Genomic DNA, 144,179 nt, shown 5'->3' with positions numbered 1-144,179 from the left:
CTGTAAAATTTTGTGTGAAGGTATTTCATGATTTACGGAACAAAATATGATGAAAAAAATTGGGGGTCACCGACTTAGTTTTGTCACTATTTCAACCTCAGTTTCGTGTTTTCCCGAATAATTAACATAACATATGCTTGTTATATAAACTCTCAAAAAATCCTTTATATCAAACTAACAAGCATAATTCTTGTTTCACGATAAAACAGTAAAATCGTGTGTATCAAATACAGGTTCAAGAGAGTAAGACTCATATTGTTTTGATCTTTAAAAATATGATTTATTTCATTCCCGCCATAAATAAAAGGTCAAAATGAAAAACGTTTCCAGTATTAAAAAATATCTACCACTGATTTCTTCATAAAAATTTCAAGAAGGAAAGTGCCATGCGTACTTTTCAAAATAAAGCCAAAAAATGTGTATGTCACCGACCTTTCAAAAAAGTTATGAGTGATTTTCATGTTTTTTCTCGTTCGTTTTGAAGAAAAGAGTTGTCTTTCTTCATAACATCTGACATTGCATCTGACGTCATAGTACAAACTTTCCTTGCTGGCGCACTATTTGAAAATAAAAATGCAAATTGGTCGTTGGGAACACACATTCATAGTGAAAGAAAAAATAATCACCGCCTTCATTTATTAGATTTAATTTTGGTCAACGTAATCTGTACGATAATTTACGTTTCAAGTTGGATTCATAACAAACTGGACATATATATACTATAGTTAATTGCTAATAATAAGTATTGCAATATGCATTGTGTTTAAATGCAATATCAGTATTTAGTTCTATTATAATCTTTAATCAATCCTAATTCTATCTTACTTTTGAGATATAGTTTTTCATATGTGACGTCATTTTTCTGCTGTTTCAGAAATTTCATAAATTCAAATGTGACGTAATTTTTGTGCCTTTTCGCCATCGTTTGTGACGTCATTTTTATGATTTACTGCGTTAAGGCCTGGACTTAGTCGGGTGTGTCTATTCTTTGTTGGTCTTTACATTAGGTATTCGTGTTTGTTTTCTGTAATGAGTTAATACTTCAGTTTCATTCTGTTATATTCATTTGATAAAAATTAACTGTTTGTAATAGCATTAATTGTTCTAAATAATAAGGATTTTCTTATCCCAAGCATAAAAACATAGCCGTATTTGACACAACCTTTTTCAACTTTTGATCTTCAGTGCTGTACAACTTTGTACTTTTTTTCACTTTCGATCTTTTATATCTGGGCGTCACTGGTAAGTCTTGTGTTTTTGGCGTAATGAATTTAAACCTGATGTTTTTTGTTATCCATTAATCATGCGTTTCTTTGTCTAATAAGTTCTCCTATTTATTTGTATTGTAGTTCAGTAATATTATGTTGTCATTTCAATGTTATATTTAACATAGTCATTAAAGTGCGAGGTTTGGCATGCCACAAAACCAGGTTCAACCCACCATTGTTTCCTTTAAAAATGTCCTGTACCAAGTCGGGAATATGGCCATTGTTATATTATTGTTCGTTTCTGTGTGTGTTACATTTTAACGTTGCGTCGTTTGTTTTCCACCAAATCTGATAATATTTTATTCTAAAAGAAGGTCAAAGAAAATGATTTCCAGAAAAATATATATTTTAAACCTGGAAAAAACAGCCATTTTAGAAAAGGTGGTGGCCATCTTGAAAAAATGATTTTTTTAATGGCCAGCAGTTTTTTCTTAAAAAGTATATAATAATGATGCTTCGTGCTAATTTTCATGCTTGTATCATCATTTGCACAATTCCCTCCATTTTGCTTGTTAATATCTTCCAAGATATATTAAAACAAATGTCTTATATCAGCACATAGTAGCACATAGTATTTATATCAGAGTAGCACATGCAAACTTAAACACTATAAGCACAAGCAAAAGACTTCATACAGCTATAGCAAAGGTAATGCATAAGCAAAAGAAATAAATGGCTGAATAAAAAATAAAATAACTGCAAAAAGATAAAACATAAATAAAAACCAGCAGGCTTCGAGATCAAATTATGGGGCAACAAGTAAGTACATTATTTACAAGAACTGCATGTACATTTTTCTGAAAAACACCGGGTGGAGATAAAAATTTTGAATTGGCCAAAAGTTGATAAGCTCCTTGCCTCATTTGGCAAGGAGTTCCAGAGTTTTGCTGCCTCATAACCAAAGCTTTTCTTACAATACCTTGTTGTTTTTGGCTGTGGTATATCTGCTATGCCTTTGTACCTAAAGTTATATGAATTTTCTTTATTATTCTCTAAATTATGTAGGAATTCTGAACTTGATTTATTAATTATTTTATATGTCTCTAATGCCATGGTTCTCAATCCTCTGATTTTCAGTGCTGGTAGCTTAGACTGTTCAAGAAGTGTATTGTAAGAATTTGTGTAGTCGTCAAAAATAAATCTGAGTGCTCTTTCTTGTATTTTTTCTATTTTCTTTGTGTTTTGTTCACTACAGAAGTGCCATGTAAGAGGACAGTAGCTGAGGTTTGACATGATAAATGAGTAGTATATTGTGAGTTTTGAAAGTCTGGTGAGTTGAGTGCCAATTCTTTTTAGAACGTGTAGTTGTCGTGCAGATTTTTTGCAAATACTTGAGATGTGAGTGTTGAAATCCATTTTAAAGTCTATTGTTACACCAAGAAGTTTCACTTCGTTGTCACATTTTATGTTGAATCCATTTAGGTTGAAAATAATATTTTGGGTGTGTGTTTTTTACCTATGGAAATTGCCTGGAATTTTTCTAGGTTTGCCTGCATTTTGTTAAAAGAGAACCATGAGATTAGGGAATTACTATCTCCCTCTAAGGGTTTAATTACTGATTTCAAAGTAGTACCTGTTTTTGAGAGGAAGTTGTCATCAGCATAGTTGTTTGACAAAAAGAAAAATATAATTTATGAAAACATTAAATAATACAGGGCCTAGTATAGATCCCTGAGGAACACCTTTATATATATCTTGTATTTGACTGATACTCTGGCCTATTTTAACACACTGTTTTCTTGCAGTCAGATTGCTTTTGAGTAATTCCAGAGCAGATGGACTTAGGCCATATTTTTCCAATTTCAAAAGAAGTAAAGCATGTGGGAGACAGTCAAAGGCTTTACTTAGGTCCATTAATATAGCCGCTAAATATTTATTGTTATCCAGTGCCTTTTTCCAATCTTCCAAAATTTTTAGTAATGTTAACTGGCAACCATAACCAGCTCGAAAATCCGCAAGAAAATGGTCAAAAATGTCATCAAAGTATTTAGTAAGATGATTTCTATGGCTGTTTAAATTTTTTTAGATATAGCAGGTAAAACACTAACTGGTCTAAAATTACCCTTTTCAAGAACACTGTTTTTTTTGTGAACAGGTGCCACTTGGGCAATTTTTAATGAGTCTGGAAAAATGGAAGTAGATAATGATAAATTTACAAGCTGTGTGATAGGTTGAATCACTACAGGTTTAGCAGCGTGTAAAATTTGTGGTGCTATATCATCTATACCAGTAGCCTTTTTAACATTTATTTTACCAATTCTTTTAGAAACAATTTCCTCATTAATAGGCTGAAAAATAAGTTTATTTGATGTTGACCCGTTTAAGTATTTATTACTTATAGATTTTATACTTGGGTGTTTGTCATTCACCTGTATGTTGTTGTCACCAATGTTTTTTTGCAACATTAACAAAAAAGTCATTAAAAAGTTCAGACATTTCTTGTTGGTTCGTGATGATTTTGTTGTTTTCCTGCAGTATGGTTTCTTTTTGGCTGGTACATCCTTTGTTTGTAAGGAATGGCTTTACTGTTGGCCAGAAATCTTTCGACTTAGGACCACCAGTGCAGCGTTCTATGAAGTATCTATTTATGGATTGTTTTTTAAGTTTAGTGACAAAATTTCTTTGTGTTTTGTATGTATCCCATGTCTTGCTGTTATTCATTTTTTGAAATTTGTTGTACAGCATTTTCTTTTTATAAATTGCAAATTTTAACTGTTTGTTCATGTATGGTATCTGTTTAGATAGTATTTTTCTTTCTTTAAAGGGTGCATTTTTATTAGCTGTTTCAATAAACTTCTTGTTGAAGTTTTCATACTCAGTATTTATGTTATTATGTGGGTCAACATCCCAATTTAACTCATTCAAATCAGATAAAAAATCATTTACATCAAAAAAATGTAAACTTCTACATTTTCTGTATTTCGGTTTGATATTAGGTCGTTCACATTTTATTTGAACCCCAATCAGGTTTTGAACATCACTTAAGCCACATCCAAAATTACATCTTTTACCACATTTATTTTCTTGATAAGTTAAAATTACACCAAGAAGAGTTGGTTTGGAATTTCTATTATAACATGTTGCTTTATTAATAGTGTTCTTCATCCAGAAAATATTACAAAAATCATTTAAAGTTGAGCTTTTATTGTCATCAAGCATATTGAAGTTTAAATCACCCATTATCAAAACATTATCATACTTTTTAATGACTTTGTCTGTTGTTAAGTTAAAATCAGTACTAAATTTACTGTCTGACATGCTAGGTTGTTTATAGGCACCAATAAATAACCACTTATTGTCTTCTGTTGTTACCTCAAGTGCAATGGATTCAATGTCCTGAAATTCAGCTTGTTTGTTTCTATCTCCTGCTAGGTCAGATTTCATGTAGGCTAGGACACCACCCCCATATTTGTTTCGGTCTGATCTATAAAACAAAAAGTTCTCAACCGTGAACATTGCATCAGGAAAGGAGTCGTCAAATTTTGTTTCCGACAGAAATAGAATATCAACAATGTTTCTATTTAGTAGGTCAATTATACTCTCAAATTTGTAACTATAGCTGTTAATGTTTAAATATGCACAAATGATGTTAGTTGGTGCATCTCTCCCCAACTTTACCAGATCTTTGAAGATGTCATACTCGCTTTCATCAGTTTCTATTCCAGGGTTGTTGTTTACATCGGAAATTGAGGGGAGATAATTTGTCGAGGGTGCGTTTGATTCCTCCTCTTTTATCATATCAAAAAATGAATTAGTGAATTCTGGTAGAGTGCATGTTCTACAGTACCAGTCATCTGCTGATTTTGAGAGCTCTGTATATTCATCAAGAGGTAATTCTATACATTTAACATGAAACCATTGTGTACAGCCGTCGCATATGATGCCTTTTTGATTTTTACGTAAAGCTTTGCCACATGATCCACACGGGAATATAGTAGGCCCTGAATTAATTGAAACATCATCACTTAAAAGCAATGAAATACAGCAGTAGTAAGATTGTGAGTTGCTGATCTTAGAGTTCATTCGGCCGCCATTTTTGTTGATGTCACATCGGGGTTGAAGTGAGAATAAAGCAATATCATTTAAATTAGTTTGTTGTGTAGTTTCTGATATATAATTTCCACAGCTTAAATGATGTTGGTAAAAGCTGTCTTGATTTAATATAATGTCTCCTGGTGTTAACCGTTGAAAAACACCAAATAATATGAGAGCAAAAATACCAATTAGCCCTAGCGCCATCTTGGTGTAAACCTTAGATAAATTTTGGTGTTTTGTTGTTGTTTTGTTCATTACTTTCAGAGAAAGTCGTTTTGCTTCATTTAAAAAATCTTTGTAAATGAATTTATTTTTTCCTGAATTAACAAACAACACAGTTACTTAGATGTTTACTTCATATAAAATGTTCTACATTTTTACAAAGTATACTGATAGGGTCTTTGCATCGGAACTAAACACATTTATTTCTAAAAAAACAGTTGTTGGCATGACACGGGTTATGTTCTTCTCATATATTTTATGATAGTATGATACTAAACCCCTAACGGGAGGGATTGTACCTGATATTCATATGATGAAGACATAATCTTTCAATCAGTTTAATTGAGGTCTGGAGCTGGCATGTCAGTTAACTGCTAGTAGTCTGTTGTTATTTATGTATTATTGTCATTTTATTTATTTTTTTTTGTTACATCTTTTGACATCAGACTCGGACTTCTCTTGAACTGAATTTTAATGTGCGTATTGTTATTCTTTTACTTTTCTACATTGGCTAGAGGTATAGGGGGAGGGTTGAGATCTCATAAACATGTTTAACCCCGCCGCAATTTTGCGCCTGTCCCAAGTCAGGAGCCTCTGGCCTTTGTTAGTCTTGTATGATTTTAAATTTTAGTTTCTTGTGTATAATTCGGAGTTTAGTATGACGTCCATTATCACTGTACTATTATGCATATTTTAGGGGCCAGCTGAAGGACACCTACGGGTGCGGGAATTCTCGCTACATTGAAGACCCATTGGTTGCCTTCGGCTGTTGTTTGCTCTATGGTCGGGTGGTTGTCGCTTTGACATGTTCACCATTTCCTTTCTCAATTTTATAAAGGTAACATATAATCAAAAACATAAACATGATGCAAACGTTTGGTAAAATATAATTTGATGTATATATAACAGTAACTACGTATGCTTAAGAAAAACCACCAGTCACACAAAGAATTTTAATGAAATAAACAATGACTAAAAATTCACATTTTGTGCAATTATTTACAAAAACGAATTTTCTATCCCAACAGACATGCTTGGCTAACTTGAATTCTGAGGTAAACTGAATAGCACAATTTATCTAAGGTCAAATGAGCAAGTGGAGCTTAATTATATTTACTATACAGAAATTAAACTCTCATCATTGCGAATCCTTGACAAAATTGACACATAAATGCTAATCTCATTTATTATGTTTATGCGATTGAGAAATCACTTTTAGCGTCTTCCGATTGTGAATTGTCTCTGGCTTCACTTATTTCTATTACAAATGCTGTTTCTCCATCTTCATGATCAGTGTCGACAGGTATATCGACGATTTCCCAAGTTTCATGGTAGGTTTCAAATAGTTGTTAAAGTTCATCGTTTACCAAAAGGTGGTTGGTTTCAAAATCAAAAACATCGTCTGATTTGAAAAAATATCGTCTTAAAACAAGAGGTATTAGTCCACCCCCTAATGTTGCTATGGCTTGATAAGTTCCAGAAATTCCTTGTGTTTTACCAAAAGCTAATACAATGATTACCACAGAGAAAAGAAAAAATACAATCACCAGAAAGTTTATTGCAGCTGATTTGTAATTTGTCCAAAGAGATCCTGGTGCGCGGATAACCTTCATATAACACATTGTAAAGAATGCCTTCTCATTTAAATATGGTTTACAATTTTCATCAAAAAACAAACAAGGCTGTTTCGATTTAAGTAACAGTTTTTTCCGTGAAACATCAAATAGAATTTTAATATGTGAATCATTTGAAGATTTATTCAATATTTTGAATTGAAATGCTGAATGTTGTAATTCATTTTTACCACTGAAGGTTTCTTTTACTTGCTTTTCCATATTCGATATGGAAAAGTCAATAACCGCTTGGCCGAATGATTCATACTTTTTTTTCACGTTTCTGAGAGTATCATAAACATAAAACAGAAGCATACCCGCAAAAGTAGCATATGTTAAAACACTTGCTGCATTTAAAATTATACCTATTGAGAAATACAAAACTATCTGAAGAAAAAAAATTGCAACCTCTAAACAAATAAACATTGACGATCCGACTGCCAAGAAAACCATAATCAAACTTCTTACACGAAAGAAAAAAATCACTTTGTTTATAAATTTGTTTGCTTCTCGTTCCTCTTTAGCGATCTTGAACAAAGTATTCATAATGCCATAAATCAAAGTACATGATACCTTGATAATTGGAATATACGGTAATATGAACCTTATCAGAACAAACGGTGATATTATCATAAGATAAAAAGGGCTAATGAAACAACCACCCAAGCCTAGTTTTCTGCATGGCAGGACAAGTAACCAAACGAATTTCCGTGTTTCTGAACCTAATTGTCGTATATAATTGTTTATACCTGAAGTATTCATTGCTGATTTTAAAAATGTCTTACTAAAAGGAACGAAGAAAATGAACACATAAATGCATACAAAAAATTGATGATTTGGTTTTAGGGAATATGTTAAACTCCATTGTAAAACATTTGGATATTTTAAATTGATTTTTCGTGCGAATGTTTCCCTGTTATTTCTATCTGCTGACTCGAATACATAATAGAATATTATTCTGACGACCCATGGTATAAGCAGACATACTAGGAATAAATGCTGCATAAACGGCTGCAAGCATTTATGCCATAGACAAACGTGCTTTGTGCATGTACACACATCTGTATGACAACAATCTTTCACATATTCATGGTCTTTCACTTTACATTTTATAAAAGTTCTATATAAATAGTAAAATATCCCTGCTGGAACATAGTCTGTGGAAACTGTGTTCATTTCTAGCATTTTCAGTTTAATTTCTTTTGCCTTAAAAGGAAACTTATCTTCGTTGCTTAAAGAGTGAATTATCTGTTGGTTTGTTTGTGCATTTTTAATCTTTGTTAACAAATTACCATTACTGAGCCTAATCTCAAACGTATCTTCAAATCGAAGTGTTATTTCATTTGCATTAGTATCATACCATGAAGTTGGTATCAATAACGGGGAACATAAGAACGCAATGCCATAGCAAATGTTCATAGAGAAAAGAAGAATCGTCATCCACTGATTTATCTCCAGTCTGTTGCAAACAAATTCGCCATGTCCTTCTACTCTACAACAATTGTAGTAGAACGCTGCAATTCCATTGACATTTTCTGCATGCATTTGACATAAACGAGTAAATTCATTATCGTTTCCCATTTGAACCATATTAAGTTCAGTAGATAAGATACTAAGTAGTGCAGTTTGCAGTTCCTTTTGTCTTGAACACCCTCGTTGTGTTATTTGCAGTGCGATATTTAAGTGCTCTACTCCAAACATCAACGTTCCTAACGATAATTGCTCAAATTGAGGATGCATTTCCAATAGCTGATTCCCAAATCCACCTGCTGTTCGTACAACAGTCAGAATATCATAAATTGTATCATTTGGACCGTGCAAAATAGGCGTTTGGTTTGATAAATGAAAATGTATGAATATAAGCTCCTTATTCTCAGCCACCAATGCTTTGATTTTTTATTATTGAATTCGACCGATTTTGTTTTGATTTCATGAATGTTGTTTCAGATGAGATGCCAGTGTTTAGAGTAACGATAGATGCAATTGTTGTAAGCTCAATTGTAGTTTCCTGGTTGGTTGTTGATTTAGTAAATACGTTTGAGTTGATAACCGTGAACGTAGTGTTGGCAAATGTCAACTTTGGCTTAATGTTAACAGCAAGTAATAAACACAGTACGTTTATGAGTTTTAAAGCACGATCCATGATCTGAAATAAATAAAATCTCAATCATATTTTACAGGTAAGAAACTACAATGTATTGTACAAGGATGACAAAAATTGGTTTTAAGCAATAAAATGTCCCAGTTCAAGATACATAAAAGGACAGGGGCTAGTGATTGTTAGCTCAAATGTTAATTGGTGTCTGCGGAACAATTGTCTCCTTGGTATTGAACATCGTTTTTTTATAGACATTATCATTTTCTAAATTAATTATGAGTGCGATCTCTTGATATTTTGTTTTGCGTAAAATATTTCTTTATTCTGCTTATATGTGAATTTGACAGTTTAAATTGGGTGGACTAAATTTTTCAACAAAGGCGCCAATAGTATTATACAATATAACAGCATGTGCCTTTTTATTCACTGTAGGGTATTTGTGTACCATTTACTGATTTTCTGATTGAGATGGCGACGACATGGTTGAGCACACAATGTACTTACAAAATGTAAGAAAGTGACGTGAGGTTGGCGAGTTGTTGTATCCATGTGTATTTGTTTGACATTTTGGTTTGATTTAACTATACAATTAATTGTGTACTACTCCAATGTTTGGTATGACAAATTAATATAATAGTGTATCTCCATTTTTAATCCCTATCCGTTTATATTTCTAAATAAGCGCTGCTTTTAGTATTGGTATAGTTTTTGTGTATCCGTCCGTCTATTATTAACCCAACAATATTCTTAGACCGTTTGACTTAAACTTTCATATTTGATAGGATTATTTTTTATACCAAATATTTGATTTGAAAAGATGACAGGAGAAATGGAACTTCTTTTTAATCACTCTGACAATTTTTGACCGTTGTAAAACAATGACAAAACAAAACATTTCATACTTATAATTTTAATTCCAATTTTGGCAGAAGTTATAGGATATTTACAACTTTGAACACTAGCGTAACATAAAACATCATATGTAGACAGCTTCTCTGCTCCAATCGATCGGACGCATATAGGCTTTGACATTTAACAACGTGTTGTGATGATTTTATATTGTTGAAGGTTTTATAATATATATTCATAAAATTGTTCTGAACATCATTAGTTCATTCCAAACAGCACCTTTAAACATATGCTTTAATCGTCAAAGGATACATAATTTTTTCACTGTTCAATATTCACACCATGATAACTCGGTGTATTCTAAATTGTATAGGACTGTATAGCTCTACTATTTCTAGCCATATAGTATTTTCTGTTGAATATAGAAGGGTTTATCTGTAATGACCTAGAAAACATAGGCGCATCCATTAACCTCTCACGTGACCGATCCGGCATCACAACCGTGAAAAATAACACACGTGTATTGATCAAAACATTATCGATTTTCTGTTTACATTTGTATTTCCTTTTTTCTATTTACTTCACTATGGATACTGCCGAAAGTTATAAAAAATGTTGAGGCATGTCTTGTGCAGTTAAGTTGTACGAATAATCGTAGAAAATTTCAGATGTGAAAAAAATCAATGAATAAGTTGTGCCGACTGCACAAAATCCTTTTTTTTTTTTTTTGAATAATAAAACTTGTTATAAAAGTAAAATTACACTGGCAGACGAATGTTGACACGTCGTCAAAGGACTGTAAAAAAAAAATTATCCATGAAAATTAATCCAACGACTACAGTGCATCTGCCTCTGTTTGTATAGAAGATTTACACATCAGAATGCGGATTCAGGATTTTGAAAAAGGGGGCCACGGGTCCCCAAATAAGACAAAATTTGTAGAGGAAGCGGTTAAAAAGTCTGTATTAACTATGAATGAAGCTTCATAATAGAGCCCAGGCACCCCCCCCCCCCTTAAACACCTTCCTGCAAATTTCTTAAGATAATAACAATGAAACCTACCCCGATGCCACATGCATGTAGTTATAATAGAATGCAAATCCACAAAGTATGAAGATCCGACCGTTTTTTAAATACATGATGACTATCTTTATGCTGCTGCAAAATGGGCAGACGTTCCGACAAAATTAACTCGTACAAACAAACATATTGTTAACAGAGGAGAAAAGAGTTCAAAATTGAATAAAAGGGGAAACCACGCCAGCGTATAGACATTATTATGAATAACATTTACGCCTTATTGTATACTTATGTAACTAAGTTTTCTTTTCTTTAGTGGAATCACTACTACTATTTAATTTTCAACTACGGTCATCCCATCATTGCAGATCAGCTGTTGATCGATTGTACTAGCTGATGAGGTTAACACTTAGTTTGATGTTTGATTATTTGGATGGCGCTTTCATATTTCGAAAAGAAAGGCTTGAAGTTGTAAACTATTTTATTCCTGGTTGCCAGTTCTTGCTGAAAAAATTAAAGGTTTTACAAACAGCTGTATCCATAGACAATTCCCAACAAAACTTACAATTAATGGCACTTCTCTAAAACCTCGTCTTATTGGTTCATTTATGAAGGCATGTGTGCTTAAAGTAAATATTCACTTTACTGTCTTTACACGACGTGTACAGTATTTCTGTTGAAATTTGATTTGCACTTTCCTCAGTCGATAATTCCGTGCATTAATTATAAAATCATATTAGAAAATTTTTTCAAAAGTCTTGGTAATCAAATAGTTTACTAGAAGCTATGGAAGCGTAGCCATAATCCGACAACCCGAAATTTCGACAGTTCAGTAGTTCAATAGTCCAATGTACATCCCTAATGTAATACTGTAATACTGTATTTCACTGTATTATATACATCGGGGACTTATAAAGGAGTTTAATACAGATTCAGGATGAAGATATACCGAGACCTCTGTTTTGGGGTGGTGGGAAGGGGGAGTTGGCAAAACACTAAATGACGCTTTTAAAACATAATTAATCATTGCTTTTAATTACACGTTTGCGTCTTTTGTGGTTTGATGAAGTTCATTTATTCAGTTAAGCATGGACCGGAGCATGATGTTATAATATGCATACTAGTTGTTTTGTGTCAAGTAATTTTTCTGCAAAAGAAATTCGAATCGAACACCTAATAACTATATGATAACATGGACCGTAAAAGTTCAAAACTTCTTCGCAAAGTTAAGTCTACATATGGCCCGACGCACTGATAGCATATAGCGCAATTCATGCGGATACAAAAGTGATACGAAAGCGTCACTCAATTTTGCACCTGGTTTTTCTGATATATCACATTCGACCCGGCAAGACAATTAATTTTTATTTATTTATGTGTTTAATGATCAATAATATGATTACCAAATGATTATAATCGATATGTAACCTGGGATTAGTATTCGTATATATTACTGATGCCCCGGGTGTAACGTATCAATAATACCGTGAGTTATATTTTAAGGACACATCGCCTGGCAGCAATGCACTTATAATTGTAATATTCATTCCTTATCTAATTATTTTATTATTTATTCTGTAGTTTTGGCGAGGTCAAGTACGCTTCACATTCGTGTGTTTACGTTAATTATATGCGGTCTGGGAAATAGATGTAGATCTTGTTTACATTTTTGTCACGGTTGTAATGGCGGTCGCTATTACAACAACGCCTAGGAGTCGCATCCTAAACCAAGGCAGATAATTGGAAAAATCTGTCTATACTGCATACTGGAAGCAAATGTATATGCATTATACTGAAACATTGTCCTATTTATAATCATTAAATTTCAAGCAAAGAATGCTCACTGAAAATGTATTTTGTGGTTATCTTATGTCGTAATTTGCTTGAATTCGTTCTATACATATATAGTATTTGCATAATAAACTATATTTTGCATATAGATTTTTGTTATTAATATTCAAAAGCAGACATTAAGGTGGTATGGGTGTCTTCCTCCATCTTGGATTGTAAAAAACAGAGAATCAAAGGTCCAGATTTTCCATCAAGTTAGCAAAATTTGATGCAGGAATGCAGATGTTTAATGTACATTTTCATTTAAAAGTACCAATTTATAAGAATATAACTTCTAAATATTGATATTTTTGCAAATGTTAATTATTTTGGGTTGTTTTTTTTTAAGGGGAGGTAACTCTAAAAAGTGTATTTTCTGAAGGATTCTGTATGGAATTTTCCTATTTTGTATTTTAGCCGGAAAAAACGTACGGTGATCCTATCTTTTCTTTTGATATTAACAAAGCAGTGTCTGAAAGCTATCTTTTCCTGAAGTATTTAACAATTCTATCATTTTGTTTAGTTTCTAATCACAAAATGGTGTTTTTTCCTGTATAATCCATGCAAAATGTGTCATTTTGTCCCGTCCTGTAGCTTGAGAAAATGCGCGGTGACCTATCATTTTTATTATATTTTTCAACATGTATCAATAGATACAACGTTTTGGCAAAGTATGAACAAATTCTATCATTTTTATTTTAGACTCCCATACCACCTTAATAAAATTCATATTGCTTAGACTAGGATGTTTTTAAACTCATTAAAGATACCAGGGTTTTACCCGCGTTTTGTCCATTTTTGACATTCATTAGTGGCGATCGAATCAAAAGTTGAAGAACAATAAAAACTGACGCATTCCGAAAAATTGTGCGATAAGTGACACCACCATATCTATCTGGGGTAGACAAACTTAACCTTTTCGAATATTCAACCTTTATCAGCATTTCATTTTCATATCAATGATATTTCATGAATATCATGTGATAATATAAGAGTTACGATATCATTACATTCGAAATAGGAGTATCGTCTATAATTAAGGCACATCCATCATAAATTTTGGTGGAGTGAATTTCTGAGAAAATCAAAACAGATTATTTGTGTTCTATAAGTCATCATTATCAAGCCAAAGCTTTGAACTCTTCTTGTGCATTTGAGATCACTACTGTTAATCTCATTTCCGCCTTGACGTTGTTATTTATAGTGTTTCTATATCATATGTGACTAGTGATTATATTTTTTAAGTAGGACTATTACTAATACTATCAATATTGTTTTAAACTTCCTTCTAGAAAAATCTTAATTGTATACCCGAATCAGTCTCAATAACCCCCTAGTATTAATTTAAAATGGGTTGAAAACAAAAAAAGGTAAACAGTTTTGACTTCAAACACTTCAAAACGATCTTATCAATTACAAGTTTTTACAGAATTGGCTGTTTTAAAAAATATGATTGCATATAAATTTTGGCTGCGACTTCCATAACGTCTACTTCTCTGATGAGAAAGGTCAATATGTTAGATTTACTATAAGATCTGTGATGAATGTATGTTTCGGTAACGAAGTCAGGTATGCTATAAGTATTCTTCGGGCATTAATTGCGCGCTTTTATTTGCAGACTTGTTTCTGTTATGTTTTGAATCATAGACTGAGGCCAAACTCAGTTTAAATTCCATTTAATTAGTATATCAAACAGCACGTACCCTTTATTGCTTACGTCTTTCGATAAATAGACAAAAAATCTCTAAATATACTGCCATATCTTTCCTGATATCTTTCCTGATAGACACTTACTTTAAATCAATCAAATATGAACAGCAATGCACGCCCTATATATATTTCTATTTTACACGGGAAACTCTACAAAAACATTACAACAAAAGGGACGCTCTCTTGTCCCTATTGATTGAATTTTTAAATGGGGGATGTTCCATAGCGCCATCTAAATTTGTTACACGCCAACGCGTTCGCTTATCAAATGACAAAATGGGAAATTCTCTTATGTCAAATGGCGTATTTCAGAAAAGAAAAGATATAAATTACTTATTGTTTGGATTTCAGTTGAAGGTGAACGAACCAAGGTTGCATGCAAAATTATAGCAAAATCTGAAACATAGCCCATTTACTGTTTCTTGACCTTAACAAAATATACAAGTAATATGCCTTCTTGCTTTTTGTGTTTCTGTGTTGCATATTTGTTAGTTTTGAATATGCTGTTGATATTCATGAAAGTTTTGGGGAAAAAACGTTGGATTCATCATGTTTATAAAATACCGTGCGTGTTTTTAAAGAGGCTCACAAATGATAATAGGTCAAGGTAACTTTGTTGACAAGTTCATTTATCTTTGCACTTTTTCAACTTTTACAACTTCGTGACCGTGGAAATGGTGCAAAATTGAAAATGTTATTTCAACTTCATAGAACATACAAACATAAGATATAATTGCAGTTCAATGCTGGATAATTTTCGAGGTCCTTGTATTGTCCTATTTCTATCAGTTTTTAAACCAAATTATGTTCATTGTGTATATCCTTATAAATGAATAAAAAATAATGTGTGACCGTATTCTTCTAAACAAAAAAATAAACGTAAACCAATGCCTGTGCATTTCCAATATCAAATCAATCACCCCCCAGTTATTTTCTTAACTAGCTTTTAAGCGATTTAAAATCAGATAACGCACATTGAACTTTGATTGTATGTGACACACGATGCATAATTCAATAAGGATAATAACATTTTCATTAGGGTAAACATGTTTGGATTCATGAAACGACATTCAAAAATTTATCAACCAGCTTATACATGTTTTCGAGGTCTGAGATCGTTAGATACCAGAAAAGTCTGTTGATTACTTTATTCTAGTAAACCGACTTGTATTCCTTTTTCGATTATGACATTTTGTATGAATTATTTAGCGTACAGCGGTGATTCATTTTCAACAGTTTAATACTGTATATATGGAACATTTATTTGTCATATTATTTGGGTGTTCTTTCATAGTTGGAGATCCATTTGTAATCCCTACTCGGTTTGGTTTATTTTTAGCTAAAACACAAGCGTGGTTACGTTGCTACTATAGTTATCAAAGGTACCAGGATTATAATTTAATTCGCCAGACGCGCGTTTTACACGGACTTTTTCAAATTGATTTTATATGTTTCTTGATGTAAATACGTGACTAAATTAAGAACGATAGAATATTTTAACATTTGGCCAAAATGTAGCATTTGTCATGCTTTTAAATTCTTTTATTAATACGATATTTGTAATGGCCTGACCATTAAGTATAACCGACGATTGGCTCAAGCAGAAAAGACTATCAGGTGCTGATACTTTAATCAAGAGTCTAACAAATGGTAAAAAGCTGAAAAACAAATAAAATACAATTTTACAATGTGTTCAATTAATGTTATTAAAACGAAATGTCAAATGTAATAGATAGCACAGTCCGTTGAATCCGAGAAAATATTGTACTTTCAAGAGCAGTTAAATTTCCAGTGTTTCACGGAGAGAATGTTCAAATATGTATAGAGTAATTTGGAGGCTTCAAAAACAATGTTGTAAAGTTAACTCACTCTGTGGTTAGCCACGAATTGTGTCCTAGATGACGTTTGTCTATTGAAAAGTTCTCCAGAACTGGTATGACCTTGCAATGTTCGGTTTGAGATCCGTGTGAGCAGGGGAAAGGTAGCGATGATACGATGTTTTAATGTTCTTATAAGGTTAAAGATGAATAATCCTCCTAGACTGGAACACATAAATAGATTAAGAATATAATCAAACGAACTATATGAATTACGGAACGGTGTAACAGAATACTCCCCGTCTGATGTCTATCTGACATCACTATTCCATAAATTTTTCGAACATGAATACAAGATTTACACAAATGAATTAATCCCAATATAAATTGAATATATACAGGTGAAATGTCCACTATTGGTCGTGTGAGAAATATCACGTCTCAACTTACGACATTTCACTATAAAGTTTCCAGAATAGATTAATTCCATGAAAAACTGGGTTCGGCACAGTTTCTTGTCCTATGAAGAAGGATCTCTCTAATGAGATCGCTGTGATTTGTAGAATGTTCCATAGCTGTTGTTGAGATAGTAGGAACTGTTTTCTCCAACGTTGTGAGACGGCGACGACGGTTAAAGGTGGTCCTCCGATGGGTATGACGAGAGTTAATATTTGATCCTCTTCCGGTTTGGCGAAAAGCTCCATCTTCTTTAGTATCAGGCAAAATTAAGCGTTTCGTCTTAATGTTCAATCCTGCTGATCTTGCAGTTTTATCTGTGAAGTGGGGTCCTCTATGTTTGATTTTGTTGTAGTAATGTCCAAGAAAAGGTGTTACTTTGTGGTGATGTCCAGATAAGACTACTGGTTCCTTTTCACTTATATTCAAGTCAGATTTGGCAATAGGTCCTTCTTTCGGAATAGGTTTGTGAATGCTATTGATTTCCTCTCCATGAACTTTAGGTTCTGTTGATTTCGGATTGAAACTTTCTTTATCTATAGATTTTTCTATAGAAGTCACAGATTTTTCTTTTAGTGACGCGAGTGATGTCCCTTTAGATGAATTTGTGCGTTTACCAGGCTTGGTACTAGGTCCTGTACATTCAAGGGATTGTATTGAATGCGATTTAGCGACCTTGGCATTCGAAGGAAAGTTTTTGTTGTTAGACTGAACAACAATTGGATTATTGTCCTTAACGGCTATTTCCGGTCTTGAGGCAAGACGTTGTTTTGATTCCGTGATTGAAACGTAAGTTATCTTTGTGTTGACTTCAATAGGAACAGTTTGCTTGTCAATGTATGTATTTCCAATTATGACCCAACCAAGTCTCAACTTTTGGGCAAATGGAGTTCGGGATGGTCCTAGGCGTTGTTCAAGGACGTGGTGTGCCTCTATAAGGTCCCTTCCAATTAGGAGTAGAATTTGACAACGTTCCTCTAGTGGTGTAATACTTCCTCTGAGTTCTGTCAGATGAGGATGATGCATTACAACTTCAGGAGTAGGAATTTCGTCTCGATTATTGGGAATATTATTACTTTCAATTAATGTAGGCAGATCAAATTGTACGTCACTATGTACAGATTTTATGACGAAATCTTTTCCTCTTTTCCCGGAAGTAGCTACTCTGCCGGAGCATGTCGTAAGAGAGTAGTTTTCAGGTTTCTCCCGAACGTTGAACAGACTGAAGAATTCAGGCGAGGCAAGAGACCGGTTGCTTTGGTCGTCAATAATGGCGTACATCCTGATAATTTTGTCTGTCTTGTCCTTGTGGTACACGTCCACAGGTAATATCTTGGCATAAGATTTCTCGCTCTTTTGATCTTTGTAGATCTCTGTGCAGATCGAACTTACAGAGGTTAACTTTGTTTCAGCTGACTCTGTCTGCTCCCCGCCGTAGACTTGTGTTAGCTCCCCGCCGTAGGCTTGTCTGGGTGAGCTAAACTGGGAACTTTCAGATTGGTGTGGTCTAATGATGTGAAGTGCTGTGGTGTGTCGTTCACTTCCACACTCGTTACAACTGATACTTGCGTTGCAGTCCCGACTTCTGTGTGTGGTTGACTCACAACAATTGTAGCACACATTATTTTGTCTTAACAGTTCCTTGCGTTCCTCGATTGGTTTGGAACTTGTAACTCATCAGTCACGTTCTTGAAGCCTGCTTTCCAAGTATGAAAGGATTCTGCCCGATCGTTAAAGCTTGTTAATCGGGAGAAAAGCAGGTCCTTGCGTAAGAGGAATCTAGTTATCTCTGATGTAAGGTTGATTTGTTGCTGGTGTGCAACAGGGATCTCTTCTATTACGTCTTGTTTTGTGCGTAAGACAGGGATCGCTTCTTTAACACCCTGCTTTTGGTGTTCAGTAGGGGTCATATCTGAAAGACCTAGTTTTTGTATGCCGGTTACTAATCCCAGATCTGGGATAAAGGTAACTTCCGGTGACTTATTATCGGAAGGCAAGACGGCAGATGTCTGTGTCAGCAAGTTCGATGCCACGGATGGCGCGAACGCTGGTGCTTCGTGACTCAGCTCGATCTTAACAGGAATTTGTGTTTTCTTTTGAGGTCCTGTTACTTCCTTAACAACAGTTGATACAGGAAGTTTATTGACGAAATCTTGCACACGCTGGAGCGGGTCTTCCTTTTCGTCAGGGAGATCGCTATACGCTTGGCTATCATCGTATTCCAGGATACGAGCCTCGGCTTCTGCGGCTGCAGCTTCTCTCTGTGCTTCAAGAAGGTTAAATTTGGCTTTAAGCTCGGCCTTTTCCCGGCTTACTCGTGCGGCTTCTTGTTGCATTTGAGCCTTCCTGCGCATAGCCTCTTGTTCTAATTGCGTTTTTCTGTGAGCGGCCTCCTGTTCTAGCTGAACTGTTCTCTGTGCGGCCTCATATTTACGTTGAGCGACTTCTTGCTCCATTTCAGCTTTTTTGCGTGCTGCTTCCTGTTCCATTTCATTTTGTCTGAACAGGGCTTGTTCTTCTAACATTGCTTCCTGTTGTAGGATAAGGGCATGTTTTTCGACAAATGCTATCTTAGACTTTGCAGCCTCTGCCTTGGCTCGCTTTCTCCGTGCCAGGCTTGACATGTCTGACACGTTAGAGCTACCGCTGTGCGAGGTTTTCTTACCCTTTGAGGTCTTTGTTTTAGTGGATTTGGCCTTTGTTAGAGCGAGGCGATGCTCGTGTAGTTTTTCCATAACTAGCTCCACTTTGGACAGACGTAAATCCAAAGAGAGTTTACATGCATCAATTTCTTTTTGACTCTCCAATGTTCGGGTCCTTTTCAGAAAGTCTAGGTATTCATCTGTGAGCCTACGATAATTATTACAGGCTTTCACAAGTTTGTCCTGGACTGTAAGGAGTTGCTGGAGATCGTTAGGAGGCGTTGTTACTTCCAATAACTGGGATTCAATGTCTGCCCAGAGAGCCTCTAGTTCCTGATAGAACTTGTCACGTTTTTCAGTGAAAGCTCCTTGTCCTTTTTCCGTGAGGTCACGTACTCGCCTAGCCTCGGGAGTTTCATCTGACTGTGATGTATTAGACGGATTTTCTAATAGTTCAGGGACATCTCCTTCTTGGGGCTGAATCTCTTCTTGTTGTTCCACATGACTGGGATCCATGTTGACTCAACGTTGTTAGGTTGCTGTCCAGTATACACAAGATATGTAGTCCACTGTCAGTGTGAAGGTATGTACGTTGCTACGTTGTCGTTCCTTGTCTGGATATGTAAAGACAGGTTGTCGTCAATTTACTGTACGTCAAGGGATGACGCGTACATGCAGGGCTCAACAGGTAGGTTGCTGTGTAGCTGTGGAGTGGCGTTATCTGTGAGACACAACAGGCAAGTTGAAGACTTTTTACTGTAATGGCCTGACCATTAAGTATAACCGACGATTGGCTCAAGCAGAAAAGACTATCAGGTGCTGATACTTTAATCAAGAGTCTAACATATGGTAAAAAGCTGAAAAACAAATAAAATACAATTTTACAATGTGTTCAATTAATGTTATTAAAACGAAATGTCAAATGTAATAGATAGCACAGTCCGTTGAATCCGAGAAAATATTGTACTTTCAAGAGCAGTTAAATTTCCAGTGTTTCACGGAGAGAATGTTCAAATATGTATAGAGTAATTTGAAGGCTTCAAAAACAATGTTGTAAAGTTAACTCACTCTGTGGTTAGCCACGAATTGTGTCCTAGATGACGTTTGTCCTTTGACAAGTTCTCCAGAACTGGTATGACCTTGCAATGTTCGGTTTGAGATCCGTGTGAGCAGGGGAAAGGTAGCGATGATACGATGTTTTAATGTTCTTATAAGGTTAAAGATGAATAATCCTCCTAGACTGGAACACATAAATAGATTAAGAATATAATCAAACGAACTATATAAATTACGGAACGGTGTAACAGAATGATATTGGTATACACGTTGAGATAATTGTTACATTCTGTTAACAGTATACATAAAAAAATGACATATGAAATAAAAGCTCATATATATATATACAAATTCTAATTTCCTCAGGCAAAATGTTTAAGTTGGTATGACTTTTTTAGACGACGACGACATATTAAATAAACTCATCAAAAATACCCGGATTGAAATTTTATATATTTGCAAAACAGACTCATCAGTGACGCTCGAATAAAAAAAATCAAATAGCCAAATAAAGTACGAAGTTGAAGAGCATTGAGGACCAAAAATTCCATAAAATTTCTGAATTCCTAAAGAGCACTCTAAAGTTAGATTTGATAGTTGCTTTTTTGTGCTTCTTTGTTAATTATTTGTATATTTTGGGATTGTGTCAATGTGATGACTGCTGAACCCATATTTTGACAATGTCAACTAGTATATCTGTTTTGTTCACGCATCCTTTTTATATATTGGAATTTGATGCAACTGTAATATACAAGAGAGAGGTTTGGCGCTATAAAACCAGGTTCAACCAACCATTTTCTACATTTGAAAATGCCTGTACCAAGTCAGGAATATGACAGTTGTTTTCCATTCGTTTGATGTGTTTTGTTATTTAATTTTGCCGTTTGACTAGGGACTTTCCATTTTGAATTTTCCTCGGAGTTCAGTCGTAGAGTTGTCACTTGTTAAAAAGTACTTAAACAATATACATATGCAAATTTACAGATCTAACATTGGATCACAAGACAAGGTAAGACACAGCTGAAAACACTTATTATACGTACTCCAAATATCAGCACATCAATGTTAAGTCTGCAAATTTTCGGAAGGAACCTTTTGTTCTTTCCTCGCCGGGGTTCGAACTAATGATATAAGAATATCGAAACAACAGCACCTGCACTGTGTCCATCATTCTAGACCACTCGGGTACCTATACTGAACTTATAATAAGCTTACGGTGGCCTAGTGTTACTTTTCTTAGTGAGGAAAAATTAGGGTTGAAACACAGTATATGCTATGTAAGCCAGCAGGATGGAATCGGTTGCCGATTAGCTAAATATATACAGTAAAGGATCGTATGATATAGTCACGCAATTATTTATTTCGATAAGTACTCCAAGTGACAGCTCTACGACAGATCCATACATTGGATCATCAGTGAAGGTGATGCACGGCTGAAAACACAATGTATATTCAAAACTTCTCTAATATATCAGCACAATAAGTATAGATGATCGGGTTTTGCACACATTGATAACGTAATAAATCAGCCGTGAGCCACAATGTGAACCATTTTGGCGAGTGAGCGCATTGTGAAGAAAACCCGATTATCTGTTTATCGTTCTAAAACTTGTCTTTATCCTCTCCCAATGACAGTTTTACGATTGAGGAAAACAGGCTTGATAACGTCTCCTTTCACATTGTGACGTCGCTGATAATGCCTGGTCTCGTTTTGAATCATTAGTGACGCTCGAATCCAAAAGTGTTAAAAGTCAAATAAAGTATGAAGTTGATGAGAATTGAGGACCAAAATTCCTAAAAGTTTGCCAAATAGAGTTAAGGTAATTTATTCCTGAGGTAGAAAAGCCTGAGTTTTTGAAAAATTCAAAAGTTTTGTTAACAGTTAATTTATGAATATAACCTTAATTCATGTCAGAACAGAAGTGCTGACTACTTGGTAGTGGAAACCATCGGGGAATTAAAACTCCACCACCAGTGGCATCGACCCAGTGGTGGAAAATAAACCCATCATAGATGTGCGGAGGCAAATATTTGTTCTTTCCTCGACGGGATTCAAACTCATTACATGGGGATATCGAGACATCACCGCCTGTACTATGTCAGATATGAAATCGCATAATTTTAATGAAAAGTGTTACAAATTATTTGTATTTCGCTTTTGAATTTGCATATTTGTCAAAGATCTTGGACCACCGGTTTCTGTTAGTTTACAATCACAGATGTTGTCAGACACCAAATACATGATTAAGAGTATGAATTGATTATACATGTACACGTCAACATTGCTTAAAATGTACCCACTGAAATTCATACTATGAAATATGCGATTTATGTTATTCATAGTCAGGTTGTTCCCCCATTTTTAGCCTGCTGAAGTGATACCAACGTACAAGTTCTATGTAAATTGGGAGCAATGGATTTTAGCTGAATGGTTTTACCTGGTTTCAAGAGTCCATTACAATGTTTGAGTAATTTATCTTTTGTAGCCTAAATTTTCGCTACTGGTTGTCAATGCAACAAAAAATGTCTGCATTTTCGATTTGAATAAAATTCAAAACAATTAGAATAACTATATGTAATTTCAACATTACCTTTTACTTCAACAGAACCAGTAAGAACTCCTAACTTGTATACCAATGATCAAGTATATATGTGTCTATAAATTATATGCCTTGTATATAAAGGAATATACTAGTCTGAAAACAACAACTACCTGGGTTTTTTTTTAAATATTTTTGAAAGAATTCATGATAAAATCCTTCAAAAATGAATCGATGTCTTTTAAATGCCGGAAAAATCGGTTAAAAAAATTAAAAGAATTTAAAAGAATATACTATTACCCTTTATCTAAATACAAATTTGAAATGAGGATCACATAAAAGAAGAGATGATTGAATATTGTCGCAAAAATAATTCTACATATAGCTGACATAGCATTAAATAAAATGTTCGTATTCTAAAGGTTAAAGAAGGAAAAAACTTTTGGAACATTTGTGTAAAACTTTGGTGAACATGCAGAGCAAAAGGTAAAATCACAACACTTTTGGAATTTATCTGTAATATGTTTGTATAAAAGGAATCTGGTTTTAAGGTAGCAAAATATAAAGATTTTTTTACTTCCAATCTACAACCTTTAAAATGCTGCTACTTTAAATTAAATGATATGAGCATATCGGCCCTAATACGGAAAAATCAGCATGTGCAATACTGAAAACGTGCCACAGTCGCTATGAATCAAGAGTTAATATTGCTTATTGAACAGGGCCAAAACGGAAAAAGCCGTATTGGCCCATTGGCTAATACAGGACGTTCACTACCGGTTTCAATTTTCGTATGCCATTACTTAACTTTGGTGGTATCGTTATGCATAAAAACATTTGTATTATATCTTTTAAATTAAAATCATGAAATAAATCAGGTTAAATGTTGTGCAATGTTTTTAAAAGTATTAAAGTCTCGAAACGGAAAAAAATCGGGCAAATATGGAAAAGGCCGTATTGGCCCATGGGTTTTTAATTTTCTAAAAATACTTGAATAAAAGTGTTACATTTCGCCTCCGAGGGTATCACAAGCCCAGTAGTCAACACTTCGGTGTTGACGTGAATATCAATAATGTGGACATTTACACAAATTTACTGTTTACAAAACTTTCTTCGTAAAACTAAGGATTATCCCAGGCATAGATTACCTTAGACATTTTGGAATTTTGGATCCTCAATGCTCTTAAACTTTTTACTTGTTTGGCTTAATAAATATTTTGATATGAGCGTCACTTATGAGTCTTATGTAGATGAAACGCGCGTCTGGCGTACTAAATTATAATCCTGGTACCTTTGATAACTATTGTGAACTGGCTGTGTCTGTATTGGCCCTATTATAGATTGTCGGTCAGCTGTATTGGCCCTCGACTCTTGGAGTCTCTGGTCCATGAAATCTCGGGTGGACTGACAATTACTATGTAATTAAGTAATTAGTGGTAGGGATGAGCCGCTGGAATAGGTCACTATGTAATGCTCCATTATTTATGAAAAGGGTGAGAAATTCAAATTAATATGTATATCAAAAGGTTGGTATAATCACTTGCTCGATTTATCATAAGTGTCTGAAACTAATCAGATGTCAGTATTTATTTTCAATGGGTTAAATCAAAGTTGTAAATACATCAGTTATTTGTCAAACCAATTAATTTCTATTTATTCCAATGTGGTATTTCCACTGATGCTAGTAATAGATGCTATACATTTGATCATTTTGACATTTGCACCTAGTTAACATTCATAGGTTTGTATACATGAAACAGGGTAACAATTATTATAAAAGAAAATCTGTAGTGTCAGAGCTCTTTAAGTGGGAACGACTATGTGACTTTTTATCAGTTTTTCATTTGAAATATAAAACGCAGTGAAAGTGTAAACTTGATGTCTCTGCTGCTCACCCCTACCAAAAATTTATTGAAGAATCTTTTTCATTTGAATGAATTAAGCTCTTTCCATCTTTATGACTATACAGAAAATTTTAACGAAATATTAATCAACACAACAGGAGCTACAAAAGGGTGTCTCAAATTATCGCCATCGTATTCCATTCTCTCAAAAATCTGTAATTAGTGTCTACATCCTTACCACATTAATGTAGATAATGTTTGATAAGGTGTAAAATGTGATCTATGCATTCTACCCAAAACCTATGACACAACCTTTTGAAGAAAATGACTCTAGGAACAACATGTAATAAAATCAGTGAAGATGCTAATTTCAATTGAAAGTGGTAATTTCTTGTAAAATTGTGTAGCCACAGTGAACATTATAATTGATTACTTAATGTTTTGTATAATACTAGCATTGGATTAATTTGACAGAGTAATCTGTTAGCTGTCCATTGATACAACTTTTATAAATTTTCAAGCATTATAAAGTTTATCTCAAGTTTAGTCTCAAGTAAGAAAGTTACAACATTTCAAAAATTCGTTATTTAAAGATGGCCACCACCTTTTCTAAAATGGTTGTTTTTTTTCAGGTTTAAGATACTTAATTTTCTGGAAAACGTTTTCTTTGGCCTTCTTTTAGAATAGAATATTATAAGATTTGGTGGCTACCTTCTTTTAATGTGACATATATAATAGAAATGAATATTTGACATGTTCAGGGTTTGCGCATGCGCAAAAAAGTTACCAAATTAGCACAAAAACATTTGAACTATTCATTATATACTTAGCGCTTTTGGATTTTTAATGACGTTATGAATTTGTTTAATACCATTTTTAACGTTATGATACACATGCGTTTAACAATTTTGCACATGCGCAGACTATTTATAGACATAAAGAGCGATTTGCACGCACTACAACAACACAATGATGCAAATCGTTGTTCATATTACAGATAAGGAATTGGATTTTGTAAACATATCTGTGTCATCATTTCATTCCTCTGAACATCTAGGGTCTTCTGTTCAAGCTCGTATAACTTCTATGATGCCACTGTTTGAAAACACGTCCTTTCATGTCCAATGATCAAGCATTCATTGGATAAGGTGAAAAAGGTGGTTATACCTTTCTAAATCCCGGGCAACCATAAATTATATCTTCAGATCAACCACTTTGGTATGGCTAAGCAATATCAGTGGGAATGGCCAGATTTGTACTGAGAAGATAAGTTTATCGTCATGTTTGGTGGATTGTGCATTGCAATGCCTTGTTTTAAAAGTCTGAGTCAAATATTGCGTGATAGTGGATGGACATGTGCCCTCACTGAAGCCGACATTACAACAACTAGAATGGCAGATTATTTGCATGTATGTTCAAATGTAATTAGGACTAACCACTCGCATTAGATGACAGCATGTGTTTTCTTGAATTGATAATGTCAGCTTATGAAAGCGTAAACGCGGAAAATATAACTCATGACTCTGTGACGTTAAAGTATTTGATCAACTGGTGTAAGGAAAAAGAGTCACCTCGACCACAGTGTAATTTCTGGCGTTCAATTATGAATTAAGAAATTCTTGTGCTTTTGGCAGTACGTCCATTTCACAAGTCATGCATATACTGTACTTTGCAAATAGTCCATACCAAGCATGATGCCGTATTTTGTTTGTCTTGATCATGTTTATTATGCTCGATGGTTACCGATCCATTTCCGAGATATGTAATCCCTTCACGAACATCACCCAAAGGTAGCAATGGAATTTGCAAGTGGTAATTTACTATGTGTAAGACCAGATAGTTGTTTTCTTAAATCACACATCGGCACAAAAACAAAGTAATGCAATTGTAAAGGGCGATGTTGGTGCCATACGTTTACCCGAAGATCCCTTTGCGACGATGTATGGTAGCTGGATCAGAATTCAGTAGATGAATTTTAAAGATCTAGTGGTTTGAGTAATTCTACAACAGATGAACAACATATTGAAGACTCTACGATACACAAAAGTATTTCTTCGAAAAACTTGAAAGGCTTTCCAAAGTGATGAACGAGTTTGGAAATTCATTTCTGGAAGAGTCGTCAGATTTGTACACAATTGACTCCTTTAAGGCAGTTGTTGATTCGAGAGGAGGTAAGATATGTATATAAACTCCAATATATTGGGTCCAAACAATACGAAGATCTTTTGAAGCAAATGCAAAACGAAAGAAAATCTTCCTTTTTTATAACCAGATAAAAAAGAACAATTGCCTATAAAAGGCGTTAAATGAAACTGGTAACTTCTTTGTCAACAACAAAGCTGGAGAACCTGGAAAGTGATTGTGATCTCTTTTCTTTACTTTAATTTCTTGTCAAAGTAGATGTTTGACTTGGAAGATTTCTCAAGTCATGAACACCCAAACGTCTTGTCTCAGAATGTCACTTTAACCACTGTTATTACATCACAGCAAGTGGGTATACTTGAAACATTTTGCGTTTTCCCATCAACTGATCCAAATTCTGACGCATTTGTCGTTTGTGGAGCAGCAATGGTTTATTCCAGGCAACCTCGTGGGGCAAAATATTCGATTTGATTATGATATGATTATACAAATGATTTCATACTGCCTTATTATCTAAAATCTTGCAACAATAAGTATCTAAGAGTAGACATTGTATTTGATGTTTATTAAATGAATGATTTAAAGACTGGGACGAGAAAAAAGTTACTACTGCTAGACATAAAGCTGTTGGTTCTGGTACCACGCCAAGGGTTTGGAGTAGTTTTCTCTGTGAAGATGACAACAAAACGGATCTGTTCATATTTCTTACCGACATAATTGCTTCTCTAGTGATTTAAAAATGGTAACTCAAGATGAAAATATTCTTTGCAATTCCAATACGGATACTTCCCAGTTATCCCCCTGTAACCAAATAGAAACAGATACACGCATGATTATCCATGATACGCATGCTGCTGAGAATGATTGTAAAAAGTAATTTTAAGTAGTACTGACACAGATGTAGTAGTATTAGAAATTGCAGCACTCGCTAGATAAGGTGTGGATAAATTGTGAATATGTTTTTGAAGAAATGAAGGCTTTCTATGCATGACTTCCTCTTCATGTCATATCAAATTCGTTTGGTCCTCGTGTAGCTGTTCTTCTTTTCTGCTATGCATTTAATTGATGTGGGACTGTGTCGGCATTTCATGGTTAAGTGAAGAGGTCAGTTTGGCTCACATGGAAAGTGTTCCCAGATGTAACGGACGTTTTTATCCCGCTTTTGTATTAAAACATAGAAACATACTTTGATAACGTAGAAGCATTTTTTTCCATCATGTATGGCAACATCAACATTTGCCGTTAACGAGGCACAATTTGAATCGTTTGAAAGGACGCATCGGTTTTATGATGCTTATCTGCCTACAAGTGGTTCTCTTCCGGTTCACATCGAATAAAGATAAGCATATCAAGGTAGACATGTTTGGACGCATCCCGATTTATGAATTCGACAGGTCCATGTACCAAGTCATGAACACTCAAGATAATGAAAGAAAATAAAACAATGACAGTTTGAAACCAAAATGGATTTCTTTGGCTGCCGTTGCATCCTCGTGTCCGAATTTTTGAAATCCGAATGCAAGAAATCAAGATGTGTGGGTAACTGTTAATGCTACCGTTCTGGTCTTCCTTGTACAGGTGTATGTATTGGTAACTGTCAGATAATTATAAGATAGGTAACCTGTATAGATGCATTTGAACTGAACAAAGACCGTGATATCTCTTGATTAGTTGATAGAAATGATAAAATTGACATTTTCCACGTTGTTGCCACTATTTTGAAACCGGAATTCAGTTTGTTCTTCATGTATGTTTTATTGTATCGTACCTTAGGAACTTTAATTGAAGTTTTATCAAAACTAACATTGGATTATACCTATAAAACAGATTTAGCCAATTGGATATGACGTCATTTCCAAATGAGCGGTGGCCATTTTGAAAAAATAAAATTTTGTATGGCCAGCAGCTCAATTTTTTAATTATCATTTAGTCAACCTATATTCAAAATTTCATGCTTGTATCACGATTTGCACAAGTATGTTCATAACATCTCTCACTAAAAAGAGGTAAAATGAGTCGCAATATTAAAATCGAACCTGAACACATTCAAGACATCTAGTGCATGTGTGCTTCACTTATGATAGTACATAATATAATGAATGATGGCATTGGTTGTTTTTCTCAGATCCTTAAAAATGAGTTATCACTTGGGGTGGGGTTGGTGATTCATCTGTCTGATTTATAACGTTCAAGAACAGTGTTTTCTACGACAAAGAGCCTGGGAAAAATAATAATGAGTGTTTTTCATACCTTACCATGCTTGTTTTAATGAGGTTCACACTTGAAAACGTTTCATAGTTATATTGTTGATTGTCGATATCTTCAAATAACGTTCTGCACATGCATCAATAAGGTATTATTAAACAAGTCTTGATTTTTTTCTTATTTTATTGAAAGTTTTTGATACATAAATCAGTATCGAGTCGATTCGAAAGGTTATACGCCTACTTGAAGAGTTTAACTACTTGAAGCTATCTAGAGTTCTGGTCTTGAAATTGAACAGTTTTAGTGTTTCACTGCTTGTGTCATCCTTGGAGTTTCAAAATTGTTGAATAATCTTTATTCATCAAACTTGATACAGTTTAAATGGGACTTTTTCTATGTAAACCATATGAGTCGTGTGTTTGTCCATCGTTAAAATTAGCGACATTTCCAAATTGATACAAATGTTTTAATTGTCGACAAACGACTTAGAAATAATAGTTCTCATGGTAAACGCAAAATACGTTTACATGTATCGTCATTGACCACCCTCAATCGAAACATAAGCAAGGTTCTTCAATATGTGTTTTCAGTTACGTTCATGATCAGTTATATTGTACATTAAGAGCATTGCTAACTATCTGGGTTTTTTTTACTTATATCGTTCTAACATCTACGTGTTGTTTATCGAATTGAGAGTCATAATTTATTCTTTTAAACTGTATTAAGTAATTATTTATACACAATCAATGAGGGTTCGATTAATGTTTTCAGATTATTATTTTTTAGGAAACGATATGATACATCAGATAACATCAAATGGAAACCACAGATTACAGATTATCATGACAGACTTTTCAAGCGTTACGAAACACGCAAACTATAACAGTTTCAGATTGTCAAATGAGACGAATGGCTATACACTTTCTGTTGGAGGTTACAGTGGCGATGCAGGTGCCTCATTAATTCCTATGTTTGATTTGATTTTGAGATATGATATGAGCTGCGTCAGATTGAAATCGACCACCTTAACAGGAGCCTGTAATTCAGTGGTTGTCGTTTGTTTATGTGTTACATATCTGTGTTTCGTTCATTTTTTATTTAGATTAGGCCGTTAAATTTCTCGTTTGAATTGATTTACATTCTCATTTCGGTGCCTTTTATAACTGACTATGCGGTATTGGCTTAAGGCCATACGCTGACCTATAATTGTTAATGTCTGTGTCATTTTGGTATCTTGTGGACAGTTGTCTCATTGTTAATCATACTACATCTTCTTGTGTATACTTATGCAAGTGCATGCCTACATATACATGTATAAGACTTTGGTTGATTTTAGAACATTCAAATACGAAATAAAAGATTTTCTGAAAGAACTATTTTATTTTTCTAAATAGATCTTAATATATAACAGACTTTTCGTTGATATTTTTTTCAACCAAATAAAGGGGAAAACAGATGAATTGATATTCATTTACATATTGTCGATCTCTATCCGATGTAGCTCATATGTTATTCGAGATTTCACAAGGGATAAGGGTTATATTCCGTGTCTGTGTTTGTATATCCCCTACGCCGCCAGACTTTCATACCAATATAGCATGAAAGTGATGAAGGGTCTTGATTAAGCGTCCAAATTGTAGATCGTATTGAACATGTTGAATATAACAAATCTGTTGATCACAAATATTCAACTTGTTTAAAATATTAAAAAGGTGAAATTGTCAATAGTAAACTTTTTAACTCTAATTGTTAGTTGAGAACAAATCACATCAAATTTAGGTATAGCTTTCAACAATTTATACATTCAACCAAGGTACATCTTTGTAATTAATGATGTCGGGGTCAACTAGAACGTGTCTTAGTTCTTCATCGACAATATTATTATCTTACTATGGTTTGATTGATAGTTTTAATTTCGCACAAGTAAAACCTTTTTTGCAATGATTTTAAGTTTTCCTGCTGAAGATCAGTGGTTCTTTCTGCTAGCACTCCTTAATTACTCCTACAATTAAAATAAAAATGACCGTCAAATAAAGCAAATAATGTCGAAAGTAGCAGTAAGCAGCAGTTGTGGTTCAATCAATGTTAATAATTATGGTTCATCGGGGCATTTTTCTAGATTTTACTTCAAACTCTAAAATCTAAAAGCCTATTGCGTATACGTGAGAAGTGTATGTGACTGAATGCACTTACCTTTTTTTCTCCATACTGAGGTCGATACTTGATTTGTATCTTAATTAATTAATTTATTAACCGATGATGTAGAAATTGTTTTTTTTTTAAGAAATAATGTCTGCACCAAAGACTTGAATCCTTCGATATTCATATGTACGTATAAATAGCAAACAACCACAGAAAGTATGTAACTGCTCTAAAAAAAAGAGGGGGGAAACACTTAATAATTTCTAATGCAGTCAATGCTTTATTATACCTTCTTTGGGTGATTGAATCAGGAAAATTTGAAAGCCGAGAATGTATGAATATTTGCAAACACGAAGTGCTCTGTAGCCAATAAGGACATCACATAATGCCTCTATTGTAATTTATCATCAGATCTTGATCGATAATATATAACTAAGCCTTTTAAACAATATTGTTCACATCTTGTCACATACTTTATTTGTGACTTATGTAATAAATGCTACTCTTGATTTGGTTTTAAATAACTTAACTTTTAGTCAAACATACTAAAACATTAACAGAAAGATTATTTAAATAGGTATTCGGTTTATTTTAATCGGCAATGGTTCAATTATTACACAATGATAAAGGGCACGTATGGGTTTAAAAAAAGAATTTAAATACTAACCAATTTAGCCACAAATTAACACAATTATGAGCTTACTTATTTGAAAGAATAGATTGATACTGATTTTATATTTTAGGTGACTCTCTAGCCAGACATAACGGACAAAGATTCAGGACAGATGACAGAGAATGACCCTTACTGAGGTTGGAATTGTGCCACACATTATCATTGAGCCTGGTTGTATGAGGCATGTCATGACTCGAACCTAAACGGTTAATATTCCCTGACAGCTGACTGTCCATATGGTACAGGCATTATTTGGTACACATTTCACAACAGCTATTACTACTGCCTCAAATCAATAACGATGATGATACAAAGGAATTAAGATATTAAAAATGAAAACAAACCATGAAATTTCGTTACTTTTATGTACCAAGTCAGGAATATGACAGTTGCTATCCACTTGTTTGATGTGTTTGAGCTTTTGATTTTGCCTTTTAATTATATACTTTGTGTTAAAACATTTTCTCGGAGTTCGGTATTTTTTTATTTTGCTTTTTCCCACCTATATATAATTATATTACAGGCATTTTCTAAATATAGGCATTTTGAAAAATGCCTGAAAATTTTAGGCCTTTTCTAAGATTCAGTCATTATACATAATTTTACTGATTTATTAAAAAAAAACTGTACAATTATTTATCATTTCTCAAAATGTTTGGATGACAGACCTGTTACACAATATTTGTTCTGATTTTTTGTAAATACATTGTTTGGCGTACATTTTGCTGTTTCATTACCTTTACTGACAAACACTTAATTTTCGACACCATTGGGGTATGCAATTAGCACACAAGTCACACATGTATATCTTCTTTTTCAAAGGTTCCAAAAATCAAAGTACACTATATCATGATTAGTTTGACTTATATCTTTTGTCTTATAACTTTTCACGGATTAAAGCAGATCTGCCCATGACGGGTTATGCATCTTTAGCAGGACAAGCTTATCTGTTAAATGCAGTTTTAAGGAAATTTTGCAGTTTAAGTTATTCTCATATAGTCTATAGAGATAAACTGTAAACAACAATAACGTTTAGAAAACTACAATCTACAAATAAGACCAAAATTGTCAATTGACCCCTTATGGAGTTATTGCCCTTTATATTCAATTTAACAAAATATTGCAATCTTTTACAACATTTTCTCAACTTCATATACTGGACCACATACATTTAAAACGTAGCCACAATTTGCAATATACTATCTTGATTGGAAAATCTATCCGATGACACTGCAAACCATATATTTGCAACGCAACAAAAACACAGCCTTGTATGTCGAAACACATTTTGAAGAGGGAAGTTTGTTAATCACTCTTAACGTTAAGAACTCTACCTTTTTTATATTTAATTTTGGGTTATCTGCAGGTGACCTTTTCTATCCCCATTAAAAATACTTACATTTCTAATTGAAAGCGGCAGTCTAAATTTCTGTACCTTATCCGGGTCAATCCCCTACAGAAAAAAACCCATACAAATCATAAATTGTTCATGTCTTAAAAATGCATGACATCTTTGCGACTGAAAGCGAACAAACAGCAATCAGTCAATCAGAAGAAAAAAATCTGTGTGTCTAAAAATGTTTTGTTTTACTGTTTTGAATACGGAATTTTTTTAAATTATATTGTAACTTTTGTTCTATTGACAGAACAATTTGAATTTGTCTTCCTGTCATTTTGACAAAATAATCATATATTCACTACTGGTATCTAAATTAAAAAGTGAGTACGTATTTGACGTAGTTTCACTAAAAAGAACATTACATATGACAAACAAACCTTCCCAGATGGTTTTTGAAAAATAAGTGAATTCTCTGGAACTTCAATTTATTTTCTCTGCAAGATATTGTGTTTTTGTCCTCTTTTGTTAACGATATCATTTTTTTACAAATTACCTGAATCTGTACAGGAATTTGTTGAATTTCGCTTCAAAATTTCAGTCATTTTACAAAATGACTAGGTATTTTTAGACATTTTGTATAATGCATGTCAAGTGTAGGCATTTTATAAATTGACTGAAAATTCAGTTATTTTACAAAATGCCTAAATTTAGAAAATGCCTGTAACATATATATATATATATATATATATATATACACAATATCACTATTGCTGCAATTTTAGATTTGTATGTACAATTGAGGACTAAAATACACGTTGTGTAAGAATGTGATGATAGTTTACTTCACAACTGAACAGGACATAACGATGTTAATAGGTAAATTGTAAACCTGCAAAACAACGTTAGCAACGAATCCTCAAACAGATGACTATTTTGCAATGTTGCTTTTGGACCAGATTTCCCAAAAAATTGTTATAGATTTGAGGATGTACTGCTGACGGACGGACGGGCGAGTTTTAGACATTTTCAATAGCCAAAAGAGATACACGAATTTTCTGCACGACGACTTAAAATTCACACATGAAATTGAGCACGTTAATGAACCTTTAATAATTGTTTTCATCAGAATAAAAGAAAATCATGATGATACATATAGTAATTTGTTGTTAATGAAAATATGGTATATTTCGGGTAAAATCTTAGTCTACCTGAAATGCTAAAATACCTAAAATACCTAAACGAAAATTACACAACAATTTTCCGCTTTTATAATGTGATATACTTAATATGTAAATTATATTCTAAGAATTATTCCAGCCACCAACAAAGAGGTTTTTTAATGTTTCGAAGTTAAGTGTTGCATCCACGTCGCTGAAATAGAAGACAATATTGTTTAGATATTTATTGTCGAAATACGCATTTAAACTAAGCAGTTTTGTGCTTTTAATATTATTTCTTAATCAATGTATAACAATGATATTTGCTAACTGGCTGTTATCTATTTTATTTATTAAGATACTGTACATGTACACCATACTGCTTAACTAGTTTAAATGTATAGCTATATTCCTTTTTAAACATAACGGTATTCACGAAACACAATCAATAACTGCCTAACATTATGATGCATGCATTTAAAAGACAAGACATTCACAAAATGTAAAATAATACTTTCATAGATCATTCATTTAAAATTCTTTGAACAGATACATTTTTAAAAACCCGGAGTATTCATTTTTAACGGTTTACTAAAATCTCTATATTCCTGAACATAAGAGGCATATATATTTCATATATAAAAGTACAGATAAATAAGAACATTGATATACAAGTGTGAGTGATATCCACGACTAAAGAAGTAAAAGGTAATATGGTAAAGTTTTTTTCTTTTAATTTGTTTGAGTTTTATTACAATTTGAAAATTCTTCTAGCTTGGACAAAGTGGGATTAACATGACGGATTTAGATTATGTTGCTTTGCAATGAACTAATAAACGATCGAATTATTGTTTGCGATGCTAACTTAAAAAATTAGTCACTGTTATCATAAATATACTAGTATTAAGTATTTGAAGGTTCGTGTGACTTGAATGTATTGATACTTTAGGCATTTATCTATCAGTATTTATGGTCGAAATCTTTATATATGAATTGAAAGATTTTAAAAGAACTTCAGGATATACAATAAAAAAAAACGAACTCCGAAGAAAATCCAGAATGCCGTTTCCTATTATTTAATTTGATGTTCATTCAAACAAATACAAGAAAACAGCCTAAAACCGCGATATGGTCTTCAGCAATGTAGAAATAATTGGATCATCTGTTTTCCGAAGAGTGTGTCTCATATGAATGTCATTGGACCAATTAAGTATAACTAATGCAATGAATACTGAGGTGTCCAAAGTGAAATTACTCTAATAACATGAATTACGTGTCGACAGACGATTTCGACTAGTATGTGGACTTCTTTGAAGAACTTTTCTTGCTGATCATTTTTTGCATTTTAAAGTTTCCATCTACTACTAGTATATTTTTATTGATAATATGACAAAATAAAACAAGAATGAGTCCATTTTACACGGATGTCCTATTCCAACTATCATTTTCCATGTTCAGTAAACCGTTAAATTGGGGAGAAAACTCTGATTTAGAATTTCATAGGAACGATCAAATCATAGGGAATGTGTATAAAGTTTCAAGTTGATTGGTTGATTTGAACCTGAAGCGGGACAGACGGACAAACGTACGAACGAACGAATGGACGCACATATCGAAAACATAATGCCTCTACAGTTGAGGCATATAGTGGACAAATTTGACATTTAAGGGCAATAACCCTACGAAAAAGTCATCTCACAGATTTGACGTATACAAATAATTGGTAGAGCTAAACATTTTGAACGTTTCTGCCTCTTTCATATTTTCTCTATTTATAACGGTTTTCAAAATGATAGAAAAAATTGCATTTTACCCCTTTGTCATATTTTAGCCATGTCACACATCCTGGTAGGCAAGAGGGGTCATCGGATATACGTTTCAAACTCTGCACCACAATGCTTATTATTGGCAAGTAGTTGTCAAATATTACGCTAATTTGTAATCAATTTTCAATCTCTATAATGCTTGATGTGTACAGTTATCATATTTGCTGATACTTTTTTAAACAAGGCAACCTCTTTTTGACAACTAATTGGTTATTAAGCATGTTAAGGTAGTCGTCAAACTAGATTGTTTAAATCGAACCTATTTTCCGAATTATAGGATTAAACGCATTTCTAAAGGAACTGATTGGTGTTTAATCTTGACCAATTTACTCAAAAACAAAACAAAATCCATAGGACTTTGATTATATGTTTTTGAGTGACTCGGTCCAGTTTATACACCAATTAATTCCTTAAAAAAGGCGTTTTATCCTTACAATTCTTTAAAATTGGTGATAAGGAATTTATTTTTCCTCACTCGTTACCTCTTTCCCGCGTAAATTGCATATATGTGTCGAAGAATTGGCATGGCGCATGGGTATATTTATTGGTTAACGCAAAAATATGTGCTCCATGAAATTTTCTATATGATAAAAAATAAAACTTTTTATCATTCAATTAATGTTTTGGGTTTATGATATCAAATTTAACGATAAGCATGAAGTGAAAATGAATATTTTCAACGTCAAACCGGATTGATTTATTATCGCCGACATCTTGTTAACGTTGGTTACAAAATGTAGTCCGGTCAACGTCGTCTATCGAAAAATAAACAACGTCAAGATTCACCACGGAAGTCTTCTGAACAAGTCATAGAAATGTATTCCCGAATACGCAAATCATATATGAAATATTTTTTCATGGAACTTAAGTAGAGGCTTTGAATGAGAAATAAAAATCCCAATTCATAGATATTCACTTTGTGTTCGGATGTGTACAATAGAGAGTCCTAATGGTCTTGACGTAATTGAAATAAAAGATTTACATGTCAATCATCTGAGTAAATTCCTTAATACAACCAATATAACAATTATTCATTTACATCTTTAACAAATAAATCAACATAATACAAATATATTTTCATATTAAGAGACTACATTCACAACATCATAGTACGGTTGTTTGTTTGTATGCGAAAAGCGTGTATTTTTACGCTTTCAACTGTTACTATCTTATTTAAGAATGTTTGACACAAAAGTTTAGATCAATGGGGTTATATAATTTCAAATCAGGATTCACGAATTTCCAGTTTCAAGCTAATAAACGCTTTACAAAAAATCAGGTATAAGCAAGGGTACTTTTTGCACTGTTGACTGATTTCTGCCTGCTTACCCACCAAACATAAATAAGTACATAAATCAGAGGACGTAGCTGTATACAAATACAGTGTGTGCATTTGCAATTATTCTAATGACATAATCAAACACTGTAAATCTTTAGAAATCAGACAAATATAAAATATTTGATGACATATTATGGTAATTTTAAATACGTTCAACATTGATTGAAAACACTGACAGATATATTGTGTTTATTTTGTTGTATAAGTTTGCAGACAAACACCTATACACCGAGAACTTTTAAATAAACCGGCGTATTCTTTTTGTGAACATCACACAGGTATAATTTACAGAAAACCTTGTATTCCTAGTCACTCACTGTTTACAATCAATAGGTGTTGTTTAGATCAGTACACTTTGTATAAATATGAAATTCAAAGAATCAGCAATTAAGTAGTATGGATACGTCGCATGGAAATGTCACATATCTTTGTGAACGGGAGGACACGATCATAATGTTCAAGTGTACTGCATTAGGCCGATCAAAGTCTATAGCAAAACATAATGTGTGTTATACATGTGTACATGGTTTAATTCTATAAACTGAAAATAGTCAAAGTCCTATAATAACTGCCAAAATTGTAATTTAAATTGTTATGGTATAGTATGTTCAACAAATTACAGTACTGTAACTAAATTCAAAATTGACAAATCAAAATGACGGTAAAGTATTGTTTGTCAAATATAATAACAATCTAACAATCTATCAGGCAATTAGGCAAACTTCCGGTCAATATAATAGGAATTATATATACCTGGTTTCTTTCTTTGGAAGCCCAACATAATCCCATTACTCAAAATCACAATATTGACAACTACATTGTACACATGATAACAAACAATTCTTATAAGTATGACCGGTTTTTTTTCGAACGGTCTAAGATGAGTTGCGTTTACAATGAGTCATAAACTCATCATAGATAGCAGAATTAACATATGTCAGACACGTATCTACTACAAAAGACTCATCAGTGACTCTCGAATAAAAAAACTTAAATTGCCCAATAGTGAATGAAAATGAAAAGCATAGAGGACCCAAAGTTCCGAAAGGTTTTGTCAAATAAGCTAAAGTACCTTATTCCTAGAGTAGAAAAGTCTTAGTATTTCTAAAACATAATGCAAAACAGTTAATTTATGATTCTGACTATTTCAAAAGATAAAAGATAACTCATGTCCACACTGAAATGCTGACTACTGGGCTGTTGTTTACGCACAGGGAGTAAACTAACGATAGTCCAAATGTCAACACTTTATAACTCCTCCAAAAACTCTCAAATCCGTAGCTATATAAAGAAACAGTATATGTCTACTTTAAATGATAACCAACTATCCTACCCAGTATAAAAGTTTTTAGGGTCTCCGAGGAGTTCTTTTCACAATGTGCCAGTATAATAGAATAGAAATAATTCATTTGAATATATCGTAAATTTATCACGGGTTGGTCCTTTATGACAAATATTTTACCCTGAGCGATATTATAGGGTTATTGCATGAATATTGGGAAATATTGTCCCGAGTAGAATTTTATATTGCACGAGCTTGCGAGTGCAATATATGTTCTACGAGGGACAATATTCCCCAATATTCATGCAATAACCCTTTTATTGTATAGCAATATAATATTTGAAAGTAAATATTGGTTAAAACTAAGATTTTGTCGTTAATGACGTCATAAATTTTGATGATTTATTGCACGCTTACTTTTGGTTACTTTCTGTGGGAAATATTATATTGCTATGCAATAAAACAATATATTCATACTTTACCACGGGTGTGTATTCAAAGCGTTTGAAGGACGTCATGTTAGAACAGAGATTATAGTACAATAGTTCCTGTAAAATTGTCAAATAGAACTAAATAGGAATGTATAGTCAATTACATATGATAACGAGTTTGAATTCTCATTTTGAAAGCATATTTGATTTGTTATGTGGTCTATGAGAAAAGACAGACTGAAACAATAATTACTTTTAACCTCTTACCGCGTACACGGCATTGGTCAAAGTCCCTTCTTTTTTTAACAAAGATTACCGGTTAGATTAACCGGAATTCCATGAACAATTGGAAAAAACCTCCACTATATACTATAAACCTTAAAATATACCCATTAGTATAACAAATGATTGTTTAGCATGAAATTAAAACCCGCAAAGTGGAATGGGATTGATATAAGTTGCACAAATTGTTTCCCAATCCACTATAAATAAATATGTTTAAACTTATACTTAAAACCATAATTTAAATAAGTGTTATATACACGTTTGTGGATAAAACTCATTACATTAACTGCTTGATAAACGAATTAAGTATTGACAATTCACTTGGAAACCCAACATATACCCTCACGACATTTTCCAAAGAGGAAATCCTGGATAATCATAGGTCTGTTCTATGTTCCTTTGGAATTCCAACCAAAGATGATGAACTGGATCTTCCATCACTGTATTGGATACATAAACTGCACAAGTGTCCTTAAAACAACGGTATATTGCTGGGTCTTCCAAGTGCTCCACGAAACCTCTTTCAAAATTATTAACATCAATTTTATCAGCAATCAAAGACGGGCTTCAAAGTTATTGTGAAACTGCCTATTCTAGAGGTGCCTGGCGTGAATCAGATGTGGATACTTAAAAATTCCAAAGAACTTTTAGAGTACATACAATCTAACTCGCTTTCATCTTGTAATAGTATTAAAACATCTGACTTTTCTACATATAACACAAGTATTCCACATTCCAAACTAAAAGACAAATTGAATGAGTTTGTATTGCTTTGTTTCATCAAAAAGAGTGGCCAACGAAGATACAAGTATCTTGTCTTCGGAAGGGATAGATCCTACTTTGTAAAGGATCACTCTGATTCAAACAAAAAATTCTCTGAAACTAATATTATCAAGATGCTTGAATTCTTGATTGACAACATATTTGTTACGTTCGGAGGATGTGTTTTTCAATAGACTATCGGCATTCCAATGGGAACGAATTGTACCCCTCTTCTTGCCGACTTATTTCTTTATTATTATGAGGCTGACTTCACACAGGAACTTCTTAGGAAGAACGATAAGAAGTTAGCAATATCCTTTAACTCTACTTTTCGCTATATAGATGATGTTCTTTCACTAAATAATTCAAAATTTGGTGAATATGTCGAATGCATCTATTCGATTGAACTAGAGATAAAGGATACAACCGATACAGTTAAGTCGGCCTCATATCTTGACTTACATCTAGAAATTGACAATGAGGGTCGATTGAAAACAAAACTTTACGACAAAAGAGATGATTTCAAATTTCCAATTGTGAACTTTCCATTTCTAATTAGCAACATTCCAGCAGCACCTGCATACGGTGTATATATCTCCGAATTGGTACGATATTCCCGTGCTTGCATTTCCTATCATGATTTTCTTGATAGAGGGTTGTTGCTGACAGGGAAGCTATTAAATCAAGAGTTCCAAATGGTGAAGTTGTAATCATCTCGTCGTAAATTTTACGGACGCCATCACGAGTTGGTTGACCGTTATGGAATAACCGTTTCCCAAATGATATCGGATATGTTTCTTACGTCGTAATTACAATCCCCTTCCAGTTCATACATGTGACCTACCGAATTAGACTATGTACCGGATTTGTATTCTCATGAACAACATGACGGGTGCCACACATAGAGCAGGATCTGCTTACCCTTCCGGAGCACATGAGATCACCCCTAGGTTTTGGTTGGGTTCGTGTTGTTTATTCTGTAGTTTTCTATGTTGTGTCATGTGAACTATTGTTTGTTTGTCTTTTTCATTTTTAGCCATGGCGTTGTCAGTTTATTTTCGATTTATTAGTTTGACTGTCCCTCTGGTATCTTTCATCCCTCTTTTAGCACATTCAAAGTTCTACAATCTGTCGATACATGTCCCTGCATTTTGGCAAGGTATGGGTTTCTCTGACTGTTTTTGAAGACTTTGCACTGAATCCATTGAATGTTGGATGTGTACTGATATATAGTTTTAAAATGAATTGTTAGTATGTAGTTATTATTGACTTTAAAATAGCTGTCAGTAACTGCAAATATACGCAGATCTGAACCTTGTGTCCTTTGTTGTTGTGAACGGTGTATAAATTCACTTACGTTTTATTTAGCTTTCTGTCGATCTGATACGTTAATGCTTACATCTACTCTGTTTGAACTATGTTGGTAAGTTGTTTCATTGGCAATTATGTCTCATCTCTTTATTCGTCATACTGAATTTATTCTGGTCAGCCTGTATCCTTCGAGTAAACACTACATAGGATCTTCAACATCAAGGTGAGTAGATTTCCAATAATTCATACAAAATATATATGAATATTAAAATTGTACAGTGGAAATACCGTGTTTGTTAGAATTTACTTATAAAAGAAACATTCAGTGACCTTATACTTACCTACAGTTTTTCAATCATTATCTGAAACCATCAATAAATTCATGTCTTAAATCCTCACATGTATTTTTTATATGTTTTAGATTATGGGTCGTGCTTTACAAAGTATAAAAGTTCTGTGTGTATTTTTTGCTGTTGATATTGGGTCAAAAATGGGACCAGCAAACACTGCTTTTATTGGTACCGATTTCAATTCATCCACTGTAGCAACTACAAACGAAGAAAAATCAAGCGAGATTTCGACACTTTATAATAATGTCACCCTTTCAAATAGTATGTCAGCTGAAACAACATTCGTGATATCCCAAGATAACGTAACAAGTAAAATAGTTTATGAATGTTCTTTCGGTATGATTGACGTTGGAATCAGGCAACAACTCCAGTCATATATCACTGAGAATAAGGAACTTATCTTTCTGCATTTCTATTTAGTAAACTCAACCACTTCTATTTCATACGGACCAAATGACACAATTTACAATATCTTCACTATTGTACGAACTGTGGGTGGATTTGGAAAAGAAATTTTAGCAATGCATCCTCAATTTGAACAATTTTCGATAGGAACATTGATGTTCGGCGTAGAACACGTCCATATTCCATTAAAGGTAATATCGTTAGAATGTTTTACACAAAGAGAGCTCCAGTATACACTACGTAAAATTGTAAAAACAGAACTGGGTTTGCTTCAAAAGAGAAATGACGGTGGTATTGCTAGTTTATGTCAAACGCATGCAGAAGATATCAAAGGAATTGCATCTTTCTACTACAACTGTTGTTGCCTATTCTAGAGGTGGCGTGAATCAGATGTGGATACTTAAAAATTCCAAAGATCTTTTAGAGTACATACAATCTAACTCTCTTTCATCTTGTAACAGTATTAAAACATTTGACTTCTCTACTCTTTACACAAGTATTCCACATTCCAAACTTAAAGACAAATTAAAAGAGTTGGTATTACTTTGCTTCATAAAAAAGAATGGCCAACGTAGATACAAGTATCTTGTCTTAGGGAGGGATAAATCCTACTTTGTAAAGAATCACTCTGATTCAAACAAAAAATTCTCTGAAACCGATATTATCAAGATGCTTGATTTCTTGATTGACAACATATTTGTTACGTTCGGAGGACGTGTTTTTCAACAGACTGTCGGCATACCAATGGGAACAAACTGTGCCCCTCTACTTGCTGACTTGTTTCTTTATTATTATGAGGCTGACTTCATGCAGGAACTTCTTAGGAAGAAAGATAAGAAGTTAGCAATATCCTTTAACTCTACTTTCCGCTATATAGATGACGTTCTTTCACTAAACAATTCAAAATTTGGTGACTATGTGGAACGCATCTATCCCATCGAATTGGAGATAAAGGATACTACAGATACAGTTAAGTCAGCTTCATATCTTGACTTACATCTAGAAATTGACAATGAGGGTCGGTTGAAGACAAAACTTTACGACAAAAGAGATGATTTCAGCTTTCCAATTGTGAACTTTCCATTTCTAAGTAGCAACATTCCAGCAGCACCTGCATACGGGGTATATATCTCTCAATTGATACGATATTCCCGTGCTTGCATTTCCTATCATGATTTTCTTGATAGAGGGTTACTGCTCACAAGGAAGCTATTAAATCAAGAGTTCCAAATGGTGAAGTTGAAATCATCCCTTCGTAAATTTTACGGACGCCATCACGAGTTGGTTGACCGTTATGGAATAACCATTTCACAAATGATATCGGATATGTTCCTCACGTCGTAACTACAATCCCCTTCCCTTTCATGAATTTGACCTACCGAATTAGACTATTTACCGGATTTGTAATCACATAAGCAACACGACGGGTGCCGCATGTGGAGCAGGATCTGCTTACCCTTCCGGAGCACCTGAGATCACCCCTAGTTTTTGGTGGGGTTCGTGTTGTTTATTCTTTAGTTTTCTATGTTGTGTCATGTGTACTATTGTTTTTCTGTTTGTCTTTTTCATTTTTAGCCATGGCGTTGTCAGTTTGTTTTAGATTTATGAGTTTGACTGTCCCTTTGGTATCTTTCGTCCCTCTTTTGTTCCATAACAAACAATGACGAGTTCGTTTGCAACAGATTACAGACAAATCTGTGGATGGATGTCCTTCTTGTGGGTATGAACATTTGTTATGTAATTGTATTCTTATATTCACCGTTGTTGATACCAACATCATGGTATAAGGCGGATATACATGGAATAACTCTTAGAATCGAACGAATCTTCAATCTAAAGCTGAGTGATGAGTTGTATAAAGAAAATCAGTTTAAAACAGAGCAAAAAACGGTTCAATTATTAAAAATCAATGAAAAAGGTCATTTGAAGGTAAAAGAAATACACCTTAAAATTCTAGAAATGAATACAGTTTCAACGGACTACGTACCAGCAGGGATCTTTCATTATCTCTATAGAACTTTTATAAAATGCCACGTGAAAGACCACGAATATGTGAAAGATTGCTGTCATACGGACATTTGCAAATTTCGATTTTGTTATTGTCTTGCTTGGCATAAATGCTTGCTGCCGCTTATGCAACATATATTTCTATTTATTCTCCTCATACCGTGGGCTATCAGAATACTATTCTATTATGTATTTGAGTCAGAAGATAGAACAAACAGAGAGACATTCGCACAAAAAAAGAATTTGGAATATCCAAATACTTTACAATGGAGTTTAACATATTCACTTAAACCAAATCATTTGTTTTTTATATGCGTTTATGGGTTTATTGCTTTGATTCCTTTTTGTAAAATATTTTTAAAATGGGCTATGCAAAGATCGGGTTTCAATGACAATAGACAATCAAGTTCAGAAGCAATGAAATTAATTCAGTTCCTTGTCCTACCATGTAGAAAACTAGGTCTAGTTGGATGTTTAATAAGCCCTTTCTACGTCATGATTATATCACCTCTAGTTATCATATGGTTTATACTGCCATTTATCCCAATTATCAAGGTATCGTGGACCTTGTTGTATGGCATAACGAATGCTTTTTTGGCTATGTTTAAAGAGAAATCGGAAGCATGGAAGTGTATAGATGCATTGTGGCTTTTTGTCCGTTCGGTTTTTTTAATTATGGTGTTCATGGCCGTTGGATCGTCAATGGTTATTTCATTGGAGGTTGTAATTTTTTTTCTACAGATAGGTATGTATTTCACGATAGGTATATTATTGAATGCATCTAGTGTTTTAACGTATGTTACCTTTGGAGGTATGCTTTTGTTTTATGTGTATGATACTCTTCGTAATGTGAAGAAAAAGTATGAAGCATTCAGTCAAGCTGTCATTGATTTTTCCGTATTAGACATACAGAAACAAGTCATGGAAACATTTAAGGATAAAAAAGAAATAAAGTACTCTGCATTTCAATTCAAAATTTTAAATGAAGGTTCCATGAATTCACACATAAACATTGAATTTGACGAAACATGCGACAAACTGTTACTAAAATCAGATTACCCTTGTTTGTTTTTTTATGAGAATAGTAAGCCATATTTAAACGAAAAAGCTTTCTTCAGAATGTGTTACATGAAGGTATTGCGAGCACCTGGATCCCTATGGGAGAATTACAAAAAGGCTGCTTTAAACTTTCTGATTATTCTTTTTTTCTTGATATTTGTGGTAATAATTGTATTAGCTTTTGGTAAAACACAAGGAATTTCTGGAACTTATCAAGCCATAGCCACATTAGGAGGTGGATTAATACCGCTTATTCTGAGGCGATACTTTTTTAAGTCTGAGGACGTATTTGATTTCAAAAGTGACCATTTTTTACTGTTAGAAGAACTTAAGCAACTTTTTGAGAATTATTGCGAAACATGGGAAATTGTAGATATTCCGAACGATATTAACGATGATGGCAGCGACAACGATGAAATGATATATGATACACTGTTAATAACTAAAAGTCATTCAAAAGCTACAGAAGATCAAGTGATCCCTGTACATATCGGTAAAGAAGTAAATCCAATTAATTATTTGCCAGCAAAATGTAATACATATACTCATTTGTAACGCTGGTGATATATTTTACTGTTTATATATGTATGTGTGCACTGGCATTCTGTGTATATTTTGTTATATGCTTATTATCTTTTTTTGTAAATTGTTGAGCTAAATTTATAACGAAGTACATGTATATAGATATATATATCAATTAAAAACTGATAATTTTGATATGAGATAGCAGTAGATTTTAGGGATGATATATTTCTTCATGTGGTACTTGTTTCTACTCCCTGATAAGATGGGAAGTTTCAAAAGGTATTACCGAAAAGTTCGTAATTGAAGACTACTAGTCACGTTCAGTAACTATTAGGCATGATGCTAAGTCATCATACTGCAAATAAATGACTAAACTAGTGCCGAATCAAATAAGAAATGATTATAATTTAACACACAGAAATGTCAACCTGCAACAAAACTCACTAGAAACGTCCTCTCTTGCAACTTATTGATAATTAACTTCAGTTTTGAATGTATAGACATTCATTTGGCATGGGAGAAGCTTCTTTGTCTTTGATACATAAGTTAAACTCATAAATGTGTCTTTCTATGTTGTGATGTTATATTATTGTTTCAGATGAGTGAGAAGGTTTGGTACCATTAAAACGTGTAATCCCGCTGTAATTGTTTTCGCCTGTCCTATGTTAAGAAGCTAATGTTCAGTAGTTGTCGTCTGTTTACGTGGTTCATAAGTGTTTCTCGTTTTTTTTATATATAGATTAGACCGTTAGTTTTCCCGTTAGAATGGTTTTACACTAGTAATGTCAGCTTGCTGTTCGATGTGCGCCATGGCTTCGTGTTAAAGGCCATAGCTTGACCTATAATGGTTTACTTTTATAAATTGTTACGTGGATAGAGAGTTGTCGCATTGGCACTAAAACCACATCTTCCTATATCTATGTATATGCGTAAGTGCTGCTTATTAGATATAATAATATGTTATATTACTTTATACTTTTCGGTTAGTAACGAAATACTTTGTAGCATTATCAATAAATCTATTATACTACTAGTAAGTACATGTATTGAATGTTCACACAACAGTAAGCTTTTTGCTAAGTAAATAAGTAAGTTAGTAAATCTTATTTAAAGTCGGTATATCCTATATACATACACTACAGGTATAATAACAAACAAAACATGAACTCTTGTGAGTTCTTTTATCGACTATCATATAATAAACATGCAACTTCATGCAAATACTAATAAATAAAGATAAAATGGCATGCAAATATAATGAAAGCAAATTATTTTGGATTTTTAAACCTCAAGGGTCAATCATTAAGCGACAATTAAACACCAAAAAAGTATATGATTAGATTGTAAACTTGTCCATGCTATTTAATGTCGGCACAAACTATGATACAGCGTATCTATTTAAGTTGACAAAATACGTCGAAATTGGTACTGCATGTCAGATGATGAATTGTTCGGTATTTTAATGACTATTAACATTATAATAACGTGAAAAATTAGTGAATTAATTAAAAATTTAATAAATTTTATTGATTTTCTTAAATTCCTCAAATAGTAGTGTGGTAAAATCCATAAAATTAATAGGAATTTTATGAAATAACTGAAAATTCTACTGGGTATTTTGTAGACACGTTAAGGTAGATCATAAGTATATATTTTTTGAGACAGAATTTTCTTATAATTTGAAAAAAATAAAGATTTAACTATGATTTTTTCCGATAATTTAATAAAAAGTATGGGTCACCGTGCTATTCTTCAAGCTATGAGTCGTTGAAAATTGCCAAAATTTGGTTAGTTTGTTCATGAAAAAACACATTAGTGTGCATAAAAAAAATCTATGAGGTGAGAAGAAGATAGGTTTAAGAAAATAAATACTTTTTTTAGAAATATGAATTACATAACACTTCTCAGGATTAAAATTCATTTGCCAGTCCTCTTCCCATTTTACTAAACTAGATAAATCTTTTTGAAGTAATTGTGCATCAGAACTATTATTTACATTTCTATACAATAAACAGTCATCTGCAAAAAGTCTTGCATTGCAAGTTACATGTTCGGGTAGGTCATTAATAAACATTTTAATTTACAAGGAAATATCAAACATTTTGATAATTTTCATACACACAATGACAAATGTAAGCCAAATATTGATGTACTAGCAAGTTCCGGGATTTATTACTCTAGGAAAAGCTGTAAGTTCCAAATATTTTTGGGAGCTGCAATTTAGACGTCCATTTCCTAGCACATGCGCACAATCATAGTTTCCACGAAACATACCCCCGCCCCCCCCCCTTTTTCTCCCCTACACGGTACTGAATTTTCGACTACTCCAATACAGACGAGCTTTTTCGAAAGCTAATAGTATTTTCCTTTGACCCTCACGGATGTTATTTTACAGCGTAAGAACGACAACTCTGTCTGAGTGCCAGCTGGCAAAGAGAAGTTTCAATATTCAAAATAATAACTAAACTACACATTTTGACACAGTTGACATTTAGTATACCACCGTCTACGGAACAAAGTGGGACATGACGAGTACTAAACTATTAGTGGGAGCCTATAGGAAAAGTGCGACAAAAAGTTTTTCGACAAGTTCTACGTCGTTAGGACGTCATTACAAACTGCTAATTGTTGGTTCCGGTAGTGGTGGATGTGCCACTGCAAGTAAATTTTCAAAGAAACTGGGTGCTGGACATGTTGGTATTATTGAACCAAAAGATGTAAGATATTAGTTATGATATTGTACAATAAAGTGGAAAAATTATCATGATTAGTAGGTGAAGGCCACCATCTTACTTGCTTTGAGCAAAATTATATTATTTGAAATAATGCGAACAAGAAAACCAATGCACTGAGTTATGATGAAAGGAACTAGATTTGCCATTGGCATTGCAAGCAATCACCGTTGTTGCCTTTTCCTGATTCAGCATTGCCACTTAGTGGCAGCCATTTCGAAAATTTCAAACAGGCAATGCATTTAAATGTATATGCATCATTGTGCATGGCTTTACATCTTTCTGTAAATTTTCAGAACATTAAGAGTATTTTGAAATTTTCCAAACTTCTGCTGTTTCCATGGCACAATTCAAAGAAGAAAACCAGTACACTGAGTTATGACAAAACAAATAAACATGATACTGTGGATTCATTATTATTCTTTGGTTACCAATTTTCGTGGATTTTGTTGATATAGGTTAACCACGAAATTAAATGTTCAACGAATGACAAATGTTCTAAAGGCTTGTATACAGACTTCGGAAAAACCACAAAATTAAATGTCAACGAATATGCAAGTTTTCCTTCATCCACGAAAATTGGTGCCCACTAAAATAAATGAATCCAAGGTAAGTATGGTAAGTGAAAAAAAAAAAAAAAATAGATAGACAGCAATTATTCTTATTTCAGGACCACTATTATCAACCTTGGTTTACACTTGTTGGAGGAGGTATCAAGAAAGTTGAAGATTCAGGGAAGAAAATGTCAGAGGTCATACCTAAGAAAGCTGATTGGCTGAAAACTACAGCTGAGGCCTTTGACCCTAAGAACTGTACTGTTACCACTGCAACTGGTGAAGAGGTAATACAAACTTTTTTATTGTAATTTCAATGAATACAAGTCATGTTAGTACTCGCAAAAAGAAGTAGATTTCTTGGACTTGTGACATATCAAAGTTTGACAATATGTATCCATGCACATTCTTTTTATTTTGAAACTGTTTATTTCCCTTTAGATGAATCTTGATTTTTATTTTGTTGCTTTGTCATTGACCATGTTCATGATGTTGACATACCCTAAAAATCTCCATTTATTTTCCAACAAAAAATATCATCTACTGCACAAGTGTTTATAAACCATATTCTATCAACACATAAAATTTGTTTAATAACCTAACTCATGGAGTGATGGAACTTACAGGAAGACCAAACAAAATGAAAATTTGTGAATCTATGATTCTTCAGTTACATGATTTAATGTACATGTATGATGTATAAATCATTTTGTAATATTAAAAGCTTTCAATTTAAGAGGATAATTGGGTATCAAGAATATTGCTAATATATGACTATACTTATGATTGGGAGATTCAGATTAGAAAATGAAGCTGGACAACCCAACAACACTATTACAAATGCATTAATTTTAACTGAGTGATGCTAATTATACATGATATATTTGTTTTTGTAGATAAAGTATGACTTTCTTGTCATGGCCTGTGGTCTTCAGCTGAACTATAATTTGGTATGTATACATTCATTAGAACATTACATACAATATACAGGGCCTCTGTAGTTACTAGCCAGATAACACTGAGGTTTTGAGTTTAAATCCCGCTCATGTGGGTGCACTACTCCAATCTTACTTGACTAGGATTGTCAGTTTTCCTATCGAATGTCTGTGGTTTTCTCCAGGCACTTCAGCTTCCTCCACCAATAAAAACTGACTACCATAAAATAGCCTAAATGCAGTGCTTAAAAGTGGCATTAAAACTCCAAAAATCAGTCAAATCATACATTATACAGCAATCTAATTAAAGTTTTGTAAATTCACAAACTATTTCAGTGTTTTTATTGATGTAAAAATATTTCAAGTAATAACCTACATTATTTCAGTGGTGCTTTGGTTCAAAAATTGTTTTCCCAATTACATTCAAAAATTGTTATTGCACTTACTTTTAGACCAGTTATCCTGCATTCTCATTCATTAATATGGGGACGAAGTCCCAGTATTACAGTAGAAAATAAAATTTAAAAAAAAAAAAAAAAAAAAAAAATCGAGAAAATTTCCCGAATTATCATTGTACTAATGAACTCAAAATCGTTCAATCTTTTTTTTGTCGCGTTTTTTAATTTCCGGATCTGCAGAACACATAACTCTACTTCCTTCTTCCGGTCTTGTTGTCGTGAGACTTTGATTAATCTAGTAAAATATAGGAACTCAAGGAACACAATACCAATATTTCATTTTTAATCATTCTTTGTCTTTGGTATGAATAAACGTTACCTGATGCATTGCGTTTCTTTGTTTACATTGAACATGACGTCATAACTTAATAACGTCACAACTTAATAACGTCACAAGTAAAATCCCAAACTCCCCGGCAGTTCCAGTTCCGATCCGCATACGGGCCCGAATACTACTCTACACTAATCATGGAGTAAAGGAAAACAGTTCCGGAACGGAAGCGATCACTGTCCGGAGTTTGGTAAAATCCCTAACAGCAGAACTAAAATCGGAAACGTTACGGTATTTCCGTTTCTTTTTTTTAACAAATATTTAAGTTACAAAAAAAATAATTTAAACAAACTTCGTCCCCATTCACAGGTAATGCCTGCCTCATATTATATGTGAAACATTAACAAAACAGGATATGCATATTTGCTGATAATATTCTAATATCATTCTGTCAATTAGGGGTAATACTTATACAACTTTTTTTTATTTATTTACCAATAATATCTGGAATGAGCAAATAATTTTAGAGACTGAGTTATTTCCCTTACTCATTTACATGTCTAAAGTGAAGGCTATATTTTCTTATTTCCATTATTTTTCTTAAATTTAATCTTATTGCTGTTGCAAATTGTTAATTTGTTTGGTTTTAACATGTTTAACATGTTTACTATTAGTCTTGTTATTTTTAAAACAAAAACTGTCTTGAACTGTATGTAACTTTTATCTATATATAACTGCTGCAGATTTGAGTATTTGATATAAAAGTTTATAATAATCAAGCAAGAAAAGTATTAATGGTGGCATGTTTTGACTCCCAAAACATTAGAAAAATTTCAGAGATTGTAAAATAAATATTTGTATATTAGAATATTTAGAAGGAACATAAGGAGTCTAAGATTGTTCAAAACTTGAAAGAGAGAACTAAGTCATTCTGACAAATTTACTTATGCAAATAAGTATTACTTACATCTTCAGGTATATAAAACAGTCATAGAAATCAGGGTTTTGCATTTACAGGACCAAATTGATCAAATTGATAAAGTTCTTCAAATTTTCTCAGGTGCCTATTACAAAATTTAAAAAAGTTAACAGGACCAAATATATTTTTACAGGACATTAGAGTCCTGTCAGTCCTGTGATAAAAACACTTTAGTTTTAGTAATGGCCCTTACTGCACCAAATCCATGCACTTTTACATGTAAATAGAGCTTTTAAATCTACTTGGACTTTCTTCATTTTGGCCTTCAGGAGTTGAGCTGTCAGATTGAAGTGCATAGTGAAAGATTGTGCATTGCTTAATTTGAATGTGTCTTTGTTTGTTTTGTTTTTCAGATCAAAGGTTTACCAGAAGGATTTGACAAGGATCCTATGCTATGTTCAAATTATGACTATGAGTATGTGCAGAAAACATGGCCAGCCATTCAAAAGTTCAAGGGAGGTAATGCTATATTCACAATGCCAAATACACCAGTTAAGTGTGCAGGAGCTCCACAGAAAATTATGTACTTAGCTGAAGAGGCCTGGCAAAAGGTAGGATTTATATCTTTGACAAGTACCTGTAATGAGCTAGAATACTGAGGCAATTATTGCATGCATTTTTGGAGATAACTGTATTGTATTTTAAGCTACAACGGCATCAATTGGTTATTTGTAGGTCACAAATTAAGTTTACTGATGACGCATTAGCGTGGCCAGTAAATGGGTATAAATTTACAAATATCAAATCACAAATTGATGCCATTGTAGCTTAGAATCCCGAGAGGGTTACTTTGTATATTTTTAATGGTATGAGTGTGCCGCAAAACAGGGTCGCCTTTTCATGCCCTGCTAGTTAGAACAGGGTCCCTTTTTCATACCCTGCTGGTGAGAACAGGTTTTATTTTAAACAAAGTACTTGTCTAGAACAGGATCACTTATTTGACTGTTTAAGAAACAGTCTAGAGTCCAGGTCTATAACAGCATCTATTTAATACGGTTTAGAACAGGGTATACATTTTCTAAAGGGTGTCTAGAACAGGGTATGTTTTTCAATGTTTTCTGGTTAGAACAGGGTATGATTTGGCAAGTGCTGTCGGCACAGTTTTACCCAAAAAGATAGTCAGTTACCCCCCCCCCCCCCCCGTCCCCCCTCAGGGCATAGAATACAATATTGGCCTTGTCCATCTGTTTGTCTGTTTGTTCCTTCAAAAAATAATGTTGTCAACCTTTTTCAGAAACTACTTAACATAAGGTCTTAATAGTAAGTCAGCACCTTCCGGTGGATGTCAGTTGTAACACATGTGCCTTTTTTTGATCTGTCGGATACATTCTTCCCTTTAACATTACTTTAAGTGACAAGTCTGGTTAGATTAGCATGTCAATGTACATGTATGTATTCTTGTATTTATTTCAGAGTGGTGTTAGAGACAAGTCCACTGTTATGTATAATACATCATTATCTGTTCTGTTTATTTAACTGTTTTTTATATCTTTTTATTTCAGAGTGGTGTTAGAGACAAGTCCACTGTTATGTATAATACATCATTATCTGTACTGTTTATTTAACTGTTTTTTATATCTTTTTATTTCAGAGTGGTGTTAGAGACAAGTCCACTGTTATGTATAATACATCATTATCTGTACTGTTTATTTAACTGTTTTTTATATCTTTTTATTTCAGAGTAGTGTTAGAGACAAGTCCACTGTTATGTATAATACATCATTATCTGTACTGTTTATTTAACTGTTTTTTATATCTTTTTATTTCAGAGTAGTGTTAGAGACAAGTCCACTGTGATGTATAATACATCATTATCTGTACTGTTTATTTAACTGTGTTTAATATCTTTTATTTCAGAGTGGTGTTAGAGACAAGTCCACAGTGATGTATAATACATCATTATCTGTACTGTTTATTTTACTGTGTTTTATATCTTTTTATTTCAGAGTGGTGTTAGAGACAAGTCCACTGTTATGTATAATACATCATTATCTGTACTGTTTATATAACTGTGTTTAATATCTTTTATTTCAGAGTGGTGTTAGAGACAAGTCCACAGTTATGTATAATACATCATTATCTGTTCTGTTTGGTGTGAAAAAGTATGCTGCTGGCCTACATAAAGTGGTGGATAGTAGGTAGGTTTCATAATACATTATAAATAAAAAATAACAAATGATAGTGACCCATGCGTGGTAAATTGCTGTACAATAGAATCCCTAAATTGGATACCTTGGGTATGCAGGATTTTTATGATAAAAACATAAAAAGTTAAATCAGTTATAACAACAACACTTTAGTGTTTCCTTAGCTGTGGAACTATAACTCTTAGGTCCTTATGATACTTTATGACGATTTGCGGACCACACATCTATCTTTATTTAAAAATATCATAAGGACCTATGAGCTGTGGTGCAGCAACTAGGGATTGCTGCAGAAATTCAACTGAACAATTGGAAAAAACTGTCAAAGGCGTTTTTTTTTTTAAATAATTGGTTAAACCTGGTTTTACATGTTTAGCCAGCTAAACCTTCCACTTATATAATAGTTATCTACCTTCTACACATTAGTGGGCCTCGATGGCCAAGTAATCTAAGAAGTTATTACTTTATTCACTAGCCAATCAACCCTGAGGTTGTGAGTACAAACCCTGCTCAATTAACCTCCATGATCATGGTCTTGTAGTGGGATGCTTTTACTAATGTGTAGATTTGATATGATTTTTGGTGTTTTAAAGCTACTTTAAAGCACCGCTTTTGGGCTTTTTCGTGGTGGCCAGTTTTTATTGGTGGAGGAAGCAGAAGTGCTTGGAGAAAACCACCAACCTTTCATAGGAAAACTGACAATCCTAGTCAATTAAGATTGGAGTGGAATGCATCCACATGAGAGGGGTTTGTACTCACGACTCGTTCATAAAAAAGAACTAGAGAGTGGTCTATGGGGGAAAAGTAAATATTTGAATAAGAAATAATATAAAATTCAAAAAGATTCCGCGAGTGTATTTTAAAAAGCTTTAATTTTCAAAATTCATAAAATATTGAGTTAAATTTGGGCTGCTGTGTATACATTTTCAATGTCTAGCCTAAGAAGAAAATAGGTATCTATCCATAATTTACCTCGGGTGTATTCTCAAAGCATTTGAAGAATGTCTTATAGAAATTAAAATGAGGTTGTAAGTCTAAGGAATATTTATTAATTTGTTAATTGTTATGTTTTACAGGGATATCAAAATCAATTATCAAAGAAATTTGATAGAAGTGAATACAGATAAAAGAGAGGCTATATTTCAGAAACTAGACAGTCCTGGAGAAACTCAAACTTATAAGGTAAGGCTATATTTCAGAAACTAGACAGTCCTGGAGAAACTCAAACCTATAAGGTAAGGCTATATATAATGAGACGATATCTGTATTGTTTTTTAAGCTCAGATGGCATCTATCATGTCTATTGGTGATTTGAGGGTTGTAAATTAAGTTTACCAGCGGAGGGTTAGCAAAGCCAGTATTGGGTATTTGCAACCATTAAATCACCAATTGATGCTTTCAGAGCTTAAAATACTATATTGTTATCTCCATTCTAGTGAAACTGACAGAAGACAAGATCAAATCATACATTTAAAATCTGTCATTACTTGTCTGGGCTAGCATGTACGTTTTCATAGCATCAATTGTGAATTGATGCCATATATGAAAATTGATGTCGTTCTCCAATGAAAATGAATATCACAAACAATGTTGCATTAGAATGATTGATTGATTTGTTTTAAACTCTATTTTCAACTATTTTGTGGTGGTAAATTTTTTGTGCAGGAAGCTGCCATGCCTGTAGAGTACCAACAACATTTGGAAGGAAAACTGACAATCTAAGTCAATTAAGATTGGGTTCAGGGTCCGGTCACATGCCATGTCCTGGACTCAAACTCACAACCTGCATGTCAACAGGCTAACGATGCAGTAGTTTAACTACATAGCCCATTACACCACCAAGACTTAAAAGGCTATTTATATTGTACTGTAGATTTATTTATCATGTTTATGTTCATTGGTAGATTAAGGAAAAATTGTATGTTCGTGGATATTTAGTTTCTTGTTGAACTCTGAATACAAGCCTAATAGAAATGTGTTGTCCCCTTGAGCAAATGATTTAGTTATACACCTGTACCCTTGAAACCAACGAAAGTTTGTATCCAATGAATGATTTTTTTTCCAACATCTTAATTTCTATCACAATTTTCTCAATATTAGAAATATGCAAACAATTCTGAACTTACAGATTAGTTGTATAATTACTTTTTATTGTAGTATGACTTTATGCACATTACACCTCCCATGTCTACACCTGACCCAGTGAGGAAGAGTTGTTTGGTAGATGAAGCTGGTTATGTAGATGTTGATCAAGGCACACTACAACATAAAAAATATCCAAACATCTTTGCCATCGGAGATTGTTTTAACGCTCCAACATCAAAGACAGCAGCAGCAGCAGGTAAAGTATTTATAAAGTCATGTGACAGTCATGTGTATCAATCTTGTAAATGACCAGGAAAACAAGATTTGAATCTAAACTATTTTTTTGTGAGACATTCATTCAATAAGGGACAACATAGGATTGACCCTCAATTGAGTTAAATTAAAGACTTGAAAATATGTATTTGCTGCTCTTTACTTAATATGCAGCATTAGGTTAAGAGTCAACACTGGTCTACCCTGATATTGTGTCAGGATTGGGGAATTCGTCTTCCTGTGGACAGTTACCTTGTTAGCTACTAAACAATCTCCAATGTATTGGTATTTTACACGGTGAGGTTCATATTCATATATTATTTATATTCTTAGTCATGTACAAGTAATATTTGCCACTGAACCTTTAACCATCTCTTGATGCATGGACTTTCAGACACACACTGGATTTGTAGAATCATTAATAATTATATCTTACTGCTTGCAGCCTCCCAGAGTGGATACTTGGAGAAAAACCTGACAGCTGTAATGAGTGGAAAACCTGCTTATGTTAAGGTATAAATATCTAGATACTGTAAATTCAGAAATTATTGCGATGTTTTTATAATTGCGAAAAAATCAAACAGGGGTATAAACGCAATGATTTAAACTTGCATTTTAATATTTTTTATGCGAATTGAACAGGGTTTTTCTCAATATCACGAAGATAAAAATCCCATTTTAATCTAAAATAATAAACTTGCAATAATAAATGCATACAATAATTTCTGAATTTACAGAAACAAAAATTGATCTAAGCAGTAGAATAAAATTTAAATAAAAAAAAAATATAAGAGTAACATTTACGAAGTATAATTAATAGTTAAAACTGCAAAAGGATCATCATGACAAGATCTACATTTACCTACACTAGATTTTTTTTAATAAAATCACAATAACAAAATCTCAAATTTTGTATGTTGTTAAAGAATTGCAATAATAAATGCAATAATTACATTGGTTGCAATGAATTACATTGATTTCTCAGTGAAATAAAAACCAATAATTTCACATGTGAAATAAACTTGGTTATTTCACTCCTCTGACGTCATACAAAAATTGGGGTTGTCTGATGATGTTGAATCAAAACAAATTGTGAATGTTTAGAAAAAGATATAGTTCATTTTATATTCTACTTTAAATTAAGAAAATTAGCCATTTGCTAATGTAATAAAATAAATAACTAATAGAAGATTTCAAATAATTGAAAAATATTTCGCTCATGTCACCGAACAACACTACGCTCATTTGTGATTTAATGCGTTGTTCAGTTTATCTTTGAAAAATTTTCTCTATTTAAATTCTCCCATTAGATATTGTATAAGTATTTACAGTGAATATTTTTATTTCAGTATGATGGCTACACTTCCTGCCCGTTGATAACTGGACGTGAAAAATGTATAATGGCCGAGTTTAATTATGATAGTTTGCCACTGGAGACCTTCCCCATTGACCAAGGGAAAGAGAGACGGTCAATGTACCATGTGAAGAAAGATATTATACCTATGATATACTGGAACATGATGTTAAAGTAAGATATTATACCTATGATATACTGGAATATGATGTTAAAGTAAGATATTATACCAATGATATACTGGAATATGATGTTAAAGTAAGATATTATACCTATGATATACTGGAATATGATGTTAAAGTAAGATATTATACCTATGATATACTGGAATATGATGTTAAAGTAAGATATTATACCAATGATATACTTGAATATGATGTTAAAGTAAGATATTATACCTATAATATACTGGAATATGATGTTAAAGTAAGACTGATGATATAGTTATTAGAAGATAACTGTATCATGTGTATTGTGTTCTAAGTTTGGCCTTTGTGAAAAATAGATTTTACTGTTGAAAATTGAGTTTACTTAGTTGTGTGTAGCAAAGCTGGGTGAATGGATATTTGAGACAGTACTTAAGCTTAAAAAACAATATAGTTATCATGGTTATTTCCATGCTAATTGTTTCTGAAGGGTTTCAATAATGACAAGAAGAAGATTTTAAGGCACAAAATGTGACATTTTTGTAAAAATATTTTAGAAATTACATACCAAAAAACAAGAATTGGAGTTCAAAATGATGGCTTCCTTTATAGTTATAGTTACAAATCTTAAGCCTCAGTCACACCTTACCGGATAGCACGAAAGGACGCCTAAAGGATGAAAATAAAAGTTGTCTGTTGACAAAACTGTTATCCGTTGGGAGTCCGTTGATGTACTGATCTAATAAAATGGAAGTGTAACAAATGCATAACAGGTACACACCAGATATGCACGTACAAGAAACGGAAATGTACCGGAGAGAACGGATGTCAAATGTACATCAAACAGACCAGTACCGCATAAAACAGACGCCTAATGGAAGTGTACCGGATAAACAGATGAACAAGATATACAGATAAATTAAAGGCTACAATAATAATACATGTAAACTGCATTAATATTCAAAATGTTTCTGTGTAACTGGTTTTGGTTTGTTCTTCAAAAGGGCAGTGTCTGGCCTGAATAAGAGCTGCTTGATTGTGAAGATGTGCCCTTAATCTAAGATCGATTATGAATAATAAGAATTCATGAACCTTAAGAAATCTGACATACCAATAATTGGCATTTCTGACGCGAAATTTTCAATTGGCATTTATCCATTTTTGATCTGTTCATCATCTGTTAAATGTCCGGTAGAAGTCCGTTTCTCATTCCCTCAACATGCGTTTTATCCGTTAAATGTCCGGTACAAGTGCGTTGGCGAATTTATCTTCCAGACCTTCAACGGATGTATAACTGACACATAATGGATACAAAACGGAAACAAAACAGACGAGTACGGTACAGAACGGACGCCTACTGGACTGTCAATGGACATTTCATCATTGGAGATCCGTTCAAAGTTTTGAACATGCTCAAAAATTTTCACTGGACAGAACAGATGTGGACGGATAAAATGTACGCTAAACGGACTTGCAAAGGATATGGACGGACGTCTAACGGACATGAACGGATTGAAAAAAAAATGATCAGTTAGTCATCCGTACGAGCTATCCATTCAGGTGTGACCGAGGCTTTAACCCTTCACCATATTTGACAACGAATATCTAATAAAAATTAAGGTTACAAACAAATTTGTTGATTGGTTAAGCTGTTGTAGGAGGGTCATAATTATTAGACTACTATACAGAATAAATGTGTTAAAATAATGAAAGAAAAGAGAAAAATAGATAAAAAATAACATAAAGAGAATATTTATTGTACTAAAAACTAACCATTAGGGAATGATGGACGAATAGAAAAAAATGGCTTGAAATTATTTTCTTGGGCCAAAACCTGGCCTTAAGGTGGTACCCAACACTTTCACTAAAATTAATTTGGCATGTTTAATTTTCATAAAATTTTGTCAAAGTATTTACTTTGAGACTTTAATAAAAATATAAAAATTTAAAAATTTTTGAACCAACAGTTTTTGTCAGAAAAAAATACACTGGTTATGTAGCATTTTGACAAACACCAATTTTGATCATTGAGAAGCATAATTTTCCTTTTACAACACAACATCATTAAAACTTTAGCTGACTTTACAGAGTTATCTCCCTGTAGTGTTAGGTACCACCTTAAGATTATAAAGTACTAAATGGGGGCCCCATTACCGGCAATGCTATTTTTAGCAATTATCTCCTTAAAAGGCGTCTTTAATAAACTAATTATGGAAAAACTGCTGTTGTCTAATTGGAGCGTGATATCTAATTGTGATTTTACCGCACTTACATATATATGGTCCCATGGCTTTTCTTGGTGAATTTTGGCGTATTTTACGATACCTTGCGATTTCGCAGTAAATTTTCCCTAATTTTGATCAACATTAAAAAAAAAAAATCCGACCCTTCATCCTATACATTTAAGAACAAATTTGTGCTTGCGTGAAACTTTATTCATAAGGCTTTCCAGGAAAAAAATACATAAATGATATAACAACCAATCACAGAGAGCCATCTATTTTTATCTCTATGTCATGTTCCCTTCATAAAATGGCTGCGCTCATGTAATTCTATTTGGTACATTGTAACCTTAATGCCCCTACTCTTTTGGACTGTCACTGAAATTAGGGTATGTTGTATAGAGGCAGAACATTTTCATTTCCAAAGAAAACCAACAAAGCCCTTACATAGTTGTTGCAAGGGTTGTGTAACCCATAACTTTATCAGTTCTGAAGATTCTATTTATTTTGCTTAGAATTTGAATGTGCAAAAAAAAAAAAAATTTTAAATCCATGTATCTTTTTCAGGGGATATTGGAACGGACCAGCTGCATACAGAAAATTGATGCATTTTGGAACAGATGGTCCAGAAAAATTAAAAGACTCATATTAAACAAAAAGTCTTTAAGAACAGTATTTCCAATTATCAACTAATCAAGGGAGATAATTTGTGCTTTTGATAATTATATAACGAATCTCAGTTTATATTACCAAATGAATATTCCATAAGTTTGTTTAAAAATTAATATATTTACATTTCTTTTGGTGAATTGGTGCATAATAATTTGTAAATGATTAGCATATCTACAAATACTTGAATGCGATTGGTTGCTAGAACTTTTGTCCTTGGTTTATTCTTTTATAGACATTGCTGAGACTACTTTCTTAACTTATGTAAAAACTATGGTATGTTGATTTCACTGTAATGTATTTGTTCATTGAAAAGAATTCTGGAGTTTCCTCCAAGAAAGTTGAGATCTATAAAAATAACGAATGCTTGATTTGCTAGCTATTAGAGGATTTAACAAACTTTTTGTGTGTGTGTTAACTGGACCCTTAACTCACAAATTTAGTTAAAGTCCTTCAGATAATTATTCAGTTTATGAGTTATATGACTCAGTTAACAACTTGATAACCTCTAGAAAAATATATGTGTAATCCTTTAAAAGAGATCTGTTACATTCATATAAATTGATACTGTCCCATTTTTTTTCAAATTATTTTTCATAAGTTTGAAAAATATGTTTTGGTTTCTTTTAAAATGAATGCTGCCATTTTTGTTTATTCTACATATTGATTTTATGACATAAGTATTAATATATTACCCTCCACTCATTAAACATTATTGAAGTTTTTGCAGAAGTGTCTCTACTAATTGTTGAGGGGTCGAAGGGCCTTTTTCATGAGATATTTAATGAGCAGGAATTAAGGAATGACTAGTTCAATCATTGGGAATATTTGATTTTAAGATTTTGATGATATCATGATGCTTGATATAACACATTATTTTAACTAGAAGTGGGAATTTAGCATTTATTTTCCTTGGGAAATGGGATGAGACCCAACCTACCACCCCTTTTTGCTGTATCAAAAATAGGCATTATAAAACTTGTAGAAACAAATCTATTATACAGTATTTTGTTTGTTAGTTGAAAATTATTATATTTGTAACTTCTATGTCATTTGGTCTCTTGTGAAGAGTTGTCTCATGTTGCAATCATACCACATCTTTTTATTTTTATGTTGTGTTGTTAGATTGCCGTCGATATTGTATCATTGATGTATTTTGTATTTTTTCATAATCATAATTTGTATTCTGTATTTTATTTAATTGTGCAATTAGGTTAGATAGCTTTATTTTTATTATATATTTGTATGCAATAGTAATTATTTAGAGTACGGTGCTGGCCTCAAAAAGAGGAAGTTCAATGACCAATCTGCTTAAAACTGTGTGCCTGTTCACTTATTAATAATACTATTGTGCCCTTGTTCCACCTCATAGTGCAGGATTGATTGATAAAACTGAGAATGGAAATAGGGAATGATTGCTTTACATTGCATTAGTGCTAAAAGGCTATTTCCCCAGTAATTTATATTAATTTTCGGAATTTTTTTCCATAATAACTTTCATTTATTTTATACTAATAAAGATAAATTGCCTGTGATGAATATTGATATTTTAATAAACGAGGTTGCTGGTTCTTTTTAAAGATGGATGACCATATTGTTTGGGCAAGTTATTTTTATTAACTTTTGCTTTTGTTTCATAATCATGCTATAACAATTCAAGGCTGTAAGAATAGAATGCCTTAGAACCTAATATAATGTAAGAATCTAGGAATGATCTGATTTTTTTTTAAAAAGATATGGAGTTATTTCCCTTACAATGTACTTTTCTGTAACAAGTTTTTCATCCAGTATACTCCTTTATACAAATACCTTTCAGCTTTTGCATATGTTTTTTTTCTAGTCTTAACTTAAGTGCCATAATGTTGAAAATTTTTATGATGAATCTTTAAACAATTGTTTTTTTTTAAAATGAAGTCTTTTAAAGGCTTAGTGCCATAGCACTTGAATTTATTTATAAAATTTCTTTAAATCATTTTTTAAAAATGAAGTCTTTTAAAGACACTACATGTGTTACTGTAGGAGCCTTAATGTATACTATGCATGTCTTTAAATATGTTTTGCTTTAAGCATGGGTTCCATATATTGTTTTTTTTATATGTGTTGCCATTAATTTGTGTTCCATATATTGTTAAGCTTTATCTTTACATGATACAAACTCTATTTATTATTCTGTGGTATTTAAAATCAGACATTTTTAAAAGACCTTTCTGACTTACAACAATCTGCTGTATTATTTTTTTTTCTGAGAATTTGTAAATTTGTATATATTTTATTTTCATTCCTGCTAGTAGCCTTATACTTAAATAATTTTAATTGTTTTAAAATCGTTGGCATAAATAAAAAAAATATCCTTTTTTAGTGGCCAAATAAATCATTGCCTTTGTATTGTTTCAATAAATTTTAAAACACTTACTATGAAATAACAAAATGGGAGATAATTATAGGTTGGTTGAATAAATATTTTCTTCTTTTAAATGTTTCAATGAATGAACACTTATTACTAAATAACAAAAGGGAAATAATTCTCGATTGGTTGAATAAATAAGTGTTTTTCTAAGTATTTTTCATTGAATTTGAACACTTATTACAGAATAATTAAAAGGTAATAATTTTAGGTTGGTCGAATTACTAACTGTTTTGAAGTATTTTTCAAATAAATTTTAACATTTATTGGAATATTTCGAAAAGCAATTTTCTAAAAATTATTAGAATATATAGTTGCATTTTTCTGATTTTTATTATATTTAAACATTTATTAAGGAACAAAATAAGGGAGATAATTTTAAATTTGTTAAACAAATAATTGGTTATGTGTCTAATTGTTTTTCTAATGATTTTAATAAGGATTACAAAATATTAACAAGGGAGATAATTTTAAATTGGTTGAATAAATATTTGCTTCTAAAGATTTTCCAATAAGTGTTTAGATTGTTTTTATTTCTTACTGAGACTAGCATAAAACATTTCACTTTATTCTCATTTGAATAAACCATATTCTGGCTATTCTACTTATTTTCTGACATGATTATTTTTTAATAACTGTTTTCTGATACTGATATAGTTAAACATTTTAAATTAAATAAAGATTAATATTTTTCTACAAATTTGATATTTTTCTAATTTTTTTTGGATTTTTATTGAAATCAATCCAACTCAAATTTTGCTACATTTTAAAATACTGCAGAAAATACCATTAGTGCAATTAAAGGTTGTTATGATTTGTAAACTTGTTTAATTTTTGTTGAGATATTTACTGGTGGAGAATATTATTTACTTCTGTGTTATTAACTGCTTGTTCAATAAAGTATAACGCTAATCCTAGTTACTGTATATATAACTTCCTGTCCTGTACACGATCTTCATCATATATATGCCAAATTACAGTGTTGACCCTAATTGCACAGTCCACTGGACATAGAAAGTGATAGTATGAGTGGGGCAACCGTGTACTATGGACACATACTTGTTCATCATCATGCAGTGTTATATTTATCAGTGGTTACCATAAACTAACATAATCACCAACTACATTGCTGATGTAGCTGATGCCAGAAACAGCATGTGTAAGTCTTATTATTTTGACTTTGTCAAGACAAGACCAAACAAAGAGTTGCAAATGGCTTGCTTAATTATCTAGTATGAAAAACAAGAGGCTCTAAAGATCTTGTGTTGCTAACCTAGGCCTATGTTCTATTTTTAGCAACGTTGTCAATGATGGTTTGCAGGCAGGGTTATTGGACACATTTATTAAATCAAATACAAGTTTAACTAGATATCATTGAGATGGGAGCCATCTCTGTGGGCCCCGCTGTGAATAATGTGCATTAAAAAATTGTATCTTTACCATAGGACATGGGTTTGTCAACTGAAATCAAAGTTTTTGACCTTTGACCTAGGAAGTTGTAAATAAATTATGACACACCCTTTGGTGTTGGTTTATATACATGTCAAGTATAAACTTTGAAATGATAACGGTTCTCAAGATATAGAGCGGACACGATCTTTACCATAGGACATGGGGTTGTCAACTGAAACCAAAGTTTTTGACCTTTAACTTTGCCCTAGGCAGTCGTTCATAAATTATGACACACCCTCTGGTGTTGGTTCATATACATGTCAAGTATAAACTTTGAAATCATAACGGTTCTCAAGATATAGAGCGGACACGATCTTCACCACAGGACACAGGGTTGTCAACTGAAACCAAAGTTTTTTTACCTTGACCTTTGACCTAGGAAGTTGTACATACATCATGACACACCCTCTGGTGGTGGTTAATAAACATGTAAAGTATAAAGTATGAAATCATAATGGTTCTCTAGATATGGAGCGGACACAAAGTTAAAGTGTTATGGACAGAAGGACGGACGGACGGACAGACTGATCACTATAGGGCGACCCGCCTTTGACCTAGGAAGTTGTACATACATCATGACACGCCCTCTGGTGGTGGTTAATAAACATGTAGAGTATAAAGTATGAAATCATAATGGTTCTCTAGATTCGGACGGACGGACGGACAGACTGATCACTATAGGGCGACACGCCTAAAGGCGGGCCCTAATTAATTTTGCTCAAGTAGTTTAAGAACAATTTTGTAAAAGTTAACAGACGACAGTATACACAAAGTTGAAAGTGATGAGAAAAGCTCACTTGGTCAACTAACAGAATAACAATAGATACAAAGCACTGGTAGTTACTGAAAGCTACATGAAATTACAAATATCAAATGAATCATGTTATCCTAGTCTGAAAAATCAATCCTTAGCAATTATAAGAGAGTGGTCTTCTTCTTATAATGAAACCATGTATTGAAGATTGATTGGTGGCCTTCAACTGTTTTATCCTCTTTGGTCAGGATGTTGTCTCTTTGACATTTGGTGACTATGTGGAACGCATCTATCCCATCGAATTGGAGATAAAGGATACTACAGATACAGTTAAGTCAGCTTCATATCTTGACTTACATCTAGAAATTGACAATGAGGGTCGGTTGAAGACAAAACTTTACGACAAAAGAGATGATTTCAGCTTTCCAATTGTGAACTTTCCATTTCTAAGTAGCAACATTCCAGCAGCACCTGCATACGGGGTATATATCTCTCAATTGATACGATATTCCCGTGCTTGCATTTCCTATCATGATTTTCTTGATAGAGGGTTACTGCTCACAAGGAAGCTATTAAATCAAGAGTTCCAAATGGTGAAGTTGAAATCATCCCTTCGTAAATTTTACGGACGCCATCACGAGTTGGTTGACCGTTATGGAATAACCATTTCACAAATGATATCGGATATGTTCCTCACGTCGTAACTACAATCCCCTTCCCTTTCATGAATTTGACCTACCGAATTAGACTATTTACCGGATTTGTAATCACATAAGCAACACGACGGGTGCCGCATGTGGAGCAGGATCTGCTTACCCTTCCGGAGCACCTGAGATCACCCCTAGTTTTTGGTGGGGTTCGTGTTGTTTATTCTTTAGTTTTCTATGTTGTGTCATGTGTACTATTGTTTTTCTGTTTGTCTTTTTCATTTTTAGCCATGGCGTTGTCAGTTTGTTTTAGATTTATGAGTTTGACTGTCCCTTTGGTATCTTTCGTCCCTCTTTTGTTCCATAACAAACAATGACGAGTTCGTTTGCAACAGATTACAGACAAATCTGTGGATGGATGTCCTTCTTGTGGGTATGAACATTTGTTATGTAATTGTATTCTTATATTCACCGTTGTTGATACCAACATCATGGTATAAGGCGGATATACATGGAATAACTCTTAGAATCGAACGAATCTTCAATCTAAAGCTGAGTGATGAGTTGTATAAAGAAAATCAGTTTAAAACAGAGCAAAAAACGGTTCAATTATTAAAAATCAATGAAAAAGGTCATTTGAAGGTAAAAGAAATACACCTTAAAATTCTAGAAATGAATACAGTTTCAACGGACTACGTACCAGCAGGGATCTTTCATTATCTCTATAGAACTTTTATAAAATGCCACGTGAAAGACCACGAATATGTGAAAGATTGCTGTCATACGGACATTTGCAAATTTCGATTTTGTTATTGTCTTGCTTGGCATAAATGCTTGCTGCCGCTTATGCAACATATATTTCTATTTATTCTCCTCATACCGTGGGCTATCAGAATACTATTCTATTATGTATTTGAGTCAGAAGATAGAACAAACAGAGAGACATTCGCACAAAAAAAGAATTTGGAATATCCAAATACTTTACAATGGAGTTTAACATATTCACTTAAACCAAATCATTTGTTTTTTATATGCGTTTATGGGTTTATTGCTTTGATTCCTTTTTGTAAAATATTTTTAAAATGGGCTATGCAAAGATCGGGTTTCAATGACAATAGACAATCAAGTTCAGAAGCAATGAAATTAATTCAGTTCCTTGTCCTACCATGTAGAAAACTAGGTCTAGTTGGATGTTTAATAAGCCCTTTCTACGTCATGATTATATCACCTCTAGTTATCATATGGTTTATACTGCCATTTATCCCAATTATCAAGGTATCGTGGACCTTGTTGTATGGCATAACGAATGCTTTTTTGGCTATGTTTAAAGAGAAATCGGAAGCATGGAAGTGTATAGATGCATTGTGGCTTTTTGTCCGTTCGGTTTTTTTAATTATGGTGTTCATGGCCGTTGGATCGTCAATGGTTATTTCATTGGAGGTTGTAATTTTTTTTCTACAGATAGGTATGTATTTCACGATAGGTATATTATTGAATGCATCTAGTGTTTTAACGTATGTTACCTTTGGAGGTATGCTTTTGTTTTATGTGTATGATACTCTTCGTAATGTGAAGAAAAAGTATGAAGCATTCAGTCAAGCTGTCATTGATTTTTCCGTATTAGACATACAGAAACAAGTCATGGAAACATTTAAGGATAAAAAAGAAATAAAGTACTCTGCATTTCAATTCAAAATTTTAAATGAAGGTTCCATGAATTCACACATAAACATTGAATTTGACGAAACATGCGACAAACTGTTACTAAAATCAGATTACCCTTGTTTGTTTTTTTATGAGAATAGTAAGCCATATTTAAACGAAAAAGCTTTCTTCAGAATGTGTTACATGAAGGTATTGCGAGCACCTGGATCCCTATGGGAGAATTACAAAAAGGCTGCTTTAAACTTTCTGATTATTCTTTTTTTCTTGATATTTGTGGTAATAATTGTATTAGCTTTTGGTAAAACACAAGGAATTTCTGGAACTTATCAAGCCATAGCCACATTAGGAGGTGGATTAATACCGCTTATTCTGAGGCGATACTTTTTTAAGTCTGAGGACGTATTTGATTTCAAAAGTGACCATTTTTTACTGTTAGAAGAACTTAAGCAACTTTTTGAGAATTATTGCGAAACATGGGAAATTGTAGATATTCCGAACGATATTAACGATGATGGCAGCGACAACGATGAAATGATATATGATACACTGTTAATAACTAAAAGTCATTCAAAAGCTACAGAAGATCAAGTGATCCCTGTACATATCGGTAAAGAAGTAAATCCAATTAATTATTTGCCAGCAAAATGTAATACATATACTCATTTGTAACGCTGGTGATATATTTTACTGTTTATATATGTATGTGTGCACTGGCATTCTGTGTATATTTTGTTATATGCTTATTATCTTTTTTTGTAAATTGTTGAGCTAAATTTATAACGAAGTACATGTATATAGATATATATATCAATTAAAAACTGATAATTTTGATATGAGATAGCAGTAGATTTTAGGGATGATATATTTCTTCATGTGGTACTTGTTTCTACTCCCTGATAAGATGGGAAGTTTCAAAAGGTATTACCGAAAAGTTCGTAATTGAAGACTACTAGTCACGTTCAGTAACTATTAGGCATGATGCTAAGTCATCATACTGCAAATAAATGACTAAACTAGTGCCGAATCAAATAAGAAATGATTATAATTTAACACACAGAAATGTCAACCTGCAACAAAACTCACTAGAAACGTCCTCTCTTGCAACTTATTGATAATTAACTTCAGTTTTGAATGTATAGACATTCATTTGGCATGGGAGAAGCTTCTTTGTCTTTGATACATAAGTTAAACTCATAAATGTGTCTTTCTATGTTGTGATGTTATATTATTGTTTCAGATGAGTGAGAAGGTTTGGTACCATTAAAACGTGTAATCCCGCTGTAATTGTTTTCGCCTGTCCTATGTTAAGAAGCTAATGTTCAGTAGTTGTCGTCTGTTTACGTGGTTCATAAGTGTTTCTCGTTTTTTTTATATATAGATTAGACCGTTAGTTTTCCCGTTAGAATGGTTTTACACTAGTAATGTCAGCTTGCTGTTCGATGTGCGCCATGGCTTCGTGTTAAAGGCCATAGCTTGACCTATAATGGTTTACTTTTATAAATTGTTACGTGGATAGAGAGTTGTCGCATTGGCACTAAAACCACATCTTCCTATATCTATGTATATGCGTAAGTGCTGCTTATTAGATATAATAATATGTTATATTACTTTATACTTTTCGGTTAGTAACGAAATACTTTGTAGCATTATCAATAAATCTATTATACTACTAGTAAGTACATGTATTGAATGTTCACACAACAGTAAGCTTTTTGCTAAGTAAATAAGTAAGTTAGTAAATCTTATTTAAAGTCGGTATATCCTATATACATACACTACAGGTATAATAACAAACAAAACATGAACTCTTGTGAGTTCTTTTATCGACTATCATATAATAAACATGCAACTTCATGCAAATACTAATAAATAAAGATAAAATGGCATGCAAATATAATGAAAGCAAATTATTTTGGATTTTTAAACCTCAAGGGTCAATCATTAAGCGACAATTAAACACCAAAAAAGTATATGATTAGATTGTAAACTTGTCCATGCTATTTAATGTCGGCACAAACTATGATACAGCGTATCTATTTAAGTTGACAAAATACGTCGAAATTGGTACTGCATGTCAGATGATGAATTGTTCGGTATTTTAATGACTATTAACATTATAATAACGTGAAAAATTAGTGAATTAATTAAAAATTTAATAAATTTTATTGATTTTCTTAAATTCCTCAAATAGTAGTGTGGTAAAATCCATAAAATTAATAGGAATTTTATGAAATAACTGAAAATTCTACTGGGTATTTTGTAGACACGTTAAGGTAGATCATAAGTATATATTTTTTGAGACAGAATTTTCTTATAATTTGAAAAAAATAAAGATTTAACTATGATTTTTTCCGATAATTTAATAAAAAGTATGGGTCACCGTGCTATTCTTCAAGCTATGAGTCGTTGAAAATTGCCAAAATTTGGTTAGTTTGTTCATGAAAAAACACATTAGTGTGCATAAAAAAAATCTATGAGGTGAGAAGAAGATAGGTTTAAGAAAATAAATACTTTTTTTAGAAATATGAATTACATAACACTTCTCAGGATTAAAATTCATTTGCCAGTCCTCTTCCCATTTTACTAAACTAGATAAATCTTTTTGAAGTAATTGTGCATCAGAACTATTATTTACATTTCTATACAATAAACAGTCATCTGCAAAAAGTCTTGCATTGCAAGTTACATGTTCGGGTAGGTCATTAATAAACATTTTAATTTACAAGGAAATATCAAACATTTTGATAATTTTCATACACACAATGACAAATGTAAGCCAAATATTGATGTACTAGCAAGTTCCGGGATTTATTACTCTAGGAAAAGCTGTAAGTTCCAAATATTTTTGGGAGCTGCAATTTAGACGTCCATTTCCTAGCACATGCGCACAATCATAGTTTCCACGAAACATACCCCCGCCCCCCCCCCTTTTTCTCCCCTACACGGTACTGAATTTTCGACTACTCCAATACAGACGAGCTTTTTCGAAAGCTAATAGTATTTTCCTTTGACCCTCACGGATGTTATTTTACAGCGTAAGAACGACAACTCTGTCTGAGTGCCAGCTGGCAAAGAGAAGTTTCAATATTCAAAATAATAACTAAACTACACATTTTGACACAGTTGACATTTAGTATACCACCGTCTACGGAACAAAGTGGGACATGACGAGTACTAAACTATTAGTGGGAGCCTATAGGAAAAGTGCGACAAAAAGTTTTTCGACAAGTTCTACGTCGTTAGGACGTCATTACAAACTGCTAATTGTTGGTTCCGGTAGTGGTGGATGTGCCACTGCAAGTAAATTTTCAAAGAAACTGGGTGCTGGACATGTTGGTATTATTGAACCAAAAGATGTAAGATATTAGTTATGATATTGTACAATAAAGTGGAAAAATTATCATGATTAGTAGGTGAAGGCCACCATCTTACTTGCTTTGAGCAAAATTATATTATTTGAAATAATGCGAACAAGAAAACCAATGCACTGAGTTATGATGAAAGGAACTAGATTTGCCATTGGCATTGCAAGCAATCACCGTTGTTGCCTTTTCCTGATTCAGCATTGCCACTTAGTGGCAGCCATTTCGAAAATTTCAAACAGGCAATGCATTTAAATGTATATGCATCATTGTGCATGGCTTTACATCTTTCTGTAAATTTTCAGAACATTAAGAGTATTTTGAAATTTTCCAAACTTCTGCTGTTTCCATGGCACAATTCAAAGAAGAAAACCAGTACACTGAGTTATGACAAAACAAATAAACATGATACTGTGGATTCATTATTATTCTTTGGTTACCAATTTTCGTGGATTTTGTTGATATAGGTTAACCACGAAATTAAATGTTCAACGAATGACAAATGTTCTAAAGGCTTGTATACAGACTTCGGAAAAACCACAAAATTAAATGTCAACGAATATGCAAGTTTTCCTTCATCCACGAAAATTGGTGCCCACTAAAATAAATGAATCCAAGGTAAGTATGGTAAGTGAAAAAAAAAAAAAAAATAGATAGACAGCAATTATTCTTATTTCAGGACCACTATTATCAACCTTGGTTTACACTTGTTGGAGGAGGTATCAAGAAAGTTGAAGATTCAGGGAAGAAAATGTCAGAGGTCATACCTAAGAAAGCTGATTGGCTGAAAACTACAGCTGAGGCCTTTGACCCTAAGAACTGTACTGTTACCACTGCAACTGGTGAAGAGGTAATACAAACTTTTTTATTGTAATTTCAATGAATACAAGTCATGTTAGTACTCGCAAAAAGAAGTAGATTTCTTGGACTTGTGACATATCAAAGTTTGACAATATGTATCCATGCACATTCTTTTTATTTTGAAACTGTTTATTTCCCTTTAGATGAATCTTGATTTTTATTTTGTTGCTTTGTCATTGACCATGTTCATGATGTTGACATACCCTAAAAATCTCCATTTATTTTCCAACAAAAAATATCATCTACTGCACAAGTGTTTATAAACCATATTCTATCAACACATAAAATTTGTTTAATAACCTAACTCATGGAGTGATGGAACTTACAGGAAGACCAAACAAAATGAAAATTTGTGAATCTATGATTCTTCAGTTACATGATTTAATGTACATGTATGATGTATAAATCATTTTGTAATATTAAAAGCTTTCAATTTAAGAGGATAATTGGGTATCAAGAATATTGCTAATATATGACTATACTTATGATTGGGAGATTCAGATTAGAAAATGAAGCTGGACAACCCAACAACACTATTACAAATGCATTAATTTTAACTGAGTGATGCTAATTATACATGATATATTTGTTTTTGTAGATAAAGTATGACTTTCTTGTCATGGCCTGTGGTCTTCAGCTGAACTATAATTTGGTATGTATACATTCATTAGAACATTACATACAATATACAGGGCCTCTGTAGTTACTAGCCAGATAACACTGAGGTTTTGAGTTTAAATCCCGCTCATGTGGGTGCACTACTCCAATCTTACTTGACTAGGATTGTCAGTTTTCCTATCGAATGTCTGTGGTTTTCTCCAGGCACTTCAGCTTCCTCCACCAATAAAAACTGACTACCATAAAATAGCCTAAATGCAGTGCTTAAAAGTGGCATTAAAACTCCAAAAATCAGTCAAATCATACATTATACAGCAATCTAATTAAAGTTTTGTAAATTCACAAACTATTTCAGTGTTTTTATTGATGTAAAAATATTTCAAGTAATAACCTACATTATTTCAGTGGTGCTTTGGTTCAAAAATTGTTTTCCCAATTACATTCAAAAATTGTTATTGCACTTACTTTTAGACCAGTTATCCTGCATTCTCATTCATTAATATGGGGACGAAGTCCCAGTATTACAGTAGAAAATAAAATTTAAAAAAAAAAAAAAAAAAAAAAAATCGAGAAAATTTCCCGAATTATCATTGTACTAATGAACTCAAAATCGTTCAATCTTTTTTTTGTCGCGTTTTTTAATTTCCGGATCTGCAGAACACATAACTCTACTTCCTTCTTCCGGTCTTGTTGTCGTGAGACTTTGATTAATCTAGTAAAATATAGGAACTCAAGGAACACAATACCAATATTTCATTTTTAATCATTCTTTGTCTTTGGTATGAATAAACGTTACCTGATGCATTGCGTTTCTTTGTTTACATTGAACATGACGTCATAACTTAATAACGTCACAACTTAATAACGTCACAAGTAAAATCCCAAACTCCCCGGCAGTTCCAGTTCCGATCCGCATACGGGCCCGAATACTACTCTACACTAATCATGGAGTAAAGGAAAACAGTTCCGGAACGGAAGCGATCACTGTCCGGAGTTTGGTAAAATCCCTAACAGCAGAACTAAAATCGGAAACGTTACGGTATTTCCGTTTCTTTTTTTTAACAAATATTTAAGTTACAAAAAAAATAATTTAAACAAACTTCGTCCCCATTCACAGGTAATGCCTGCCTCATATTATATGTGAAACATTAACAAAACAGGATATGCATATTTGCTGATAATATTCTAATATCATTCTGTCAATTAGGGGTAATACTTATACAACTTTTTTTTATTTATTTACCAATAATATCTGGAATGAGCAAATAATTTTAGAGACTGAGTTATTTCCCTTACTCATTTACATGTCTAAAGTGAAGGCTATATTTTCTTATTTCCATTATTTTTCTTAAATTTAATCTTATTGCTGTTGCAAATTGTTAATTTGTTTGGTTTTAACATGTTTAACATGTTTACTATTAGTCTTGTTATTTTTAAAACAAAAACTGTCTTGAACTGTATGTAACTTTTATCTATATATAACTGCTGCAGATTTGAGTATTTGATATAAAAGTTTATAATAATCAAGCAAGAAAAGTATTAATGGTGGCATGTTTTGACTCCCAAAACATTAGAAAAATTTCAGAGATTGTAAAATAAATATTTGTATATTAGAATATTTAGAAGGAACATAAGGAGTCTAAGATTGTTCAAAACTTGAAAGAGAGAACTAAGTCATTCTGACAAATTTACTTATGCAAATAAGTATTACTTACATCTTCAGGTATATAAAACAGTCATAGAAATCAGGGTTTTGCATTTACAGGACCAAATTGATCAAATTGATAAAGTTCTTCAAATTTTCTCAGGTGCCTATTACAAAATTTAAAAAAGTTAACAGGACCAAATATATTTTTACAGGACATTAGAGTCCTGTCAGTCCTGTGATAAAAACACTTTAGTTTTAGTAATGGCCCTTACTGCACCAAATCCATGCACTTTTACATGTAAATAGAGCTTTTAAATCTACTTGGACTTTCTTCATTTTGGCCTTCAGGAGTTGAGCTGTCAGATTGAAGTGCATAGTGAAAGATTGTGCATTGCTTAATTTGAATGTGTCTTTGTTTGTTTTGTTTTTCAGATCAAAGGTTTACCAGAAGGATTTGACAAGGATCCTATGCTATGTTCAAATTATGACTATGAGTATGTGCAGAAAACATGGCCAGCCATTCAAAAGTTCAAGGGAGGTAATGCTATATTCACAATGCCAAATACACCAGTTAAGTGTGCAGGAGCTCCACAGAAAATTATGTACTTAGCTGAAGAGGCCTGGCAAAAGGTAGGATTTATATCTTTGACAAGTACCTGTAATGAGCTAGAATACTGAGGCAATTATTGCATGCATTTTTGGAGATAACTGTATTGTATTTTAAGCTACAACGGCATCAATTGGTTATTTGTAGGTCACAAATTAAGTTTACTGATGACGCATTAGCGTGGCCAGTAAATGGGTATAAATTTACAAATATCAAATCACAAATTGATGCCATTGTAGCTTAGAATCCCGAGAGGGTTACTTTGTATATTTTTAATGGTATGAGTGTGCCGCAAAACAGGGTCGCCTTTTCATGCCCTGCTAGTTAGAACAGGGTCCCTTTTTCATACCCTGCTGGTGAGAACAGGTTTTATTTTAAACAAAGTACTTGTCTAGAACAGGATCACTTATTTGACTGTTTAAGAAACAGTCTAGAGTCCAGGTCTATAACAGCATCTATTTAATACGGTTTAGAACAGGGTATACATTTTCTAAAGGGTGTCTAGAACAGGGTATGTTTTTCAATGTTTTCTGGTTAGAACAGGGTATGATTTGGCAAGTGCTGTCGGCACAGTTTTACCCAAAAAGATAGTCAGTTACCCCCCCCCCCCCCCCGTCCCCCCTCAGGGCATAGAATACAATATTGGCCTTGTCCATCTGTTTGTCTGTTTGTTCCTTCAAAAAATAATGTTGTCAACCTTTTTCAGAAACTACTTAACATAAGGTCTTAATAGTAAGTCAGCACCTTCCGGTGGATGTCAGTTGTAACACATGTGCCTTTTTTTGATCTGTCGGATACATTCTTCCCTTTAACATTACTTTAAGTGACAAGTCTGGTTAGATTAGCATGTCAATGTACATGTATGTATTCTTGTATTTATTTCAGAGTGGTGTTAGAGACAAGTCCACTGTTATGTATAATACATCATTATCTGTTCTGTTTATTTAACTGTTTTTTATATCTTTTTATTTCAGAGTGGTGTTAGAGACAAGTCCACTGTTATGTATAATACATCATTATCTGTACTGTTTATTTAACTGTTTTTTATATCTTTTTATTTCAGAGTGGTGTTAGAGACAAGTCCACTGTTATGTATAATACATCATTATCTGTACTGTTTATTTAACTGTTTTTTATATCTTTTTATTTCAGAGTAGTGTTAGAGACAAGTCCACTGTTATGTATAATACATCATTATCTGTACTGTTTATTTAACTGTTTTTTATATCTTTTTATTTCAGAGTAGTGTTAGAGACAAGTCCACTGTGATGTATAATACATCATTATCTGTACTGTTTATTTAACTGTGTTTAATATCTTTTATTTCAGAGTGGTGTTAGAGACAAGTCCACAGTGATGTATAATACATCATTATCTGTACTGTTTATTTTACTGTGTTTTATATCTTTTTATTTCAGAGTGGTGTTAGAGACAAGTCCACTGTTATGTATAATACATCATTATCTGTACTGTTTATATAACTGTGTTTAATATCTTTTATTTCAGAGTGGTGTTAGAGACAAGTCCACAGTTATGTATAATACATCATTATCTGTTCTGTTTGGTGTGAAAAAGTATGCTGCTGGCCTACATAAAGTGGTGGATAGTAGGTAGGTTTCATAATACATTATAAATAAAAAATAACAAATGATAGTGACCCATGCGTGGTAAATTGCTGTACAATAGAATCCCTAAATTGGATACCTTGGGTATGCAGGATTTTTATGATAAAAACATAAAAAGTTAAATCAGTTATAACAACAACACTTTAGTGTTTCCTTAGCTGTGGAACTATAACTCTTAGGTCCTTATGATACTTTATGACGATTTGCGGACCACACATCTATCTTTATTTAAAAATATCATAAGGACCTATGAGCTGTGGTGCAGCAACTAGGGATTGCTGCAGAAATTCAACTGAACAATTGGAAAAAACTGTCAAAGGCGTTTTTTTTTTTAAATAATTGGTTAAACCTGGTTTTACATGTTTAGCCAGCTAAACCTTCCACTTATATAATAGTTATCTACCTTCTACACATTAGTGGGCCTCGATGGCCAAGTAATCTAAGAAGTTATTACTTTATTCACTAGCCAATCAACCCTGAGGTTGTGAGTACAAACCCTGCTCAATTAACCTCCATGATCATGGTCTTGTAGTGGGATGCTTTTACTAATGTGTAGATTTGATATGATTTTTGGTGTTTTAAAGCTACTTTAAAGCACCGCTTTTGGGCTTTTTCGTGGTGGCCAGTTTTTATTGGTGGAGGAAGCAGAAGTGCTTGGAGAAAACCACCAACCTTTCATAGGAAAACTGACAATCCTAGTCAATTAAGATTGGAGTGGAATGCATCCACATGAGAGGGGTTTGTACTCACGACTCGTTCATAAAAAAGAACTAGAGAGTGGTCTATGGGGGAAAAGTAAATATTTGAATAAGAAATAATATAAAATTCAAAAAGATTCCGCGAGTGTATTTTAAAAAGCTTTAATTTTCAAAATTCATAAAATATTGAGTTAAATTTGGGCTGCTGTGTATACATTTTCAATGTCTAGCCTAAGAAGAAAATAGGTATCTATCCATAATTTACCTCGGGTGTATTCTCAAAGCATTTGAAGAATGTCTTATAGAAATTAAAATGAGGTTGTAAGTCTAAGGAATATTTATTAATTTGTTAATTGTTATGTTTTACAGGGATATCAAAATCAATTATCAAAGAAATTTGATAGAAGTGAATACAGATAAAAGAGAGGCTATATTTCAGAAACTAGACAGTCCTGGAGAAACTCAAACTTATAAGGTAAGGCTATATTTCAGAAACTAGACAGTCCTGGAGAAACTCAAACCTATAAGGTAAGGCTATATATAATGAGACGATATCTGTATTGTTTTTTAAGCTCAGATGGCATCTATCATGTCTATTGGTGATTTGAGGGTTGTAAATTAAGTTTACCAGCGGAGGGTTAGCAAAGCCAGTATTGGGTATTTGCAACCATTAAATCACCAATTGATGCTTTCAGAGCTTAAAATACTATATTGTTATCTCCATTCTAGTGAAACTGACAGAAGACAAGATCAAATCATACATTTAAAATCTGTCATTACTTGTCTGGGCTAGCATGTACGTTTTCATAGCATCAATTGTGAATTGATGCCATATATGAAAATTGATGTCGTTCTCCAATGAAAATGAATATCACAAACAATGTTGCATTAGAATGATTGATTGATTTGTTTTAAACTCTATTTTCAACTATTTTGTGGTGGTAAATTTTTTGTGCAGGAAGCTGCCATGCCTGTAGAGTACCAACAACATTTGGAAGGAAAACTGACAATCTAAGTCAATTAAGATTGGGTTCAGGGTCCGGTCACATGCCATGTCCTGGACTCAAACTCACAACCTGCATGTCAACAGGCTAACGATGCAGTAGTTTAACTACATAGCCCATTACACCACCAAGACTTAAAAGGCTATTTATATTGTACTGTAGATTTATTTATCATGTTTATGTTCATTGGTAGATTAAGGAAAAATTGTATGTTCGTGGATATTTAGTTTCTTGTTGAACTCTGAATACAAGCCTAATAGAAATGTGTTGTCCCCTTGAGCAAATGATTTAGTTATACACCTGTACCCTTGAAACCAACGAAAGTTTGTATCCAATGAATGATTTTTTTTCCAACATCTTAATTTCTATCACAATTTTCTCAATATTAGAAATATGCAAACAATTCTGAACTTACAGATTAGTTGTATAATTACTTTTTATTGTAGTATGACTTTATGCACATTACACCTCCCATGTCTACACCTGACCCAGTGAGGAAGAGTTGTTTGGTAGATGAAGCTGGTTATGTAGATGTTGATCAAGGCACACTACAACATAAAAAATATCCAAACATCTTTGCCATCGGAGATTGTTTTAACGCTCCAACATCAAAGACAGCAGCAGCAGCAGGTAAAGTATTTATAAAGTCATGTGACAGTCATGTGTATCAATCTTGTAAATGACCAGGAAAACAAGATTTGAATCTAAACTATTTTTTTGTGAGACATTCATTCAATAAGGGACAACATAGGATTGACCCTCAATTGAGTTAAATTAAAGACTTGAAAATATGTATTTGCTGCTCTTTACTTAATATGCAGCATTAGGTTAAGAGTCAACACTGGTCTACCCTGATATTGTGTCAGGATTGGGGAATTCGTCTTCCTGTGGACAGTTACCTTGTTAGCTACTAAACAATCTCCAATGTATTGGTATTTTACACGGTGAGGTTCATATTCATATATTATTTATATTCTTAGTCATGTACAAGTAATATTTGCCACTGAACCTTTAACCATCTCTTGATGCATGGACTTTCAGACACACACTGGATTTGTAGAATCATTAATAATTATATCTTACTGCTTGCAGCCTCCCAGAGTGGATACTTGGAGAAAAACCTGACAGCTGTAATGAGTGGAAAACCTGCTTATGTTAAGGTATAAATATCTAGATACTGTAAATTCAGAAATTATTGCGATGTTTTTATAATTGCGAAAAAATCAAACAGGGGTATAAACGCAATGATTTAAACTTGCATTTTAATATTTTTTATGCGAATTGAACAGGGTTTTTCTCAATATCACGAAGATAAAAATCCCATTTTAATCTAAAATAATAAACTTGCAATAATAAATGCATACAATAATTTCTGAATTTACAGAAACAAAAATTGATCTAAGCAGTAGAATAAAATTTAAATAAAAAAAAAATATAAGAGTAACATTTACGAAGTATAATTAATAGTTAAAACTGCAAAAGGATCATCATGACAAGATCTACATTTACCTACACTAGATTTTTTTTAATAAAATCACAATAACAAAATCTCAAATTTTGTATGTTGTTAAAGAATTGCAATAATAAATGCAATAATTACATTGGTTGCAATGAATTACATTGATTTCTCAGTGAAATAAAAACCAATAATTTCACATGTGAAATAAACTTGGTTATTTCACTCCTCTGACGTCATACAAAAATTGGGGTTGTCTGATGATGTTGAATCAAAACAAATTGTGAATGTTTAGAAAAAGATATAGTTCATTTTATATTCTACTTTAAATTAAGAAAATTAGCCATTTGCTAATGTAATAAAATAAATAACTAATAGAAGATTTCAAATAATTGAAAAATATTTCGCTCATGTCACCGAACAACACTACGCTCATTTGTGATTTAATGCGTTGTTCAGTTTATCTTTGAAAAATTTTCTCTATTTAAATTCTCCCATTAGATATTGTATAAGTATTTACAGTGAATATTTTTATTTCAGTATGATGGCTACACTTCCTGCCCGTTGATAACTGGACGTGAAAAATGTATAATGGCCGAGTTTAATTATGATAGTTTGCCACTGGAGACCTTCCCCATTGACCAAGGGAAAGAGAGACGGTCAATGTACCATGTGAAGAAAGATATTATACCTATGATATACTGGAACATGATGTTAAAGTAAGATATTATACCTATGATATACTGGAATATGATGTTAAAGTAAGATATTATACCAATGATATACTGGAATATGATGTTAAAGTAAGATATTATACCTATGATATACTGGAATATGATGTTAAAGTAAGATATTATACCTATGATATACTGGAATATGATGTTAAAGTAAGATATTATACCAATGATATACTTGAATATGATGTTAAAGTAAGATATTATACCTATAATATACTGGAATATGATGTTAAAGTAAGACTGATGATATAGTTATTAGAAGATAACTGTATCATGTGTATTGTGTTCTAAGTTTGGCCTTTGTGAAAAATAGATTTTACTGTTGAAAATTGAGTTTACTTAGTTGTGTGTAGCAAAGCTGGGTGAATGGATATTTGAGACAGTACTTAAGCTTAAAAAACAATATAGTTATCATGGTTATTTCCATGCTAATTGTTTCTGAAGGGTTTCAATAATGACAAGAAGAAGATTTTAAGGCACAAAATGTGACATTTTTGTAAAAATATTTTAGAAATTACATACCAAAAAACAAGAATTGGAGTTCAAAATGATGGCTTCCTTTATAGTTATAGTTACAAATCTTAAGCCTCAGTCACACCTTACCGGATAGCACGAAAGGACGCCTAAAGGATGAAAATAAAAGTTGTCTGTTGACAAAACTGTTATCCGTTGGGAGTCCGTTGATGTACTGATCTAATAAAATGGAAGTGTAACAAATGCATAACAGGTACACACCAGATATGCACGTACAAGAAACGGAAATGTACCGGAGAGAACGGATGTCAAATGTACATCAAACAGACCAGTACCGCATAAAACAGACGCCTAATGGAAGTGTACCGGATAAACAGATGAACAAGATATACAGATAAATTAAAGGCTACAATAATAATACATGTAAACTGCATTAATATTCAAAATGTTTCTGTGTAACTGGTTTTGGTTTGTTCTTCAAAAGGGCAGTGTCTGGCCTGAATAAGAGCTGCTTGATTGTGAAGATGTGCCCTTAATCTAAGATCGATTATGAATAATAAGAATTCATGAACCTTAAGAAATCTGACATACCAATAATTGGCATTTCTGACGCGAAATTTTCAATTGGCATTTATCCATTTTTGATCTGTTCATCATCTGTTAAATGTCCGGTAGAAGTCCGTTTCTCATTCCCTCAACATGCGTTTTATCCGTTAAATGTCCGGTACAAGTGCGTTGGCGAATTTATCTTCCAGACCTTCAACGGATGTATAACTGACACATAATGGATACAAAACGGAAACAAAACAGACGAGTACGGTACAGAACGGACGCCTACTGGACTGTCAATGGACATTTCATCATTGGAGATCCGTTCAAAGTTTTGAACATGCTCAAAAATTTTCACTGGACAGAACAGATGTGGACGGATAAAATGTACGCTAAACGGACTTGCAAAGGATATGGACGGACGTCTAACGGACATGAACGGATTGAAAAAAAAATGATCAGTTAGTCATCCGTACGAGCTATCCATTCAGGTGTGACCGAGGCTTTAACCCTTCACCATATTTGACAACGAATATCTAATAAAAATTAAGGTTACAAACAAATTTGTTGATTGGTTAAGCTGTTGTAGGAGGGTCATAATTATTAGACTACTATACAGAATAAATGTGTTAAAATAATGAAAGAAAAGAGAAAAATAGATAAAAAATAACATAAAGAGAATATTTATTGTACTAAAAACTAACCATTAGGGAATGATGGACGAATAGAAAAAAATGGCTTGAAATTATTTTCTTGGGCCAAAACCTGGCCTTAAGGTGGTACCCAACACTTTCACTAAAATTAATTTGGCATGTTTAATTTTCATAAAATTTTGTCAAAGTATTTACTTTGAGACTTTAATAAAAATATAAAAATTTAAAAATTTTTGAACCAACAGTTTTTGTCAGAAAAAAATACACTGGTTATGTAGCATTTTGACAAACACCAATTTTGATCATTGAGAAGCATAATTTTCCTTTTACAACACAACATCATTAAAACTTTAGCTGACTTTACAGAGTTATCTCCCTGTAGTGTTAGGTACCACCTTAAGATTATAAAGTACTAAATGGGGGCCCCATTACCGGCAATGCTATTTTTAGCAATTATCTCCTTAAAAGGCGTCTTTAATAAACTAATTATGGAAAAACTGCTGTTGTCTAATTGGAGCGTGATATCTAATTGTGATTTTACCGCACTTACATATATATGGTCCCATGGCTTTTCTTGGTGAATTTTGGCGTATTTTACGATACCTTGCGATTTCGCAGTAAATTTTCCCTAATTTTGATCAACATTAAAAAAAAAAAATCCGACCCTTCATCCTATACATTTAAGAACAAATTTGTGCTTGCGTGAAACTTTATTCATAAGGCTTTCCAGGAAAAAAATACATAAATGATATAACAACCAATCACAGAGAGCCATCTATTTTTATCTCTATGTCATGTTCCCTTCATAAAATGGCTGCGCTCATGTAATTCTATTTGGTACATTGTAACCTTAATGCCCCTACTCTTTTGGACTGTCACTGAAATTAGGGTATGTTGTATAGAGGCAGAACATTTTCATTTCCAAAGAAAACCAACAAAGCCCTTACATAGTTGTTGCAAGGGTTGTGTAACCCATAACTTTATCAGTTCTGAAGATTCTATTTATTTTGCTTAGAATTTGAATGTGCAAAAAAAAAAAAAATTTTAAATCCATGTATCTTTTTCAGGGGATATTGGAACGGACCAGCTGCATACAGAAAATTGATGCATTTTGGAACAGATGGTCCAGAAAAATTAAAAGACTCATATTAAACAAAAAGTCTTTAAGAACAGTATTTCCAATTATCAACTAATCAAGGGAGATAATTTGTGCTTTTGATAATTATATAACGAATCTCAGTTTATATTACCAAATGAATATTCCATAAGTTTGTTTAAAAATTAATATATTTACATTTCTTTTGGTGAATTGGTGCATAATAATTTGTAAATGATTAGCATATCTACAAATACTTGAATGCGATTGGTTGCTAGAACTTTTGTCCTTGGTTTATTCTTTTATAGACATTGCTGAGACTACTTTCTTAACTTATGTAAAAACTATGGTATGTTGATTTCACTGTAATGTATTTGTTCATTGAAAAGAATTCTGGAGTTTCCTCCAAGAAAGTTGAGATCTATAAAAATAACGAATGCTTGATTTGCTAGCTATTAGAGGATTTAACAAACTTTTTGTGTGTGTGTTAACTGGACCCTTAACTCACAAATTTAGTTAAAGTCCTTCAGATAATTATTCAGTTTATGAGTTATATGACTCAGTTAACAACTTGATAACCTCTAGAAAAATATATGTGTAATCCTTTAAAAGAGATCTGTTACATTCATATAAATTGATACTGTCCCATTTTTTTTCAAATTATTTTTCATAAGTTTGAAAAATATGTTTTGGTTTCTTTTAAAATGAATGCTGCCATTTTTGTTTATTCTACATATTGATTTTATGACATAAGTATTAATATATTACCCTCCACTCATTAAACATTATTGAAGTTTTTGCAGAAGTGTCTCTACTAATTGTTGAGGGGTCGAAGGGCCTTTTTCATGAGATATTTAATGAGCAGGAATTAAGGAATGACTAGTTCAATCATTGGGAATATTTGATTTTAAGATTTTGATGATATCATGATGCTTGATATAACACATTATTTTAACTAGAAGTGGGAATTTAGCATTTATTTTCCTTGGGAAATGGGATGAGACCCAACCTACCACCCCTTTTTGCTGTATCAAAAATAGGCATTATAAAACTTGTAGAAACAAATCTATTATACAGTATTTTGTTTGTTAGTTGAAAATTATTATATTTGTAACTTCTATGTCATTTGGTCTCTTGTGAAGAGTTGTCTCATGTTGCAATCATACCACATCTTTTTATTTTTATGTTGTGTTGTTAGATTGCCGTCGATATTGTATCATTGATGTATTTTGTATTTTTTCATAATCATAATTTGTATTCTGTATTTTATTTAATTGTGCAATTAGGTTAGATAGCTTTATTTTTATTATATATTTGTATGCAATAGTAATTATTTAGAGTACGGTGCTGGCCTCAAAAAGAGGAAGTTCAATGACCAATCTGCTTAAAACTGTGTGCCTGTTCACTTATTAATAATACTATTGTGCCCTTGTTCCACCTCATAGTGCAGGATTGATTGATAAAACTGAGAATGGAAATAGGGAATGATTGCTTTACATTGCATTAGTGCTAAAAGGCTATTTCCCCAGTAATTTATATTAATTTTCGGAATTTTTTTCCATAATAACTTTCATTTATTTTATACTAATAAAGATAAATTGCCTGTGATGAATATTGATATTTTAATAAACGAGGTTGCTGGTTCTTTTTAAAGATGGATGACCATATTGTTTGGGCAAGTTATTTTTATTAACTTTTGCTTTTGTTTCATAATCATGCTATAACAATTCAAGGCTGTAAGAATAGAATGCCTTAGAACCTAATATAATGTAAGAATCTAGGAATGATCTGATTTTTTTTTAAAAAGATATGGAGTTATTTCCCTTACAATGTACTTTTCTGTAACAAGTTTTTCATCCAGTATACTCCTTTATACAAATACCTTTCAGCTTTTGCATATGTTTTTTTTCTAGTCTTAACTTAAGTGCCATAATGTTGAAAATTTTTATGATGAATCTTTAAACAATTGTTTTTTTTTAAAATGAAGTCTTTTAAAGGCTTAGTGCCATAGCACTTGAATTTATTTATAAAATTTCTTTAAATCATTTTTTAAAAATGAAGTCTTTTAAAGACACTACATGTGTTACTGTAGGAGCCTTAATGTATACTATGCATGTCTTTAAATATGTTTTGCTTTAAGCATGGGTTCCATATATTGTTTTTTTTATATGTGTTGCCATTAATTTGTGTTCCATATATTGTTAAGCTTTATCTTTACATGATACAAACTCTATTTATTATTCTGTGGTATTTAAAATCAGACATTTTTAAAAGACCTTTCTGACTTACAACAATCTGCTGTATTATTTTTTTTTCTGAGAATTTGTAAATTTGTATATATTTTATTTTCATTCCTGCTAGTAGCCTTATACTTAAATAATTTTAATTGTTTTAAAATCGTTGGCATAAATAAAAAAAATATCCTTTTTTAGTGGCCAAATAAATCATTGCCTTTGTATTGTTTCAATAAATTTTAAAACACTTACTATGAAATAACAAAATGGGAGATAATTATAGGTTGGTTGAATAAATATTTTCTTCTTTTAAATGTTTCAATGAATGAACACTTATTACTAAATAACAAAAGGGAAATAATTCTCGATTGGTTGAATAAATAAGTGTTTTTCTAAGTATTTTTCATTGAATTTGAACACTTATTACAGAATAATTAAAAGGTAATAATTTTAGGTTGGTCGAATTACTAACTGTTTTGAAGTATTTTTCAAATAAATTTTAACATTTATTGGAATATTTCGAAAAGCAATTTTCTAAAAATTATTAGAATATATAGTTGCATTTTTCTGATTTTTATTATATTTAAACATTTATTAAGGAACAAAATAAGGGAGATAATTTTAAATTTGTTAAACAAATAATTGGTTATGTGTCTAATTGTTTTTCTAATGATTTTAATAAGGATTACAAAATATTAACAAGGGAGATAATTTTAAATTGGTTGAATAAATATTTGCTTCTAAAGATTTTCCAATAAGTGTTTAGATTGTTTTTATTTCTTACTGAGACTAGCATAAAACATTTCACTTTATTCTCATTTGAATAAACCATATTCTGGCTATTCTACTTATTTTCTGACATGATTATTTTTTAATAACTGTTTTCTGATACTGATATAGTTAAACATTTTAAATTAAATAAAGATTAATATTTTTCTACAAATTTGATATTTTTCTAATTTTTTTTGGATTTTTATTGAAATCAATCCAACTCAAATTTTGCTACATTTTAAAATACTGCAGAAAATACCATTAGTGCAATTAAAGGTTGTTATGATTTGTAAACTTGTTTAATTTTTGTTGAGATATTTACTGGTGGAGAATATTATTTACTTCTGTGTTATTAACTGCTTGTTCAATAAAGTATAACGCTAATCCTAGTTACTGTATATATAACTTCCTGTCCTGTACACGATCTTCATCATATATATGCCAAATTACAGTGTTGACCCTAATTGCACAGTCCACTGGACATAGAAAGTGATAGTATGAGTGGGGCAACCGTGTACTATGGACACATACTTGTTCATCATCATGCAGTGTTATATTTATCAGTGGTTACCATAAACTAACATAATCACCAACTACATTGCTGATGTAGCTGATGCCAGAAACAGCATGTGTAAGTCTTATTATTTTGACTTTGTCAAGACAAGACCAAACAAAGAGTTGCAAATGGCTTGCTTAATTATCTAGTATGAAAAACAAGAGGCTCTAAAGATCTTGTGTTGCTAACCTAGGCCTATGTTCTATTTTTAGCAACGTTGTCAATGATGGTTTGCAGGCAGGGTTATTGGACACATTTATTAAATCAAATACAAGTTTAACTAGATATCATTGAGATGGGAGCCATCTCTGTGGGCCCCGCTGTGAATAATGTGCATTAAAAAATTGTATCTTTACCATAGGACATGGGTTTGTCAACTGAAATCAAAGTTTTTGACCTTTGACCTAGGAAGTTGTAAATAAATTATGACACACCCTTTGGTGTTGGTTTATATACATGTCAAGTATAAACTTTGAAATGATAACGGTTCTCAAGATATAGAGCGGACACGATCTTTACCATAGGACATGGGGTTGTCAACTGAAACCAAAGTTTTTGACCTTTAACTTTGCCCTAGGCAGTCGTTCATAAATTATGACACACCCTCTGGTGTTGGTTCATATACATGTCAAGTATAAACTTTGAAATCATAACGGTTCTCAAGATATAGAGCGGACACGATCTTCACCACAGGACACAGGGTTGTCAACTGAAACCAAAGTTTTTTTACCTTGACCTTTGACCTAGGAAGTTGTACATACATCATGACACACCCTCTGGTGGTGGTTAATAAACATGTAAAGTATAAAGTATGAAATCATAATGGTTCTCTAGATATGGAGCGGACACAAAGTTAAAGTGTTATGGACAGAAGGACGGACGGACGGACAGACTGATCACTATAGGGCGACCCGCCTTTGACCTAGGAAGTTGTACATACATCATGACACGCCCTCTGGTGGTGGTTAATAAACATGTAGAGTATAAAGTATGAAATCATAATGGTTCTCTAGATTCGGACGGACGGACGGACAGACTGATCACTATAGGGCGACACGCCTAAAGGCGGGCCCTAATTAATTTTGCTCAAGTAGTTTAAGAACAATTTTGTAAAAGTTAACAGACGACAGTATACACAAAGTTGAAAGTGATGAGAAAAGCTCACTTGGTCAACTAACAGAATAACAATAGATACAAAGCACTGGTAGTTACTGAAAGCTACATGAAATTACAAATATCAAATGAATCATGTTATCCTAGTCTGAAAAATCAATCCTTAGCAATTATAAGAGAGTGGTCTTCTTCTTATAATGAAACCATGTATTGAAGATTGATTGGTGGCCTTCAACTGTTTTATCCTCTTTGGTCAGGATGTTGTCTCTTTGACACATTCCTCATTTCCATTTTCAATTTTATCCAAGTTTGGGTCCAATACAGACATCACCCATTTATTAAACTCACAAGTCTTTTTTTTTTGTGTCTGGCCTTCAGCTCAACCTAAAAATTTAACCACCAGGCCTGTTCTGACTCCATGCCAACAAATCTTTGCTTTTACTCCTAAATATTGTGTGTAATTGGCAGAAAAGTACTAAATACAAATTTTGAAATCTTTGGTTTGAAAAAGCCAGAGATTGAACCAAAGGCCCCCCAACATTCAAGGTGAAATAACTGTGATAAACTTGCATTTTCAACAAGGAACTTAAAAAAGGTTTTTAAAAAAGAAAACCATCAACATTGCATATAGTTTACTATAAAACCTATACATTATTGGTGAATTGCTCATTATGGAAAGCCATACAGTGACCAGTATTATATCTGATGTTTGTCCTTTGGTTTTATGAATAGTTGTCTCATTGGTAATTACACATCTCCACTTTTTAAATAACACTTATCATCAATGCATTAAGATTTGGCATGCACACACAAATAATACTACTAATACAAGTACAGAGTAATGAGATGTCAGAACAACCAGATATAACTACAGTAAAACCTGTGTAATATAACACACTTGAGGACCAGAAAAAAATGTTGGATTAAGCAAGGTGTCAGAATACTCAATTTTTTTCTGCAATGATAGGCATATTTTGGGACCATGAAAATGTGTTGGTTAAATAAGGATGTTGGAATACTTATGTGTTGAATAGACAGGTTACACTGTAGTTAACATTGTTCAACCCTCCTTTTGCCTGGAACAGTAGTTAAACAAGAGAGCCTTAGATTTTCAAAAGAAGAAAAAATCCTATAAACAAGCCATTTAAAAAATTCATGCAGATGAATCACTACTTATCTATGTAGATACAGAAAGATTTGGTATGAGTGCCAATGAGACAACTCTCCATCCAAATACCAATCTATAAAAGTAAACCATTATAGGTCAAGGTACGCCCTTCAACACGGAGCCTTGGCTCACACCAAACAACAAGCTGTAAAGGGCCCCAAAATTACTATAGTTATATAGTGTCAAACCATTCAAAAAAAAAACAATGATCTATATATACATGTATGAGGGAGCTAAATCATATGAAAGAAAACAAACAAATTGCTGTATAATAATGTAATAATTTATTGTATCTTAACAATTATAATAACATGGACATAAGGTTTCAAACACCATTTAATTATTATTATTGAACATTACTCAATTACATATTTGTTTACCTACAATTATTTATAAAAAAAAAAATATGACATTAAGACTGTCTTATTTGCTACTTTTGGTGTTTACATTTTCTTTATTGATAAATGCTAAATAAAGTAATCAAATGCTACTTTATGAGGCTACAACATGGTCAAATGGGAACTTGGAGGGCAAGCTTATAACCTGAGATCTCACTTCAAAGAACATGTTGCTTTTAAATATGTCTGAAATGGAGAATTAAATCAGTTTATAATTGATAAATTTTTTAATGTGACCATGTGACTTATGAGATGTATTCTACTGGAGACCTCTTTATATACAACAATAATAAATGGGTATCAAAATATTTAAATACAATTACAGTTGAGGTAAAATATAAACTATCTCAAAAACAGCAACAGTATATAAAAAATATCTTTAAAATCAATCAGATGGACAAAAATATGCATTATGTTTCTATATTTTGGATCATGGAAGAAACATCCAAGTTGATTTCTGACCTTGCAAAATTTTGTGCATATCGTAATTTCGGAAAATAAGACATCTGTATACAAAGCAAGATATGAGGTATCAGAGTTTTAACCTTGTAAAATGTAAATTTAAAGCTTAAAAAAATAAATACATTTCTTCTATCACTGCATAAATAGCCCCCAAGGGCACAAGTCATGCGATCTGTGAGTTTATCATCATGATCACACGTGAGACTAACAAAATTACATTAAATCTTTTTAACAAATAACAATCATTTTCTTTTTAATAATAACCAACATAACTAATCAAAAACAAAATAAAAGCACAATCATGACTTTGGAACAAGTGTATTGATTGAAATAACTCATTGCGTAAAAACTTTGAAATTGTGCTGTTAAACCAAATCAAACACACAACAAATTGCATGCAATACTCAAACGTTTATTAATTAATGTTGTTTTTTATGTTGACAACCTTTGATAAAACAAATCTTTAATTTACTTCCTGATGCAGGAAAAAAATTGTGAAAAAAAAAATACATTTAATTGAGGAACCTGAGGGGGTTTTCAGATTAGCAAAAAGTGGGCAAAATCTTTAGGAATGTGGGGTTGTGAGAAAATCAGAGTATCATCATTGTTCATTGGATGCTAATTTTCATTGGTTTTGTGGGTACTAGTAAACCACAAATGTTCAACAACTTTACTATAGGGTTGGTTGCACACATTAGCAAAATCATGAAATAAATATCCATGAAACTGCAAATTTTCCTTAATCCATGAAAATTAATGGTTATAAAATCAGAGTATCTCTCTAATTTTTCAGCTCAGCCTCAGGATGACTTGTTTAAAAGAAAACCATGTAAATCTTATAAACATATATAATTCCTATTCACAATAACACATTATTCAGCTTGACAAAAATCTGGTTAGACAAGATTTATATGTATTATACATAAACTTTCAAACTAGTTCAATTTACAATTAACTGCATGGCATACCATTTGTTTAACAAGAAGAACATTTATATGGCACTCTCACAAAACAAAATGTTTTTACAATTGTGACTTTAATATAGTCCTATACAAAAAGACAAAACATACAAAATAATCATATCTAAACATGCAGTGGGTAGTTTTTCTGCAAAAACAACTTTATAAACTTCTATCTACTTAATCAATCTTAAATACTGTAAATTCATAACAATGTAAACATTTTACAAAATAATAATAAGGTGTAACACAATTTATAAAACTGGCCTGCATTTCTTTTTAAAGCTAATAAAAATAGTTTCTTTTCCTGTTTCCTAGACTTTACTAAATATTCATGCCTACTCTAACAAACATTTTAACAGATATTCAAAGTTTAGAAATTGTCCAAACAGGTAGTCAGGTAATAGTTATACAAAACAGTTTTTAAAAAAGCTAACCTGACCTTTTAAACAGGAGGTAGGATTCAAGAAAATCTATTTTTGGGACATAAAGTAAGAGAACTTTCTCTAATTCAATAATAAAAGAATAACGATTTCATTACCGGTAAATAAAAAAAATACAACTTTTGTGACTTTAGTTTAGTAGGCACTCATCACTCCAAAGTGCTGGAGTTATTTTTAACATATTTTATTGTTCAAAATGATATAATTATTATTTCCAACAATAAAATGTGTTTAAACCAACTCCAAAGTGTTTGTATCAATCTATATTTAATCACAGTAGAATAAACTTGATCTTCTCCAAAACATCCATAGGTCATATAGTCTCTTATATCCTAAGCAGAGGCTGGCTGTTTTTCTGGACCATCCATTCCCAGGTGCATTAACTTTCTATAAACACCAGGCCCATTCCAATGACCACTGAAAAAGAAAATAAGACATTCCTATTAAAAAAGACTTCTTTTGAAACACTTTTCACTGTATTTCATTTTTATTTAACAATCTTAAAGTTTCTTAGTAAAAATTCCTGAAAATGCAGACTTTCTGTTTTGAATTTTCCTAAAATTCAGTAATTTTGTGATTTTTTTGTTTGTATTTATTATATTTTAACCATGAGAGATAAGCTACTGTGACTTAAGAAAAGGTAACTACATATATCTCTATCAAAATTGAAAATTTGAGTCTAAATTCACAATAAAATATAGAAAAAAAAGAATTTACAAGAACTTAGTGGCTGTTCTCGGTTACTGTACATCATTTGTCTCTTGCTATTATTTTTCTCGTTTAAATTGTTTTAAATTAACTGACGTAAATATAAAATTTTAATCCTTGTATCTATGATCAGTTTATTTAAATGTGATTAACAGTCCTTTTATAACTTGCTATGGGGTATAGAATGTTATTCATTGTTGCAGACTATATGGTGACCTACAGTTACTTTCTTCTTCATTATTTTGGTCTCTGGAGGAGAGGTGTCTCTTTGGCAATCATACTACAATATCTTATTTTCATAAGACCACAAATAAACCAACTGAAGACAATAAACAATAGATATAAGAAAATGTGTTATGAGTACCAATGAGACAATTCTCCACCCAACTCAATATTTTTTACTGTAAACAAATATAGGTCAAAGTACCGCCTTCAACATGGAGCCTTGGCTCCCACAGAAAACTATAAAGGTCCCTAAAATGACTAGTGTACAACAATTCAAACAGTAAAACAAACTGTTTAATCTATATATATATGACGAAAAACAAGAAAAACTAATGAATCACACCAACAAATGACAACCACTGAACAGTCTTAAGAGGCTCCTCATGGGGTTTTTGATTATGTGATTACTTAGTTGTTTTTTTATAGTAATTATTTGATTACCAGACAAATATTTTATGATTATTCGATTATTTGATAATCTAGGACTGTATTTTTAATTATTTGATTATCTTGTTTAAAAAAATAATAAATGATTATGTAATTATATTGGCAAGATATTTCTGATTATGTGATAATTACATGGACACTCCCATGAAGGGCCTCATTTAGGACAGGTTCAAACCAAATGCAGTTTTTTGTCGAGCCTGCAACTTTTGTTGCAGAAAGCTTGACATAGGGATAGTGATCCGGCGGCGGCGGCGGCTACGGGGGCGGCGGCGGCTACGGCAGCGGCGTTAGCTAACTTCTTAAAAGGTTTATATTTTAGAAGGTGAAAGACCTGGATGCTTCATACTTTGTATATAGATGCCTCATGTTACGAAGTTTCCGTCAGTCACATGTCCAATGTCCTTGACCTCATTTTCATGGTTCAGTGACCACTTGAAAAAAAAGTTCAGAATTTTTGTAATGTTGAATTCTCTCTTATTATAAGTAATAGGATAACTATATTTGGTATGTGCGTACCTTGCAAGGTCCTCATGCCCGTCAGACAGTTTTCACTTGACCTCGACCTCATTTCATGGATCAGTGAACAAGGTTAAGTTTTGGTGGTCAAGTCCATATCTCAGATACTATAAGCAATAGGGCTAGTATATTTGGTGTATGGAAGGACTGGAAGGTGTACATGTCCAACTGGCAGGTGTCATCTGACCTTGACCTCATTTTCATGGTTCAGTGGTTATAGTTAAGTTTTTGTGTTTTGGTCTGTTTTTCTCATACTTTATGCAATAGGTCTACTATCTTTGTTGTATGGAATGATTGTAAGGTGTGCATGTCTAGTGGGCAGATGTCATGTGACCTTGACCTCATTTTCATGGTTCAGTGGTCAAAGTTAAGTTTTTAAGTTTTGGTCTTTTTATCTAATATTATATGCCAAAGGTCAGCTATATTTGGTGTATGGAAATATATTATGATCTATATGTCAGTCCGGCAGGTTTATTTGACCATGACCTCAATTGCACGGTTCATTGCACAGTGTTAAGTTTTTGTGTTTTGGTCTATTTTTCTTAAACTATAAGTAATAGGTCAACTATATTTGTTGTATGGAAGCTTTGTTAGCTGTACATGTCTGTCTGGCATGGTTCATCTGACCTTGACCTCATTTTCATGGTTCATTGGTCTTTGTTTAGCTATCTTGGTTAATGTTAAGTTTATGTGACAGTTGTAATAAAGCTTTATACTTAGGACTTTCAACATAATATCAATGATTAGTAAAGAAGGTGAGACATTTCAGTGTGTGCACTCTTGTTTTTACTTACTTCATCATCATATGCCAGTATATCTGAGGCATCACATCTTTCTTCATGTGATACATTGTCATCCTCTCCTTCCCCTGGTTAATTGGGAAAGTTTCCAGGGGATTGCCGTCAAAATCAAACTCAGCTAAAATACATTTACCTCTCGCTGTGATTAATGGACAGGATGTGTAACCATCATACTGAGAAAATAATTACAAAATTTAATTACTGCAGATTTAGAACTTTTTGCATGCATGAGTTATTTACATTGTTGAACAATGGACAAAAATGTAAGATCAAATATTGTCACTTTTTGAAATTGTGTATGTTAATGTATAAATGTAAATATGGACCATCCACACATTGTAAGAAAATTTTAGGTCTAACTTAACTACAGTTCTGAAGATATCATTCTCTGTGATGCTCCATACCAGGTTGTTTTCGTGTCAGGTTTTGTTACAAGTTTGTAACAGTTAAATTTTGTTCATTGTTTGCTTTTCCTAGCCTTGCACAATATATCACAATATAGAAACTGTAAAGGAGAAATTTTCAAACTCTTTAATATGGCATTATTTTTTATAAGTTAAAGAAGTTATTTTGATGTTATCAATCCTGCATATTTTACACATGTTAAGATCCAACTTTACCTGTGCAGTCATTGGTTTGTTAGCCATCACAGCTCGTAGATTTGTCTCTAGAATCCCACACTGTGCAGCTACAATTATATATATAACATAATTAATACATGTATAGTCATCATGCTTAGTTTTGACTACTTTATAACAAAAACACAAAACAGATGAACGAATAAATTTAACAATTGAATAGTACAATAACTTGATTTTTATAGTTGTTTCCCCTTTAGGAAATTTACATGGACTAAAGAAATTATCAATGAGGAATATTTAAGTTGACATTATAAATAAAAGGAGGAGTGTTGTATACATCAATGAGACAGCAACCCAACTACACCAAGTCAACATACCATATGTAACAAGGAAGACAAGACATTTTGAGGTCAAAATTCAGTTTAAAAAAACAAGAAGTGTTTTTATCATATGTACATGTATATATCCTATAGTATCTGTAAAGTGGATTATCTAAACCGATTTTAATATTTATGATTTTTTTATTCAAACTAAACATTGATCTCAATTGATTCACAGGACTTAAAAGAGGTATGATAAGGTGACTCCCCCTTATGGAGCTCATTATATGGTAAACACATATACTTTCCACTCCTAATATTATCTTGTCCACCCCACCCCCCTTTTTTCATATTCATGATTCAGCACTGTTCAATAATACCTCTATTGTTATATTTGCTGCTGCAGTTGTTTTTCAGGTAGTAGTATTTGTACAATCACCAATACCAAATATATTGGAGTACCAACCTTCACCCTTACCTGAAACAATAGTGTAACATCACAATACCTAAATTTTAATACCTGCTGCAGCCGCTGTCTTTGAGGTAGGAGCATTGGTACAATCACCAATTCCAAAGATATTGGAGTATTTCTTATGTTGTAACGTGTTCTTATCAACATCAACAAAACCAGCGGCATCTACCAGTGGACTCTCTCTCACCACATCAGGGGTAGACATTGGTGGGGTCACATGGAGAAACTCATACTGAAAACACAGACAAATTAATACAGTTTAAGTTTATTCAAGCAGAATATCACACCAGTACTTGTGTATTCAATAAAAAAGGATAAACAAACTTTTTCAGAATAACAAATAAAGAAATAAAATAAAAAAAATGTCTTGAATATATACAACAAGAGTGCACACGCTGAAATGTCTCGCCTTCTATACTAATCAGTGATATTATGTTGATAGTCCTAAGTATAAAGCTAAGCTTTATTACAACTGTCACATAAACTTAACTTTAACCAAGATAACTAAACAAAGACCAATGAACCTTGAAAATGCGGTCAAGGTCAGATGAACCATGCCAGGCAGACATGTACAGCTAACAATGCTTCTTTACAACATATATAGTTGACCCATTACTTATAGTTTAAGAAAAATAGACCAAAACACAAAAACTTAACACTGTGCAATGAACCATGAAAATGAGGTCACGGTCAAATAAAACCTGCGCGACTGACATAAAGATCATAAAATATTTCCATACACCAAATATAGTATTAGATAAAAAGACCAAAACTAAAAAAAATTAACTTTGACCACTGGACCATGAAAATGAGGTCAAGGTCACATGACATCTGCCTGCTAGACATGTACACCTTACAATCATTCCATACAACAAATTTAGTAGACCTATGGCACATAGTATGAGAAAAACAGACCAAAACACAAAAATTTAACTATAACCACTGAACCATGAAAATGACGTCAAGGTCAAATGACACCTGCCAGTTGGACATGTACACCTTACATTCCTTCCATACACCGAATATACTAGCCCTATTCTTATAGTATCTGAGATATGGACTTGACCACCAAAACTTAACCTTGTTCACTGATCCATGAAATGAGGTCAAGGTCAAGTGAAAACTGTCTGACAGACATGAGGACCTTGCAAGGTACGCACATATCAAATATAGTTATCCTAAAACTTATAATAAGAGAGAATTCAACATTACAAAAAAATTGAACTTTTTTTTCAAGTGGTCACTGAACCATGAAAATGAGGTCAAGGACATTGGACATGTGACTGATGGAAACTTTGTAACATGAAGCATCTATATACAAAGTATGAAGCATCCAGGTCTTCCACCTTCTAAAATATAAAGCTTTTAAGAAGTAAGCTAACGCCGCTGCCGCTGCCACCGAATCACTATCCCTATGTCGAGCTTTCTGCAACAAAAGTTGCAGGCTCGACAATAATGAAGAAAAAGACTATTGATAAAAAATAAAAATTTGAAAAAAAATAATAAAAATAATGCTTTCAACTTTAGAATACCTTTTTGTATTTTTTATAAGAATAGGCATGATCTGTTTCTCTAAGTTTCACTTATATGTTTTTGTGTGAATTATTATCATAGAAAAGTTTAGGAAAGCCCATACATATTATATTGATGCTGATGTTAATCAATAGTTCTTCCTAAACTTGAAAGAGGTTTTTCAATATTTGAGCAATTTGAAAAGAGATCGCAACTGTCATAGATTGTGCTTTACCAGGGGCGAATTCAGCCATTTTTTAAAGGGGGAGTACAACTTTTGTCCCCATTCAAATGCATATATTATATAAAAAGTAATGGGGGTTACAACTCCCAGAACCCCCGCCCTGGGATCCACCTCTGCTTACCTTATAGGTTTCTATTTCTCCAGTTGGACTATCTAATTTTTGGAAAATAGCCTCTCTTTTATCTGTATTCATCACTTTTCAAATTTTCAATATCTGTGAGCAATTTCATAAAAAGTCATAAATGTAAAATTGATTGTAAGTGTTATTTTTCATTGTGACATCATGACTAACGACCAATTCTATACTTACAACTTTTTGTGAAATTGACTACTGGTTTTTACCTTAAAGGTTTCTGTTTCTCCAGTTGGACTGTCTAAATTTTGGAAAATAGCTTCCCTAGTTTCTGGATGGACTTCTATCAAATTTCGTTTGTAGTTTATTTTCATACCTCTACAATACAAAATAACATGTAAGATCAATGTATTTTATTATTATAATTATATACATCATGAAATATGTTGAGGTTCAAATTTATATCAGTTTAAGAGAATGAGGATCCCTTTTTGTCGAGCCTTCGACTTTAGTCGAAAAAGCGAGACTAAGCGATCCTACATTCCGTCGTCGTCGGCGTCGTCGTCGTCGGCGGCGTCCACAAATATTCACTCTGTGGTTAAAGTTTTTGAAATTTTAATAACTTTCTTAAACTATACTGAATTTCTACCAGACTTGGACAGAATCTTGTTTATGATCATAAGAAAGTATCCAGAAGTAAATTTTGTAAAAATAAAATTCCATTTTTTCCGTATTTTACTTATAAATGGACTTAGTTTTTCTGCGAGGAAACATTACATTCACTCTGTGGTTAAAGTTTTAAAATTTTAATAACTTTCATAAACTATCCTTGATTTGTACCAAACTTGGACAGAAGCTTGTTTATAATCATAAGATAGTATCAAGAAGAAAATTTTGTAAAAATAAATTTCCACTTTTCCGTATTTTACTTATAAATGGACTTAGTTTTTTTGCCAGAAACAAAACATTCACTCTGTGGTTTAAGTTTTTAAAATTTTTATAATGTTCTTAAACTATCCTGGATTTCTACCAAACTTAGACAGAAGCTTGTTTCTGATCATAAGATATTATTCAGAAGTAAATTTTGTAAAAAAAAAATTCACTTTTTCCGTATTTTACTTATCAATGGACTTAGTTTTTCTTCCAGTTAACATTACTTACAGTCTGCAGTTAAAGTTTATACAACATTTATTAGATTCATAAACTATCCTGGATTTTTTACCAAACTTGGAAGCTTCTTTCAATCAAAAGACAGTATCGAGAGGGAAATTTTTATTGATGTTTTTCCTCATTTTGTTGAGTCTGCGATTAACAGCAAAAGTAGGCGAGACACTGGGTTCCGCGGAACCCTTACGAATTTTTTATTTAACAACAGAAATTAGTGAGTAAAACTGCTAATACTTTCTCCTCTCAAATACCAATATTCTGTAATTTTTAAGTGATAAATCATTACTAAGGTTTCAACTTGGTTGTATAGAGTTGATTTTGCACTCCTAAGATTTGTTCTAAAATAAGTGTTCCGGAAAAAAGTATGCCCACAAATATGTGTTACATTATTTGGCAATTTAACTTTTTCATTCAACATGTTCAATGGGCATCTTATGAAGAGGAAATTTTCATATAGCTTAAAATACAATAAGCCTCCCCCTTATTTTTATTATGACACCTTGATCCTTCACTGGTATGCCAAGGTAATCTCAACATAAATTCAAAAGGTTCATTCACACCTGCAGGCAACAATTATATCATGAAGACTGATGTTGCATATCAAGCAATATTCACACAGGTGATGACAGACTTACCGACTTTCAATCACTTTATTTAGACTGTTAGCATATTTCTTTACACCGAAGATCACACCCAATGAGCTATTGAATATAATATTGGCTTTTTCTCTCATACCATTCTGAAAAAAAAAAAAATCATTTTCATCTTTTTGTTTCTTTTGTGAATTTGATTGTTTGGTTTTTAGCACCACTTTCAGCATTACTGGCTGTACCATTACATCCAGTTTTTATTGGTGGAGAAAGCTGGAGTGTATGCAGAGATACAAGACTTTCCAAGGAAAACTAATAATTCTAGTCAGTTAAGATTGAAGTAGGAACCACCTATCACATGTGGGGTTTTCTGCTCTGTGGGGTTGTTGTCTCTTTGACACATTCCCCATTTCCATACTGCTCAGTGGGGTTGTTGTCTCTTTTGACACATTCCCCATTTCCATACTCAATTTTATTTGAATCCACAACCTCAGTATTGACAGCTTAGTGATACAGTAGATCAACATGTAAACCATTCACCACTGATGCACCATGGGAATTTGAAAAATCAAAAAATTATTTCTAAACGTCCTTCAGATATCGAGAAAAAATAAGTCATGTAAGACACTTGTGAAAGCTTACACATAAATTTGAATTTTCCTTTGTCTATTGAGCAAATTGACAATACTATAATCATTATAATCATGTTACCTTTCTCCACCAATCTTCAGCTAAATACATTATTTTTTGTGGTGCTCCTGCACATTTTATAGGTGTGTTAGGGAAAGTAAATATAGCATTGCCTCCTTTGAAGTTCTGGATTGCTGGCCATGTTTTCTGTACGTACTTATAATCATAGTTAGAGCACACTGTAGGGTCAGTGTCAAAAGCTTCTGGTAGACCTTTAATCTACACAAAAAACATATAGAAAATTTACTGTATTTAGATATAAGAAGATGTGGTATGAGTGCCAATGAGGCAAAACTCCATCCAAATCACAATTTGTAATAGAAAACCATTATAGGTCAATGTTCTTTTTCCAAGGTGTATGGAGGAGTCATGGGTTTGAATTTAATACAACACACATTTGATGTACTGTATGTAATCATTATTTACAATAAAAAAACATAGGCTTACTGTTAAATTTTTGCCATATTGATAAACATAAAAAAAAGTTATTCCTCTTTTTAACTGAGACTGGGATGATATACTGATTAATCTTATGCTGATATTCTTTATTTTTTTTATTCAGAAATACATGAAATATAAAAAGCATTTATCTATTTTGGGGAACTTGCAGTTTTGTTGAAAATAAATGCATGTGAATGCAAACAGTCTCTATTGTCTGTTACCCAAGTTCTATATGTGCCTGAACAATTACCTGTAGTGGCTGTCGGTGGTTCATGTCAGCCATATTCATTTTCGTTAACTATATTGTTACAAATTAGACTGTGGTTTCCTCAATTAGGTCATTTCACATTTTTCATGTCTGACCTCTAATAACTGACTATATACATGATATATATGCTTTTTTCCCTTGTAGAAGGATGTATTGTTTTTACCTATAATTGTTTACATACACAAAATTTGAACTCTAGTGGAGAGTTTTCTCATTGTCAATAACACCACATCTCCTTATTTTTATATTTACATGGTTTACATGCAAGAACACAAACCAATGAAAAAAATTAACTCTTGTTTTAATATGTTTTTATCAATACAATGTAAAACTGTTTAACTGACACAACATTAATCAAACTGCGAAGCTATTACACAGCTTCCAAGGCAAAGCATCAGCAGTTCTCAGTTTAATGAAACATAACATGTCTATTTTACCTTATTGTAATTCAGCTGTAAGCCTGTTGCTACTATTAGATATTCATATTTAACCTGGAAAACAAACAAAAAACATGGTGTTAGAAAGTACAGTTTAAAATAATAAGATTAAATCAAACCTCAGAAGGTAATAAATGCTCTGTTTAGGCACTTTTTGGTTTAACACTCAAACTTTCTATATATTTTGTTCTGAACTTTTGGTCCAAAGTAGTTCTGTTAAAAGTTATTCAAAGAAGTCCTACATACAGAAAAATTACATTTTTCTTTCATTTAATACAGACACATTATTAACTGCAAGAACATCAATTGTGCCTTCTAGATTGAGCTGACATTCAAGCTGATGAAGTCAGTTTTAAAATAGAAAATAACATTATTCTATCTTCAATTTGTTTTATCAATATGATTGATGGTTGAGAATATGAAATTAAGGTAAATAATTATGGTTTACCCATGCATAACATTAATAGTTGTTCAGTTGTATCAATGAAGTAATCTGTCTTCATAATATTTCAGATCTACAGGCCCAAAGCTGATTTTTACTAAAAATTTTAGTTAGATTGTTTTGACTTGTACACACATGACTTGTACACACATGACTTGTACACAGATGATTTTTACCAGCCGACAGCATTTTTACAAGCCTGGGCCCGTTGCCATTCACTAACATTGGAAGTTACATGCATTACATTGATAATTCAACAACATTTATATTTTTTCTATCTGATATCAGTGTAAATCAAACTTCACCAAATATAAAAATAGATTTCTACCTCTTCCCCCTCTGCTGTAGTGACTGTACATTTTTCAGGGTCAAAGGCCACTGCTTTGGTTTTCATCCATGTTCCTTTCTTAGGTAGTAACTTTGACATCTTCTGTACAGAATCTTGTAATTTCTTGACACCACCCCCAACCAGAGTCCACATTGGTTGGTAGTAATGCTCCTGTTAATACACAAAGTCATAGTTGTTTAAGGAAAATATTTTTTATGCCGCTGTCGTAGCGGAGGGGGCATTGAGTTTTACCCATGTCTATCATGTGTCCATCTGTTTGTCTGTCTGTACGTATGTTCATTCAGAAATTTGTATCTTTCTAGAGTTAAGGCCCTTTCATGCCTTTACAAATGGAAAAATTGTTGAATTTTTAGTTTCAGTTCTCTAACTTAAGTTTGCCTCAACCAACAATGACCAAATATTACTGATTTTGGTGTTATAACTAAGAATGTAAAAAATACAAGCCAATAGAAAAAAAATATTTCATTGGATATTTAAATTTAATGTTCACTTATATCCAACAAAATCTTGTCCATATTAACACATGATTAAAGTAAGGTATGGGTACATAGTGTAAGCAGATTTGTGTAAAATTGAGAATGGAAATGGGGAATGTGTCAAAGAGACAACAACCTACATGTAATTTAAAGTGTTATTTACAAATACTCTTCATGCTCTTCACATGCTGTTGTTACTTGGGTGGGTTTTTTTAATCTAAAATATTAACCTTTTTTTATTGTAATTTATTGTAACATACTCTTTGTGAGCCCATTTGATGAAAAATAAAACAAGTTTTTCTCCATTTTAGTTGTTTACATGTTTTGACTAAGTCTGATAATTAAACATTAACATGATTAACAAAATTCTCTAAACATTTTTGCTGAAACTGTGTGAAAAGTTCATATGTCAGAAAGCATCATAAGCAATTAATTCATTATTTAAATTTAGCATAAACATGATCATGATAGAGCAACATTGAAAATTAGGTAAATAATAATATGTTGTTAGCTGCCCCATGAGCTCATTATATGCCAGTCATATTTTTTAAGAATACAGTTCAATTACTTTTCAACATGTTCAATGTCATATCAAAAATTTATGAAAATTAAATGGGAACTTACATCAATAGATACATGTATAAACAATTCAATTTCACCAAAGTTTAATGCAATTTTATTTAACATGTTTATTGAATACATGTAAAACCCAATAACTCAGAAATGTAAAATCTAAAGTTTATAAAATTCCCCTCCCTACAAAAAAAAACAACACTTTTTAATCCCTTGTAAAATGTATTTATCATCAGAGAGGGTTCTATAAGCATGATAAGCTAATTTAGTAACTTATATAAAAAAAAAAAAAAAAAAAAAAGATGTGGTTGTGATTGCCAAAGAGACAACTTTCCATAAGCATGATAAGAGACCAAATGACACAGAAATTGACTTGAGATTTCTAAAAATAAGACTATTTTAATTGATCAAGGTTAAATTTGACTTTTATCTTTTACAGGTCAATAAATAGAGCAACATGTGCTACTGCCTACATATTATTTCGGTTTCATAATTAATGCAATGCTAACTATGTTTTTGAGCTGAGATGAAGCAATACATACATCATTAGGTTCAATAACGCCAACTTTCTCACCACCAACGTGATGTGCAAATTTGTTTGCAACGGAGCATCCACCGGCACCGGCACCAACAACAAGAATTTTAAATTGTCGCTGCAAGGACGCCGGTCCTGTGGAAAAGTTCTTTGATAGGCTTTGAATACAATTCCCTGGAAGTACCGCTAGTAATTTCATGCTCTTCATTGTTTATGCTTTCAATATTTTAGCAACTTAAGTGATGTCAACACGTTGAACGATCGTGCGCACTATCAGGAAATATGGCCTTGAAACCTCAAATATTTGTTTTGATTCAAACGAGGTATATAATATACCTCGAGGTATATAATATACAAGGTTATAGATATTGTAACCCGGACTGTAACCTCGTATTTGTGCGCATGCGCGACCGGAACTGGGCGGATCCGTTAATTTCTACTTTCACTTTTTGAAAAAAAATCTTCTATGTGGAGATAGATTTGTGTTAATAGGACATGAAACTTGAAACTGGTGAAAATGTAACAAATCTTGTAAAACGAGAGTGGTTTGATGTTGATGGTAATTTTTCATACACCTTATCAGGGGCGAATCCAGCCATTTGAAAAAGGGGGGGGGTCCAACTATAAGTCACCATTCCAATGCATTGATCGTTAAAAAAGGGGGGGTCCAACCCCCTGAACTCTCCCCTGGATCCGCCACTGCACCTTATCACTATTTGTCCGCCATTACTGGATATCACACAGGTTGTAGTAAAATTTTGAAGTAAAAAAAAATATCTGAAGCCACAAAGGAAAAATGATTGTTGTATTCGTCAAAAGTTCTATGCAGTCGGGTCAACCGGTGTTACCAATAATTAAGGTGTATTCAATATGATAGATAATTGCTATATATCTAGGACCTTGATTTATCTCTTCTGTCACTTTATGATATTGGTCGAGGGTGATGCGGCATGTGATACGGATTTTGCCATGTTATATACGCTTTATCATATATTTCACCAGACTTTATATATATAATATATGTCACCATACTTTATATATCTGTTCCCACACTTTATATATATATGTCACCAGACTTTATATATCTGTCACCACACTTTATATATCTGTCACCACACCTTTTATATCTGTCACCACATGCACATTTTATATATCCGTCACCACACTTTATATACCTGTCACCAGACTTTATATATCTGTCACCACACTTTATATATATATGTCACCAGACTCCATCACAACACTTTATATATCTGTCACCACACTTAATATATATCTGTCACCACACTTTATATTCTGTCACCACACTTTATATATCTGCCACCACACTTTCTATATCTGTCACTAAACTTTCTATATCTGTCACCACACTTTATACATCTGTCACCAGACTTTATATATCTGTCACCACACTTTATATATCTGTCACCAGACTTTATTTATCTGTCACCACACGTAATATATATCTGTCACCTGACTCTGTCACCACACTTTATATATCTGTCACCACACTTTGTATATCTATCACCACACTTTATATATCTGTCATTACACTTGACATATCCATTTCCACACTTTATATGTCTATCACTACTTTATATATCTGTCACCACACTTTATATTCTGTCACCACACTTTATATATCTGCCACCTCACTTTATATATCTGTCACTGAACTTTCTATATCTGTCACCACACTTTATATATCTGTCACCAAACTTTATATATCTGTCACCACACTTTATATATCTGTCACCACTCTTTGTATATCTATCACCACACTTTATATATCTGTCATTACACTTGACATATCCATCACCACACTTTATATCTCTATCACCACTTTAAATATCTGTCACATGACTTTATATATCTATCACCACACTATATATATCTATCACCATACTTTATATACCTGTCACCACACTTCATATATCAATCAGCACACTTTATTTATCTCTCATTACACTTTATATATCTATCACCATACTTTATATATCTGTCACCACACTTTATATATCTGTCACCACACTTCATATATCTGTCATTATACTTAACATATCCAACACCACACTTTATATATATCCATAATGTCTTTATATATCTATCACCCCACTTTATATATCTGTCACCACACCTTATATATCTGTCACCACACTTAAGGGCATACGATACAGTTTTGAACCTGTATTTACAAGTTGATGAAAATTTGCATATAGGCTATTTTTTATCTGATTAAATCAAATATGTAATAAAAAATATACCTTCATGTGCTACTTTTTGAGTAAAATGAGGTCGAAATTTTGTATATTTGCTCAAAATTCAGATTTGTGTCCGTATTTTCTTTTTCGAAAGAAAGACATAACTTTTTTGTTTTAAAAGATAAACACAAATTGTTTTTTGTTAAATAATCGGTAATTTCTGTATTTTATAAGTATCATTACAAATTATGCAATTTTTATTCCGAAATAACTCTATATTTATCAAATGTTCATGAATAGAGGAAAAAACGTCATTTTTTGCTGCATGTTTATCAAAATTTAAAAAAATGCGCTATTTACAGTTTTATAAAGTTTTGGTCACATAATCTCCTTGCAAAATGAAACAAATTGCTGTTTTAAAAAATAGGGGTCCATGCACTCGTTTTCAAAATAAAAACAGTTTGAATGATAAAAATCAGTCGAAAAATGCATCTTTTCCCGATATGTCATAGTTTGACGTCGCGAAAATAACATTTTACGTTAGCAACGTCATTACCTTCCCTGTAACTGTATCGTATGCCCTTAACATATCCATCACCACACTTTAAATATCAATCACCTCACTATATATATCTATCACCTCACTTTATATATCTATAATTACACTTTATATATCAATCAACACAATTTATATATCTATCACCACACTTTACATATCTGTCACCACACTTTATATATCTGTCACCACACTTTATATATATCTGTCACCAGACTCTGTCACCACACTTTATATATCTGTCACCACACTTTGTATATCTATCACCACACTTTATATATCTGTCATTACACTTGACATATCCATCACCACACTTTATATATCTATCACTACTTTAGATATCTGTCACCACACTTTATATTCTGTCACCACACTTTATATATCTGCCACAACACTTTCTATATCTGTCACCACACTTTATATATCTGTCACCAAACTTTATATACCAGTCACCACACTTTATATATCTGTCACCATACTTTATATTTCTGTCACCACACTTTATATATCTGTCACCACTCTTTGTATATCTATCACCACACTTTTTATATCTGTCATTACGCTTGACATATCCATCACCACACTTTTTATATCTATCACCACTTTATATCAATCAGCACACTTTATATATCAATCAGCACACTTTATAAATCTATCACCATACTTTATATATCTGTCACCACACTTTATATATCTATCACCATACTTTATATATCTGTCACCACACTTTATATATCTGTCACCAAACTTTATATATCTGTCATTATACTTAACATATCCATCACCACACTTTATATATTCATAATGTCACTATATATCAATCACCCCACTTTATATATCTGTCACCACACCTTATATATCTGTCACAACACTTAACATATCCATCACCACACTTTATATATCAATCACCTCACTATATATATCTATCACCTCACTTTATATATCTATATTTACACTTTATATATCAATCAACACACTTTATATATATTTCACCACACTTTAAATATCTATCAACACTTTATATATCTGTCACAAGACTTTATATATCTATCACCACACTTTATATATCTATAACCACACTTTATATATCTGTCACCACACTTTATATATCTGTCATTATACTTAACATATCCATCACCACACTTTATATATCCATAATGTCACTATGTATCTATCACCCCACTTTATATATCTGTCACCACACTTTATATATATATCACAACACTTTATATATCTGTCACCACACTTTATATATCTGTCACAACACTCTATATATCTGTCACCAGAATTTATATATCTATCACCACACTTTATATATCTGTCACCACACTTAACATATCCATCATCACCCTTCATATATCAATCACCTCACAATATATATTTATCACCTCACTTTATATATCTATCATTACACTTTATATATCTGTCACCAGACTTTATATATCTGTCACCAGACTTTATATATCTATACCCACACTTTACATATCTGTCACCACGCTTTAAAAATCTATCACAACACTTTATGTATCTGTCATCAAACCTTATATACCTGTCACAAGACTTTATATATCTATCACCACACTTTATTTATCTGTTACCACACTTTATATATCTCACCAAACTTTATATATGTGTTACAATATTTTATATATATGTCACCACACTTTATATATCTGCCACCACACTTCATAAATCTTTCACCACGCTTTTAACATCTGTCACCACACATTATATATACATCACCACACCTTATACACATCACCACACTTTATATATATAGAGATTAATACATGGCCTTTTCCATATCAGCCTGGGTATCATCCCGAGACCCCCATATCAGCCAGAGACGGAGTCGAGGTGCTGATATGGGTCGAGGGATGATACCCAGGCTGATATGGAAAAGGCCATGTATTAATCGCTTTATCATATACTTCCGACAATAGTTTTATGTAAGGCAAATAAACTAATGCAATAACTAAAACAGTCAAACATTTTATAAAGAAAATTAAAATTATGAATCAAATATACTATAGTTGTCCAACAACAGCATCATTTTAACTCCTTATATATTTATGGTAACTTTTCCTATAGAGGCATTTTGAAACATTGAAAATTTGGAAGAGTTTTACGATCATTACTACTCCATGTTTGTTGTACTATAAAATGATTCATAATTGTCAATGGCATTTGTTAGCAAGTATTAAACTATCCCCACAAAAGTTCCCGTAAATTTTGACGTCGTCATAAAAAACATCTGACGTCACAATGGAAAAGTAAACAACGATACCGAAAACACCGGAAGTAACTTGCACGAGAGGCATTGATATGGGTTTTTTGCACGAGATGCACCTGATATGGGTTATCAGCCCGGGTGGGAAGATATGGCTTGTGCACTTCCGCCCATTACACATATGCAAAAGCTATCATATCAATGCTAAGTATATGATAAATAGAGATTAATACATGGCCTTTTCCATATCAGCCTGGGTATCATCCCGAGACCCCCATATCAGCCCGAGACGGAGTCGAGGTGCTGATATGGGTCGAGGGATGATACCCAGGCTGATATGGAAAAGGCCATGTATTAATCGCTTTATCATATACTTCCGACAATAGTTTTATGTAAGGCAAATGAATAAATGCAATAACTAAAACAGTCAAAAACTTTATAAAGAAGTTAAATTATGAATGAAATATACTATAATTGTTCAACAACAGCAGCACTACCTCCTTATATAATAATAGTAACATTTCCTATAGAGGCATTTTGAAACATTGAAATTTTGGAAGAGTTTTATGATCATCACTACTCGGAGTCTCCATGTTTGTTGTACTATAAAATGATTCATAATTGTCATTGGCATTTTTTAGCAAGTACTAAACTACCCACAAAAGTTCCCGTAAATTTTGACGTCGTCATAAAAACTATCTGACGTCACAATGGAAAAGTAAACAACCGATACCGGAAACACCGGAAGTAACTTGCACGAGAGGCACTGATATGGGTTTTGTGCATGAGATGCACCTGATATGGGTTATCAGCCCGGGTGGGAAGATATGGCTTGTGCACTTCCGCTCATTACACATATGCAAAAGCTATCATATCAATGCTAAGTATATGATAAATATATATATATATCACCACACTTTATATATCTGTCACCAGACTTCATAAATCAATCACCACACCTTATATATCTGTCACCACACTTTATATATCTGTCATCAGACTCTGTCACCACACTTTATATATCAGTCACTATACTCTGTCACCACACTTTATATATCTGTCACCAGACTCTGTCACCACACTTTATATATCCACCACCTCACTACATATATATCTATCACCTCACTTGATATATATTTTACTCCATTATTTATGACTTTATAAATCTATCACCACACTACATATATCTGTCTCCATACTTTATATATCTGTCACTACACTTAACATATCCATGATCACACTTAACATATCCATGATCACACTTTATATATCACTCACCTCACTATATCTATATCTATCTATCTACTCACTTTATATATCTGTAACAACACTCTATATATCTGTCACCACACTTTATTTTTATCCACCAGACCTTATCTGTCACCACACTTAACATATACATCATCACACTTTATATATCAATCACTTCACAATATATATCTATCACCTCACTTTATATATCTATCACTACACTCTATATATCTGTCACCAGACTTTATATATCTATCCCAACACTTTATATATATATCACTACACTCTATATATCTGTCACTAGACTTTATATATATATCAACACACTTTATATATCTGTCACCATACTTAACATATATATCACCAAACTTTATATATCAATCACCTCACTATATCTATATCTATCACCACACTTTATATATCTACCTCCACATCTAATATATCAATCACCTCACTTTCTATATCGATCACCACACCTTATATATCAATCACCTCACTTTAGACATTTGTAAGTACACTTTATATATCTTATCACCACTTTATGTATCTATCACCACATTTCTATATCTATCACCACACTTATATATCCATCACCTCTCTTTGTACATCTGTTTCTACACTTTACATATCTATAATCTTACTTTCTTTATCTATCACCTCACATTCTTTATCTATCATCTCACTTTCTTTATCTATCACCTCACTTTTTTTATTTATCACCTCAATTTATGTATCCATCACCTCGTATGATATAGCCATCACCACAGTCTATATATTTATCACCTAACATGATATCTTCACTTCATTTATCTATCACCACCTTCTATATACATATCACCTCAATTCAATTTATTTTTTTCTATCCCCATACTTAATATGTTTGGTATATTCTCTTACTGTATAAGGCTATCACAACTCTATGTGTATCTGTTAAAACCATGTTTATACCAATTTGAAAGTGGATATAAGCATACTAACGATTGATTTATATTTGCAGCAATCTGTGTATGTTTGCTGAAAACTAAAAATGATTCAGTTCGGCACCTATCATTGTAACTATTTGTTTTTCAACATGGTTGATTTTGTTGCACAATCATACACATTTCAATTTTGAAAACTATTATTGTCATCGTAGAAAAGACTGGTGTTTGTGTGTGTATCTTTTCAGAAAATGGGTGGGATTCTTATTGCTATATAGAGATATTTGAAAAACAAACAGAACATATTAAAGCACACCACATGACTGATATCTGGATAGTATATAAATACAGCCTAGCGATATATGTAGGACTGTATCTGTAGGACACCAAATTAAGGAATAGATATCTATGACCACACTCTACATATCTATCACCACTCTGTATAATTAATAACCTTACTGTATATATCTATCACCACTCTGTATCATCAATCACCAAACTGAATATATTTTTCACCACTCTGTATCATCAGTCACTATATTGTTTATCTCTATCACCATACTAGACATCTATCCCCACTCTGTATCACCAATTACCACACTGTATATAGCTATCACCTCTCTGTATATATCTTTCACCACTCTGTATCATCAGTCACCATATTGTTTATCTCTATCACCACACTAGACATCTATCCCCACTCTGTATCACCAATTACCACACTTTATATAGCTATCAACTCTCTGTATGTATCTATCACCACTCTGTATCATCAATCCTCATAGTGCATATATCTTTCACCACTCTGTATCATCAGTCACCATATTGTTTATCTCTATCACCATACTAGACATCTATCCCCACTCTGTATCACCAATTACCACACTGTATATAGCTATCAACTCTCTGTATGTATCTATCACCACTCTGTATCATCAATCGTCACAGTGTATATATCTTTCACCACTCTGTATCATCAGTCACCATATTGTTTATCTCTATCACCATAGTAGACATCTATCCCCACTCTGTATCACCAATTACCACACTGTATATAGCTATCAACTCTCTGTATGTATCTATCACCACTCTGTATCATCAATCGTCACAGTGTATATATCTTTCACCACTCTGTATCATCAGTCACCATATTGTTTATCTCTATTACCACACTAGACATCTATCCCCACTCTGTATCACCAATTACCACACTGTATATAGCTATCACCTCTCTGTATGTGTCTATCACCACTCTGTTTCATCAATCCTCATAGTGTATATATCTTTCACCACTCTGTATCATCAATCACCCTACCCTTTATATGTATCACCACTGTGTATTACCTTTCAACACTCTGTATCATCAATCACTTCACTGTATATATATATTACCACTCTGTGTCATCAATTATCACACTGTTTAATAATCACTCTGTCATTAATCACCTTACTTTATATATCTATCATCACACTGTATATATTTATCACCACACTATATACAACTTTCACCTAACTCATCATATGTCAAAACAACTTATGTATCTATCACCGCACTTTATATATCTATCATCAAACTTTATATATCTTTCATCACACTTTATACATCTATCACCTACCTGATCATATGTGACAACACTTTATATATCTATCACCACACTGTATATATGTCACCACACTTTGTATATCTATCACTTCATTCTATATAAGAAAGACCTCATTTAATTGATACACCATCTCAGTTTATATATATATCATCTTATTTAATATATCTATCAATACACTGTACATCTATCACTACATTTTATACATATATCACCACACTGTGTATCTGTTACCACAATTTGTATATCTATCATCTCACTTTATATATCTTTCTATTAAATTTATATATCTATTTCCTCATTTTATATATATATGACATCCCTGTTGATAATTTTTCACCATATTTTATATATGTATCCCCTCCACATATGTCATGTATGTATCTTTTAACTAACTGCACTGTTTAAATCAATCACAACACCATTGATATATATGTCACCACATAGTATATATATATATATTTTACAGATCTAACATTGTTGGATTGATGTTTAGATGAGTTGTATATACATTATGTACACAGCCATGTATCACCATCATTGATGGCGATCCGATGGATTAATCTGTTGGAAAGTTGTCACTGACTCAGACGTACTTATATATATATCAGCAGGGTTAAAGAACATCAGTTGTTCGACCTGTTAGTCAAATGCGTTTTGTTTAAAAATACTTTTTCACTTTGTTGGTCTTTTGGAAAATGTTGTTTGTGCTGTTTTTAGACCCTTCTACAACGAAATTTGTTTGACATGCACACGTATAAAAATTGCGGTTTTTATCCAACGCAATCATAGGTTTGAACGTAGTTTTCAATTTAGACTCGTTTATATATATATATATATATATATATATCATCCTTTTGTTTATATATCATCACACTGTATATATCTTAATACTATTCTGTGGATCCTTTACCTCACTGTATATACACATAACCCCACTATAACTAAGTCCACACTTATCACCTATCTATATATATTTATCACCATCATATCATATTTATAGTAACACAATGATTATATCTATCATCATTCTTTATCTATTTTTCACAAGACTGTATACTATAACTTGTTGTATTTTCTCTAAGTCAGAGAAATGTACTGGTCATTGTATAATTTGCAGTGGAAGGAGATATGCAGATATGCAATGTCCACTGAGATATGTTTGTATAAGCTTGTATACTTGTTATGTAGCAATTATCAAATTCATTATTTATATTTGTGTTCTTCTTGCAGAAATACCAAACAACATTTTGCAGGGATTTAGAGGTCATTGGTGAAAATGGAAAAAAGGAAATGGTTCATCTAATTTTAAGTGAAATAACAAGAATAGTTAAATGATTTACAACCAAGCAGCACTCAGAAATAGTGATGGTAAAGTATTTTTAGAAAATAATACTCGAAAAAAGATATATACAGTGTGGTGCTTTATAAATTATATATTCTTCCATTGCTACAGTCGCTGTATTTAGCACCACATTCTTCATATATATCACAACAGTCTCAATAGGGACCCCCATACTATGATTATCTATCACTACAGTCTCAATAGCTATCCCCATACAATGATTATCTATCACTAGTCTCAATAGCTATCCCCATTCTATGATTATCTATCACTACAGTCTTAATAGCTATCCCCATACTATGATTGTCTATCACTACACTCTCCATACCAATGCCAACAGTCATTATGTATATATCATAATAGTATCATAATATTCTCTATGTATATCTCGGGATAATACAAACGCTACCCCCTTACTTTATTTATCAATCACCTCACTTCATATATTAATCACCACACTCTCTATATATATCCCCAACTCTCTGTATCCGCCCCAAAAGTCTCTCTGTATATCTCCACAAAATAAACACCTATCATCTTACTTTATTTATCAATCACCTCACTTTATGTATCAATCACCACACTCTATATATATCCACAACTCTCTATATTCGCCCTAAAAGTCTCTATGTATATTTCCACAAAATAAACAACTATCATCTTACTTTATTTATCAATCACCTCACTATATGTATCAATCACCACTCACACACTCTCTATATCTATCCCCCACTCTTTTTTGTGTACCCCAAAAGTCTCTCTGTATATCTTCATATAATAAACACCTATCACCACACTTTATTTATCAATAACCTCACTTTATATATCAATCAACACACTCTTTATATATATCCCCATAATCTCTGTGTCACTCACCACACTGTCAATATCTATACCCACAGTCTCTATGTTTTTGACCACATTATCAACACCTATCACCTTACTTTATTTATCCATCACCTCCCTTTATATATTTATCACCACACACTCTCTATATCTATCCCCAAACTCTCAATATCTACCCCCATAGTCTCTATGTTTATGACCAAATAACAAACACCAATCACTTTACTTTATTTATCCATCATCTAATTTTATATATCAATCACCACACACTCTCTATATCTATCCCCATACTCTCAATATATATCCCCACAGTGTCTATATTTATGACCACATTTTAAACACCTATCACCTTACTTTATTTATTCATCACCTCACTTAATATAATGATCACCACACACTCTCTATTTCTATCCCAATACTTTCAATATCTATCCCCACAGTCTCTATGTTTATGACCTCACAATAAACACCTATCACCTCATTTTATTTATCCATCACCTCACTTTATATATCAATCACCACACACTCTCTATATTTATCCCCACACTCTCAATATCTATCCCCATAGTCTATATGTTCATGACCAAATAACAAACACCAATCACTTTACTTTATTTATCCATCATCTGATTTTATATATCAATCACCACACACTCTCTATATCTATCCCCATACTCTCAATATCTATCCCCATCATTGCCCATTGTCTCTATGTTTATGACCACATCATAAACACCTATCACCTCATTTTATTTATCCATCACCTCACTTTATATATCAATCACCACACACTCTCAATATCTATCCCCATACTCTCAATATCTATCCCCAATGTCTCTATGTTTATGACAACATCATAAACACCTATCACCTCATTTTATTTATCCATCACCTCACTTTATATATCAATCACCACACACTCTCTATTTCTATTACCCCTTCTCTATATCTACCCCCCACAGTCTCTATGTATATTTCTACATATTAAACACCTTTACTTTATTAATCAATCACCTCACTGTATATTTTCACCTCAATTTATATATTATTTCTATCACACCACTGGGTATACCTTTCAAAGCCCTATTTATATCATTTTAAAAGTAGATATGAGCATGATAATAATCCACCTTTCTGTACAGAAATCTGTTTATGTTTATTCAGATTTTAAACTAAAAATGACTCAATTGTTATTATTTTTTTTTCTTCAGAAAAGTGAAACTAGATTTTTGAAAGATAGAACATAGAAAAAAAAGGAAAAGGTAATCTTCATTAAAATTAAAAGTATTACTCATAGTTATCAAAGGTACCAGGATTATAATTTAGTACGCCAGACGCAAGTTTCGTTTCTACATAAGACTCATCAGTGACGCTCATATCAAAATAGTTAAAAATCAAACAAATACAAAGTTGAAGAGCATTGAGGATCCAATATTCTAAAAGTTGTGCCAAATACGACTAAGGTAATTTATGCCTGGGATAAGAAAATTCTTAGTTTTTCGAAAAATTCAAAGTTTTGTAAACAGGAAATTTATAAAAAATGACCAAATAATTTATATTCATGTCAACACAGACACTTTACTCTTTACATATGTATGTAAAGAGTTAATAAGCAATTAAACAATCCTGGTTGAAATGAAATAATTTAAAAGAAATGTTTTTTAAAGAATAACTGCTCCAACATATCGTGCAATATTTTATGTAAATATCATGTCAGATATCATTTCAATAAAAGCAGCAAATATGGTATACTAACTGTCAGTCAAAGATTCTATCATTCAAGATGAGTAAACCTTAAAAATATATTGTTTCAGTGTTATTGTACTTGTAACTATGTCTACATGATACTTCTGCTGGCACACACATAATGTATATTCCACCACATATTATGTATCTACTGCAACACATAGTATAATTATGGCCACATATAATATATCTACCGCCACACATAATCAATCACCACACTACAGAAGTCATTCACCACAGTCTGTGTATTTATCACCACAATATTTTTGTCTATCACCACACTATTGTCTATCAAGAAACTATGTGTTGTCTGTCACCACGCTATGTTTGTCTATCACCACAATTTGTTTGTCTATCACCACACTATTGTCTATCACCATGCTTTGTTTACCTATCACCATGCTTTGTTTACCTATCACCACACTATGTATGTCTATCACTTCGGTATGTTTGTCTATCACAACACTATATATTTTAATCATCACAGTTTACATATTCACCAACACATTCTTATTACCAATACTTGATAAAAAGAAATAGTTATGATGAAGCCTTGTTTTCTCTCACATTGTCATTTCATAAAACAAAAAGGTAAATCATTTGAGTCATGGTTCTGTGTAAAGTCATTACTAAAGAAAAAAATAATTTTAACTTTTCATTTAAATGATTGGTCTCACAAATGAATTGTATTTCTGCATTACAAATTTTACAATTTGATACAATCTTGGGATTATGTTCTGTTTTTGCACTGATGAAACACGCTTTATTCTTAGATGGAAAATAAATAACAACTGTTTGAGGAATTGAAATTCTGTATTGTATTGGACTAATTATATATTCAACTGAACCATATATTATTTTGTAGGTTAAACAAGACTTAGTGCCAGCCACACAATTAAGAAAGAATACGAACAAGAATTCTTTACAGAACAGGGGAGACTATTTTACTGTGCTTAGATCTGTGTTTTTGTTATAATTAATTAATATTGTAATTTGTTCTTGGATAAAATATCTGCAATGTGGAGGACAACTGAACTGTGTTCTTATATATTGAAGACGTGCAATGATTTAAAAAGCATTTAAGATGAACTTTTTACTACTCGGAAAATGGTTATCATTAAAGAAACAAACATAGAATTCATTTACATGAATACATTTTATGTTCTATGTATAAAATGTTATCTAAAAGGTGAAAGTAAACAGATTCCTGGCTGTTTAAAATCAAATCAAAGCAGTTTTATTGTGTAGTTAAGAATGTGTATACGTTGTTCATGCATTTATGTATTTGAATATTTAGAATTGTACCATGCATGTATTGAGTTTAGTGGATATTTCATTCTATGTTATTTAGGTTTGATTTTCATGAAATAAAAAGTTCTAAAATTTTATTATAACTTTTACAGTTGGGTGCAGACCAAGCATTACATGTAAACGGGCCTTAAAAGTTAACGCGGCGTTTACTCGCGTGCACTTCATGTAAACGCCGCGTTAACTCTGCGTTAACTCCGAAATTTTAGTAGACATAAATAGTAAACGGGCGTTTACTTTCGCGTTTACCTCCGCGTTAACGCAAAAACCGCGCGTCTTCTAATTTTGTAAAGAGTAAACGGGCGTTTACTTCGCGTTAACGCGAAAAAGGCGTGTCTTCCAATTTTGTATAATAAAGTAAACGCCCGTTTACTGTTTGTAGTAAACGCGCGTTAACGCAGATTGTCCTCGTATCCTGGATACACTGACCTAATATATCACATGATAAGGTACATCAAAATATCCATCTGTCCATTTTCGATCAACATATTGACGATTGCATTTAATGAAATGACACCTCTTTAATTAATTAATTTATTGAAAATTAATAATTGCATATAAGAACAAAATGGAAATTCGTCCTGGAACTGTAAAACCTACAAAACTTTCAGTTTACATTCGTGAGAGGATATTAAGTTTAAGTTGATATTTGTACATGTAAATTTTGAACAGAAAAAGTAGAAAAGCTGCTGTTGAAAGTTTTTGGAACTGATTTTTTTTTTTGCAATTAATAAATGTTTATATTTGTAATAAAAAGTGTTTTTGAATGTTAAGGTTTAAAACACAAATACGTAAAATATTAAGTCATTTTAACAACATAAATAAATGTACAAATGCACGCGACGATTATTCTATAATATACACAATTAGTTAACGCGAAAAGTAAACGCGCGTTTACTTTCAAGTGCACGTAAAAATACAATTTAGAAATCTGTAGTAAACGCCCGTTTACTTTTACGTGCACGTAAAATTAAACTTGTGAAATCTGAAGTAAACGGCCGTTTACTACTGACTAAACGGACACAGAGTAAACGCGCGTTTACTCGAGTAGACATTAGAAATTTCCATTTTGACCGCGTTAACGTAAATAAAGTAAACGGGCGTTTACTAGTAAACGCGAAATTTAAAGTTAACTAACGAAATATGTGCACGCCGCGTTAACTTGCGTTTACTTTATGTAATGCTTGGTCTGCACCCAACTGTACTTTGTATCAATGTGACAATTTTCCAGCAACAATCCTATATGATTGCTTTTCTGTATATATAATGAAATTCCTCATCTCTTTATTGACAAGAAATAAAAATTGTGTCTATGATGATGATAAGAAAATGTAAACAGTCTTATGATAGGGAGACTTGGAAAATCTTGAAATAATTGTATATGAAGCTCATAAAATAGAGTCAGTGGTTTCCTAAAATATTCAGATTATTCCAGAGGGAACATCTACAATCTTTTATGCACATTTTATATGTTATCGACTGTTAGTAGATATAGGAAGATGTGGTTAGACATGCATAGGTACTTTAGTCAGGGTGAAATATATCCAAAAGACACTTATAGAGTAGGCTGTATGTGTTGAAATTCTCCATGAAAATTTATTCAGTAGGCTGCAAGTGTCAAACTTTGAGGACATTTACAATGCTTCATACACATTTGATATTTTACTCACTGCAAGGGATATATAGGTACATGAAATCTTTCCACAAACATTTATACAGTAGGCTGCAAGTGTTGATATTTGAGAGGGAAAATCTGCAATGCTTCATACATATTTGGTATTTTCCCAACTGCAAGATATATATTAAAGAGGAACGAAATATACAAGAGGAACAGTCAAACTCATAAATAGAAAATCTTAGGTACATTAGTAAGGATCAAATCTTTACATCAACATTTATGCAGTAGGCTGCAAGCGTTCATATTTGAGATAGATCATCTACAATCCTTCATACACATTTTGTATTTTACTGACTACAAGACATGTAAAAAAAACATGAATATGAAATATTTCCAGGAAAATTATAAAGCTGTGGTTTGTGCTCATAGTTGAAGGCCGTATGGTGACCTTTAGTTGTTATTTTCTGTGTCGATTTGGTCTCTTGTGGAGAGTTGTCTCATTGGCAATCAATACCATATCTTCTTTTTTTATAATAAGGAGGATGTAAGTGTTGATATTTGAGAAGGAACATCTACAATCCTTCATATATAGATATAACAAGATGTGATATTAGACAAATCTTCATCCAAGTCCCAAGTTGTAAAAGTAACCAATTATAACATGTTTAAGTCAAAGTTCGGTTTTCAACACAGAGTTTTTGCTCACACCGAACGGCAAGCTATATAGGGCCCAAACTATTGTGAACCATTCAAACGGGAACACAAACGAATTTATCTAAATGAAAAAAACGAGAAACACTTATGAACCACGTCAACAAACAACAACCACTGAACATCAGGTACCTAATGAGGACAGGCGAATAACAAATGCAGCGGAATTAATTTTTTAGATAGGTACCAAGCTTAACCCTTAACAGAACAACAGTGTGACATCACAACATAGAAAGACTCACTATGAAATATGAATTAAAATGGGTTAACTTAATAAAAAAATTTCTAAGGGTTCCGCGGAACCCAGTGTCTCGCCTACTTTTGCTGTAAATCGCAGGCTCAACAACAATGAGGAAAAAAATCAATAAAAATATTCCTCTTGATACTATCTTATGATTGTAAGAACCTTCTGTCCAAGTTTGGTAAATATCTAGGATAGTTAATGAATCTAATAAGAAAAATTTAACTGCAGACTGTATGTAATGTTAACTGGAAGAAAATCTAAATCCATTTAAAAGAAAAATACAGAAAAAATGGAGTTATCTTTTTACAAAATTTACTTCTGGATACTATCTTATAAACATAAATAAGCTTATGTCCAAGTTTAGTACAAACCCAGGATAGTTTAAGAAAGTTATTAAAATTTTAAAAACTTTAACCACAGAGTGAATGTAATGTTTCGCCACAGAAAAACTAAGTCCATTTAAAAGTAAAATACGGAAAAAATGAATTTATTTTTTTACAAAATATACTTCTGGATACTATCTTGTGATCACAAACAAGCTTCTGTCCAAGTTTGGTAGAAATCCAGTATAGTTTAAGAAAGTTATTAAAATTTCAAAAACTTTAACCACAGAGTGAATATTTGTGGACGCCGCCGACAACGACGCCGACGACAGAATGTAGGATCGCTTAGTCTCGCTTTTTCGACTAAAGTCGAAGGCTCGACAAAAAACATATAACCACAAACTTGAATGTATACACTGAAGGAATGAGTTTGATATATGCCACAATGATAATACAAAATCATTAGAATAAGGGATTATATGTTAAACAATTTCACATGGATAACCACAACCTTTATTGTAAAGGATCACGTTTGGGAGTTTACCGACTACAGGAGCTATATTGATACTAAGGTATAACTGAAATCTATCAATGTACATTTATACAGTAGGCAGTATGTGCTTGAATTCGAGAAACAACACCTACAATCCTTTGTGTACATTTGATATAATACAAATTGCAGGATAATGGTCAGAATTTGTTCAGTAGACAGGATGAGCTTAATTCGAGAAACAACACCTACAATCCTTTGTGTACATTTGATATAATACAAATTGCAGGATTATGGTCAGAATTTGTGAATCTGCACAAACTATTGTATCGTTTATGTTGGCACCACCCACAAAACATAAACCGTTAGTTCTTTATCTGATTTTTATCTTCAAGTTGTCTTTGTGTTTACTTTTGTAGGACATGTATCTGCTCATTATATTACTCGTTGTAATTATCACCATCTACTCTAAAAATCCTAACCGAAATGTAATAATCTTTTGGCATAATGTTAACTTTCTAATGTTGTAGTGCAATTTATATTGTAGTAGATTTTTTGAAGCATGAACGTATTTTACAATAGGTTTATTTGAGAGATACACAGTGTTAAGGATTTGTATAGTAAGAAGGATTTTGCGGTTTATACAAATTCTTGCCAATATTTATCCATAAATTCTGAAAACCCTTTATTACAATAATTTATACCTTCTTATAATCTTAACCATATTACATGTTAATGGATTTTACACTCATTTTCTGAAACCCTATATTACAATAAATCAAACTTTCCCATTACAATAAATTAAAATTTCTCATAATCTTAACCATATAATCTTTAAGCATCTCATTCTTTTATCAGATTTTTTATAGCGTATACTTTATACACTTGGAGATTCACTTATATTCCAATGAAAAGCCTGAAATTAACAGGTACGCAAGCTCAAAATATAATTGTAGTTATCTTTATTCGTTTTGGCATTACTTATATCTCAATTATTATATAAATTAGGTTAAATCTTAAGGAGTTAATATACAGTTACACGAAAGGCTGTTCTCTCTGTCGTATTGATTTAAATCAAGAAAGGATTTGTCTTCAGAATAACCGATATTGCTTCAATTTAATACGCCGTTTCACACTGTGTTCCTTTTTTGAATAGCAGGTACACTTGTTCCAAGTTGGGGAGTAATTTTTAATTAATTATGCGACAGTTATATCAGTTGTCCATATAGCACTTGACCCTTTTTCAACATGGTATTGAAAAGTCCAACATTATAGGGGTAAATCATATGTCAGCTGGTGTTCGCACACCAAACTTCAAGATCATTTAAGATCGACAGGTTATAGTTTATAAAGTATCATCATTCATCGAAACATTTAACAGAGTGTTATAAGCAATTAAGATATTTTCTTCATTTCATTGTAAAATATGTTATAAATCTGAACATCGGACAGACGCTAAATTAATTTTTAGTCAAGCAAATCTGTTAATGCTACATCCATTTCTATGATTACTGATAGAATAACTGAATGCAAACAAACAGAAAAATATATTGAAAACTTCTTCAAATCTTGTATCTTGTACGTTTTAACAAATTACAAAGTTTAGTCATATATTTTTTTTAAAGTTTATTCATATGTATCATGACAAATGTACACGTATCAAGTTGAACTTCTAACTAATTTTACTACTGACTTCTGTGCGTGAAATATTCGTCGCTGGGCGTTGAACATTTGTTCTAAAAACAGTTGTTAGCATGACACGGGTTATGTTCTTCTCATATATGTTATGATGGTATGATGCTAAACCCATAACGGAAAGGATTGTGCCTGATGTTCATATGATGAAATCATAATCTTTCAGTCAGTTTAATTGAAGTCTGGAGCTGGCATGTCAGTTAACTGCTAGTAGTCTGTTGATATTTATGTATTATTGTCATTTTGTCTATTTTCTTTGGTTAAATCTTCAGACATCAGACTCGGACTTCTCTTGAACTGAATTTTAATGTGCGTATTGTTATGCGTTTACTTTTCTACATTGGTTAAAGGTATAAGGGAGGTTTGAGAACTCACAAACATGTTTAACCCCGCCGCATTTTTGCGCCATTCCCAAGTCAGGAGCCTCTGGCCTTTGTTAGTCTTGTATTATTTTAATATTAGTTTCTTGTGTACAATTCGGAAATTAGTATGGCGTTCATTATCACTGGACTAGTATATATTTGTTTAGGAGCCAGCTGAAGGACGCCTCCGGGTGCGGGAATTTCTCGCTACATTGAAGACCTGTTGGTGACCTTCTGCTGTTGTTTTTTATTTGGTCGGGTTGTTGTCTCTTTGACACATTCCCCATTTCCATTCTCAATTTTATGCAACAGGAATTAATCAATATATATACCATTAAAAAAATCAAGTACTCAGAAAACGTAGAAAAGTTGTTCCAGCTAATGATTTAGTAACAAACAAATGTGGTAGTCGTAAGAGGTAATACTTAATTAAATTCCATAAGAGTGAAATTATCTTTATTCATGATAGCAAGTTATCTATGTCAAGTAATTTTATATCACAACCAGATCTGAGCTTAAATCATGCCTTGAACATTCAACGATCCGTGTATATGAGAGAGTCGACAATTTGCTTAAATAAAATGACTATCTTCAGTTAAAAATCAAATCCTCTAAATATTTGCGGCTTCTGGTTGGTACTCCACAACATATATATTTTTTTATCTTTTTATCTGTATCTCTATTATTAACAAATATCAGTCTTTCTTCAATAATTCTAAACCACCCACGGAAAAAGATATATTCAGTGAAGATTTTTGGTGTGGTTTGTGTTGCTAAGTCTTCAGTTTTTTTATGTTTTTTTAAAACTGTTGTTTGTGTTTGTGATTTGGTCTTTTTCTTTTTTTATCCCTGGCGTTGTCCCTTTATTTTTTACGTCTCAGTTTGTAAGTCCCTTTGTTATCGATCGCCTCTCTTAAGCTTAACTTCTGCGAGGTTTTGAATAACTGCATCTGCTGTATGTTCCCTTCAAATCGATTGATAGTTGTGACTTTTTGAATCGCTATACTACATTTTCAATCAAATGATAGAAGTTTTTCTTATAAATAGCCATTTATTATCAGCAACTAATAATTGTATGTCCACTTCGGTCAGGAAAATGATGAATACGGCATATATACTTGTAAAGAACTATGACGAAATCATGTTAGCTATATATTTTCTCCATAAAACTGTATATTAATGTTCGGCAAATAAGTTAAAATGCATGACTGTAGTTTTTCGTATTTTTCGCCATTGTCCATAGATTTGTTCGTGTGTTCTGTACAAAAGTGTATTATCAAAAGACATTTTCTTCATGAAAACTGAATATCAATGTTCGGCAAAAAAAGTGAATAAACGCATGACTATTTTTTTGTATTTTTTTCCCAATTACCCTTAGATTTGCTCGTGCACAGGTGTTGTTATGAACAAACATGTATTATCAAAAGACAGTAAAGACCGTGTAGATTCCATTCACTACAAACAAGTTAAAAATATCTAACGGTACCTTTATGATTTTTTTGCTTTGAATAATTAAGACTTGATTTTCTCAATGCTAGTATGAAGAGATCAACTCTTTCGACATATGTCTTTCGGGATTAGATATTTAACTTTATAATAAAATCCAAGTATTACCTAAATTATGAAATAACGTCTTTTGAGTAACAAACAAGTTTTAACTAATCAACTGTATAAATTCTTCAATGGTTTCAGTACATACAAATAAACAAAAAAATATTCAGAACCACGGCTGATACAAACTGGTTCCTAGAATTCGAAACAATACCAATTGCCTATATCTCATAACCATAAACAAAACATATACAGACTGTATATGGAATTCACAGACAATAAAAAGACTAGATGTGTCTTACAACCATAGAAATGCAAAGACTGTTTTAAAAACCATGTGCAGACTATTTACATTCAGATAACTTTAAAGAACCACAGACAATACATTCAGACTGTGAAGGAGAACCACAGACAAAACACACTAACGTACCTTACAATTAGACAATACTTAAGAACACATGCAATACATACAAGTTTGAGCGGATTAACGACCAACTATAATGTAAGTTTTTTTTACACATTGTTGTCAATATAATCGAATTTTATACATGTGAGAGGTTAAGCTAGCTATAAAACCAGTTTCGTTTAAAGCCACCAGTTTCAAAATCAGAAAATGTCTGTACCATTTCAGTAAAAAGACAGGTATTATACCAAATATGTCCGTTTTTTAAGCATTGTTATAAATAAATGGAATTTGATGTGACAGTCATTCAAGCGAGAGGTTTAGCGCTATAAAACCAGGTTAAATCCACCATTTTCTGCATTTGAGAATGCAGGTACAAAATCAGGAATATACAAATACAAATACAAATATAACAGTTGTTGTTTATTCATTTGATGCATTTCATCATTTGATGTATTTCATCATTTGATTTTGCCATTTGATTGCTTTCCTTTTTGAATTTTTACTCGGAGTTCAGTATTCATTTATTTCACCTTTTATGCATTCTGTTTGATGTGTTTTTGCCTTTGATCAGGAACGTTCCATTTCTGCTTTTCCTAGGAGCTCTGTATTTTTTTATTTTACTTCATACAAATCAAGCATATTCTTTTTGCTCTGCATGTTCTTAATTTGTGTCACGGAAGGAGACCCATATCATGCGTTATTGTAATACATGAAGAAAATCTTGAAGTAATCTTTCAATTAAACATTGTTTTACACATGCTTAAAACTTAAAAACTTGAAATGTGATATGTTTATCAAGAAGATAACTATCCAATGGAGACTTTCAACAATGGCAAAACACATACAATATTGTATAATGTAGTTCAAAGGAGAAAACCAACCCTGTCATTAGTGTAGACAACACATTTAGAAAGTGAGTAGGTTAAAATCAATCCAGTTTAGTCTGATGTAAAATCATTCTGTAATTGCCAAAAGTGCATTTGATATAAAACATGTATAAGGCAATTTCCTATAAAAATTTAATTTCCAAGGGACATTACTAATAGTGAAAAAGTGGATTTGAAATGAATTTCAATCTAACCCTAATACTTGCTAAGATAAACCTTCAATATAAATTTCGTAGCAATCCTATGAATGATGTAGATTTGAAAAGGCTTTCCATGCAATTTTTCGTATAATTTATATTTCCAAGGGGAATAGCTCCTTCAATAATAATTATTTGGAACTGAATATGACTCCCCTATAAAAAGAATTCTAAACACTAACTTTCCTAGGAGCTACATTCAGTTAAAGGGTAATCAAGTATAAAGGTATATTAAAACTGCTTCTGCATCTTCTAGTTGTTACAGATACACATGTTAGAAAATGGTTAAAAAAGATATGCATTTGTCACTTTACTAAGAGAATCCAATGTTGTCAAAGAACACCAAGCATGAGAAGGAGAATTGACATAAAGTATTTTTTAAAGAACATAATATAACATGATTTATTGTACATAACTCTTTAATACTAATTGAATATAACTATAACACAAATCGAAGTGCAGTACAAATAATCTCCTCTGTTCTGTAGACATTCTTGCCTCTCATTCTTTCTTAATTGTGTGGCAGGCACTAAATCTTGTTTAACCTAAAACATAACAATATGGTTCAGTTGAATAAATAATTATTCCAAAACAATACAAAATTTAAAAGTCCCAAACAGTTGTCATTTGTTTTCCATCTAAGGACAAATAGGAGTGTTTCATCACTGCAATGGCAGAATCCCAAGACAGTATCAAAATGTAAAACTTATAGAAATACAATTCATTTGTGCGACCAATCATTTAAAGTTCAAATCATTTTTTTCTTGGGTAATTACTTTTCTTTGCTTTACAACTGTGATGATTAAAATATAAAGTGTGGTGATAGACAAACATAGAATGGTGAGAGACAAACATAGTGTGGTGATAGACAAACGTAGTGTGGTGATAGACAAAGATAGTGTGGTGATAGACAAACATAGTGTGGTGATAGACAAACATAGTGTGGTGATAGACAAAGATAGTGTGGTGATAGACAAAGGTAGTGTGGTGATAGACAATAGTTTGGTGATAGACAAACATAGTGTGGTGATAGACAAACATAGTGTGGTGATAGACAAACATAGTGTGGTGATAGACAATAGTGTGGTGATAAACAATAGTGTGGTGATAGACAAACATAATATGGTGATAGATATACACAGTGTGTTGATTTATTATGTGTGGCGGTCGATATATTATATGTGGCCATAATTATATTATGTGTGGCAGTAGATACATAATATGTGGTGCTATATACATTATGTGTGTGCCAGCAGATGTATACTGTAGACAATGCTTCAAGTGCAATAACACTGAAACAATATGTTTATAAGGTTTACTCATTTTGAATGTTACAATCATTGACCCCCAGTTAGTATATCATATTTGCTGCTTTTACTGAAAAGATGCCTGACATGATATTTACATAAAATATTGCATGACATTTTGGAGCGGTTATACCTTAAAAAACATTTCTTTTAAATTATTTCATTTCAACCAGGATTGTTTAAGTGCTTATTAACTCTTTACATACATATGTATAATACTTTGCTAATTAACTCTTTACATACATATGTATAACACTTTGCTAATTAACTCTTTACATACATATGTATAATACTTTGCTAATTAACTCTTTACATACATATGTATAATACTTTGCTAATTAACTCTTTACATACGTATGTATAATACTTTGCTAATTAACTCTTTACATACATATGTATATTACTTTAAATTTCAATGAAGATTACCTTTTCCTTTTCTTCTATTTTCTATCTATCAAAAATCTTGTTTCACTTTTCTGAAGAAAAAAAATAATAACAATGATAGGTGTCACATTGAGTCATTTTAAGTTTAAAATCTAAATTAACATAAACAGATTTCTGTACAGAAACATGGATTATTATCATACTCATATCCACTTTCAAGTTGGAAGTTGAGAGATATACCCAGTGGTGTGAAAGACATAATGTATATATTGAGGTGAAAATATTAACAGTGAGCTGATAGATATTTTGAGTGAGGTGATACATATAAAATGAGCAATTGATTTACAAAGTGAGGTAATTGGTATTTTCAGTAAGGTGATATGATATATTGTGTGGATATATACATAGAGAATTTTGGGTAAATATAGAGAGAATGGGGATATATATAGAGAGTATGTGGTGATTGATATATGTAGTGAGGTGATTGATAAATAAAGTAAGGTGAAAGGTGTTTATGTTGTGAAGATAAACATAGAGACTTCTGGGTTAGATATAGAGAGTGTGTGGTCATTGATAATTTTTGCGAGGTGAAAGTATATAAAGTACGGTGAAAGGTGTTTATAAAGTGGTCATAAACATATGGACTGTGGGGATAGATATGGAGATTATGGGCATATTATACGTATATAGAGAGTTTGATGTGATTGATAAAAACAGGAAACTGATAGGTGTTTATGATGTGGCCATAAACATAGAAACTAGTGGGATAGATATTGAGAGTATGGGGATGGATATAGAGAGTGTGTGGTGATTGATATATAAAGTGAGGTGATGGATAAATAAAGTAAGTTGATATGTGTTTATAATGTGGTCATAAACACAGAGACTGTAGGGATAGATATCGAAAGTATGGGGATAGATATAGAGAGTATGTGGTGATTGTTATATAAAGTGAGGTGATGGATAAATAAAGTAAGGTGATAGGTGTTTATAATGTGGTCATAAACATAGAGACTGTGGGGATAGATATCGAAAGTATGGGGATAGATATAGAGAGTATGTGGTGATTGATATATAAAGTGAGTTGATGGATAAATAAAGTAAGGTGATTGGTGTTTATAATGTGGTCATAAACATAGAGACTGTGGGGATACATAACAAGAGTATGGGGATATATATAGAAAGTGTGTGGTGATTGATATATAAAGTGAGGTGATGGATAAATAAAGTAAGGTGATAGGTGTATATAATTCAGTCATAAACATAGAAACTGTGGGGATAGATATCGAAAGTATGGGAATATATATAGAGAGTGTGTTGATTGATATATATAAAGTGAGGTGATTGATAAATAAAGTGAGGTGATGGGTGTTTATTATGTGAAGATATACAGAGAGACTTTTAGGATAGATATAGAGAGTGTGTGTGTGGTGATTGATATATAAAGTAAGGTGATAGTTGTTTATTGTGTGGAGATATATACAGAGAGACTTTTGAGGCAGATATTGGGAGTTGGGGATATATAACAAACAAATGGAAGTTTTTAGCGACCTTGACTGGCTATACAGCCCTTGCACAGTTGGTGGGGATATATATATAGAGTGTGGTGATTGATACATAAAGTGAGGTGATTGATAAATAAAGTAAGGTAATCTAAGGTGTTTATTATGTGGAGATATACAGAGAGACTTTTGGGGTAGATATAGAGAGTATGGGGATATATATAGAGAGTATGGGGATATATATAGAGAGTGTGGTGATTGATATATAAAGTGAGGTGATTGATAAATAAAGTAAAAGGGAAGCTTTTGTATTATCCTGATATATACATAGAGATTATTATGATATATACATAATGACTGTTGGCATCAGAATGGAGAGTGTAGTGATAGATAATCATAGTATGGGGATAGCTATTGAGACTGTAGTGATAGATAATCATAGTATGGGGATAGCTATTGAGACTGTAGTGATAGATGGTCAAAGTATGGGGATAGCTATTGAGACTGTAGTGATAGATAATCATAGTATGGGGGTAGCTATTGAGACTGTAGTGATAGATGGTCATAGTATGGGGATAGCTATTGAGACTGTAGTGATAGATAATCATGGTATGGAGATAGCTATTGAGACTGTAGTGATATATAATCATAGTATGGGAATAGCTATTGAGACTGTAGTGATAGATAATCATGGTATGGAGATAGCTATTGAGACTGTAGTGATATATAATCATAGTATGGGAATAGCTATTGAGACTGTAGTGATAGATAATCATGGTATGGAAATAGCTATTGAGACTGTAGTGATATATAATCATAGTATGGGGATAGCTATTGAGACTGTAGTGATATATAATCATAGTATGGGGGTAGCTATTGAGACTGTTGGGATAAATGATCATAGTATGGGGGTAGCTATTGAGACTGTTGGGATATATATGGAGAGTGTGGTGATGAATGCAGCGACTGTAGCAATGGAGGAATATATTAAACACCACACTTTATATATCTTTTTTTGAGTATCATTTTATAAAAATACTTTACCATCACTATTGCTGAGTGCTGCTTGTTTGTAAATCATTTAACTATTCTTGTTATTTCATTTAAAATTAGATGTACCTATGTCCTTTCTTCCATTTTCACCAATGACCTCTAAATCCTTGCAAAATGTTGTTTGGTATTTCTGTAAGAAGAACACAAATATAAATAATCAATTTGATAATTGCTACATGATTAGTATACAAGCTTATACAAACATATCTCAGTGGACATTGCATATCTGCATATCTCCTTCCACTGTAAATTATACAATGACCAGTACATTTCTCTGACTTATAGAAGATACAACAAGTTATAGTATACAGTCTGGTGAAAAATAGATAAATAATGATGATAGATATAATCATTGTGTTACTATAAATATGATATGATGGTGATAAAAAGATATAGATAGGTGATAAGTGTGGACTTAGTTATAGTGGGATTATGTGTATATATACAGTGAGGTAAAGGATCCACAGAATAGTATAAAGATATATACAGTGTGATGATATATAAACAAAAGGATGATATATATATATATATATATATATATATATATATATATATATATATATATATATATATGCTGTGTGGTGACATATATAGCAATGGTGTTGTGATTGATTTAAGCAGTGCATTTAGTTAAAAGATACATATGTGGAGGGGATACATATATAAAATATGGTGAAAAATTATCAACAGTGAGGTCAAGAAAATATTTTCAAGGATGTCATCTATAATACTAAAATTACGAGGTCCAATTTGTCAGCTGTCATCACGTAAAAACGATGAATCAAAGAATTCAACTTTATATATAAATAATATAGTACAAAGGTGTAGATTAAAAATTACACCACTCCAGGCCCTTTTGTTTTCCACGTTATTTATATTGCTAATAATTAAGAAGTTCCGGGTCGAGTCCGATACCGATACCAATAGTATATTCATCTGTTTAATTTTCTGCATTTGACAGGCGCACCACCAAACGGTGTATTCAGGATATGCTGTATACACGGGTCATAATCACAGGGTTGACAATACTAAATTGTCAAATTGTTACCTATTGTAGTATTTTAATCAGTAAGACTTTATAAGATAACAATACGAATACTAAAAATAAGGCGTATAGGTACAGTTTTCAATTTGTTAGCGGGCATGACGTAAAACAGCGAATCAAATAATTCAACTTTATTTATAACTAATATAGGACAATGCTGTTGATAAAACAAATACTCCATCCCAGGACTTTTCATTTTCCAAATAATTAATATTACCAATAATTGATTAGTTCCAGTTAGACGGGTTCAAACAGAAAGATTTGAAAGCAGAGAAAACTGTGATAGCTATATCTTATAATCGGCATGACTTTATCAGATGACAATACTAATACAAAAATAAGTCTTGCGCATAGTTATATACTTTAATTCAGTCACGGACCCATGATATCACGGGTGTGTTCTAGTATATATATAAAATGAGGAAATAGATATATAAATTAAGGTGAAAGATATATAAAGTGAGATGATAGAGTGAGAGGATAGATATACAAATTGTGGTGACAGATAAACAGTGTGGTGCTATATGTATAAAGTGAGGTGATAGAGATATAAAATGTAGTGGTAGATGTACAGTGTGGTGATAGATATATTAAATAAGGTGATATAAAATGAGGTGGTATATTAATAAAATGAGGTCTTACTTATATAGACTGAGATGATAGATATACAAAGTATGGTGACATATATACAGGGTGGTGATAGATATACAAAGTGTTGTGACATATGATCAGTTAGGTGATAGATGTATAAGGTGTTATGATAGATATATAAAGTGTGATGATAGATATATAAAGTGTGATGATAGATATATAAAGTGTGGTGATAGATATATAAAGTGTTGTGACATATGATGAGTTAGGTGATAGATGTATATAGTGTGTTGATAGATATATAAAGTAAGGTGATTAATGATAGAGTGATACTAGATTATGCCACTGTCCCAGATTAGGGGAGGGTTGGGATCCCGCTCACATGTTTAACACCGCCACATTATATATGTATGTGCCTGTCCCAAGTCAGGAGCCTGTAATTCAGTGGTTGTTGTTTGTTTATGTGTTACATATTTGTTTTTCTTTTATTTTTTTCTAACATGAATAAGACCATTAGTTTTCTCGTTTAAATTGTCTTATCGGGGACTTTTATAGCTGACTATGGGGTATCAGGTTTGCTCATTGTTGAAGGACGTATGGTGACCTATAGTTGTTAATGTTTGTGTCATTTTGGTCTTTTTGTTGGTAGTTGTCAGTTGTCTCATTGGCAATCATACCACATCTTCTTTTTTAAATATAGAGTGTGATGATTGATGATACAGAGTGGTGATAGATATATACAGAGAGGTGAAAACTGATACAGAGTGATAATAGATATATACAATGTTGTGATTGATGATACAGAGTGGTGAAGGATGATACACAGTGGTGATACATATAAACAATATGGTGACTGAAGATACAGAGTGGTGATAGATACATACAGAGAAGTGATAGCTATATACAGTGTGGTAATTGGTGATACAGAGTGGGGATAGATGTCTAGTGTGGTGATACATATAAACAATATGGTGACTGATGATACAGAGTGGTGAAAGATATATACACTATGACGATTGATGATACAGAGTGGTGATAGATACATACAGAGAGGTGATAGCTATATACAGTATGGTAATTGGTGATAACGAGTTGGGATAGATGTCTAGTGTGGTGATACTGATAGAGATAAACAATATGGTGACTGATGATACAGAGTGGTGAAAGATATATACACTATGACAATTGATGATACAGAGTGGTGATAGATATATACAGTAAGGTGATTAATTATACAGAGTGGTGATAGATATGTAGAGTGTGGTCATAGATATCTATTCCTCAATTTGGTGTCCTACAGATACAGTCCTACATATATCGCTAGGCTGTATTTATATACTATACAGATATCAGTCATGTGGTGTGCTTTAATATGTTCTGTTTGTTTTTCAAATATCTCTATATAGCAATGAGAATCCCATCCATTTTCTGAAAAGATACACACACAAACACCAGTCTTTTCTACGATGACAATAATAGTTTTCAAAATTGAAATGTGTATGATTGTGCAACATAATCAACCATACTGACAAACAAATAGTTACAATGATAGGTGCCGAACTGAATCACTTTTAGTTTTCAGCAAACATACACAGATTGCTGTAAATATACATTAGTCATTAGTATGCTTATATACATTTTCAAATTGGTATAAACATGGTTTTAACAGATACACATAGAGTTGTGATAGCCTTATACAGTAAGAGGATAAACCAAACATATTAAGTATGGGGATAGACAAAAATAAATTGAATTGAGGTGATATGTATATAGAAGTTGGTGATAGATAAATGAAGTTAAGATATCATGTTAGGTGATAAATATATAGACTGTGGTGATGGCTATATCATATGAGGTGATGGATATAAAAATTGAGGTGATAAATAAAAAAAGTGTGGTGATAGATAAAGAAAGTGAGGTAATATATAAAGAATGTGAGGTGATAAATAAAGAAAGTAGGGTTATAGATATGTAAAGTGTAGTAACAGATGTATAAAGAGAGGTGATTGATATATTATATGTGTTGATAGATAATAGCAAGTGTGGTGATAGATACATAAATTGAGGTCATAAGATATATGAAGTGTAGTTACAAATGTATAAAAAGTGGTATATTGGGTATGGTTATAGATATATGAGGTGATGTTAATTAATGTGTAGTGACAAATTATAAAAAAAGGTGACAGATTTATAAAGTGTGGTGACAGATATATATAAAGTTAGGTGAAAGTTAGTTGATTGATATATGAAGGGTGGTGATATATATAATATATTGTGTAATCATACGTTTTTTGATTGAGTAAAGTCTGCCAATTGATATTTTATCGTATGTTTTTCTATGTTGTGATGTTATGCTATTGTTTCAGAAAAAGGGAGAAGGTTTGGATCCATTAAAACGTTTAATCCCGCTGCAAATGTTTGCACCTGTCCTAAATCAGGAATCTGATGTACAGTAGTTGTCGTTTGTTTATGTAATATATACGTGTTTCTCGTTTTGTTTATATAGATTAGACCGTTGGTGTTCCGGTTTGAATGGTTTTACACTAGTAATTTTGGGGCCCTTTATAGCTTGTTGTTCGGTGTGAGCCAAGGCTCCGTGTTGAAGGCCGTACTTTAACCTATAATGGTTTACTTTTTAAATTGTTATTTGGATGGAGAGTTGTCTCATTGGCACTCACATCACATCTTCCTATATCTATATATATATATATATAAAGTGTGGGGACAGATTTATAAAGTGTGGTGACAGATATATTGAGTGAGGTGATAGATGTATTTAGTTTGATGATAGATATATAAAGTATAGTGATAGATATATAAAATGAGTTGATAGATATATATATATATAGTGACCTGATGGATATATTAAGTGTGGTGATGAATATGTTAAGAGTAGTGACAGATATATAAAGTGTGGTGACAGATATAAAATGTGTAGTGACAGATGAATGGTGTAGTGATAAATGAAGAATGGGGTGATAGATGTATAAAGTTTAGTGAGAGATAAATATAAAGTGAGGTGATTGATATATAAAGTGAGGTGATAGATATATAAAGTGTGGTGAAAGATTTATAAAGTGTGGTGACATATATATAAAGTAAGGTGATAGATATATAAGGTGTGGTGATGTATATATAATGTTTGGTGACAGATATAAAAAGTGTGCTGAAATATTTATTAAGTGTGAAGACAGATATATCAAGTGTGGTGACATATATATAAAGTATGGTGACATATATATAAGGTGTGGTGATAGATATAAAAAGTGTGGTAATAGATAAATAAAGTGGGGTGACAGATAAATTAATTTGGGTGAAAGATACATAAAGTATGGTGACAGATATATAAGGTGTGGTGACAGATATATAAAGTGTGGTGACAGATAAATAAAGTGTGGTGTCAGATATATAAAGTCTGGTGAGATATATAAGGTGTAGTGATAAATATATAAAGTGAGGTGATAGATATATATATATATATATATAGTAACGTGATAGATATATAGAGTGATTGATATATAAGGTGTGGTGACAGATATATAAAGTGTGGTGATAGATATATAAAGTCCGGTGACAGTATATAAGGTGTGGTAAAAGATATTTAAAATGTAGGGATAGATATATATAGTAACGTGATGGATATATAAAGTCTGGTGATGGATATATAAAATCTGGTGATGAATATGTTAAGGGTGGTGACAGATATATAAAGTATGTGACAAATATATTAAGTATGGTGACAGATATATAAAGTATGGTGACAGATATATATAGTGAGGTGATTGATATATAAAGTGTGATGATGGATATATATAGTGAGGTTATTGATATATAAAGTGTGAAGATGGATATGTTTAGTGTATTGACAGAAATATGAAGTGTGGTGACAGATATATTAAGTATGGTGACAGATATATATAGTGAGGTGATGGATATATAAAGTGTAATGACAGATATATAAAGTATAGTGACAGATATAATTAATCTGGTGACAGATATATTTAATCTGGTGACAGATATATAAAGTATGGTGACAGATATATAGTGAAGTGGTAGATATATAAATTTTGGGGATAGATATAAAGTCTGGTGACAGAAATATAAAGAGAAGTGATAGATATATATATATTGCGGTGATGGATATATAAAGTGTGGTGATGGATATGTTAAGTGTAATGACAGATATATAAAGTATGGAGACAGATATATAAAGTATGGTGACAGATATATATAGTGAGGTGACATATATATAAAGTATGGTGACAGATATATATAGTGAGGTGATTGATATATAAAGTGATCAGGTGATAGATATATATAGTGAGTGAGTGAGGTGATTGATATATATAAAGTGTGATAATGGATATGTTAAGTGTTTTGACAGAAATATTAAGTCTGGTGACAGATATATAAAGTATGGTGACAGATATATATAGTGAGGTGATGGATAAATAAAGTGTTATGACAGATATATAAAGTATAGTGACAGATATATAAAATATGGTGACAGATATATATAAAGTATGGTGACAGATATATAGTGAGATGATGGATATATAAAGTGTAATGACAGATATATAAAGTATAGTGACAGATAAATAAAGTATGGTGACAGATATATAAAGATGGTGACATATATATTAAGTATGGTGACATATATATAGTGAGGTGTTAAATATATTAAGTGTAGGGGTAGATATTGTTATGCCTAAGGGTAGGAGTTAAGATTGATAGGTTTACATGTATCATGTTTCTTTCTTTTCTTGTGTTGCTCAGAGAGTTCATTTCTACTTTACTTTCATTTTCGTATTCCGTTACTCTGAGCTGCACTGTTATATTATGAACGGAAGGACTATGCCTATGAACACTTTATATTTCAGGTATCGCGGCCGTATTGTATTGTATGTATTATATTATTGTTTATGGGAAATATTGATAGGACAGGGTTCGTTCTCACTGTTTGACCAGGGGGGTACTTTGACATGATCCCAGCTTTAGTTTGACCTGTATATCGCTTGTCCCTTTTGCTCACCTGTTTTATTCAATCACGTTAAGGGTCTATATTGTAACCAGGGTACGTTCCCACTAAGGGTTATTCTTGATAAGCCCATATCTCCCCTTTTCCCTCGACAGTTGTGTAGTTCTATTTGTTTTTGCGCCATGTTCCATATTATTGCCGTGGGAACTTCCGGTTTTAAGGACCAATCGGAATGGACAGAGATAACCTAGTTTCCAGAACCCGGTATCATGTATATTCAGAATTACAACCAATCGCTACGTTAATTTTACGGACACACTTTCTGTGTCCGCGGACTTCCGGACTATATAAACGGTTGTAGCAGACGATTCTGGACAGCTCAGCTCACATTACCTTGACCATTTTGATAGAGATACCATGATTACCAGAGCCATATACCACTTGTGAACCATTACCAGGTTAATGTTAACCCCGATTTTTAGGATATTTACGACCTGACAAGTGACCTATATTATTTACTATAATACTATAAATAGTAAAACCACTTTCCCATGTTTACGCACGACGATTAACATCCAAGGGGGGCTCTGAACCGTTTTTGCTTTGGGATATTTATATATAACATATATATATTGATTTATGACTGATTAAATAGTCATTGCTAAACTTATAACTGTTTTTGTTATATTTTGTCTTGAAATGAATAAGAAACCGGTGTCTTAGATTACTCAGTCCAGCTACCAAGGTTTGCAAGTTACCATTGCATGTTTCACGATTACCAGTGAAAGTTCATAAAAGGCCTGCTACCAAGGTTCTAGTGTTAAGCAAGTAAACACACACACACACATTTAAATATGAGCTACGTAATGCTAGACCAGAGGCGTTACAATATATAAAGTGTAATGACAGATATATAAAGTATAGTGACAGATATATAAAGTCAGGTGACAGATATATAAAGTGTGGTGACAGAGTCTGGTGATTGATATATAAAGTGTAATGACAGATATATAAAGTATAGTGACAGATATATAAAGTATGGTGACAGATATATAAAGTGTGTTGAATGATATATAAAGTGTAATGACAGATATATAAAGTAAAGTGACAGATATATAAAGTGAGGAGATTGATATATAAAGTGTGGTGATGGATATATCTAGTGAGGTTATTGATATTTAAAGTGTGGTGATGGATATGTTATGTGTATTGACAGAAATATAAAGTCTGGTGACAGATATATTAAGTATGGGAACAGATATACAAAGTGTAATAACAGATATATAAAGTTTAGTGACAGATATATAAAGTGAGGTGATAGATATATATAGGGAGGTGATGGATATATAAAGTGTGATAATGGATATGTTAAGTGTAATGACAGATATATATAGTGAGGTGACAGATATATAAAGTGTGGTGACATATATATAAATTATGGTGACAGATATATATAGTGAGGTGATTGATATATAAAGTGATCAGGTGATAGATATATATAGTGAGGTGATTGATATATAAAGTGTGGTGATGGATATATTGGTGACGGATCTATATATAGTGAGGTGATTGTAGATATATAAAGTGTGGTGATGGATATGTTAAGTATAATGACAGAAATATAAAGTCTGGTGACAGATATATAAAGTATGGTGACATATATATAGTGAGGTGATAAATATATAAGGTGTGGGGATAGATATATAAAGTGTAGTGATAGATATATAAAGTGTAAAGACAGATATATAAATTATAGTGACAGATATATAAAGTCTGGTGACAGATATATAAAGTGTGGTGACAGAGTCTGGTGATTGATATATACAGTGTAATGACAGAAATATAAAGTATAGTGACAGATATATAAAGTATGGTGACAGATATATAAAGTGTGTTGAATGATATATAAAGTGTAAAGTGTAATGACAGATATATAAAGTATAGTGACAGATATATATAGTGAGGTGATGGATATATAAAGTGTAATGACATATATATAAAGTATTGTGACAGATATTTAAAGTATGGTGACAGATATATAAAGTATGGTGAAAAATATATAGTGGGTTGATGGATATGTAAAGTGTGGGGATAGATATATAGTCTGGTGACAGATATATAAAGAGTAGTGATAGAATGGTGATAGAGATATACAGTGTTGAACAAAGTGGTGATTAATACAGAATGGTGATGATTAAATAGTGTGTTGATAGATTAATAGAGTGGTGATAAATATACAGAGTGGTGTTATATATATTCAGTGTGGAGATTTTAATATATTGGTGATATAGAGTGTAGTGATAAATAAAGTGAGGTGATAGATATTTATATTGGTGATACATATAAAAACAGAAGGATGATAGATATATACACTGGTGATAGATGTTTGCAATGGTGATATATATATATACAATTGGTAATATATGTTTACATTGGTGATAAAAAATAAATATTTTTTTTATTATGAAGATTTTTTCAACTCGTTTTATGGCATTCCCGACCTGATGATTATTTTCATTTAATCTAGGTGTGTTTAGTTTTATCTTAGTTGTTCATTGGTCAATATTTGATTATGATGTCAAATTTTCAGGCTTTTGAAATTCCCATTGTGACGACATGAAGACAGAAAAACAGATTTCACCACCTAATCTCTTGCAATACCATATTTATCCACTCTTGACAGTGTCAAAATTAATTGATTTTGATATCACCTAAAGGAATGTGTACATTTTTATAGTCATGCACCCAAAACTACTGTTATAAACGTCATTTGCCAATTTTTTTTACGGTTATTTGTGATTTCCAGATTTCCCAGGGATTACAAGTATCACCCTCATACATGACCAGGGGTAGGAGGGGTCCTGATCCCTTAAACATGAAATCCCGATTTTTAAATAAATTTAAATTCTGACATCCAGAAATTCAAAAATAGAATTCCCGTATCTCATTATAGATCCCAAAATCCTGAGCCTAAAAACACCAGATCCTGGAGTCCCGATAAAGGTCCTCTCCCCCCATATACATGCATGATCCATATCCATCTTTTTAAAACTTCCTGGACGCCGCAAGAAATCATTTGGTCACCTCCTATGAACACTGACATGATAATTACACATGAAAAGTATTTATTGTCGGACTCTTTTGAACCAGATCACATTTTGTAGTTTGAAAAGGAAAAGGAAAAGGGGGGGGGGGGGGGGTGAAGCCTCCTTTCCTAGTTAAAATGTTATTTTGCATTTTGAGTTGATCATGTATGTTTTCATTGTTACAATGCATTATTTTTCAAACCTTTCACATGTTTTTGTTATGTGTGCTCTTAAGGACTCGAAAGAGAGCCACTTCAGCAAATGAGCACGACGTGTATTTTCTTTCGCAGATAAATGTAAACTAGAACACACCCGCGAAATCGCGGGCATTCAGAGCGTAGTTTAAAGTATGTAAAGTGTTGTTGGAAGAATTTTGTATGACTGGAGAATTTCAGCAAAAGTATCATAAGTCATATATAGGTTATTTGGGACAGGAAAATGCTTTTTTTTTTTTTTATCCCTCCTCCTTTATTTCCAAAATTCCCAATTTTTGGTTTTCTATCAATTTCAATATAAACATAATTTTCATTTAGTATGTTATGAACATTTAAGTAAGAAGCCTGTAATTCAGTGGTTGTCGTTTGTTTATGTGTTACATATTTGTTTTTCGTTCACTTTTTGTACATAAATAAGGCCGCTAGTTTTCTGGTTTGAATTGTTTTACATTGTCAGTTCGGGGCCTTTTGAAGCTGAGTATGCGGTATGGGCTTTGCTCGTTGTTGAAGGTCGTACGGTGACCTATAGTTGTTAATTTCTGTGTCATATTGGTCTCATGTGGAGAGTTGTCTCAACATGGCAATCATACCACATCTTCTTTTTTTTGTAATCAATGAATTTTGTAAAAGATTTAATGACTGGAGAATTTCAGAAAAGGTATCAAAAGTTCACATGAATATTTTTAGCGCTTATCTGTATATTATGAACATTCATTACTATATAAATATAGTGTATTTACTTTCAATTCTAAGTTTACTAATCGATCCATGGTGGTCATTGATATAGTATACAGACCCTCTCTATTTAATAAACTCTGTGACCGCCGTGGATAGTAAACTTGAAAATGATAACAGATAGAATTCTGAAAATACACTTGTTCTTGGTATGTATACAGAAAAACGCAGACCGGAAGTCTAATCTGACTTAAAATTTTGTCCAATGACGGGACAATATCCGGATGCCTTTTTTCTCGTTTTTCTCCCAAAATAACTCAATCTGAATAATCATATGAATGGATGACAAATGCGACTATGCACTGTACCTATAGGACACAGAGGCGTGTTGATTAATTTATTGTGGAAAGGAGAGAAGCGACACCAAAAATGAGGTCTTCTCGTTTAATAGTATAGATAAAAGCGTACAAATCTATCTCCACATAGGAGATTTTTTTTCAAAAAGTGAAAGTAGAAATAACCGGATCCGCCCAATTCCGGCCGCGCATGCGCACAAATGCGAGGTTACAGTCCGGGTTACAATATCTATAACCTTGTATATTATATATTCAAACAGGAAGTTGTTGAAATGGAGTAAATAAAACGCGCATGTTAGTAGGAATAGACACGTCACGTTTCAGTATACATTGAAACAAATGACCTGTGACAAACGTTCGGTGCGATTGTACGCGGTAAAACAGATCACGTTTACCATGTTTACAAAAATAATGACTTTGAATTTGTTGTTTGCCAAAATTAATTGGGCTAATGACAAAACGAAGATATATAGTTGTTTTGAAAATTAACTTTACTCCGGCACTTAACTTTGTCAGGCTCAGAATGAGATTAAAACTGAATATGAATTACTTGAATCTGTAAGTTAACCCAGAGACATATTATGTCTCTGGTTATTATATGTCTCTGGTTAACCCATACGTGATCATACGTTGTAGGAAGGCGTCCCAGAAAAAAGTTAAAATAGCCTTGCCAGACGTCATAATTATTTGGACTAACCCATATGATACATGTTTCTGTGCTTTGTTCATAGTCCTAACTTTAAAGCCATCGCTTCAAGCTGGTTTATCATAGAGACACAGAGATGGATGGATGGAATTTAAAACAAGCACTGCTTTCTATACATCGATCATTCAGAAATTATCGTAAAACATTTATAGCATGTATTACTGGGGATAAACTATTTGATACATGCTTATCAACATACATTAATTTTATATGTATATTGTCCAAAAGTATATAAAAGACGGACAAACTGAGATACCAGAGGGACAGTCAAACTTATCTATAGATTGAAAATAAACTAATAACGCCATGGCGGCTAAAAATAAACATTTAGTTTATTTGTAAATACTAATTATAAAGTAAAACTTGGCTAGACGTGCTAAGGACCCTCATTTTCCCGAGTGCCCTCGAACCTGGGTCTATGTGAACCTTGGCACTCTCTCAGTCAAGTACTGGCATGGTGCAATAGAATATAATTCATGACCGTTGAAAATCCTTGTTTTATTGTATTGCAGGTTATTTTGCTCTGTGTTTGTACATTTCAGAAAAACAGTTATGTAGTTTATATCGAAATACTCCTATATATAAAAGCCATAGGAAATCATATACCAAAAAGAACAGGAATTAAGTTTTCTTTATCTGAATTGCATGGTTTAAAGATTTAGTTTAATGACGTTTCTTACTATTCAAAGTGTCTGGCTTTGCTATTGAAGATGATCACTCGACTTTATGTTGACAAATCGCTAAACTATTATAAATTGGGCTATTTCTTAACTGTCATTATAAAAAAGAAGATGTGGTATGATTGCCAATGAGAAAACTATCCACAAAAGACCAAAATGACACAGACATTAACAACTATAGGTCACCGTATGGCCTTCAACAATGAGCAAAGCCCATACCGCATAGTCAGCTAAAAAGGCCCCGATAAGACAATGTAAAACAATTCAAACGAGAAAACTAGCGGCCTTATTTATGTAAAAAAAGGGAAAAAAACAATTATGTAACACATAAACAAACGACAACCACTGAATTACAGGCTCCTGACTTGGGACAGGCACATACATAAATAATGTGGCGGGGTTAAACATGTTAGCGGGATCCCGACCCTCCCCCTAACTTGGGACAGTGGTATAACAGTACAACATAAGAACGAACTATAAAAATCAGTTGAAAAAGGCTTAACTCATCAGATGGACAAAAAATACAAGTGTACGTGGCCGGGTACTTATACATCCCGACACAAAAAGACACAATGAACAGATCTGAGAGTACTCACAGTTATCTGACAGCTATAGTTCAAAGCCACTAACAACTAATAAAAAAAAAACATGTATCTAAGACTAAACTATCAATCCGTACACATCCAACATCCAATGGATTTAGTGTAAAGACGTCATAAACAGCCAGAGAAAAACATAGCCTTGTGCAATGCCAAGTTACAGGTATATCGACAGATTGTAGATCCATGAATATGTATATGTATATAGCATACTAGTAATATTTAGTTGGCTTTTAATTTACTGATAACAAAATAAAAATATTTATACCAATAAAAACAATATTCAATAATCTTATTACAGTGTTGAATAGGTAACCTTTTAGAATAAGTTTATTTAAAGGAGCGACAAGTATACATGGATCATTCCTAAATTTCCGGGCATGGTTAACATTAAACTGTTTAAAATAAAACACAAGTGTTTAATGATATACAGAAAAAAATTGTCAAAAGCACACATGTTTATTCCAAAACACTTACGTTTAAAAAAAACATCAGCGATTTTTTTTAAAAAGTGTTTGAAATGTTTTTAAAATTTCACTTGTCAGTTTTACAGTCTAGAGAGCATATAAAAAAGTAAATACTAGTATATGATTTAGGCTTTCCCGTTTGAATGGTTTTATATTAGTATTTTTGGGGCCCTTCATAGCTTGCTGTTCGGTGTGAGCCAATGCTATCTGTTGAAGACCGTACCTTGACCTATAATGGTTTACTTTTACAAATTGTGACTTGAATCGAGAGTTGTCTCATTTGCACTCATACCACATCTCCCTATTCAAACCTTGTCTTCCTGATCACTTTTGCTGCTTACAGTTTCTATCTGTCTTTTACGGTTTGTTTTCGAGATCAAAGGCAAAAAAGGCAAAATATTCAATAAAGAGCAAGAGTTCATATAAAGAGTCCACTGTACATTTCTGCCATTTTCAGAGTTTCCCTATTACAATAGAGGTTTTCATGTTTTAAGCCATGTTGGTTGGGAGGTAGGGTCATCGCGGGACACGTACATTATTTAAACACAATACCTTATCATGATTCTGGCCAACTTTAATTGGTTAAATGTACGTGGCACATTAATGTTTGAGTGGAGAATTCAGGTTCTTGTACAAGTTAACGAAAACAGAAAAGCTCAGTTGGACCTATAAGTACCGCATTTTTTAAAAATTTACGCGGGGCGC

The 144,179-nt window shown here is 32.5% G+C and overlaps 3 protein-coding genes and 3 long non-coding RNA genes across 7 annotated transcripts; 4 read left to right on the top strand and 2 right to left on the bottom strand.

The window, feature by feature from the left end:
- The first annotated feature begins 30,138 nt into the window (after nt 1-30,138).
- LOC143052704 (uncharacterized) lies at nt 30,139-32,513 on the top strand. Its single transcript, XR_012971213.1, has 2 exons — nt 30,139-30,298; nt 32,233-32,513. It is a non-coding gene; the product is annotated as an uncharacterized LOC143052704 (long non-coding RNA).
- A 16,133-nt stretch (nt 32,514-48,646) lies between these two features.
- On the top strand, nt 48,647-64,383 carry LOC143052703 (sulfide:quinone oxidoreductase, mitochondrial-like). Its single transcript, XM_076225790.1, has 10 exons — nt 48,647-48,957; nt 49,643-49,813; nt 50,423-50,476; nt 52,523-52,720; nt 54,204-54,307; nt 55,390-55,495; nt 56,471-56,654; nt 57,117-57,184; nt 58,021-58,199; nt 60,961-64,383. Exons 1-10 carry the CDS (start codon nt 48,766-48,768, stop codon nt 61,043-61,045), a joined length of 1,341 nt encoding a protein of 446 aa, XP_076081905.1. The 5' UTR covers nt 48,647-48,765; the 3' UTR covers nt 61,046-64,383.
- A 6,646-nt stretch (nt 64,384-71,029) lies between these two features.
- On the top strand, nt 71,030-86,766 carry LOC143052702 (sulfide:quinone oxidoreductase, mitochondrial-like). Its single transcript, XM_076225789.1, has 10 exons — nt 71,030-71,340; nt 72,026-72,196; nt 72,806-72,859; nt 74,906-75,103; nt 76,587-76,690; nt 77,773-77,878; nt 78,854-79,037; nt 79,500-79,567; nt 80,404-80,582; nt 83,344-86,766. The coding sequence occupies exons 1-10, from the start codon at nt 71,149-71,151 to the stop codon at nt 83,426-83,428; spliced, it is 1,341 nt and encodes a 446-aa protein (XP_076081904.1). The 5' UTR covers nt 71,030-71,148; the 3' UTR covers nt 83,429-86,766.
- A 4,420-nt stretch (nt 86,767-91,186) lies between these two features.
- On the bottom strand, nt 91,187-103,649 carry LOC143052701 (sulfide:quinone oxidoreductase, mitochondrial-like). The gene is made up of 10 exons (XM_076225788.1): nt 103,350-103,649; nt 101,738-101,908; nt 100,968-101,021; nt 99,843-100,040; nt 99,177-99,280; nt 97,644-97,752; nt 95,594-95,777; nt 94,793-94,860; nt 94,167-94,345; nt 91,187-91,893 (listed from the first exon to the last, which is right to left on the bottom strand). The coding sequence occupies exons 1-10, from the start codon at nt 103,548-103,550 to the stop codon at nt 91,809-91,811; spliced, it is 1,353 nt and encodes a 450-aa protein (XP_076081903.1). The 5' UTR covers nt 103,551-103,649; the 3' UTR covers nt 91,187-91,808.
- A 102-nt stretch (nt 103,650-103,751) lies between these two features.
- LOC143052700 (uncharacterized) lies at nt 103,752-117,337 on the top strand. Its single transcript, XR_012971212.1, has 4 exons — nt 103,752-103,901; nt 113,335-113,472; nt 115,504-115,554; nt 116,904-117,337. It is a non-coding gene; the product is annotated as an uncharacterized LOC143052700 (long non-coding RNA).
- Nucleotides 117,338-126,231: 8,894 nt separating this feature from the next.
- LOC143052699 (uncharacterized) lies at nt 126,232-140,077 on the bottom strand. Of its 2 annotated transcripts, XR_012971211.1 has the most exons (4): nt 139,979-140,077; nt 130,143-130,206; nt 127,564-127,613; nt 126,232-126,375 (listed from the first exon to the last, which is right to left on the bottom strand). It is a non-coding gene; the product is annotated as an uncharacterized LOC143052699 (long non-coding RNA). The 2 variants fall into 2 exon arrangements; XR_012971210.1 differs by lacking the exon at nt 139,979-140,077 and having other exon boundaries at nt 130,068-130,152.
- Nucleotides 140,078-144,179: the final 4,102 nt, after the last annotated feature.

This window comes from Mytilus galloprovincialis, chromosome 11, assembly GCF_965363235.1.
Source record: "Mytilus galloprovincialis chromosome 11, xbMytGall1.hap1.1, whole genome shotgun sequence".
Lineage (NCBI taxonomy): Eukaryota > Metazoa > Mollusca > Bivalvia > Mytilida > Mytilidae > Mytilus > Mytilus galloprovincialis.
Note: the sequence above shows the minus strand (reverse complement) of the source record. Positions and strands in the feature narration are given on the sequence as shown.

Coding starts and splice junctions, on each gene's coding strand:
- LOC143052703 (XM_076225790.1), top strand. CDS start 48,766: ATGACGAGTACTAAACTATTAGTGGGAGCCTATAGGAAAAGTGCGACA. Junction 49,814..50,422: donor CCACTGCAACTGGTGAAGAG/GTAATACAAACT, acceptor TTGTTTTTGTAG/ATAAAGTATGACTTTCTTGT. Junction 58,200..60,960: donor TACTGGAACATGATGTTAAA/GTAAGATATTAT, acceptor TATCTTTTTCAG/GGGATATTGGAACGGACCAG.
- LOC143052701 (XM_076225788.1), bottom strand. CDS start 103,550: ATGAAGAGCATGAAATTACTAGCGGTACTTCCAGGGAATTGTATTCAA. Junction 97,753..99,176: donor AATAAAGTGATTGAAAGTCG/GTAAGTCTGTCA, acceptor TTTGTATTGTAG/AGGTATGAAAATAAACTACA. Junction 94,346..94,792: donor ACAAACCAATGACTGCACAG/GTAAAGTTGGAT, acceptor TTATTTTCTCAG/TATGATGGTTACACATCCTG.
- LOC143052702 (XM_076225789.1), top strand. CDS start 71,149: ATGACGAGTACTAAACTATTAGTGGGAGCCTATAGGAAAAGTGCGACA. Junction 72,197..72,805: donor CCACTGCAACTGGTGAAGAG/GTAATACAAACT, acceptor TTGTTTTTGTAG/ATAAAGTATGACTTTCTTGT. Junction 77,879..78,853: donor GAGAAACTCAAACTTATAAG/GTAAGGCTATAT, acceptor TTTTTATTGTAG/TATGACTTTATGCACATTAC.